Source organism: Atractosteus spatula, chromosome 1, assembly GCF_055471065.1.
Source record: "Atractosteus spatula isolate fAtrSpa1 chromosome 1, fAtrSpa1.hap1, whole genome shotgun sequence".
In the NCBI taxonomy this organism is placed as follows: domain Eukaryota; kingdom Metazoa; phylum Chordata; class Actinopteri; order Semionotiformes; family Lepisosteidae; genus Atractosteus; species Atractosteus spatula.
This window is the reverse complement of record NC_142706.1, coordinates 64,242,806-64,381,335: the sequence shown is the minus strand read 5'-3', so window position 1 is coordinate 64,381,335 and position 138,530 is coordinate 64,242,806. Positions and strand designations below refer to the sequence as shown.

Sequence of the window (138,530 nt, the reverse complement as noted above, 5' to 3'; positions counted from 1 at the left end):
AGGACGCCAGGGTTACACCCCTACTCTTTTTGAGAAACACCCTGGGATTTTTAATGACCACAGAGAGTCAGGACCTCGGTTTTATGTCTCATCCGAAGGACGGCGCCTGTTTACAGTGTAGTGTCCCCATCACTATACTGGGGCATTAGGACCCACCTGGACCGCAAGGTGAGCGCCCCCTGCTGGCCCCACTAACACCTCTTCCAGCAGCAACCTTTTTTCCCAGGAGGTCTCCCATCCAGGTACTGACCAGGCTCACAACTGCTGAGCTTCAGTGGGGCTGCCAGTCGTGAGTTTCAGAGTGATATGGCTGCTGGCAAGTATAAGCAATTATCATTACTGTCTTTCCTCTGTTATTCCACCACGCCATGTGTGACTGCCTATTCCTCAGCACTCCACACACCATTTTTTTAACTTACTTAACGAGCACTAATGTTTATAAGAATAAAGCTCTTCCAGCCCCGTTTCCAGGCCACGGGTGTAGCTGAACTCTCTGCAACCCATGCCACCCCTACTCCTCCTCCTTCAACAGAGGAATTTCATTTAAATTGAATTTTCTAGCGTTAAACATACAAATCTCCGCTGTTGGTACATAGAGGCAACATTCGGGGTGCAGCACAGGTGTCACTGCAAAATTCTCCCTGGATGGGCTCCAGAACACTGCGCAACAGTAATTTTGTTCCCCTGTACCTTCTTGCTTGTAGACAGTTTTAGAAATCTTTTCAAAAGATACTTATACTTGAAGAAAAATCAAGTATAACTGGATTATTGTGGCTTTTTACTAGATATTGAGAAAATATCCTAAATAAACTTGCTGAGTATGAAAGACTATTAGTCTGCTGCAGCACAGGCCAGGTATCTAAAATCCTCAGAACATACTAGGCTTTCATCGGGATCCTTTAAGCTCTTTGCAAAGGCTAGTCTAAGCCATGTAGTCACTCTTGGCATTAAGTAGGTAAGATTTCTTTTCTTTCTCTTTAACATGTCAATGCCAACAAAATGCCAATGCCTTTAACAAAATGCCAATGCAATTAAAATTAAGTGAATTTGGTATTAGAAAATTAAAGTAGTATAAACAGTGGTCTCAAAAATTCATCTGGAATCTCTTGTATTCTGCCTTGTTTCTTCATTGCTGTTACAGAGCCATCTCTGGAATTTAAATTTGGGGTTTGCATGCAGGTTTCAAAAGCCAGGCATTTTAAGAGCTTGTTTGAATAGGAGAGTGGTGCACACAAACAGTACTAATATGGCCAAGCCTACAAATCCAAAGACAAATAGAGAGGCAGGCATTACCTGCCTGTGCTGCAGGGCTGGGAGATAAGGGTGAGTGTACTCTTCTGCTTTCCACAGCACACTGACCTCTGCTGCTGTGCCTGGCAGACATTCAGTTTACCCCAGAAAGAAACATGACACCTAAAGTTGCTGCTGTGCTGAAAATATTTTAAATCATTTCACCATGCTGCCTGAAGCCTGAATCCTACAGCCTGGAGTCTAATCTTTCGACAGCTTTTTCTCCCAGTCAGAATCCCCAAGAAGTTTGCATTAAACAAATGTGAGCCAAAATGCTGCAGTCTCTGGAGAGGAACCAGAGACAGTGGTGCTCCAGTGAAACTTGAACACAGGAATCAAATAACAGTACAGAGCATGTGCCCTGGGGCAGGAGTGAAGCTCTTGACGAAGGCAGGGGGACTTCAGGTATTCAGCAAAGACATAAAAGTTAGCATCCTTCTCTGGAGAAATGCTCGAAGGGACATTTAACATCGGCAATGGGAATGCTTCATTGCAAAGACACCTCAATGCCCCCTGGCACTGTAGCAGGGCTCTGGCTTCATACTCTCTGTCTAGAGGAACGCTGCCCCCTACTGGTCCTCCGACTCACAGCAATCTGGTTTTCTGTTCATGTACTGACGCGCTTTTTGACATCCTGTCTCAATTAAGTTCAGACATTGGTCGTCGCCACCAACAGGGCCGTCCACCCCCAGACCTCCAGCCAGCAGCAAATCCCAAGGTTTTTCCCAGCTGAACTCTTGACTCTTGATTAGGAAAAACCCTGACTTGGTTAAATCGAACTTCTGAAGGTTACTCAAAAGAAACGTACCTGTGTGTCCTGGAGAGGCAGCCCCTGAGCAGGCCCTGGCAGTGTCGGAGATACAGCATCGCCGCTTCACCCTGCCAGAGGCACAGAGACAGAGTCAGAAAGAGCTCACCAGGCCCCCCATTGCTCCTGGGTTTTTTATAGAGGGGTTCCCAGCCCTGGTCCCGGGTCCCGGTTACCCCACACCTGCAGGGCTTTATTTCATCCAAGCTCTTTAATTTCACTCAATCCAAACTTCATTAAACCCTCAGGTTTGCCAGTTTTTTTTCTCCCCAGCTTACGAGTCTTGGAGTCCTAATGAAGTTCAGTCTTTAAAAAAGCGACAGCCCCCCTGGTTCGGAGCCAAGAACAAAGCGAGTTCACATCAATGTCATTCGGGTCAACTAGGAGCTCGGTTATACATCTGAGAACTTGGCTGCAGTTGTGACCGTCGCGGTTCCGTGCGGGGCCGTGCCCTCCGCCACCCGTTTCGTCCCGCGACACCTGGGGCGCGAACCCGGGTCTCTGGCGTAACACAACAGGGAACCAGCCGCATGAGCTAAAGGAGACCTCCCCCAGCCCAGGCAGCTGAGGTCCCTGCTACGCGCAGGGAGGGCGGTGACGTCACCGTATCCAAACTAGCTCCGCTACACAGTGACCGCCAGCAGGTGTGGGGGTCCCCAGGGCAGGGACCCCAAGATTCACTGAACACTTGTGCACAGGTCAGAGCGTACCTGGAAACTGGGGGGAAACGGGGATTCAGCTTGTACCATGAGAAATAAGTGACGTTTAGCAAATGTCTTTTACTCGGCTCAACTGATCACCCAAATAACCTTTTTTTCCCCTCCAGCTGCAGAGTGACCGTGCTCAAGTCTGCGAGCACGCGTCTTCTTCTGCGATTGCCTGCTTGGATTGAACACCCCTCACCCCGCTCGCCGCAGAGAGCCGGCCGCCTCATGCTGGAGGGCAGATTGACGTGGAGATTAGTACCTTTGCTCGGGCTGGAACAGGTAGAAACCACTTGGTAAATTTAGGGAGGGGGAGGTGTAAGGAAGCCAGATTCTAAAAAGCTTATATACATTTTTTTAAATTGCACGATTACATCTGATTTAGCACCGGCGCGGTTTCAGACAGGACTTCTCCTCCGAGAAACAGATGTGCAGGCGGCACTGGGGGAAGTGAGAACCTGGAACAGCCCAGATGCTTCTCTTTCTTTCTACGAAGGCAGCGAACTCTGCAGGTGGCAGGCATGATCCTCATCGCAGCCAGAGGCAAGCATCTGATTGAACCAGCTCAGCTTGGAGGAGCTGCGACGCAGAACTCCATTACTGTGCTGCCCTCTCCTGAAGGAAACAGTGTGCTGAAGACATTTTGACATCATGCTTAATTACAGCCTAGTTCACACAGTTACAACATAACTTTGTTTTCTTGGAAGAGGACCTTCATGAATGCAATAACTTTTAAAAGAAAAAATACTGCCTGCCTGGCGCCTTCTGATATGTCTGCCAGGGAACAGTGGCCGTCAGGACACTCCCAATCCCTGTGGATTTCACATCATCCCCGACGCTAGATGGGCATGGGATACTGCCTCCCACAAAGGGGCACAGCCCGGATCTGAACCCGGGCAGGCAAGGGGAGGGAGTGTGGTTGTGATCACAAGGCAGCAACTAGTGAAGTGGACACTATTTCTCCTTTTGTTTTTTTTTAAACAAATGAGTAATGTGAGTTATGTGGTTACTAAGTTAAAGCTCATACGGATCCACTAATCTTTAACATATAGAATCAATATCTCCCTCTGTTTGCTCACTCAGCACATAGGGGTTGTCAGCTTTATAGCCTAACAACCCCTTACACTGACAGCACAAACCTTAAAGCCAACTGTGTGACCAATCAGGAAGCAGCTAAAACATCAAAACAACCACTTGCAGGCCAAAGGTTGCCAGCAGACTTCAGAATGACAATAAAACTCCAGTTCCAGCCAGTAGCTTCCAGGATGCATTTCAATATTTTGTACAAACAACAATTCATATGAACAGCTATAACCAAAATAACGCTTAACTGCAGTGAAGGCAGGCAAATATCTCCTTCATTCCAAACTGGAGCCGAAACATAACCAAACTCCAGCTGAAAAGTCTGAATATATTTGTTGTTTTGCATGTTTTCAGTAGTCAGAAATGCCACATGATTTGTAGTTTATAGAATATTAACCAAAGCACACTTGACATTAAAATGTGAACTCACACCAAAATAGAGATTGTTCTGTTGTCCCACAGTATTTCCATGCCTACAGTAAAAGTATCATGGCAGCAAACTCTAAAGAATGCATGGGCCCTCTGTGTTTGTGCCTCCTCTGTTTTATGCTAGGTATTTTGCCACAATTGTATTATGGCCTCTGGCTGAATGAGTTCAGCTTGATCCCCTCTCTACAGTTACTCATTACACCTGCAGTTTCTCAAGGTGGTTGTAGTGTACTGGAGCTGCCCTGAATCTTTGCAGACTCGGAACATGAACTGGGCTGTTTTGAAACAAGCAGAGCTTCTGTGATTTCCAACATTGGTCATGACTGAATTCACAGACAGCCATGAAGAAAATGTGGATTTTGTCCAGCTAATCCACAAGACGCTTCAGATAACCAAATGCATGAATTATCAAAGGTGTTGGAATTTCTAGAAAGCAGGGCATTCACACTGTCATTATCAAGAATAAAATCAGCTTTAAAGACTAGAAACCCAGCTGAAGGAGTGAAAAACGCACATCTGAAAGCAGAAGGTAAAAAGGAAGGAAAAGTAATGTGTACTGTTATTGCATGTTTTGGGTTTGGGCTGTATCCTACATTTTTGTATAACTTATCAAGTTCGCACTGTGCTGATCTCCTGTAATGCAACAATGTTGTTGAAATGAAGCCACCTTGTCTGATAAAGAAAATGAATTTTTTTTCTGCTATTCCAGAACCATTTTAATCCGGATTACTCTCAGGGTTTCCCGTTACCGAATCCGGCAAATGCGTTCCCGCAGATTACATTAATGTGCCTTTGTAATACACTCTTTCAGAACTGCCGAGAGCTCAGCATTCAGACGGAGTCTCAACCCTTCGGGTTTCAGGGTAATATTAAACCGGTTCATAGCTCAGGTTAATAGCTGACAGATTAGGTACAGAGGACGACAGCCAACGCACCTGTCCGGTCTCTGGGACTGCGTGCTTTTCAGACAAACTCCGCAACAATCCGAAACTTTACTTTTGGTGGCTTGTGTTATCTGCAGCTCCCTAATTAACTACACCATTTCATGACCACACTGCCACAATGTGATAAGGCGCGAGCTGCCGGAGCAGGAGACGGGGCACCACCGCGTCTCCAGAGCAATGCCAGGACCTGCGTTTAGCACAACGACTCCTGGTCTGCAAGGGCAAACACCCTTTGTGACTGCCGGGATGTGGGTATTTTACGTCTTGTTAAAGAGTGGCGTCAAACTCGTCCTTGCCCCGACGATCTGTTTTAACAGTTGTCAACTCTCCTGCGCAGCCGCCTCATCTCCCTTAAGCAAGGGCTGTAGACAGGAGCGCAGCAGGGCGCAGACGAACCGCCCTCCGTCACCCGAGATAAAATCGTGTTATCTGCACCGCACCGGAGAAGCGGCGCAGCGCCTGCGTTTCAAGATCACCTGGAACTGAAGGGCATGTAGCGTTTATGGGGTGGGAGTCAAACTGGGCAGACGCCGAATGGACCAGCGAGTCCGAGCCCGAATCGCCGTTTAAAAGAGGCGTCACGGAAACGGCCTGCGAGAGCGCAGCGTAGCTGAAGAGAGCCTCGATTTTCGGGTCAGTGTCAAGCAGAACCGACGCTAAACCGGTTCCCTTCAATGGGATAATCCGCGTCATGACCACAACAACCACGACCGCGATGACGCATGTGTTGTCATTTGCCTATCGCGACACTGCATTATATAATCTTTCTCGCGGTGCTAGTCGGGGGCGATCCCTTTTAACACCACGAGATCCTGGGTTTTTTAAAAAAGGCTGGCTGTTGGCGTGTCTTGTCAGAGCCCTCCTCGGAGTTTATACACGAGTGCTAATGTCTGTCAGATTAACGCTCTCTCAGCCCTGTTTCCAGGGCGGGTGAGACCTCCTGCCAAATGACAAAGCGCGCCGCGTGTGTCGCCCCTACGCCTCCTTCAACGGAGGATTTTCATTTCATTTAAACAGCTTTTCCCAGCGTTATACAGACACGTACGAATCTCCGTTGTCCCTAAAATCGTATTCCCTCTCTCTGCGGGTAAGAATCTGCACTGACAGGACATGACCCTCCCCCTTTCACTATTCTCTGTCACTAAGAGCGGCGGCAATGCAGAGTTGTTACCTGCAAATGCCCAATTAAGTCTTTATTGGGTTGAAGACGCGCCGCAGTCGCTCACCTCGCCCTTCTGCTGCTTCTAGATGTTTGTCTTCTGGAAAGCCCACAAGCAGCGCCACAGAGCGCGTCCTGCGAAGGGTGCATTCCGCGCTGAAGGGGCCCACCGCCAGCCTGGTCACAGAGCCCATTAACTCCTGCGCCCCCACGCCCGCCGCTCGGCTTGCACTCTCTCTCTCCGCCCACGTCATCACACACAGGCGGAGACAGGCAGGCCCCATCTCGCCGGCTGGGCTGAACCGGCAGTGCAATTCAACGCGCTGGCGCCTGGGCCCGAACCGGTTATCCGTGCGGTTCTGGCGGCCGGATTCCTGCAGGTCCGGCATGGGCCGCCCCAGGGCCCGCTCTCCCACGGCTCTCTGTTGTCGCTCCGTGCTGGAGGGAATTAGTCCGTGATTGCTCTGTCATAACACTCCCGCTTCACACACACACCAGCACAGTCGCTGTGGATTAATGTCTTTGAACCACTAAATGCGGCTTTTACCACGCCGCGATGGCAGTTTAGTCAGCGTCATTTCACGAATACGGGTCGACGAATTAGGGCCTCGTTCTTTTCCATCCTACCTCCCTCTCCGGGGCCTGATCGTTATTATTTGGTGGTATCCTGAAAGTAAATCGAGACAACCTGCAGTTTCCAATATTTTAAAGCGATCGTTCTGCAATTAAGTCCTAAATAAGTAGTTGTTTTTTTTTACGGGCGCGAGTCATTCTTTTCATTTATGTGTTGAAAGTATCATTTCTGTCATATTATTCATCGATGTAAGATGTCAGCGAATTAATAAAGGCATTACGAAGGAATCAATTGAGGCATGGCGTTAAGAAAGCTGCAATGCTTTCTGTGTCGCACTATGTTCGAAATAGCAAAACTCTGCTTATAATTAACGTCTTGTTAACATGCATCCATATGTCAATAGACACATATCATCGGACGAAACTATTCACTGGGTTGTCTTGTCTGATTTATAAATATCCCGTGCTGCAGGAGCCCATTGACGAGGACGAGCCTTCTTCACCGGCCGGCTCACTTTCGATCAGGTAGGAGGTTGAGGGTCTGTCAGACCGGAAACGAGATTTCACAGAGCCGCGAGCTGGAGTGCGGGCCGCTGATTGGAGGACGTGCAATACTCCTCCACGAGGGCACCTAGGAAGGCAATACTGCCTTTCCACATCCACGAATTTCTACCCCACGCGCGTTTGCATTCCTGTGCTTGTGGGGACTTCCACTCAGAGGACACCCCACGCAGGGTGAATAGGGGGCCAGAAACAAATTTGCCAAGCGCGCAGTCTTGAACCAGTCCAGACCTGAGATCTTGAACGCTGCAGATTCGCGCTCTGAAGTTGGTATCGCTGGTCCTGACTGATCAACAGCAGCTGAGAGAGATTCCTAATCGTGATCCACGTCTTTCTGTGCAATTACAGTATTTGTTATGGGGGGGGGGGTAAATGAAATGCATTCAGTACCGTTTTAGGAAGAAAGCGTATATGTTTTTTTTCCAGTTGATTAAAATGTGATAATCCGTTTTGTTTTGTACAATCTGGCTTGAGTGCATTGCGCTGCCATGCAGCCCTCGATCATAGAAAAAACACAGTATTTGAATTTAAACAAAATGCATTGCAAATTGAATGTAGAGCTTTGCATTCTCTGCCAGGATATGCTTTGAGGGAGACGAGGACTGGCACCCTGGCGCTGTGTCCCCTGAAAGAGAGGGTCGAGAGTGGGACTGGGATCGCATAGCTGTTTGCTGGGGGTGAAGCGCAGTGGAAGCCTGTTATGGCTCCAGGACTCAACAGTTGGCTGTGCTGACCCCCCTCCCTGAGTGCATAACGGGGGGGGGGCTCACGCCTGGCTCTGGAGAGCCACAGCTGTGCAGGCTGGACCGCAGGGAGACGGTAGTAAGTCAGCCTGGAGTCCATTGACTCCACGTCGTTTCTTTTGGTTAATAATAATAATAAACTTTATTTTATATAGCGCCGTTAAAGGTGGCTTCTCAAAGTGCTTTACAGGATGACAACAACAATAAATAAGAAGAATACACAAGATAAAACACAATTACAATACACAGAGGAGAGCGTGGATGGTGGTACTAAGAAAAGCAGAGGGGTGAAGAATGGAACCAGTTCAGTAAAGGCTCTTCTGAGTCTGGATCTGAAGGAGTTTAGAGAAGGTGACTCTGATATCCTTGGGGAGAGAGTTCCAGAGCTTGGGGGCGCAACAGGAGAAGGCCCTGTCACCCATACAATTAACCCACCCATAAACCGAGGTGACGCAATCCCAAAGACCCTGTCTCTCCCCCGGGCCAGAGGGAAGCATTGCTAGCGGCGTGGAGCGGCTATCGTTTCAGCTCCACAAAGCGGTCGGGGAAGAAATGGCTGTTTGTAACTCTGGGACCACGTGCTCTGGAGGACATGAATCTCAGGCAGCCTGAAAGACTTTGTAATGGTGATTCATAGCCAGACAGGCTGGGTCTGCGCGACGCACGGCGTTTCCTGCCAAGACTGAGCGCAGACGTCTAAGAGTGTGAGAGAGCCGTCGGAAAGGGGGTTCGCTACAGCAGAGACACGCAGGCTGTCGCCCCTGTGCCCTGTTTCACAGGGGGCGCTGTGCTGCTTGTCCCCTGCAGCACCTCAGTACTTGAGGCTCGGGGGTCTGCTGCTCGACCAGCCCCAGACTGGGCGCCGGTTTCACCTGTGTTTGTGTACGTTTTTGCAGACCTGCCTGAAAACATGCAGGAGATTTCTGAGTCGCTACTTTAAATAGCTGTCCCTGCTGAGGTTCAGTATGTGGTCCCCATGGGGCTCCCCGAGACAGAGTTGCTGAAAGGGGAGCCAGACGTGACGGGGGTGTGGCATCCCAACATTAACTCATATCCAGACATTATGGGATAAACTTCACTGGCCCAGGTTTCCATCCATCCACGTCCCAGCTGCTTTAACCAGCTGTGGGTTGTGGCCAGCAACAGGCCCAAGGCAGGGTACGATGGGAGTTCCATTAGCAAAAGCAGACAGTAGTAACGTCTTTAGCAACTCATGGGAAAGCAAGGGCAGCTGCCGATGGAAGGCAGTTTTTATTTGTAAATACTTGCAAAACAACCGCGCTGAATTTAAATATTAATCCATAGCTAATACTGGCCCCTCCCCCCTTTCTGGTTTAACCTATGTGGCCTACCATACATTCCTCATGCGTTTGACTCGCAGCTGATGTGGTTAGCTTTTAAATAGAGATCTACACTGTCCTCTGGTGGCGACATGTGAAAACTGCACCCATTTCTACCTGTTCACCTCTAGGTCTTCAATTCAGCTAAACGTTACTTGTGTTCTGAAATGCACTGGTGGGTAATCGACAGGAATTGGCTATTGCATCTGCAGCTACTGCCACCACTAACAGGAATTCACTATTTCTAAAATAGCTGCACTGAAGACACTTACAGGACTGTGGGCCGCATGCAGAACACAAAGGACTGGTCACTGTTGGACTGAGGACATTCCAGAACGTGACCCTGCAGGGACAGGCAGCCTAGGAACAGCCAAAGAGAGTTTCACAGAAGAATCCTGGGGGGCCTTCATCCCGCTGGGCATTAATTAAGACTAATGATGCCAACCAGGGTTTGATCATTAGGCTGCATGTCCAATTAGCATGTATTCATTCCAGGGACTGCAGGCTGTGTTTGTACCCAGGGAGAAAGAGCCAGGCAGTGGCCTGGAGATGGGCAGAAAGAGAATCAGGGCTGCGGGTTTCATTTAAGCAGCCTTAACAACCACAGCAAAGGGCTCCTGCTTTAAAGCAGGACAGGCCCAAGACAAGCCCCAGTTAGACCCAGGACAGGCCCAGGCCTGTTGAAAGGGTCTGACTGGATGTCCCGCCAGGCGGGTTATATGGACACCAACTCTGATTGTTTAATATTTTGCAACACTTTCTATCCTAAAACATATCAAAACTCCTTAAATGTTGCACCAGAAGCCCTACCTGGGAGGCACACAGAGGCCATTCTGCACCAGCGGCCCCACCTGGGAGACGCACAGCGGCCATTCTGCACCAGCGGCCCCACCTGGGAGACGCACAGCGGCCATTCTGCACCAGCGGCCCCACCTGGGAGACGCACAGAGACCATTCTGCACCAGCGGCCCCACCTGGGAGACGCACAGAGACCATTCTGCACCAGCGGCCCCACCTGGGAGACGCACAGCGGCCGTTCTGCACCAGCGGCCCCACCTGGGAGACGCACAGAGACCATTCTGCACCAGCGGCCCCACCTGGGAGACGCACAGAGACCATTCTGCACCAGCGGCCCCACCTGGGAGACGCACAGCGGCCGTTCTGCACCAGCAGACCGGGGGAGGAGGGTGAAACTTCTTCACCAGCTGAATTAAGGGGGAATGTTAGGAGGTCCAGACTGTACCGCCCAGAGTGGAGCTGAGCCAGGACTCCCAACTCTGAGGGGAAGTGCTGAAACCCGGAGCCGGATTAACCTGTGGGAATAACGAAACCGTCTCTGGATCGGGAAGCGCAGACAGCTGTCAGGGCCAGGGAGACTCTGAAACATCCCAGGAACCCTCAAAAACAGCGTTCTCCACCTCATTCTCACGACCGACCCATGAAAAATGTTCATATAGAAAGATTCTCTCATTGTGTCTGTAGCACTGTGCTTGCACCAGTACCCATACTGTATCCTCAGGGCTTTATCTGATCCTGTTCCAGGTCACCAAGATGCCAGTCGCCTCCACCTGGTGCAAAATCCAACACACGTCACCCTGAACACAGCCTTTAAAAACGTAACTGAACACCAAGTCTATAACAATGGACCAATGTTTCAAAAGAAACATACATTATAAAACACCCAATATCTGTACTGCATATTTCTGTAAAGCGTCTTAAATGGTAGTTTATTTATTCATCAGATAAGTTTAATTGTCTCAGGAAAATCAAGGTGCAAGTGACCCGCAGCAACAGGGGCATCTCGTCCAACATGACAATTGGCGGTTTCTGTTCGAATTCATGTATCGGCATCTCTGCTTTTAAATAATTGCAACGTGTTAGTTCACAGTATAGGAAGAATGAAGACGCACAAAATAAATCTCTCAAATTCGATTAGACTGGGTATAAAGTGTGCAATCCTTTTGTCCGGTACAACTCCCCCCTCCCAAAAAAAAAAAAACGATCTCGTCTGTCTGCAAAGACGCCGCCGTGGCAGTCTCTGTGCGCGCTCCCGACTATGGGCTCAGAAGAGAAGGGGGGGGGCGTCTGGTTGTGAATATGTAAATAGGCACGGGCGACTGGGGAATTCTCGAGAGGCGATTGGCTGACGTGCGTGGAAGGGCCGTGGCTTGGTGAACGGCGATTGGTTCCCGGCTGAAGCCGAGCTCCCGAGCGTTCTCGAAACCGCCTTGTGAGCGCGCACGAAGGCAGGGGCGGGAGGGGAGGCGACGGGTTAAGAAGCAGCTCGGAAGTGACGCGCCTGTCCGCCGGCTGAGCGGAGACGGAGAGACAGACGGATCGACTGACGGAGAGGTCTGCGACGGAGGGCGACTGCAAGAAGCCGCCGATCGTTTCAAACTTAACATTTCGGAGCGTCTGGAGCGCCAGTGGCTGGTATTGTGCAAGAAAAGAGTGCTGGGGAAGGACAAAACAACACTGTCCCCGAAGGTAAAGGCTTTTAATGCGCGTTCATCGGGAACCCTAGAGGTTAGTGGATGTGGGTTTGTTACCTGCGCTGATGGGGTTGACCGCAGCATCGTAAAGGCTCACCGGCGGCCGAAGGGACCTGGGGTCGCCCCGGCTTGAGCCGGAGCTCGGAGATCCACAGGGGGGGTAGCTGCATTTTGGGTGCAAGCTAGCTCTTCCTTTCCACAAAAAAAAAGGCTTCTTAGAGCCGAGACATCTGACTGCGCCGTGATGTAACTTAGCGACCGCTGCGAGACGGGCGCCGGCAGCTACGCATCCCCTCGCTGCGCGGATCCGTCTCCCCGTGCGCTCGCCGCGCCGAAACCCCGCAATCAGTCTGTTTTCGCTTTCTTTCCCGCAGTATCATCCGTTTGACGGCGGGGACTGCGGCCCCGGGTCGCCCCCCGTCCGCCCGCGGGCAGGCTGGGCTGTAACAAAGAGCCGCCGGCGCGGACTGGGGTCGCTCCGAGACGCTGATGATGGATGGATTGGGGGGGGGGGCGGGGTGCTGATTTTGTGGGGTTTCAGTTCCAGGTTTTTGCTGTGAGGGTGACCCTCCCGACACCCTGGGTCCTGGTTCGGCTTGGCGGGGTGGGTTTTACGCTCGGCAGCTTTCGCGGTTTCACACAACGCCCCCAAAGTCCGTGGAGAACTTGCTCAGAAGTAGCCACGTTTGAGGCTTGTGCCCCTGTGCCGAAACACCGCCGGGCCCTGGCGGGGTCAGCCCGGTTCTGGGTGCTCAGACCGAGCCGGACCGCGGGAGAGGCGTAGCCGTCGCCCCTAAACCTGGAACCGGAGGTCGTGAACCCTTGCTAGACTGGGTTTGCCCGTCTGCTTTCAAGTTAACAGCGTCGAAATCGGCTTGCAAAAACTTAGCCTCCTCGGGCAGGGACGGAGAGCGGTTTGGTCTCGGCAGGAGTCTTCGTCCCCAGTGGTGTAGACTTTTTTTTTTCATTTACGGTATGGCCAGGAGGAAAGTCACGTCGTCCTCAGTGCTGTACTGTCCTGTTTCTGACTGAGGGAACAACAAAAAAAGACAAAGTTGTGGCTTCCCCTAGCTATCGGTTCGTAAGCATTTATAGCTTTGTTAAACTAACCTGAACCGCCCCCCTCACCGAATAACACCGCTCCGTGAGCCCCCGCTCATCCTCGCGTCGCGTCTCCTGCCCGTTCTCTCAGTTCTCTCTCTCGGGAGATTCTCACGGCTCCCCGTGTGTAATACCACCCAGGAATGCGGTCAGCTGTAGTTAACCACACTGACAACTTCCTACAGGCTGTAAATTGTCAAAGTCGTAACCGAAGCCCAGCGACATCACCGAGTCGCAACCAGGGAGCTGTCTGGAGGTTTCTGAGGCAACATCCGAGATTTGGCTCAGGACCTGATGAGGCTGATCACTTAAAACGGTGACTAGGGGACTACTGACAGCCTCCCTTTCTATCCTGAGTTTTTAAGTGTGTTTCTTGGGTCGCTGACAAGTGCCGTTTGATCTCTATAGCCCTGAGCATTGATTCATTGTGGTGGTGATTTGATTTCTAGCAACTTAATTCACTTCCTGTTTCTTATGTTCTGCTCTTGCTCCTGTGACTGTCGGATCCTTTGCAGTTGTCGTAATCCTGAGACTGCAGCTCTTCACATACTTGATCCTGACTTAAAACCACAGCTCAGTCCTCAATCCAATAGGTTTTGGGGGGTGAACACTCAAAATTGGAGGGGGGGGGGGGTCCTGGGACCTGTTCCTGCAGAGCCCCACTAAAGCCCCAAAGAATTCCCATGCGATCCATTCCACAACTGCTTTGTTCAGTCTGGGACCAGACTACCCTTCAGTGCACAGGGGACTGGAGTTGTCTCTGAAAAGTGACAAAACCTGGAAGTTAAGTCAAGTGATCTATAACCAGTGCTGGGTTTGGGGTGTGGGACCAGGGTTAGACTCTTGTGTTCCTCAAAACCTTGCTTGGCAGAAGTTCTGTTGGACCTGTGGGACTGAAGTTGTCATGAGACCCTGAAAGGCCTTCTGGGCTGTGGCCATTGTGCTTAGATGTTTGGGGTGCTAGATGGGTTCGGTCCACAGTGTAGCTGGACTCCAGGTGCTCTCGGCGCTGGGCTGAGCTGTATCTGCCTCTCGGTGCTCGGATTTGTGAGCTGAGCGAGTGGAGGTGATTTTTGAAATAGAAGTATTGGCAGCTTTCTGCCTGTGACCTGCGACCTGACTTAAGTACTTTAAAGACCGTCTTCCTGCCGCTGAGATAGCAGGAAGTTATACAACGAGTCGGATGACAGCAAGACTGTGGACCTGGACAAGGTGAGATCTAATTGCTGCCATGTGAGCGCTGTAAAAAGACTCAGCAGGGTCTGAGGTGTACAATCGCACTCCTCTCTGGCCCCTGGCTCACAGCAGGCCTGCTGTCACCCTGTTTTTCTGAACTGCGCCCCTGATCGATCTGACTGTCTTAAGCCTGTGTGCACTCTTGTCCCCCAGTGTGGCTCGCTCTCCCCTGTAGCCCTGCACACCTGCCAGGGTCAGAGGTGCGGGGTGGTCAGAGGTGCGGGTGGGGTGGTCCTGGCCTGTCCAGACCGTGACTTCACCGCCTGGTCGAAATTCTTAGTCGGCCTTTAACTTGCCAAGCCTCTCTGAAGCCCAGTTAAAGTTCTCTGTAATCCAGCCCCGTCTTTGGTGCATCATGGGAAAGCACCAAAGCTCGAATGAAATCGATTATTTGCCGTGTTCTGACAGTTGGTTCGTCCTCCGACGTTGTGTGTTGTGATAGTTGTGGTCCCTGAATGGGGCTGGCCTTTTTTGGGTTCTTTTCCATGCGGTCTGTGAATTATGGAGACTGGATGGCAGTGAGCTGAGCTGCCTGCTTGATTAGACCCTTAATATATTTCCCCATTCAGCCTCTGCTTTCAGAAGCCCGGCTGTAGGTGTGTTTTCAGCAAACCTAACAAACAGAATTGTCTTCGTTCTTGCCTCGGCGTGCTCATCAGGAAGTCACTGCCTTATTTCTGCCGGCGCGGTACCCTAGCGGGTGACCTGTAATGAGTAGTCTGGCCTCTGCAGTGTTGCCTTGTTCAGAGGAGGGCAGAACTGGAAGATGGCAGGTAATCGCTGACCCTACCCTGTTTCTTGAACTCTGAACTCTGAACTCTGAACTCTGAACTCTGAACTCTGAACTCTGTTTGACAAAGGTGGAAACGGACAGGCACAGGTCAGTGACACTCAGTGATTAAGGCCTGTGGAATGGACCAGTTAAGCCCATGCTGTTTTTGTGTCCACTGCAGGAGTTTCCACTGACTCACTGCCGGACCAGAGACGGTTGGTTCTTGCACTCTTTTTTTCCTTGCATGTTTGTTTGCCTGTTACTACGTAAACCCGTTGTGCTGTTAATTTTGGCTGGGCCCTGCTAGCTCCGTGCCCGGCAGCCAACCGCACCTGTTTTACTGTGACGGATATCCGTGTAGGGGTCGGGGTTTGGCGCTGTCCTTCCACGCTGGGGGATGTCTGGCGGTGCGTGTGTAAACTGCTACTCTGAAGTCAAATGCACCTTTGCTAATCCGATCACTCCCGCAGGTGGAATTTGCTCTGCAGATTAGCTGGAATAGGAATATTGCCAGTAGTGTAAATTTGCGTAGTGCATTGTTAGTCCTTGGCAAACTTTGAAATGTCAGAAATGGCGGTTCAGTCTGGTGGTATGTCTTCGTGGGAGGAGAGACCTAGTGCAGCAGGTTTTGCCCATTTCCTCAGCTAAGGGGCTGAAGACAGATGAGTCAATGCAGGGGTCTGGGCTGTACCTGGCCCGGCTGCTGTCGGGTGAGCTGGCTAGGTCTGCCTGAGCTCCACAGGGCCTCCAGCTTTCATCCCGTTGGCCACCTTGAGCTTCCGGGCCGATCAGGTGGCGTGTTGGTCTCCGGGGCTGCCGAGTCCTGTACGAGACGGACCGGGACGAAGTGGAGGCGCGGGAGTGCAGGAATGACCGAGAGAGCCGGTCTTGCTCTGAGCCCTCTGAGCTCGTACCACCTGGTCTCCCTCGAGTTTCCCCCCCCTTAATTCAATTGTCGGAACAGTTTCTTGCTCCTGCCTGTGAGCCGCCGGCGCACAGAGGCTGCCGTGTCACCCAGGTGGGGCTGCGCTTCGGGGGGGGGGGGGGGATGTGACATGCGGACCGTTTCGGTATCCTGCGGGATGGAAAAACACTATAGACGTTTTTTTTATGAATGCGTTTCAAAAACAGACCAGCCAGGGCTTCTAAACCGTGTCACGAGCACACTCCTGGGATTTATAGACCAGTACTTCATTATAAGGGCTCCTCAGAGGAGAACAGGGCTGCATGTGTTAAAAAAAAAAATGAGTGTGCCGTGACTGAAAACGGGATCACAAGCTGCGCTTTGATTGCCGAGCAGCTGTTTGCGATGGGTTTTAGTTTCTACAGATGTTCGGTGCGCACCAGCGAGGTTTGACATGTCCCCGCTGTTCCCATCTGTGCACACTTCCTGGCGCTCGTGTGTAAGGGAGGAATTTGTGGTTTTAATCAGTCGAGCCTTTCTAATAGTTGAAACCTTTTTTTTTTATAGCACCCACCCACCCACCACCAGTCCGAGCAGGTCTGCCTTTCGGAACTCATTTGAACGCCTCTCGTGTTCAACTGTACAGTAGCTGCCAGCTGTGTGACGTTGTTCCAGTGTCAGAAGAGCATAAGACCACGAGGTTACAAATGAGGAGGCCGCTCGCTCCAGCTGGCTTCTTCAGCAGTTGGTAGCTGATTGAGCTGATCTTGAAGGGGAATTGGGAGGACGAGCTTCGATAACGCAGCTGCAGAGCCTGTTCTAGACTCGCACAGCCCTTTGTGTAAAAAGGCCCTCCTTGGTTTTCAGCGCACTTCCTCGTAGCTTTCTTTGGAGGGGTTCCTGGGTGACGTGGCGCTGAAAAGCTCTGCTTCTGGTTCGCTGGCCCGTGAAGGACTACAGTCTTGATGATCCTGGAGGGGGGAGGGAGGGGGGTAAGTTGTTTTACAGCAGCAGTGTTGATGTACAGACGGACAGGAACAACAATATACCCACATTTACACAGAAGGTCAAGTGTTAAGTAACGATACGGCTACAGGTGTGAATGAGAACTTGAATCTGTTGGTTTTGGAGCTGGGGAGTCGGTATCTGCGCTCTGATGGGAGTATTAAACAAGGGGGGGGTGGCCAGTGGTGGTCTGGGTTCTCTGGCTGATAGTGAGGGAGAGAGTTTTTGCCACATGTAGACAGGGACTCGTATTTGTGCTGTCCTCTCGGGACGTGCACCATACAGTAGACAACACTTTCACGCAGGGTGCACAGTGCATTAGGAAACGGGGGGGAATAACGACTATTTTCAGGTAGATGAGTGGATGTCGAGTGGGCGTTCTTGACTTCGGCCTTTTTGCGATCACGGTCAGGAGCCCAGTTCCAGTGAGCGCTGCCGTTTGCGCCCCCTGCAGGTTGGGGGGGTGCCAGTGAAGGCGCGGGCCGCTCGGCTCTGCAGCGGGCAGGAAGGGGCCGCCAGCCGAGCAGCCCTGTTCTTGGATCCGTGATCCCATAGCTCTCACAGCTGTGGGTCTCGGCACGCCTGGCCTTTACCTTTGATCGCCCGGGGAACGTTCCCGAGCGCTGGGGTGTCATAAAGGCGGCTGACGCCGGTCGTGTTTTGGCACGACGCCAGGGCGGGGCGTGCCCCGGGCGCGGCGGCGGGCCGCACGACAGGTGACGTGCGCGGAGGACCGGGCGTGTTTGCACGGCTGCAGTTTCCATTGCCCCGAGCCGGCGCGGCTGGAGGGCAGGGATGGGTGGTCAGGGAGCCACGAAGTCGGCCTGTTTGCTGACGGGGAGCTGCCCAGGATCTGGCTTGCCTGGTGTGAGCCGCTCTTGCAAGAGAGAGAGAGACGGGTCACTGCTTGTGCGTCAGCTGAGCGCACGCCTCTGGGAAAAAACGCCAACACAGCAAGTCCTGGCTCTCGACTCTGAGGGAAAAAAAAAATGTTTAAGATTGTGGCAATTTCTGAGCTGGGAGAAGCATTTACTTCAAGTATCAAAGGGAATATTTTTGCAAATTCCTTCATGAGTGCATTTGACATCGGCTCAATTATTGAAACAAGCGTTAGATGTTTCTCCTTGCTCTGGCGATATTCCCAAGCTAATGCACTTTGACCCCTGGCGTCAAGGAGGCAGAAAATGCCCTAACTGATAAAGTAGGGTCCCCGTGCTCTTCCTGGGGATAGTGAAGGTCCGGTTCTGCAATGTGGAGCGCTGCCGATGCTCCTGGCTCAAGCACAGAGCCGGCTGGCAGTCGGACAGGGCTCGGCCGCCATGATCCTGTAGAGCAGGGGTTCCCAGTCCTGGGGACACCCCCGCCAGCTGAGTCCTCAATTTCAGCAATTACATAATAATAGGTTTCATTTGAACTCTTTAATTGTTCCTAAACATGTAGGAATTGGCCTTTTCACTCTGGTGTTGGGTAAGTACCTCAAGGACACCCACCTTTGAGCAGGAATAAAGCTGCTGTAAAGGCCCAGCAGCCTGTGATCTGGGGTGGGGGTTCCCTGAAGTCAGGAGCTCAGCTGCAGTGGGAACCAGCAGCTGGGGGGGTTCCCGGGACTGGGAGTACTGGTTTTCGTGCCCTCCGGGCCTGCGTATGCTGCCTCTGTTAGCCAGGGTTAACGGCGAATGTTGCCTGGAGTGACTGCACACCTGGGCAGCTTCCCCTGGTTTCAGCTCAGTGTGTTACAAGGCCCCGAATTCCTCAATGCTTTTTCCCCAGTTGGATCCGGCCGTGTGCCAGTTTGAATCCTGTCGGACACTGTTAGAACTCTGGCTGTGTGCGGTGTTGGGAATGCCGGAAGTGTTTTCCCAATCCGTCTGGCTATCGTCCTGCTTCTTTTTTGGGGGTGGGGGGGGTTGACGTGATGGGCCACCGTAAAATGGGGTCGTTCGGAAAGAGCATTTGGAACCGATTGCAGTGGATCTTGTCCGCTTCTCGCAGCTCGAAAGCGGTCGGGCGATGCGTTCCTGGGAGGTGTGGGGTCTGGGGGGAGCAGGGCTGAACTGGTGCCGACAGCCTCGTTTCCTCCTCCTTCCTGCCGAAACGGACGCAGGGAACTGGAGTGGATGGTGTTTCTCCAGGATGTGCTGAAGTAACATCGGTCCTGCACGTGGGGGTACTTGGCGTAGGTGGATCTGTGCCCGTGGCTGGAAGGTTGCCGGTTCAAATCCCGTGGCCAGCAGAGGAATCCTACTCCAGTGTGGCCCCTGAGCAAGGCCCTTAACCCCAGCTGCTCCAGGGGTGCTGTATAGATGGCTGATCCTGCGCTCTGACCCCAAGCTTCTCTCCCTGTCTGTGTGTCTCCTGGAGAGCAAGCTGGGGTCTGCGAAAAGACAAATTCCTGATACAAGAAATTGTATAGGGTCAATAAAGGGACCTTGTCTTGGGTGCAGGAGAAGTGTTGCTGAGTGGGATTGTGTGGCTTGGCTCTGTCCTTGCTGGTCAGTCAGACCCAAGAGGAATCCGACACTTTCTCTTTCGCCAAGACTCGCCCTCCCCCCCTGCGCGCTGTGCAGGAGAGGGGCCGTGTCCGTGTTGCGTCCCCCCGAAACGTCAACCTCCGGTCGCGGCTTCGGCTCGGTAAACTGAATTTCCGAAGACCGAGAGGAGCCGCCACGAATGTTGTTTATTATTCATCGTTGCCTTCTGAGGTGGAATGCGTTAACGGGTTTCGTGCCACAGGGCTGGTGTCTGCCGTAGTCCTCGTGTACTGAAACGGGTCAGGGGTGCTGGTACCCCCCATCGTCCTCCTCCCGCTCTCGTTCCTGGGAAGAACACTTGTAGGTCCTCCATTTTCAAACCGAATGCAGATTTACCATAATGCCCAATCACTAGGCAGTGCCGCTGCAGAGGGAAGGAGTTGGACTCGTCCCAAAGAGCTGTAGCACCGTCTGTGTGACGGATCCATGCTGTGGTTCAGGGTGGTGTTTCTGATCCGGGCCAGTGTACTGGGAGCCCATTAACGAAGGGAGGAAAGAGCAGGATTCTGGTTCTTGGAGCCACTCTCTTAAAACCACGTCGCTGGTGTGTCCGAGTGCTTCCTGATTGTTTTCCTGGCATTTCCCAAGATCTGGTCTGAGCGCAGTCCGTTACTGGGCTTCCGAAAAGCATCGAGAGCCAAACCGCTGGCTGATGCCAAACCCGGAGGCTGTGCTGCCTCAGTTCGGTGGGAAATTCAGTTTGGCGTTTTTGCTTAACAGTTTCAGCCTGGTTGTTGGTACAAAGTTGCGAAATGACTCACTTTTTGATTGCCTGAGGGGGTACATTTTAGACCTTCCACCAGATTACTCTTTTTTTTTTGTGTGTTTTCTGGAGTCTGTGCTAGTTTAAAGCCAATGGTGGCTGCAGTGAATACTGGATTGAGCCCAGAAACAAAAGTTGTCGGGTGGCGTGACTAATGGAAATATGCTTTTAATTTTTGATCGGCGTTTCGGCAGAAAGCCTGTGCAGAGGAAATGGCTTCAAACAGCCGATTACTGTGAGGTTCTCATGGTCTGGCTCGAGAAGTGCCCTGACTTCTGGTTTTAAGAGCTTTTCCCAGTCTCTTCATAGCTTTCTGGTCTCGTTACATTAACAGGCATATTTTCCTTTAAGAGAAGCTGGTTCTAATAACTCCCTGGATGGTTGAGGAGGAGAGACGAGCATTAGTGTACTAATCCTCCTGCCCTCTCCATCTCTCTCTCCCACGCCGTCTCTCTCCCGGTCCGTGACGCTCCTGCCTCCTGTGCGTCGCGCCGTCTCGGGAAGGAGGCGATTTCTAAACCGCACCCCCCTCTTCTGCGTTTTTAAATTTTGGTCTGTGTCTTGCAGAGGACAGCGGACTGAGCTACCGGGAGCGAAGACGATGTTTGCCACACCAGGGAGGACTGCGGCTCGTTAACGTCCCCGTTCCGGAATCCCTTCCCTTCGGAGCTTCCCCGGATGTTTGGAATGTGAGCTGCTGCTGGTTGGCGACGCGTGGGGGAGAGAGAGAGAGAGAGAGAGAGAGAGAGAGAGAGGAGACGCTCGCTCGTCGGGGGGAGTGCTGGAGTCCAGTCAGAAGAGTGTTTGTGGCGAAGACTGAAAGGACTCGTTGCCATTTTTATTTGTTACCCTTTTCTCTTGCTCGAAAGGAAATCGGAATCCCAGGTGGGAGAAAGTTGCTTGTGACTGACCCCTCATCGCCTTAAGCTTCAGGTCCCAACGAAAGGGCAAAGGCTTGGAGGTTCTTTGGAATTACCGGCCTCTCCTGGTCACGTTGAAGTTTGGGATCGCAGGATGGCCAAGAAGCACAGTCAGAAGGGTGAGTTTCCTGAGGGTGTTAATCTTCCAGGAGCTGTCTTTTCGAAGGGGGTGCGCGTGGGGTTGTGTAGGTCTGGGATCCAGGAGGGCCCCTGTATTTGCAGGCTTCCTCTGGCTGTTTAATGCTGCAGCCCCTGATGAGTTGGGAGAAGTTGGTGGGTTGGTCCAGTCCAGTTGATTGAGGTGGGAAAACCTGTAAATACAGTGTCCCTCCAGAACAGTAGCTGAACTTCTAAATGGAGAGTGAAGTCCTCTGCTAGGTGTGTTAATTTGACAGAACCTGTGCAGTCTGCAGGATGCCTGCACTCAAGGGGTGGATTATCAAACTGCAGCACCAGTGCTCTGATCTTTCCCATGATCCTCCCATGCCTTTGGGTGCTTAACTGGCACGGAAGAGACTTCTTCTGAGGCTGGGAGTATAGCAGAGTCCTGTTCTCTGAGCTTCGACTGAATTCGTGCCTTGACCCACCTGACCTCTAGCACAGTTTCCATTGAAACAGAAGAGCACAATCAAGATGCGAGCCAGCATTTCACGTCCGGCACAGATTTTAATAGAAACTAGGCCATGGGTCCGGGGGGCAGCAGTCCCACAGGTTTGACAGGCAACTTAAGCTCCTTGGTGGCCAATGGCTTGGAGGCAGTTGTGAAGATCAGATCAGTTCACTTCTGGAGTGCTCTGCAAGTGTGTGGCCAATATCTGACTCGAACTGTATCTTTTGTTTGACCATCGTCAACAGTTGGATGCAAGGACCCGCACCTGGTGTGTTGAGCTGAATCGGCCTAGTTCTTGTCCAGCCTGGGTGCAGTTTCCCATTGTCAGGCCTAGTGTACACCCCATAAGGGGAAAGGGCTCTTCTCGTGTATCAGAGTGAGGGGGTTGGTTGGTCTCGGTGTGGGTGATGGCTGTAAGACCCGGATACTGAGCGATCCTGGGAAGAATGGGCAGCCTTGTGGCCAGTGTGCCCTGCGGCCGGCAGCACGGTTACGTAAACGGCTTTGGCAGCTCTGCTCGTCCCGACAAGACACCACCCGCTGCTGAGGAGCTGAGGCCTGGAGACCTGGTCTTCTCCTGGCCCTAAAATTTATTCCTTACCTCGCTCCGTGGCCCAAATGACCACAGACGATGGGAAAACACGCCGCTCCGGGAGGAGAACCGCAGGGAGCTAGTGGCTGAAGAATTGCCTCACAGTGTGGATTGCATCTGGGAAGGACTTTGTCCCTGGATCCGGATTTTCTTCAGCTCTGCAAACAGTGTGCTCTCTAGCCCTTCTTTCAGTTCTAGCATATTCTGAAAGTGGAAAGATAATCCTCTGGATCTCGGGCTGGGTTTTATGCTTGGCAGATCTTCCTCGGTGTCCTTGTCATTAATCCAGAGCTGGCAGTGCTGCTCATGGTTCCAGCTGCAGTTCAGTTGAACTCGGAAAATGAGGTTTGCAGACTTCTTTCCACGCGGCACTCGGTGATTCATCCGACGACGGAGGGGCTTTGCAGAACAGATACAGTATGTAATACTCGCTCTGCCTCTCTTGGCAGTGTTGCGAGTTATTTTGGCTGGCCCAGTAACTCGCAGTAGGCTGTCAGCTCTTGAGAGGTTTGGCACCAGCTACCAGGAGCTACCTGCTTCCAGTGCAGCTTCGCTTGATTGGAATGACATTCGTGTCGTCCCACAGGGTCCGCGGAATACAGATCTCGGGAGATGAATAAACAGCAGCTGTACCTGGAGTGCTGGTCGACGCCCTTTTGAGAACAAAAGTGAAAGTTGGACGCTTTCCAGGTTGCCCTTGCTTCATGCCTGTTCCTAGGTCACCTAGCTGTTCTCGATTTCTAATGAGCTGCGGGTCGGCTTGACTTTTTGTTGAGGCCGTGTCCTCGGGTGTCCTGAGAGGCTTAATGCAGGCCGTCTTCAGGGAATCAGGCGGGCATTGTTCATGGTCATGTCCGATGGAATTCGTTGTTCCTCCATTGTAGCTGTTTTTGGTGGAATAGCTGTTTGGCGAAGTCGGTAACGTTCTGTATTCCAACTAGAACTTCCGGAGGTTCTCTTCAGTACGATATCCCCAGGAGCTGCAGGTCCTCGGACGTTCATCTTCCAGGTCTTTGTAACGACTTCAGTGTCCCTCGCTGGCGGGGGGAACCCCTTGTACGTTCTCCTGATCGCCCTCTCCGTTTGGCGCGGCGCCGGATGCGGCTTTGCCCCGGTGCCGGAGGCCGATGTGACAAAGCGCAGGTCCTGCGCAGGCACGGGGCAGGGTGGGGTCCACACCTCTCCAGATCCTGGAACGATTCGTTTTCCAAGCTTCCCTGTCATGTCCTAACTCGGCTGTCATCCAGGAGATCGGCCAGTGCTGACAATCTGGGACAGGGATGCTGGAATACAGTAATTCTGCTCTTTTCCACGTGAGCGAAAAGCAGTACTTGGGTGCAGTTTTAGTTGATTTGGTTGCTTCTGCTGCCAGAAAAACTTGTGCTAGTCTGATCTGCAGTATTTGTCCTTGTATTTCTTCTCTGTCGTTCACAAATGTCTGTGCATAGCCTCTCTACTGCCTCTGAGCTCAATGTTCATTTAATCCAGAGTCTCGGGCAGCTCTTTTCCTCCTCACCTGGACGTGACTGTGACCCAGTTTTTTTTTTCTTGCACAGAGGAGCCACTGTCCTGAAGCCCGCTCTTCCCACAGTGTTGGGCTGGACGGAGTTAGTCATTCTGTAGTCTTCACCGCCCTTTTAACTGAGGTCTTCTCATGTTCCTGCCCTGAGTTTCCTAGTTGCAGTCGCTCGCTCTGAGTCGGCTGGCAAAGCGAAGGTGTTTTTAAAGGGCTGTGGTTTGCTGGCAGCTGAAAGGAGGTGTGTGTGTGTGGGTACTGTGCTGTTTCTAAAGGTGTTAAAGCCTTCCAGGGAGAGGCCAGTCCCTTTCTAACCATACCGAGAGATTAAGAAGTGTAATCTAATCTCCCCTCACCGCAGGCACACGGAACAGGATCTTGCTTCCCGGTCTTGTTCCTATCTCTGCAGCCCTGCTGAAAGTCGAACTCCATGTACTGTGTGCTTCTCTTTCTTTGCTGAAGTGCGTTACACAGAGGGGGACGGCAGCAGAACACCTCGGCTTCCCAAGCCATGCCTTTGCCCTGCAGGCGTTCACCGTTCTCGCGCCAGTGGCCAGCAAGAAGGCTCAGGAAACCCGGACCAGCGGCGTGTCCGCAGGGGTTTGCATAAACAAATGTCCTGTTGGTGATCGATCAGGTCCATTTTAGTTTTCCAGTGCTGTTCATTTCGGTTTTCAAGTCATGCGGATGTGGATTCCAGCAGGGTGTTGGACTGCTTCTCCGTCCTGGGCTCAGCCGGATGCTGCCATCGCTGACGTAGGGAGCAGTGGAGGATGAGGAAGATGTAGTAGTAATAATAATTGCTTACACTTATATAACGCTTTTCTGGACACTCCACTCAAAGCGCTTTACAGGTAATGGGGACTCCCCTCCACCACCACCAGTGTGCAGCCCCACCTGGATGATGCGACGGCAGCCATAGTGCGCCAGAACACCACACACCAGCTCTCAGTGGGGAGGAGAGCAGAGTAATGAAGCCAATTCATAGATGGGGATTATTAGGAGGCCATGATTGGTAAGGGCCAATGGGAAATTTGGCCAGGACACTAACACCCAGCGAGAAACAGCCTGGGATTTTTTTAATGACCACAGAGAGTTATGAACTTTGGTTTTACATCCCATCCGAAGGACGGCGCCTATTTACAGTATAGTGTCCCCATCACTATACTGGGGCATTAGGACCCACGTGGACCGCAGGGTGAGCGCCCCCTACTGGCCCCACTAACACCTCTTCCAACAGCAACCTTAGTTTTTCCCAGGCGGTCTCCCATCCAGGTACTGACCAGGCTCACACCTGCTGAGCTGCAGTGGGCTGCCAGTTGTGAGTTGCAGGGTGATGTGGGTGTGCCACCACGAGGAGGGTCCGTCCGGATTGTTTGGGTACTGATCCCGGATCTCAACCAGCGGTTTGTGAGAAGTCAGCGCGTGAGGTTGACATGGCTGGTTTGATGTATTAAAAAGATTGGCGGCGGACAAAAGCCTTGATTGCACGAATTCTTTTTCGGGTCTTCACATCTATATTTCTGTAGGATCAGGAGTGTCTGAATTTCCTTTTACGAAGGCTGACCTGGGGATGGGACCGAGACTGGCGTTACGTGAGCCTTTCGGGCTCTGCGCACCGGGCGTCTGATCTTTCAGAATGTGTAGCCTCTCCTGCAGTGCATCGCTCACGTCCGCTCGATCGGTGTCATGGAAACGAAGGCTGGCGGCTTTCAACCTGCGAGAGTCTTGTTCACGCTGCAGGCGACCTCCCTGCTCACAGAGCACAGCTGTTTACAGAGCTCCTCTCGACGAGGCCCGACGAGAGGAAGGAGACTCCGCTCCTGTGGTCTGGGAGGTTTTTTTTTTGTGTAGTTTTGGGTTTTCTTTTTTCCCATCCAGTTGGTACGTTGCAGCGAAACCCCCTTCCCTGTAAAAGCCAGCGAGTGCCGCGCCATGCTTCTCTACCCGTGCACCAGGCTTTGCTTGGGCTCATGCTTTGCATGGCAAATTGCTCGCAGAGCCCCGTTTGCAAAGGCTGATGGGCCAGAGCTCAGATTCGGCCCTCCTGCTCACGTCTGCTCGCTTGCCTCTCGGTCCACCGAGCTGTTTCTCTCTCGCCGTTTCCTAGTTACCCTTTAGATAAGAACAAACTTTTTGAAGCGACTATCAGGTCGAGCCGGTCGAGATACGGCCTACTTCCTCATTTCTTCTCCCTGCCATGAGTTCCACCACCCCTTTTGTAGAAGGACGTGTGTGTGTGTGTGTGTGTGTGTGTGTGTGTGTGTGTGTGTGTGTGGGAGGTGCCCTGTCAGTGTCCCGCAGTGCTTTACTTGAGCAAGACTTGACCCACGTGCCCCCTCCATCGCGAGAGCACAGATTCAGGCCTGTCTTCTGCACCAGTTGGATGTTTGTGAGGTATTTCAGAGGGGCAGTGTCATCCCTCTCTTCTGTTGACTGCCCGTCAAACCTCCAAGGGTGACAAGACCAGATTTTTCCTCTTTGCCTCCATTTCATTGGACAAAAACGTTTCGGAGAACGTGGGCAGCAGGCATCCTCTGCCTAGGACCCGGGGTACCCAGTTAGCAGCTGCTGCCCACGGGTCCAGTGCCCTTCAAGGCAGGCGTCCTCGCTTGTTTGCTTGGGTCTGGAGGTGGCAGTCCAGGGTCGTCCCGCAGAGGGAGTCGAGGTGGCTGTCCTGTACTGGACTCCTGCTCCTGCCCGGCCTCGTCTTGCCTCCTGTGGCCCCAGCTGCTCTCTGGGGAAGAGCTGCCCTGCCTGCAAACGGTGTCTTGACGGCTGGCGCTGGGCTTGAAGGCTGTTGTCCGCTCGTGCATGAGCGGCCATCGGCGCGCAGGTCCCAGAGGGCTGCGTCGTGCTCCCTGTGCAGCCCGTTACCTTGTGTGCTCTAGACCAGGAGGCTTTGCATTTTAATCTACTGAAATGATTGCAAAAGAAAAACTTAGCTTTTCTGTTTTGCCAGTGGCCAAGTCCATCTTTCCTTCTTTGCCGTCAAACACGGAGACGGATGGCTTTTAGTAGGCCTCTCTTCCTACGGAGGCGGAGGTTATTGTCTGGGGTCGTGAACTAGGTCAGAGTTCAACACCTTGGCATCACCTCATCCAGCCTCCTGGTGCCCTGCTTACAGACAGCAGGATGAATCCTGACCAGTGGGACCAGGTACTCCCAGCAGCCTCCAGCACTGGTGAGGGAGCTAGAGGGAGCCCCGATCTCTGCTCTAACCCAGCTGGACGCCTTCATCAGGTTCGGCAGGAGCCGAGTTCGCCAATGTCTCCGGTTTAAGACCCTAGTAACCCTGAAGGGCTGAAGTTGAGAATGCTGCTTCGTGTCCATCTTGAGTTGGTGTAGCAGGTCTGGGGAGTAGAGATGAACCTGACATCCTTTCCCTGTGCCAGAGGCTCGGTCAGGGGCATTAGCCTGGGCGTGTACATGATGGCTCTGCCAGCGGTGTGAACCTTGTACACGCTTTTCCTGCAGGAGATGCAGTATGTTATAGGTGGACATTTAGACCTGGATTGGTAAACTCTGCTCGACACAAGGGTTACAATGTAATTCTATACTGTTCTATAGGAATGTGTGCTGCAACCCAAGTAACCAATTATATTAAAAGAACAAGTAATAGGTTTAATTCCATGCTGAAAAAAAGGGAGAAAGAAAACACAATGTTTCGGCCGTGAAGCCTTCCTCAGGTGTGAGGGATTGCTTGTACCTGAAGAAGGCTTCACGGCCGAAACATTGTGTTTTCTTTCTCCCTTTTTTTCAGCATGGAATAAACCTATTACTTGTTCCTTTGCAGCCTACGCATGCTGACACAGCCACCCACCTGAACTGTATTAAAAGAAGTTATGTTTAGCAAATAAGGAATTAGGAAGATGTGTGTGATTCTGGACCACTGCCAAATTTGTAAGCACAGGGGAGCGCGATCGATAACAAAAAAAAAATGTAAGGCCTGTTCTAGTTGAAATACTCTGAGGAAAAATACACGAGCACCTCTTTTTCGCTCCCACGCGTGTGAAATAAAAACTTTTTAACTTCCGAGACGGACTCCTGACTCTTTTAAGGGGAAGGGGGAGGAACTTCTCCAGCAGTGTGCGCCTGCTGCCTGTCGTCGACCAGAGGGCCAACAGCCGCCTGTCCCGTTTTTATCTCCGCAGACACCTCGGGCGTGGTGTTCGACACCCACTCCAAGATGGTCATGTCGCAGGGCGGCACTTTTGAGAAGATGAAGGAGAAGGTAAGGTGGGGGTGGCACCGGTGTGCGATGGGCAGCGCAGAACACTCCAGGGTTAGGGGCACTGCCTCTGCGGGCCTCAGCAAGGCACCATAGCGGGCTTTCCAGCAGTGTAAAAATCACTGGTTTTTTATTTAATAAGTCGTTAGTCGAGGAGACAAAAGTGTTGTGGTCATAACCCTTTTCCCAGTGGTCAGAAGATATTAATGGTCACCCCCTAATGCAGGTGCCAGCTTTGTGTTCAGATTCCACTGTGCTGAAGAGTTCTGCCCCGCAGGTCTTCAAAATCTTAGTTCCTGGTACTGGTATTTAGTCCCATGGCATTATGGGACGCAGACCTGCTGGCAGTGGCCAGATCGAGTTTCAGGTCGATTCTTATGTTGAACTGCCTTTCAATACACAGATAAAGATTACTTTATTTGGGGGGGATTAACATATTCACTTATCCAGTTCCCCCTATAGTCCCACTCCCAGTAAGGTAATATCCTGTAGTCTCCTTGTCCTTTCACTTCTGTTGAAGTGAAACTGAAAGGCACTGTTCACAGGGAGGGAACGCCCTTGCAGCCGGAGCACTCGAGAGGCGTCCCGGTGAGACGTGAGCTGCCAGGTGCTGAACTGGTTTTGGAACAGGAGTCGCCACTCCTGTTGTGACGCACTGAGCTCTCGGGGAAATGGGCGCTGCAGCCACGAGCTATGCAATTGCAGCTGCTCAACCGATCTGCATTTTTGCAACCGTTTGTACACGTGCAATCCTCGCCCCCCCCCCGCCCTCCAGAGCGAAGTCACTCGCGTACTGGCGGCCATCTCTTCCAGGACCTCGAGGCGGGGTCGCGCCGCCCGCGGCTTGTCTTCGAGAACCGGGCGAGGCCCGCGCCCGCGCCCACTCCCACTCCCACGCTCACGCGCGCGTCCCTCTGCCTTTCAGATCAACGCCGTGCGGGCCGTCGTCCCCAACAAGAGCAATAACGAGATCGTCCTGGTGCTGCAGCACTTCGAGAACTCGGTGGACCGCACGGTGCAGGCCTTCGTGGAAGGTAACCCGCCTCTCTGCCCCTCTCGTCTGCGGGGTGGCGTTTGTTAGGCGGGAGAGACACTTTCCCGAGTGTACGGATAACGTTAAAGGCCGAATGAATAAACCTCCATCCGTTTTCAAACTGCTGCATGCGATTCGGGGTCGGGGGGGGGGGGGGAGCCGGAGCCTATCCCAGCAAGCAGTGGGATAGACGGGACGCCACACACACACTCGGCAGGGCCAGTTGTCCCAGAATTCAGTTAACCTACCACCTTGTCTTTGGACAACCAGAGCACCCAAACGCAGGGAGAGCATGTAAACTCCACACCGATAGCACCCCAGGAATTGAAGCCGGGGCCCCAGTTTTGCGATGCAGCCATGCTGACCCCTGTGCCACCTTGCCATCTCGATGAACGATTTAGGGGAAAATTAAAAAAATGCATTATTTTGTGCCCGTTTTTAGTTTTAAACCAACATGTATGCTAAGTCCCAGTTTTAATGGGTTTCTGAATAGGCACCAGTGCTGTCTGTCTCAAGAGAGGCACTCGAGCCTGTAGCTAGCGCGAGTTGTCAGCAGAGCTCGGCTCTGGCCTGCTTTCTCCGACGGTCTGCACGGCGGGAGCAGGCGTGACGCCCGGGGTTCTGCTGGTACCTCTGTAGCGGGCCGTCTGCCCGAGGTCCTCGACTTCATAGTGGAATACGGGTGCAGAAATCCTTTGTGATTTCAGGTGGATCATGACGTGCAGAGGCAGTGCAGGATATGGGAAATTTGCTGTGTTTTCCTGGGAAGTCCACTTCACCTAATCAGATCAGAACCATTGCTGTTAGCCTGTCTGTAATTTCCATGTACTTGAACCTAGATTAAATGGTGCTGATCTAGATTTTTTTTTTTGTGGCTGTGGAAGTAATATTGCTTTTGGGTCCCTCGTGGTTCTCCCAAAGAATGTGCAGGACAGCTGAGCCCCGGTTGCCACTGGCTGAGGGGGGCACAAGCCGAGGCAGCCCTGTTCTGTAGCGTCAGAAATGGCATGAAAAGACGGGGCTCTTTTCTTGCTCCTATCCATTCTGGTCTCCCTGCAAAAGCGTTAAGGTAGCTGTTGAGCCCTGGCTCGGCACAGTGGGCACGGGCTTCCCGAGCTCTCGCCTCTGGTGCTGGAAGCACTCCTGGACTCGGAGCAGCTTTCAGCCCTGCGTGCTGCAGCACACATTACCTGAGGCCGGCGGCCTCATTGACCAGCGGGCGGCTCTGACCTCTCCAGGCGTAGTTCTGATCCGCAGCTCCCCGGAACGGTGTGCGGTGGAATTCGCACACCGCTGTTCCTTGTGGCCTGGGGCTATGTTGATTTAAAAAATGTAAAACCGTGTGTCGTAGTTATTTGGGGAACGGGGAAATCGGAGCCCTGCGTGGTTGCGATGCCTCTGTGATGACCTCATACGCTCTTGGAAGTGAAAACGGAGCACGCCATACACAGCACTTGGAAGCACCTTGGCGTTTTGCTAGATGAGGTTCAGGTTCCGACCCCCTTTGTAGTGCGGTCTATTTAAATGACCTTTTCAATGCTCCACCTCTGACAAGAGGCATTTTTGAAGCTGTCTCCGGGGGCGGGGAGATGTGGCTCTTCCTCTCCGCCTGCGTCAGGGCCAGGAATCGGAGTGGCAGCTGACAGACGTCATCGCTGTGTCAGACAAGTGCGGGAAGCAAGGGCGTGAAAACAAGGCTCCCTGACAGCACTGGTGACTCGGCTTCTTACCCGTCATCGCCTGAGGTCACACTGGGTCTTCAGTAACAAGTGCAACAAGTGAATATTTTGATCAGCGATTATTCAGGCGAATTTTACACCGATTTCATACGCTTAGCTGCAACTTATAAATGAGAAAGGCTGTGACAATGTTTGGCATTGTTCATCAGCATTATACCTTTATTCCATGAAATAACGAGAAACACAAAACTTTGAAAAAGTATCAACTTCATTAACATTTTCTTACTTCTTACTGCATTGTCTTTGACTCTTAAACTTAAATTAAAACTTTTGTGCAAAAATAAAATTCAAGATTGTTCAGAGTTAAATATAATAAATAAAACAGGATTCAAATAAGTTCAAAATAAACTCAAATAAGTCACTTGAAATTCATATGGTGAGGGTTCAGCAAACCGAAAATATGCTGCAATAGCATTGAACCGCAACTCTGCTAACTTGAGGTCAACAGGCAAACCAGTGGGAGCTTGTGGTATTTCGCCGTTGCTAAATCCTTCTGATTATTCAGAACGCTATTCTCATGACCCGTATACTCTGACAGGATACGGTGATCTTCAGGGGTGTTGGTAAGGCTAGCAGGACTGGGTAGCTCAGTTTGTCAGAACACCGCCCACGCCACCGAGCGCCATGCATTTGTCAATTAAATACAGCTCCACACCTAGTTGCTTAGTAATGAAAGGTTTGCGATTTGAATTTGCCAAGAGTAACCCTTTTGCACAAATGTTGATTGCTAACCAGGCTATCGGTTTTCTATTCTGCAGTTACCCCAGTTCAGTGACTAACCCAGTGTGTTTTCGTCCACACCTGGATGTTTCCTTTCCACGCTCGCATGTCATGGAATTCTAAATCAGCCGTGCATATTCTGCAGGCTACTGTTTGTTCTTTTGTTTTAAGAAAATGTTCCCGCACTTTGCTTCTTTTGGAACTTTCCGCCACTGTTGTTTTTTCTTCAGCCCGTTCTCTAGTCACGACGCTGTAGCAGCATTGCCGTCCTCTTCAGGTCACGTCATTCACTCGCCGGAGGGTTGGAGGTTTGGAGTTTGAAAATGTAAACGAAACATCAACATCAAATCAAATGGAAATATGTCCAAAAAAAATTGAATAATTGTTTCAGCCCTAGTCCTCAGCCTTTTGCGTTTAAATATATTGTGAAAGTACAGCGTTTGAGTTTATACCACACCTTCCCTGCGTGACGGGGGTTTAATCTTGTTTCGTGGCTCACAAGAAGAGAGGGAAGAGCCGCAGTCCTCTGTCGGGACTTACGGAGATGCTGTGCGGACAGGCCGAGAGGTGGGGGTTTTTGAAATATTGAAAGCGGAAAGTGGATCCCTGTAGTGGTTTCCAGTCCTGTTTGTTGAGCAGAGCTCGGCGCCTTCACTGGAGGCTTGTTGCTTTAGAGCCGGTGTTTTTCACCGGGAGAAGGGTCCCCGGCTCGGCTGTGCTGGAAGGAGGTGAGGGGATGAAGGGATAAAGAGGGAAGTGCTCAGGGTCTCACTGCGAGCCCATTTCCTGTCCTGCCATCGTGCTCGAAGCCCAAAGCAGAGTCCGTGCTCCGAACTTGAAATGGCCCTTCAGTCAGGGTTCGGATACACTTTTCATTTCGAGTGACGTGTGGGATGTTTCAGATTTCTTTTTGAGATGGTCTTAACCATGCTGAGATGTGATAATTAAAGGTTGCAGTTCTTGCGTTTGTTGCAGTGTTGAGCTCCGGTAGCCAGACTTGAGGGATGCGTGGATTTCCTTCTGAATATTTCATGCGTGCTTTTTTTTTTTTGGTTCTTTCCTTCAGGCTATGCTGTGGAAATCCTGAAGGAATGGAATGTCACTGGGAAAAAGAAGGTAAATGCCTTAAAACGGGATTTGGCAGGATCAACTGATGTTTCACTCGGGGGAGGGGGGGGTTGGGCTCCGAGACATTCTGCCCCAAAGATGGGGTGCAGCTATGCTCATCCGTCCCCTGTAATTCACCTACTGTGCATTTTGCTTGCCCTGTCTTGAGCAGCGGATGGCCGAGCATCGGCACCTGTTCTGAGAAGTGGGGTGGAGGCACCCATGATGGCTCGGACAGCAGTCACGTCACTAGTGTGGGGGAGGAGGCCTGTGCTAATGAGGGCTTGTCTGGGGGGGTCCGAGCCTCCAGTCCTCTCTCCACGGGCACGAGCAAGCCCGCCAGCTCTGCTCTTCCGCCTCTGACAAATGCAAAGGATCTGAATTAATACGCAGCCTCCTGTAATGAGAGGGTTTTACAGGTGTCCTTGCGCGACAGTGCATCGATAAAAGCTCTAGCAGCCGCACCAGATCTGCATCCAGGTCCTGGCAGAGAACGTGCAGGACTCACTTAGCGCTCCCCTCTGCACTGATGTCAGGGCGAGGCCTCTGACAGTCCTGCGCACACTGCAAAGTACTGTCAGCTGGAATTAGGGGAAGACTGTAGGACAGCCCGTCACTCAAGACTTGTTTGGCTCGTGTTCACTGTCCCGATGAAGAACAATACAATGGCTCTTATATCGCAGAGGAAATTCAATTTAGGAACATTTAACCAAAAAAAAAAGAGATGCTTCTTATTCTTATCCAGCGGTTTAGACTCCTGGTCCTCTCCACCTCTGTCCCATCTGGATATTGTTTCCAACTCAAAAGTTATTAACTGTTCTTAATATTCGTCCCTGGTTCCAGCAGTGCTGCTGGCAAGACCTTCAGCAAACAGAGCTCTGGTCAGTCTGTCCCCAGCTTGTTTAACGAGCTGCTGCTGCTGCTTTATACCCATCTAAACAACCCGCAATAGGTAACCGATTAATAGTGCGCAGTCCTCTGGAAATTCTCTGCTCGGACATTTCCCTGATCGGGATGAAGTCTGCTTGGGCTCGAGCTCCAGAATTCCTCCCCTGAATGAGGACTTTTCTGAAAGCCAGCACTACTTTTGTCTAACCGGAAGCTGAAAAGGGTGAAGCCCTTTGTGCAGATGTGTCATCTGAGGGTTTAGTTCTCCGGGGGAGTTCAGAGCTCACACGACAGGAATTGGGACCAGCCGGGCTCAGGCACCAAGGTCCACCCGAGGGGCAGGAGGCGTCTTGGAATTCTGAGCCTTTCTGTCCGTTTCAGCCCAAGAAGAAGAAAAAACCCAAGCCCCAGGCCGAGAGCGGCGCCGGGCCCGGGCTGGGGGACCCCTCGCAGCCCCCCGACACGCCCACCGACAAAGACGGGCTGAACGGCTTCCACGCCAACGGCTCGGCGCTGGACGGCGACTCGGCGGACTCCCTGAGCGAGCAGATGGACTCGGTCTCGCTGGACACGGCCGAGCTGGACTCGGAACCGGCCACCCCGGACCTCTCCGACACTACAGGTGAGGCGGCGTTCCTAAGGTAGGCTAAAGCCAGCTGCCGGGAGACGCAGTAGGTCGAGAGCAACCGTTTCCAGCTGGAATCTGATTGCTGATTGCTGCTGTGCAGCTTGATGACTGGGTTCGAGGCCCTAAGTGAATCCTAATATTTGCTTACCGCTGCAACTGGAAGAATCCCCAGGAAGAAGTCAAGTTCTAGCTTCCTGCGAGCTGAGGCCGTCTGAACTCGGACGGCAGGCTGGGTGGATCGCGAGTCGTGCGATGAGGAGGGAGTGGTGGGGGTTCCTCTCGGAAGTGCGGTCAGGCCCTGCCGGCGACAGGTTGGGGAGGAACGGTCCACACCGGTTCCCTTGGGAGACTTGCTGTTCCCAGGGGATCCACGCTGGATCGTCATCGAGAGGGTTGTGAAACGCTTGGTGCTGTTTCCAGGGCAGTTGTTGGGGTTGGTCAGCCCGCCAGGCAGAGAACTGTCTATCCAGATTCAGGCAAAAAAAAGCAGCTGTCTGTTTTCTAGTTGTCAGGGTAACTTGAAGTTTGTGTTTTTTGGCTGCTGGAGGAAGAGAGATCTTGACCAGCCCCCCTGGCCCTGGGGGTCCAGTTCCCACACGGTTCTCCTTCTCGATGTGTCGGAGTAGCAGAGTTGATCCTCCTTGCAGCTGGTTTTCACTGTTGGCAGTACTGAACATTACTGCATGTACGCCTTCCGTCGGAGATTGCTGGAAAAGGACTGTTGGGGGTTCAGAAACAAAAGCCAGGCAGTTACAAATTGCCATAAAAGCCCTGAAATAATGAATTGGCGTTGGGTCATAAATCTAAACCTGTACTCCTTCTCCAAAGCAGCAGAGCAAGCAGCGAGTCCTCTTTGTCTGGGTATCTGCAGGACTGTCATGCTGGATTGCCCCCACTTCCTTCCTGTACTTCTCTCTCCAACACGACTGCTGTACCCAGTTTCTGGCTCTGCAGTTCTGCTGATTGACCGACCACCTAGCTCCCCGTTTTTCATGGCTCCTACAGGGTCACGTACAGGGGCGAGGGGCTCCGCGTGGGCTTTTATCTCCTCTTACCCCTGGGTCGTTGCAAGATCAGGTGAGCCCTTTCTGTGCCTCACCAGGACTGAACGGCTCTCCCGCAGGGACAGAAGCGGAGGATGGCAAGGCCAGAGCCGATGCCCATGTGCCCCGGGCGCACCATCTCCCCAGAGGCTCGGCGGGCAAGCCCCGGTCCCGGCCCGGCTCCCAGCCATCGTCGGCACTCTCGCTGGCGCTGCCGGAGGACGGCCAGCACCCCTCGGCCACCGGCAAGCGGATCGGTAAGCGAGCCGCCGTCTGCTGGCTGACCTTTCCGACAGGCGCTTCTCCATGCCCGCGGAGTCCAGGCCACGTCACAGGTAGCGAGGAAACTGCCGGTGCGGTGCAGCTGAAACCGCACGAGTAAGATTGGCCCAGGCTGCGTGCGCTGAATTGGTCGGTGTGTCTTCCGTTACTGGCTCAGAGTGCAAGGCGCCAGGAGGATCAGGCAGGAGGAAGCAACATGGAGAGTTGAACTGCCTTGCCCACATGGGTCACTTTCAGTTCTGGGCTTAACGGACATCTCCGCTCCTCCTTCCTGAGCTTCAAGGCCTGCCACAGGTCACGCAGAGTTCAGCACCAGTCCCCTGCAGGCAGCTGGTCGGCCTGCTTTCGGCAAGAGAACCAGAAAAGCAGTGGCGTCCGCTAACAGGAAATGAAAGGTGTACAGTATATAAACTGCTTCATTAACACCGAGTAACTTTGTCTCTCTCGGTACCTCGATTTGCGTTGAGCAAGTTCTCGAAGCCACTGGATGTATCTAGAGTCAGTGTTTATTGTGGCATGCCACAGTCCAAAGAGGAAAAGTAAACAAATGGAATAAGCAAATGAATTCAAATTCGGGAAAGTTTTGAGTCCTGTTCTCCCTCCTCCCCCCTTCAGCTTTCTCCAGCACAGGAGGGAAGGATTATGCCGTAAATGAGTGACTATATGGTCATTCCCTGCCCACCCCAATAAAGCAATGAGAAATGTAGGGGAATAATTAACCTGGGAAAAGGTCCCTTCCCTAAGAAACTCGGGGTGTGTTTCTGGATATGGTCAAGTCCTGTGCCCAGCCATACCGCTGCTCCTGCTGGCCTGATGTAGCAGGGAGATACTGTCTCTTCCACGTCGTTATGTTCTGAGCAGCTGACTGAGAATGTTGGGCTAATCTAGCTCCAGTGCTCGCCTGTAGCTCTAAGAGCGATGGAGGCCATGGGTAAGGGCTTGGTCCTGGACCTACAATCCTCTGTGCACAGGAGAGCACACACCTGCTCTTCATCTTCCTCCTGATTCAGATGCCCTGAGCTCCTAGGTTCAAGATCAGCTCCTTTAGCTTTCGATTGTAATCCCCAGAACGTACCTGGTCCCTCTCATCGGGCCTGATTCTAGAGAACTAATATCTCGATCAGCTGAAGTAATCAAAAGGTTTGTTTTTGCCAGAATCTGAAATGAAACCACAGGACTGGTGTTCTGTCCCTGCTTTAGATACTGTGCTTTTATTGGCTGTTAATTAGCAATAAGGAGACGGGATTCCCTGCTGCCAATCCATGCATTTTCTCCTGTGTCCCTCAGCGTCCAACATAGACAAGTCTGTCAAGGACCTGCAGCGCTGCACAGCCTCACTCACGCGATACAGAGTGGTGGTCAAGGAAGAGATGGACTCCTCTATCAAGAAAATGAAGCAGACCTTCGCAGAGCTCCAGAGCTGGTCAGTGTGCCGTGCCAGCCCCTGTACTGCTTCAGAGCATCGTTTTTAAGGGCTCTCTTGGCCCTTGTTGGTAGGCCAGTGACCCATCGTGCAGGCCAGCAAGATCTTGTGGGGATTTTATTCGGCTCAGGTTTTTAATCACTTGATTGATCCAATTTCCTTTAACTGGAGTTAAAGGAAATCCTTCCTGTTTTTATTGCCTTGGGGAAACGAGCATGTGCCGATGGAATTAAAATGCCTGTGATTCCTCTCCTATTGGTAGCCAAGTAAATCCTGACCCTGCTAAAATTGGGCTTCAGTGTCCCTTATTTGTAATGGGGACTAAATCGGAAGCAATTAAGTCCTGAAATCTCCGTTCTTCATACTGTTTCATTCTGTCTGCCATGTTTAAATATTCTGCTCACCCTCAGCACCCTTCCACAAGCATGTGAGAGCTGTTGACTGCGCTGTCGTGCTCCACATCTCTTGGCATTGCGAGTCCACAGTGCAAACGGCAGACCTGCTGGCCACTTGGGCACACTCGACACTGCATGCCAGGGTGGTCCCTGGGCATGCCTTCCGATTGCCAGCCCAAGGGCACCGTGACGGGCTTTGGGTCCGGCTGGCTCTGCTACAGTTTGTGGACAACAGAGTCCAGCCTGCACTCTGAGGGTCGGATTTAAAGCCGTGTGACTTTCAGAGTCCAGTCTCTAGCTTGAGATAATGCCAGTGTCCCAGTGGGCATTCCTGCTGTTTGAAACGATACGTTGCTGCTCCACGTCGCGTGGCGTGTCTCTGAGGTCTAACAGTGTCTCCTCTGCACCCTGCAGCCTGATGGACCGGGAGGTGGCCCTGTTGGCAGAAATGGACAAGGTCAAAGCAGAAGCCAGTGAGTATGAACTGTTCTGTGACACTGTCCCAGCTGATTGTATCCAAACAGCGCCCCCTCTCCTAGTTCTGCTGCACGCTTGAAGTCCACCACAAGCCTGGGCTTTTTCAGCTCAAGAACAAAGATTTCTTCTTGCTCATTCTTTCCCCTGACATTTGCGGTTGGAGGAGCATTTGATTCATCAAGGTTTAGTTGCATCTGTGATCGTTTCAGAGATGTTAGGCCCACGTAGTCGTTTTACAGGATATGGCCTTAAACTAAAATGCACCACTTCAGAAACTTGTTAAAAAACATTTGACCTTATCTAATATATATTTAATTTTATCTAAACACTTAAATTCTGCTCCTTGGCTTTCCCTTAACTGCGGTGCAGAGTTACATTTTGATTCTGAGAACTAGATTTCAGCCCAAGAAATGCCAAAGTTCGCTTCGTTTCCTCACTGTGTTATACACATGATATAAGACCCTCCTCTGCTGAAATCTCTCGTGTGGCTGAGAGACTATGCCTCTTTAGACATCCGTGGAATACGTCTCTCTGTGCCATTCCAGCCAATGCAAGTAAACGCCTTCGGAACCCGTGTTCACCAGACCTGTGAAGTGTGGTCTGCTTTCATCAATGCTGGCTGAGGGTCGTTTTGTCTTCTGCGCTGTGTCCAAGCTGTTCTGTTGTCCTTGATTTCAGACATGACCTAAAACGGGCAGAATAGTTACGAAAACAGCTCTTACCGGAAGCCAGCCTGCTGACCTTGGAGAATAGGCCTCATTTTATATGGATGCACAAGACCTTGGGGAAAATCTTTGTTCCAAATAGATGATCCTGGGATGAATGAAGTGCTACTGTTGTGCTCTGGGTTTCTCCCTGGTGCCTGGCCTGTTCTGTGGTGGGTGTGTTCGAGAGGATGGTGCTCGTCTCAGGTGTCGGGGCTGTGAATGAGCTCTTTGTGCACAGTGGCAGCACACTATTCCCTGAGAGTCAAGAGCCAAGCATTCCTCTGGCCAGGCAGGGCACACCTACCCTCCCCCTCTCCGTCTGGATGAGAAATCTCTTTATTTCCTTAGACATGCTGCTTTGTCCTGACCTGGAATGATTTCGGCTTTAGTCTGCGTTCATTTCGTCTAACTGCTCCAGTGTGGGTCATTCATTTACTGGTAGATTTGAATGTCTTCCCAGTTTTTAAATGCCCCTCGCCCACCTCGGTGCTCTTTTCTGAACTTCAGCTTTAAAGAAATGCCATCATCTCGGAGAGCAAAGCATTAAGCAGAATTGTTTTGTCCTGCTTGAAAGTCTCAAGCTCTTACTCCGATTTACCATTCCAGTGATGTAAATGCTTTCATCATTATTTGATCTGTAGTAGTTTGCAGTTAGAGATGTTGTGCATTTTTGGGCATCATTTGCTGAAATTCTTTAACATCTGTTGATGCACAAGGTTTCCACACCTAGTGAGAAGGTTAGTTATTTATGGAGTAAGCTCATTAAGCTGTGACTTGCCTGGCTGGTCAGTTTGTTCGCACTATGCACAACCCTCAATGTGAGGACTTAACTTCCTGCACGCAGCTGCCCTTCACTGCCTCAGACCTGCTCTCCACTGCCATCCTTGAAGCAGTCCTGGGCTGACTTCCAGTGCCATCAGGATTGGAAGCCCTTGGATAATCTTTGGTCAAGATCGAGATGCGTTTTGGTCCAGGAGTCGCCCTGGTGGTCCCTGCAGTGGGAGTGCGGTGGTTTTCCTGATGGGGGGGGGGGCGCTCTGTGTTGCAGTGGCGATCCTGGATGGCAGGCAGAAGAAAGCCGAGATGCTGAGGCGGCTGACGGACCAGGCGGGCTCCATGTCCGAGGAGCAGCTGAGCGAGCTGCGTGCCGACATCAAGGTGAGTGTGGCTGCGTCCCTTCCGCCCCGGGGCAAGGGGCAAGGGGCAAGGGGCAGTGAGGGGCAAGGGGCAGTGAGTGTGAGTGTGAGTTGCAACATTCCACCCCTTTCCCAACACTGCAGATCTTTCTGCAAAAGCACACAATCGCCGGGAGCTTGGTGACATAAAAGATAGTGAGGTTGAAAATAAGTTTCATTGCTCTTTTGCATATTCTGCTCTGTGTGGTGGAGGTGTACGTACAAGACTAGCTGCTCTGATAAGTGTTGGAGGGACGCAGACTCGAGGGTGGTCTTCGGTGTGAGATCCAGCAAGATGTGATTCTGAGCAAACGCAGAGAGCTACAGCTACCTTAGATGGGCACTGCTCCAGCCTCCAGTATACAAGAACAGGCCTTGTGACGAGAGACTAGCTTGCTAAGAGATTAGAGTGGGAGGTGAAGGCAGAAATTGGAGTCTGGAAATCCGGAGCTGTCATCGGAGATAACGCCACCCCAACCCTTTCCTCTGCAGCACTTTGTGAGCGAGCGTAAGTACGATGAAGACCTGGGCCGTGCGGTGAAGTTCACCTACGAGCTGGAGCCGGCCAAGAAGAGCATCATGTCCTTCGGATCAGGTACGCCCCCTGCAGGCTGGGCTCTTGGGGTTCTTGTCGCCTTTTCTCGCAGTCTTCTCCCTTCTTTTGGAATTACTTTTTGGGACAGATATCTTGGGGGAGGAGTTAAAGTGGTATCTAAATGCATGAGGCTCCTGTGTGATGCCACACCATGGCTGGAGCCCGAGTTGATCCTGGGACAGCCCAGTCAGTGGTTCTCTCCTTCAGAAACGCCACTTGTAATATTCAGAATTACATCCATTTCCTCTCAATTCCTGTTCTTTATCTGGAAACCCGGTTACCCAGGGCCCTCACTGCAGCGTATATGACTGGACAGAGATGTAACTTGTCTATCTTGCTGACTTGGTGTCCTATTAAAATAGTTTGTAGCTGTAACAGTACACTGCTTTTACATGAGGTATGATTACAGACAAATGAAGGCCATACAACCTTTCCTGGCCAGTTGAGAAGTTAATCTCATCCAGACGGTTCCTTTAAGAAGCCGGGATATTAGCTTGGAAGACCTTTTTATGCACAGAAGAAAAAAGCATTTGTTTAAAGCAATGGGTCCTAATTGTTGACCTGTCTGGGAGTCGGGTGCGTCTGTGAAAGTCTTCCCCCTCTGCCGTCTGTCTGCAGTGTACCATCCTCAGACGGGGTACTCCAGTCGCTCTCGCTGCAGCTCGGCCTCCTCCTCGCTCACTGGCCCCGGGACCCCCGAGGGACCGCCCCCGCCCCTCCCCCAGGCTTCGGGGTACGGCCCCCGAGAGACCGGGGCTCGCCCCGCTCCGGCCCACAGACAGGTGAGAGCGCTGACCCGGCTGATCTTCCGCACAGACACCCCCTGCTCTCCCAGTTGAATGTGGGCCTGGCCGAGCCTTCACCCTGTCGACTGAGCCCAGCCCTTGGCCTCGAAGAGAAAAGGATCAGGTGGCAGCCTGTCGTCAAAGGATCGATTGTTTCGTAGCTGGGGTTGTCATTTCCCTGCTCCGACTGCATTTCCCCAAGAAGAAGAAAGGAGTCTGTGCTGGTACAGAGAAGTCAAAAAATAGACTGCAGGTGGAGATTTGGAGTCTGCTCTCCCTCCCTGCATTCCTCAACCCTGAACTGTAATCCCTCTGAGATGGAGGAGATCAAGATTCAGATTTTTTGGAAGGAAGTCCTACTGGCCACACACAATTGGAGAAATGTAGTAAAATGCCATTCCCATCTTTATCTGCAGATATCTCAAGGGTGGGACAAGAAGTGACACTGTATTTATTCGTTGGCAGATCTCAAATTATCCTAGTTGAGATCTGCATTCTGCCACACAATTGCAGCTCTTCTGTGTGAAAAGCTGCCTCTGTCTCTGCTTGTATCTGAAGCATTTCCCTTGGTTGAAACGAACTTTCAGTCCCGTTCGCAGCTTCATGAACCCTAGCTTTTGTTCTGTGTTCCAAGATGAGATTTAATGGAACCTTCCTGCTGTGCTGGTCCATAACAAGGATTCTCCTTTTCCCACAGGGCTATCAAGGCAATCGCAGGCCAGGCCATGGCTACCAGCCTGGAGGACAGCAGCAGTCCAACAGTGCCTCCCACCCGGACCGCAACCCCAACCGGACCAGCCATCGTTACCCTGGCAACCGAGGCCAAGGGGCTGCCCCTCCCACCTCCTCTTCCTCCCTGCCCTCCAGCAACGGCTCCGCCCAGTCCCCGCCCCCTCACCAGGACCGGCCCACCCCCAACGGGCTGCCCCAGCGCCCCCCCCGGACACACTGCCCCTGACACGCCCCTCTCCCCGGGACTGGAGGAAAGCGCCTCCGCCTGATGAAGTTCCAGAACAACTCCAGTTTACATCCTCCGAGCTGTAGTGTCGCCTTCGGTCCTCTCGCCCCGCCTCCCTCTCCCCTGCTCCTCTGCCGCTGCTCCTGCTCCCTCCTGTCAGGAGAGCCGTCATGGTTGTGCCAGTCGCTGCTGTTCACACGGTCCGGTGCCCTCCCCCCACCTGCTGGCGTTGGGTGGGAACTGGCACGAAGTTACCCGGTATAAGAATCCTTAACTGCAGACTCTGGCTTTAGCTCTGTGAGTGTTGATTTGTATAGGTGCACATTTGAAAGGCCACCTAATGGGGGGAGGTGGGGGTCTTTTTCCATTTTTACTCAAGCTTTGCTTTGTCTGTCGCTTCCTCTCCCTACATTACCCAGTGGGATGGAGTTTTTTCCCCATCAGTCCAGTAAAATGGCCAAGTTGAAGTTTTTGCCTCTCACTAAGCTAGTAACTGCAGTGCACGTCTGTAACCTCACCTCCCTTATTTATTTTGCTTTCCTACGTCACGGGGCTTTCAAACTCTTCTCCTATAGAACCACCATGCTTGCGTGTTTTGAGTCCTTACCTCTGCCGTTCAGTGACTCCGGTTGTTTGTGCAGGATTGTCACTGGAATCTGGGGGGCTGCCTGCTGCCCTGCAGGACTGGAGTTTCACCCCCCTGTATCGAAGCTTTGCAAAGCACCTGAATGAATTAAAGGGGGTCTCGGTCGGAGTGCGTCTATGCTGGGAGTCTCCATGTCCTCCACAGGAATGTTCATCTAGACTAGCAGGCACTTGCCATTGCATTGTTCCTGTTTGCCTTGCCTCATCAAGCTTTAGCTAAAATTGTTGCCTTTTGCGGACGTGTGCGATCGCCCTCGGGAGAGATGTCTGCCGTTTGAGCGCCATGAGCTTTAGATACACCCTGCAGTCTTTTTGGAAGATGCTCGGTTCTTCAGTTGGAGAGGCATGCATGTGCCAGGCTTCCCGACAAGCAGGCGATCGGGTCACCATGGCCTCCGAAAGCCCAGCAGTGAGCTACTGCTTTATTTGTCCGAAAGACCAACTTGACGAGAACAGTTCTAATCCCAAAACTGAAGTTCCCTGTTCTTGATGGGAGTCAGGGTTTATGTTGAAGATCGGTTTTGTTCTTTGGAAATGTCTGACTGTTCTAGTGTGGGAAATGGTGAATGAAGAGAATACCACACTACGTAGAGCATGCTTTTGAAGCAGTGATCCTCTGCAGGACAGGGTGAACTTTACCTCACCATGATTATCCCGTTTACGCTGCTTGGCTATCGATTTGTGTTACAGTCTGGTGTTACAAGGTTGAAGAGAAAAGCGTCTTGTCACACTGGATGTGGAGCCATCTCAAATATTTGGGGGTGGGGGAGGAAGTGGACTGAAGGTAGCAAATTGCAAAGAAATAGCTCATGTTTAGTAGAGGTCAGTGATCTTTATTTTGAACTTGAACAACTGAATGCAGATATCCAGCTTTTTTAGAATGTAGCAGCAGTGTTAGATTTTATGTTAGAAATGTTAGTTTCAGTTGAATCATTCTACAATTAATGTGTAGTGTCACAGCGGTAGTTTAGCTGTGCATCTTTAAGGCAGTTGCAAGGATCTGTGTGCATGCATCTGCTGTTCAGTTATTCTTAAAGCTAGTTTTGCAGATATGGTTATTTGCCAGTCAGTGTTTCTCTGCATTGTTGCTCATTCTTACATTCTGTAAGTAACGGCTGAATTCTTCTTGGCTTGGCACTAGTTAGGATTAACAAGAGTCAGAGTAGGAAATAACTTAATCCTCATACATCCCTTCTTGGCCTAACATTCAGGAGTCCACTCCATTTATTTGTAACCACAGACTTTACGTTAGATGTTTTTTTTTTATTTTGTCTGCTCTTAAGGGCTCAACCTGTTCTTTGAGGTGCAAGGTGTCATTTTTAATTAGATGCCAAGCTGAGTGCTGTTTTAAAGCTGGATTGATCAGCGATCAGCAAACTGGCCTCATTCTTAAGCAATATGTAATGGAAAAATAGGGTAATAACTGCTGAGACTGTGTGCTTGTGTTTAGGATGCCTTTGCCTTCAAAGAGATGTTTGCACAGTTGCATCCTCACTGCCTCCATCGTTTCTGGGCTCTGCGGCCAGTAGCCTTATCCTTCTTTCCTCGCTGCCTCTGATCTCTCGTCTGTGGCAGAATGTGTACGTCTAGACTGCGAGCTGCTCTGGCAAGTTTGAATCCTTGCTACTTCGCCTTCGATTTTCACAGTTCATGCTCATGTCAGGAATTTTCCCAGCTTTGTTCAATACAGACAGGTTTTCATGAAATGGAAATCACTTGTAAAATCTCTTTTGGCTGAAAGTTAAAACAATCTCCCCATCCCCCCCACTATAAAACTCACTACACTTGAAACTGCTAAAAACATGTAGGAGCTAAATGTGTTTTTCTTGCAAACTTTGCATGATTGGCCACCGATGCAGGACTGGCTAACTGCAGCTCGTTCTCCTACTGGCCTTGCGGATGTGTGCGTGAATGCCCTCGTCCGGGAGGTTCTGAAAGTGTTCTGCTGTACATGCCTCCCGCCTCCTCTACGCCTGCTAGGAATCGGAACCCTTTTCCCTCTTCTCTATGCATCCGAGACAGCTCTAAAAATAGAAGTGCCTTCTGTCATCTCCCTAGATCCTTACATTCCTCCCCCTCATCCCCAAAACTACGGACCAAAGACACCCTCTCTTCCACTATGGCTCCAGCACACCAGCCCTGGACACCATCCGTTCACAGACCAGAGTGGCCATGCTCTCCTCGACTCTTCTCATTACTGTTATCAACTATTAATATTAAAATTGTTAGCAAATATATTCTGGTGCTTCCCGACTCATCTTTTCTGTAGGTGGTGAAAAACTGTAGAAGACATGAGGCATGATTCAGTTAAAAGGGTGTAGCAGTTTGCTGTTCATCCTGTGGTCAGTCAAATTAACAAAGGCTTGTAAGAAAGGGGTTCACAAATCTGCGAGATATACAGTTGTAAAAAGTTAAGACTGCAACCATACTTCTGAGCATTTCTGTTGTAGTGGGTTTACTAGTTAGTGTCAAATACACTGCTGAAATCCTCCAGGTCAATTCAATTTTTTGAGTATGTTATGGGACATCCAGGAAATCTGCAAATCATGTAGCATGTTTCATTTTATATGGTCTTAATGTTTGTGCTTTGGCACTAAGAAATGTTAAGGAAAATTTACTATTGCTAAAATACATTCAAACGGGTTTTGGGTACATGGGGGGGGGGGGAAATAGCATTAGTTGGATTTTACTGAGCAAGCCCAAATCAGACTGAAGGTTAAAAAGTGTGGAAATGTCCCAGGAGCATTAACATGACATTACCAAGTGAAAAGTAAAACTAAATGTTTTAATGTGTTGAGAGTAATGGATTTTAAATGATTAACTTTACCAAATGCAAAATCTCAAGTTTTACTAGATTTATAAACCTTCAACAGCCTTGCAAGGTATTACAACTATTAAACCCCAACAACTGAAGTGCTATCACAAACACTACAGTCCTTAAAGAACTAAGATGGCTTATGCCAACACGACTGAAGTAATATTACCTCTTGCTATGAAATGTTTCCAGTGCTTTCTGGGCAGTCACACTGCTAGCTGTATGACCAGGCCAGCAAGGGTGCTTAAGTGTAGATTCTTTTGTCTTGCATCTGTACTGCAGCAGGGAAAGAAGCCTGCCTGTTACCATTTTCTCACACATTAACAGTACTGTAAAAAAAAACAGCCTTTTGGCTGCAACAGAGGTGAATCACAGACATGCATATGAGCCATAGCCACTTGCTTCAGCTGCCTGGGGCTACAAGGATAGCCTTCATAGAAGATAGCGCGAGAGGGGCTCAGCCTTCATGGCGCTAGGTCCCAGGCTCAGACCACTCGCCACACTCAAGATCAAAGCATAACCTGCTGGGCTGAAATCCAACAACGTTCTTCTAGTTTTATGAAAGATGTATGAGCCTCTGTCGCTGTACCACTCTAAAACATTCCAGACTTTTTGCTGAGCTGGATCCAAATGTATTATTTTTCTGCCCTGAATTGATAAAGTAAGCAAAAAATTGTATTCTCTACCTGGCAGTGCAAGACATTATCCTGGTGGAGGTGTGCCAACTTTTTTTGTGTACATGGAAATGTAAAAGTCAGTCCAAACGCAGTTGCTTAATTTATTGTGCAGAGGTAGGAAGGCTGTCAGATGGCAGTGTAGGACATTAGGCAGAATATTATACTCAAAGTGGGGAAAACATTCGGATGGGTACTATTTTCATCAGCTCCTGCAGGCAGAAAGGCATAGCCTGTACCACTGGCACAGGAAATTCAGTGGTATTTTTCTACTCTTATGAAATACCTTTTACAGCAAAAGACAAGCTTCACAGAAATTTTAGTATTTCAAAGGAGTTTAGTCCAACTTCCCCTACAAATAAAACCATTTAAAAAAAACGAACCTGGGCGTCATACAAAACAAAAAGTCGAGCTCTGCTCCACTAAGACTCAAGGAAAATAGAACACAAAAGCTCTAGGATACCGAGATGTAGGCTTATTTATAAGACAGCTGTAAATACATGAAACCCTCTTTCCACTGGTGCTAGAGCTGCCCATACACGCCCAGGAGTCCTTCAAGAGTCATTTTTCGTGTCTGGGGTCAATTACTGGGAAGCAGAAGCACAATGTGGTATAAACAGAGTCCACTGGTCCACCTTGTCTTGTGCTCCAGTGCAGCTGCACACAGCCTCGTCCATCATCACGAGGTTAGTCTCACTGCTGGTTCATCTTGGCTGCCTCTGCTTTAATAAGAGCGATCAGCTCCTGGTTAATGAGGAAGACGAAACGCAGACCTGCGATCTGAGAGGAAGAGAGAAAAGGTAAAGGTTTTCCCAAGCCTGCCATTACTGTCCTGGCCAGGAAGAGGAAAGAACAAATTCACGCGGGTGTTCATAGCATTTTAATGATCTGCAAGCTACTGTGTCAAAAACCGGTCGTTGATATTTCCAAATTCAATCAGACCTTGCAGATCGATCTTTTACCTTCCCCATTTGTTCCTTTGCCTTCAGTCACTGACCCTCTCTTTTCCCCATCCATAACCCTCACTGTGTCTGCATCCAGAACGTGCAAACATCAGCCAGGCTGACCATTAGCACAAGTGTATCCAGCTCAGGCAGCACACAGCTGCTACATGGCTATGCGACACTGCGCATCAGTCACACGTGAAGTACCGAGGGCAGGCCAGAGTCCCCCAAGCCGGTATCGCCCCAGCTCTCTGTCCTTACCTCCACCACGGAGTTGTTGTTGAGCTTCCACTTGTTCCCCGAGAGGACAGGTCTGCCATCGATGTAGATGGGTCGGCGGCCCTCGTTGGCGATGAAGAAGTCCCCGTTGTTCTTCAGCTTAATGATCCCTGCGGGAAGAGGCAAGCTGTCAGCCTAGCTGGCCCTCAGTTTCCTCTCCTCCCAGACAGCCCTTGCCATTGTCAGGCACCCCAAGTGAAAACCGGTGCCCTAGAATCCCCACAATTTATTTGCACTCAGAAACAGAATCTGTAGCATGAAGTAGGTTTTTCGAGATTTTGCTTATATATATATACACACATGCTGACTTTGTTCTTACTCATTTTTATTTTTTATTTTTTTTGCTCATTGCGGAGAGCTTCAGATCAGTTCTTCCTGATCTCTCATCAGAAGATGCTTCAGCCAGGTGGATGGAAATGTCGTGGGCCTAGAGGAATGACTTTGTCCGAACCACAGGCTAGGCTGGCTAAAACTGCTCTTTGCAAAGCAAGCGCTGACCTGGAGCATTAACCCAGTCAGAGGGCAAAGTTCTCTGTACCACCTGGTTCACAAACAAACTAATCTTACCTTCTGGTGCTGTTGTTATGATGACCAAACAAGATACAAATCAATGCCGAGATAACAAGCTCGGATTTACAGTGCGCATGGAAGGGAGCTGCCTGACATACCAACTGGTATTCAGAAACTCTTATCGTGCAGCATTCCCCTCTGGACATTAGTTTCTGGGGAAAAGGAGAAGTTACTTAAAGCACCAGCTTGCAGGGCAGCCATGGAGAGCAGCAGCTCCCCTCCGAGCAATGACTCTCCTGTTAAGAGTCCTTCACAGTTTTATATGCTGTGAGCCCTACAGTGCCTATCAGACAGGATGCACACACAGCTCAGAAGAGATATTTTAAGAAGGACGGTTAATTGAGCATCACAATCATCAGGCGACACTGATTTTTGATGCAACTTTTAAACAGAATCTAAAAGGAAATAACCAGCTTCCTGTTTGTTAGTATACTGGCTCAAAACATTTTATCCACTTTGCTGAAAGAGCAGGGATTTTTACATTTCTGACACGTCCTCTACAGAACTGGTTTACAGCAAGGAACTGTTTTGTTTGAAGGCAAAGCAGATGGGTGTCATGCTGTTTGCCTGAAGGTAAAACCTTCAGATCAGCTTGTAAAGTTCCCATAAACTATATTGTACTATAGAAAAACCTGAAAAACAAATGTCAAGCTAAGCAGACGATATTTCTTATTAATAATCACCGCATTTTGTGGTTTCAGTGTTAAAATAGACCAATGGCTTTACACACATACAGATAAAGCAACTCATAGAAGTGACAATTTATTACAATTTCAAAATATTATAACCTCTGAAGCATAGGACAAATCATTTACTCATCAGTCACCGGCAACGTTAACCCAGAGCACTTAGTCAAAACAAACAGTGGATCATAAACCACATTACACATATGGAAACTACTTACGTGTTTAAAACTGAGAATAACAACCGCATCTTTACTGAAAGGATGATAGGAGTGTGGAACAAGCTGCCCAGCCATGTTGTTGAAGCTGATACTCCACTTTCTCTCAACAGCTGATGAAATCCTTGGATAAATTACCTACTAACTACCAAACAAGACAGACAGGCCAAATGGCCTCCTCTTGTTTGTAGTCTTTTGTATTATTTTTCTTAAGACTCTTGGGTACAGTAAACCTATTTTTATTTTATTAAATAGCACACCTAGTAGACCTAGTCTGATGTCATTATTTTGTCGTGCCGGGCAGATGTTCACGCAAGCAGGGGGAAACGCTGCTGTGTGCTGGTCTCAAATCACTGCTTCCATGTTTTTACAGCAAATTCAGGTGTTACGTTTAACCCAAGGGTAACGAGCCAGTTCCACATGTCGTAGCTGAACTTCTCCATGTGGTGACAGAGAAGGCGGGAAGCCCAGGAAGGAGTGGGGCACAAGAAACTCCTCTGCTGACATCACAGCACACCTCACACACCAAGCGTTTACTGTACTTACTTGGGGACTCAGAACTTTGAAGTGTGCTGTGCTTAACGGTGCAATCTTTATCGTTACTGCACAAACTTCACAAAAGCTAGACAACAGACTGTAGTCACAAAGTCGTGACTCCTGGTCAGTTCCCCCTGTCTGTCATGATTATCTGTTGCGAAAAGCTTAATTTTCGTAAGAAAAGGAGAGGGATTGAAACAGGTGTGCAGAAGACTGGTATACCTTGTTTCCGGGATATCTTCCAGGCTGGGCCCTCCAGGGACAGGTCCACGTCGATCTGCTTGTCCTTGGTGGCTCGGCCCAGGGTGATCTGCAAGGGCAGACAGGAGCAGTGAGAAGTTGCCAGGTGCTGACTATGTAGGCTCACAGCCCTGACAAGCTTCCACAGCACACATGAGGTTCTCTAGCACACCCCCTGTTGTAAAGTGCTGTGGTTGCAGAACGCATGAACACACAGTGAAGAGCACAGGCCTTGAATTAAAGACAGGTTGTGCTGAAGGTAAGTGATGCAGGGGTCTACACCCTGGTTTGGGGGAGAGACAGGTTTTTCGTCCCTCCTTTGCTCAGTGTGACTAGACCACATGACCATACTTTTGCTGACCAGGAATGTTCAGGGTCTCCATGTTCCTCAGCACTATTTAACACTATAAAAATATAAAATCTGCAGGACAGGCCTATCAATTTTGAAATGGGAATTATGATGATCTGATAAGACAAACCATGCTAACCAGAGTAAGCTACTATTTTTCAGTACAAGGGATTGTTGGCTTCAGTTCTAGAAAAGCAATGGAGCTGCTAAAAAAATACCGCAGTGATCAATACAACCCTAAATCTGAGCATTAGTTACCTCTCGAGACCTCATCAGGTAGCGTACCATCCTCCCACGCAGAGCTGCCAGCGTCTGGTTGTCAAAGTCTGGAGAGTTCATCCCTGCAAGCATTGAAAGTTAGAGCTGCGGTTCTCCGGCTGAAGCAAATCACACATGTGTGTACAGCAGGGGCGAATGGAAATTCTACGAGTTTCCATTGAAATCTGCACAGCAAACAATGCTGCCGGGAGTGTTTACACTGACAGGGCTGGTTATCCCTCAGAGCCCAACTCTCAGCTGCAGGAGCAACGAAAGCTTTGCGTTCGAATTGCGAGCTGCCTGAGGGCTTAAAACCAGAGTTGCAGATGATATCCCACTCGAGCTTCAGGCGGACGTGCAGAAGCTCCAGTGACAGAGGTGTATTTTCACGTTTAGAAACCCTTCGAATCTGACATGCACAAGGTGAAAAGGTGCACAGGAGGCAAAAGAATCTTCATTCCACTCAAGCGGCAGTTTTGCACAGTGTTGCGTGCTGGGAGACGCTATGGGTCAGCGGTTCTGGTACTCCCAGCCCACCAGAGTGAGAAAGAGGGCAGTGGTGGCTCCGAGGGGGCGCAGGGGGCTCACCGGTGATACTGTCCACCAGCACCTGCCAACGCGGCAGCTCCTGCTCCAGCTGCCGGATCTCCCTCTTCTGGTGCCGGTCGGCAATCATCAGCTCTGGAACCGGAGACAGAAGAGAGTCAGGCTCCGTAAACACAGCAGCGGCTCAAGGGCAGATCAAAGCACGCATGCCTCCAACGCAGTTCTGTAAGGAGAAGCTGTCGCATCTCAGAAATGCATCCCAGATCAGATTTCACAACCAGGAGCCGGGCCGTTCATCCCGTTGTTATTATTATTACAAAGTTGCATCGTCAGCTGTAAATGGGATTAAAAGCTCCACTTACAGGCCCTATAACAGAAAATTCAAAAATTCAACCAGCTGTTGCAGCCCTCTCCCTCTTTCTTGGTCTCCCAAATTCACAATTTTCACAAATTCTCTTAACGCCTCAAATATGTCACATACGTTCAGTCTGTTTGCTTGTTTGTATTTTGTCAGTTAAAAAATGTAAAAAAGCAGCTAACCCAGCTATCAAAAACTGAGAGGTGAAACTGAAATTCCAGGTGAACAGAGATATTAATAATTAAAAAAAGCAATGATATTTTAAACACTCTACAGAATTTAGGTGTGACTCTGAAGAAGGTGGTTATGCGAGCTGTGCTTACCGTGCTCCAAAACCTCATCTCTGCTCTCCCTGCGGAAAGAGGAAGAGAGTCAAGGTCAGTTCACACAGCACTGGTGAAATCAGTTCCAATAGGCCCACCTACTAGTTGAGACTAGATTGTAAAGAAAACAACCTGGTTCTGTAAGAAAGGGAGTATAATCTGAGTATCACTCAGTTCTGGAGTAGACACCAGAACCAGAGTTCACTTTAAAGTGCCCTGGGTTTCCCTGGCATGAACTGCAGTATGTAAAAACACAATTTTATTAAAGTGTGTCATTTTAATAATGCAAAAGTTAATCAGTGTGTATTTGTTTAAGAGCTTACACATGCATGTTTCTGCAGCAATCCTGTCACACCCCATTTTTAACACTTGCTCCAGATGTGACCGGTATAATCAGGCAGAGAACAAGACTTGGCTCACTGTACATGCACTTTGCCAGATAACCCAGGCACACAAAACCTCACTCTAAAATTAGTCCTTTTCCAGAACTATGACAAAGCCCTTCTGGCAAACACTTCGAATGACTCGATGTGTATAGATTAAAATGGATAAAGCTGACAAAGCAAAAGGACTGTGCATTAAAATTGACCTGCTTGACACAATCCTAGAGCGAATATGGGTTCATTAAGGGTTTTGCTCCATTGAACACCATGCACAAGACGGTGTGCAAGATCAACCTGCTCAACTCTGGTGATCTTACTTCAGTTTGGCATCATCGACGAGCTGCTCCGCATCAGAGAAGTTGAGCACTTGATCTCCTTTTGGGAGGGGCTGAACTGTAACAACAACATTACCGTTTGTAAGAGAAAACAACAGAAAACAAACAGATTTCACCTCCTATAAAAACTTAAGGTAAATATCAGTAAAATTTAGACACGCATTGAGCAACCATTCTTTGATAACAACTGCATAGAAGAACATTTAAAACTAAGGACAGGAAGCACTTCTTTCATCGGGGATTTGTGGGAGTATGGAACAAGCTATTTTTTTAATTATTTAGGCTGATTTCTTTCAAGATGTGATACTTGCATCAATTGACTACTAGCTACCAAATGGGCTAGATGGTCACTAACACAAGAGGTCAGTGAGAGAACAAATTAAAACCACTCTTAACACCTTGAAAAGCAAAAAGATGTCTTTACAGTGCGTTAATGCAATGTGTGCGTTGAGACCGTTCAGCCTTTGGCAAAATCGAGTGCTTGAAGTTTTTACGATGCCACCTATCTCTAAACCTCTGTCTTGTACTCTTTGACAAGTGTCTCAGAGAGTTTCTGGACATCTGTGAATCCTTTCACACCATCACCTGCGGTGCACAGAAACCACGTGCCAGTTCTATTCCACCTTGGAAATCTAAAGCTTCTTCCATGCTGTCCACTCACCGGTCTGATCCTCCAGCAGGTAGTACTGCTTGAGCAGCTGCCAGTGCACCATCAGGCTCTTGGCTGTGCGCGAGGGATAGAAGACACCAGGGTGTTTACTCAGCAGCTCCTGAAACACCTCCAGCTTGGGCTGACTGGTCTGCAACACGAGCACAGGAGCTCATTAGTCCCCGACTGGTCAAGTTCCGCTCCACAAGTCAAGCTGTACTCAAGCCGGGTGTCACTTACGGATTTGAGCCACGTGAACCCAACCCCACTCACCGAGGGGATTTTGGCCAGCAGAGCCTCTTCTGCCCGGCTGAACAGTGCTTTGCTCTGGATGGCGGCGATGGCCTCAGGGTGCAGCTGGCGCATGGCCTGCCAGGCCAATCTGGAGAGAGAGGACCCAAGAGACTGAAGAGCAGAGAGGACAACAGGGCAGAGGCAGGATGACGGGCAGGGAAGAGACCGAGAGACAGAAGGAAGGCACAGGCGAAGGAAGAAGAGTGAGGGATGGAGAGATTTAGAAAGAAAGGATCTAGGGAGCAGGACAGGCACGAAGGAGAGAAAACACAAACGAGATAGAAAAAGGCCAGGGACAAGTCAAGACAGACAAGGACAGATATGAGCACAATAAATCACTGAAGTGTATCCTTAAGGGAAAGGGCTGGAGAAATGCTGCATTCAATTAAATGTTACAAATACCAACATTAGGAAGCAATCTATTTCAATTATACTTATCAAGTATCAGTAAGGCAAGAAAAGGACTCTAAATGTCAATGCAATTAATAACGCATCAGTGTGGGAAGTGTGAAGATAAAGGTCAGTCTCTGGCTTCCAGAGCTGAGATCTGGGTTGTGATTGAACTTCCTGTTTAAGCCTGACCCAGGTAATACACATCAGTACATCAAACTGATGGTGGCAGAGTAAATACAGCTGTGATTCCAGCTAGACAAATTTGTGGCGGCTTGTAAAAACCCTAAATGGATCAAACTGCTATGCAGTGAAGAGGGCCGGGAAAAAAGTATTTGCACGATTATCAAGCAGCTCTTACTTGGAGATGACAGGGTCGTACAGCAGAGCATACCACCGCTCCTGAATCTCCCTCAGGGTGAACCGGCAGCTGAACTTCACCCCCAGATGAACAGCAGTCAGGTCTGTTGTCTGAAACCACACACAATGTACAGCCTACGATACACATCACTCACTAATATATATGCCCACGAACTCTTTGCAATACAAATCCAGCAAAAGGAAACAAACACAAGCAGGGCAGTTTTCATAGCCCTCTGTGGATCCGGCCCAGATAGCCAATGAAAAGCTAAAGCTACTGCAAAAAAAGCTGACTGTTTCTCCCTAAAAAAGATAAGACATTTTTGAGAAATCATTCCAAGAGACAGTGGCACCTGCAGCACAGGGCTTGCAGCAACAACTGTGGAGTCAGAGTTTGGAAATCTGTGGTCTGGCACATGTACAGTAGATTCCATACTGAGTGTGCACAATGTACACTGGTGTCAGCATAGGTCTCTTTTGGTACAGCTTTCATCAGCACCCCAGTGTGTGTCTATATCACATTTGTTACACCACACAAAAAGTATTAGTGTTAATACGATGTTTAAGTGCACTTAGGTGTTTGTATAGTGTACAAGCATCCTGAGTTTGTCAACACTGATTTGTACAGAATATCACCATAGTGATGTGCAAGTTTCTATAGTGCATATGCAAAGCTTATCAGTTCGTATTGTGTATACATTGCTTAGCAGCATATCTGTATCACGGTCTGTATGCTGCACAGAAGTGTTTACACAGCATGTTGACAGTGTATATCAGTGAGTCCGTGTTTACAGCATGTAGCACCGTGTCAGTGTCAGTGTCAGTCTGACCTGCAGCACTGCGTTGATGAGCAGCAGGTCATCAGTGGGTTTCCAGCGCCCCAGGTCTTTGGTGATCTGCAGTGGCTGTTTGCTCTTCTTCACCCTCTTGGTGATGGGAGTAGGTGCAGCCACAGTGGTCAGAGGGGGCACCGGCGTGCTGCTGGACTTTGACACCTTCATGGTAAGAGAGGAGTCAGACAGGGACCTGGACTATCTGATGTACAGCGAAGCGAGCTTCCTCTATTTCTGAAGCCAGCCAACTCTTCCCTAGAAGAACCACCACCTCAGAGCTCTCCAGCACACAGTGGGCAGTGCTGCAGCTTGGACAGTGAGCAGGCAAACTCCAGGCTACAAAGCCTATGCCGTACCCTGACAAGAGCTTTATCTCAGACAATTAGCTAGAGTCCTAAACGAAGGTTTAATAGCAAATTTTAGATCTACAGCAAAAAAAACAAACTGAAAATGCTGTTTTCTTTTAACTATAACTGCATGCTTTCTGCAGTCGATTCCCCCGCAAGACCTGATTTACAGTCACATGCTGTTGCTGATCTCCCAAGATAACTGCACTCCGCACTGTCAGTGTAACAGGTGACAGGAAACTGTGGTTTACCTCACACTCACACCCCCGGTCGCCCGTGCCATTCCACAGCAGCATAAACTCGAATGTGAGTGTGTTATCTTAAATCAGAATTGAAATGACTATGTAATACACATGCATAGCTCTCCAACAGCTTAACAGCATGAGCTCACTAATTTTGAAAAACCTAACACGCATTCAGAAACAGACCCCGTCTGAAGCAGCGTGTCTATTTCTAGCTCTTGCACATGATTGTACGCCGAGTCTGAGCCTCAGTGTGGTGCCACCTCCCAGTCTCCATGTCTGTTACCTTCTTCCTCTCATTGGAAGAGGGCTCGCTGCCAGAGCAGCGTGCCGGCTCTATCACCGGGGGGCCCTTCACCCGACTGGACGACTTGGCCAGGCTGCTCTCCACCAATTCGTCATCAAACTTCTTACGTTTTATAGACCTTGAGAGAAGGAAAGGGAATCCCTTAGTGACTTAAGAGATCTGTAAGTTTGTACATGTGGAAGACATCCTTAATGCAAACAAGACTTCTTTGTTCTTTTTCATCCACCTCAAACATGAGCGGTTTCAGGGATACACATCCCTCTAGAGTAACAGTCCTTAACCCTACTGCAGCCTGCACCCTCTTGGTTCTCAAAAATATGTTCTCACACCCCTGATCACAAATCAGTGGGGCAGTCCTGTAAACTTAAGATATAAAATAACTAAAGAATGAAAGTGATAATGACATTTATTTTAACTTTGCAGTAAAACTAAGAATACATTAAAAACTCCATACTTTTTAAAAACAAAACAAAGTAGTTGTCCTTACATGCCAATGCTTAATTTGTGTTTTTTGATGATTTACCTCCTAAAAAAACCCAGGGTGCGTGTGTGCACCCCAGGTTAAAAACCACTGATCTAGAGCTTCACACAAAATAACATATTTCAACAGTTAATGATCACTCATTCAACACTTAACTTTACAAGTGTGTAAACAACGGCTGGGCAACACTTTACCACTGATGCAGCATTTTTAAAAAACTTTTGGTGAACAGCATTGCTAACACACGAAAAACAGTTCCAGTACATCTTGGAACTAGGGATTACAATGCAACAATGCTAGAACTGGCAATTGCATCTTCCTCTTCAGAACGATTTCACCAGAACTCATAGAGCTGAGCTTGTTTTTGTAGCTGCCTTTGACTGTTTAAAGATAGCGGGTATGAGTCGCGCTGACCTGGACGAGTGAGCGAGTTTCGGACTCCTCCTCTGCTGGAGGCCCAGCTCATGGCACGAGTCTCTCCCCGAGTGTTTTGACTACATGAGTCAGTCCGTGTGGGTTTCAGGCTCATCTTAATGAGCACTTTCCTTTGCATCCTCCCCTGCTGTAAGCCTAATTAGCACAAAGTGTGAGCAAGAAGTGAAGTGTGTGCAGGCGCAGTAAGAAAATGAAATCATCTTTTTAAAAGACTGTGTGCAGATAATGAAGGAAATGCAAGATGTTTTGAGCCTAAAGCAGACAGAATCACCAGAGCTCTTCCAATACCTTTACATCAATGTCAAGGAGTATTAAACAGTCACAACAGGGTTGTAGAACTTGTCCTTATGTGAGTTTCTGTTGTGATGTTTTTTATAAAGAGATCATAAGCCATAAGAATAAAAATCAAGCAGCACGATCTGATTTTTCTCTAGAGAACAATCAAAATCATCAGTGTGCTTTTGCGTTTAACAAAAAAAATCAGTAAAAGCCAAATGATTTCCTTTTTTTTTGTTTTAACTACGGTCTCCTTCAAAACGCAAAACACAAAAAGGGAGAATTCTGCAAATTATAATAGCCTCCGGTGTTCTAAAGCTAAAAGGTTGAATAGCTTACATTCTAGCTAAGTTCTCAACTGGCTAATGAACTCATTACTGCAACAAGCTAGACTCCTTTTTGGGGCTTAAACAGGAAACAACTGCAAGACACCCAGCCTGCTGGTCTGTAGCCTTCAAGGCCCAATAAAGGGTAAAGGGGAAGACGTCAGTATAAGTCTTCTACACTGTATGCACCTATACAATGTTTTGGACTATAAGTAGTTCCAATAGGAACACTCTCCAGATTCTCCTTCTGAAGTAGGAGTTAACTGGTACAGGCCTGCAACTTCCCACAAAAAACAAAATTATTTTATGTTACCTAATTGTAATAATTATTAAATTAAGTGTTAAAGAACACTTTTTATCCAGGTATCAAATAAGTTGAATGGGTAAAGTATCACACATCAATTCAACATATCTTCAATTTTATAGTACTCTGCACGAGCATGAGCCAATAATGAGATTAACTGCATGAAAGGAGGTAGATCTATTATAAAAGCAAGAACCCCCCTCCGTTCTTTAATGTAAACGGTGTAGTGCAGGAGCGGTCACATACTGAACCTTCCTGAAATCCAGTGTGAATCATTCACGACAGCCAGGCGTTTATCATTATGTTAAAGAACGACAGGTGGTCAAATCCTGCATTGAGGAAGGACTGGAAGGTTTAATCCTAGTGCAGTGAATGTGAGCGCAGTGCTGCAGCCAGGAGGGAACTGAATGCACAAGTGTGCCCACAGAACCGCGGGCAGGCAAGAACAGAACGCACGAGTGTGCCCACAGTACTGGGGCCAGGAGGGAACTGAACACACGAGTGTGCCCACAGTACTGGGGCCAGGAGGGAACTGAGCGCACGAGTGTGCCCGCAGAACCGTGGGCAGGAGGGAACTGAACATACGAGTGTGCCCACAGTACAAGGGCCAGGAGGGAACTGAACGCACGAGTGTGCCCACAGAACCGCGGGCAGGCAAGAACAGAACGCACGAGTGTGCCCACAGTACTGGGGCCAGGAGGGAACTGAACGCACGAGTGTGCCCACAGTACTGGGGCCAGGAGGGAACTGAACACACGAGTGTGCGCACAGAACTGGGGCCAGGAGGGAACTGAACGCACGAGTGTGCGCACAGAACTGGGGCTAGGAGGGAACTGAACGCACGAGTGTGCGCACAGAACTGGGGCCAAGAGGGAACTGAACGCACGAGTGTGCGCACAGAACTGGGGCCAGGAGGGAACTGAACACACGAGTGTGCCTGCAGAACTGCAGGCAGGAGGGAAATGAACGCACGAGTGTGCCCACAGTACTGGGGCCAGGAGGGAACTGAACGCACGAGTGTGCCCACAGTACTGGGGCCAGGAGGGAACTGAACACACGAGTGTGCCCACAGTACTGGGGCCAGGAGGGAACTGAACACACGAGTGAGCCCGCAGAACTGCAGGCAGGAGGGAAATGAACGCACGAGTGTGCCCACAGTACTGGGGCCAGGAGGGAACTGAACGCACGAGTGTGCCCACAGTACTGGGGCCAGGAGGGAACTGAACACACGAGTGTGCGCACAGAACTGCAGGCAGGAGGGAACTGAACGCACAAGTGTGCGCACAGTACCACGGGCAGAAGTGAACTGAACTCATGACTGTGTGCGTGACTGTGCTGACTCAGTAAGCCAGGGTGTGGTGGGCTGACCTGGACGAGCTGCGTCGTTTGGGCACTCCTCCAGAGAAGGCCTGGGCAGCAGTTCTCTTGGTGTCCTTCCCCGAGGCCAGATCCTCATCCTCGGAGCGACTCTGCACTGCAGCACACCCCGCTGTGCCTGGCACTACGCTCGCACCCTGTAGATCTACACACCACACATTAAGGTTAATTAAATACCACTCTTGCAAATCTATTCAGCTGCAAGCTTTTCACTGGTTTGACTAATTGACAAAGAATTTAACTATATTATAATATACCTGTAACAGAGACCAGCAGTAGTATGGACTGGAGGCAGCAGTATTTGGACTGCTGGTATTTGATGCCAATAAGAGTATCTTAATTTATTTTGTTTTTTATTGTTTACCTAATTACCTTGCCATAAACTGTAGAAGAAAACAACTTCCAGTGAGAAGAAGCAGTCTTATTACATTATAAACATCCAGGCTTGTGAATACATCTCTCTTAATATTGCTCTCGACTTCCAGACAGTTTTGCCGAGAAATACTACTTACTTGTTAACTCTGCATGCAGATCACGTTGGAATATTTCTGCACTGAAATGTCTGCTGCACAACCTGTATTTATTCACTTGTACATCGCATTACATTAGTCATTACAGTGACTAGTGAACAGGAAGGGACGCTTCACGTCACAATTTGTGGGAACTCCAATTCGAGTTTGCGACAACACGGCGACGTACAGTACTTTCACAAAGTTCATGCTTTTGTGCTTAATTAAAAATGTCATTTTTCTTCCCCATAATGTCAATGAATTTGTTTTGTTACTGAGATGGAATAACCAGCCTGATCGATTGCGACCGCAGTTAACCTTTAATAAGGGGATTAATTATTAATTAGCCTCTGACTGAACAAACAACAGGAGACACAGAGACACAGTCCTGCATGACAGGAGTTGAGAATGACCTATTATTTTTATTATTACTAAGTCATTCCAAGTCATTCCCTCCAGACATGCTTCTCCAGATCCTGACACAACAGCAGAGTGAGATACTGGTGCTGTTGCAGCACACTGGAGTAACAGCAGGCAGACAGCAGCCTGGAAGGTCACCCACTTGAAAAATGCACAGTGATATCTTCATAATTAAGGCACAGACATTGCAGCTTCACCCAAAGGCAATGGACCTAGCAAATGTAAATAACACACTGTGCTGCACTTAGCGATGTGCATCTCTTCTAAGAGCGGGATACAGGAAATATATATCATATCACTCTGCAACTCACAGCTGGCAGCCCACTGAAGCTCAGCAGGTGTGAGCCTGGCCAGTACCTGGATGGGAGACCTCCTGGGAAACACTAAGGTTGCTGCTGGACAAGGTGTTGGTGGGGCCAGCAGGGGGCGCTCACCCTGCGGTCTGTGTGGGTCCTAATGCCCCAGTATAGTGACAGGGTCACTATACTGTAAACAGGTGCCATCCTTCAGATGAGACGTAAAACCGAGGTCTTCACTCTCTGTGGTCATTAAAAATCCCAGGGCATCTCTCGAAAAGAGTAGGGATGTAACCCCGGCGTCCTGGCCAAATTTCCCATTTGCTCAATCTTAGCCTCCTAATAATCCCCATCTCTGAACTGGCTTCATCACTCTGCTCTCCTCCCCACTGAGAGCTGGTGTGTGGTGAGAGTACTGGTGTCCTATGGCTGCCGTCACATCATCCAGGTGGGGCTGCACACTGGTGGTGATGGAGGGGATCCTGTTTTACCTGTAAAGGGCTTTGAGTGGAGTGTCCAGAAAAGCGCTATATAAGTGTAAGCAATTATTATTATTATTAAATGCTGTAAAAGACCCTATTCATCAGGAGACTTCCAGAGTTAATCCAGTCATCATCATCATCAAAGTAACTTCTTAAAGCACTTAACAGTAAGAAAAAAGTCAACAAGGAGAAGATGTAACAAAATGAGCAAAACTAAAAACAAGGTTTTAGAATGCAGAGGAAGATACAAGGGGCAGACATAAAACTAATGAAGTAAAAGCCTTTCTGAAGAAGAAGGTTCTGAGTCTTGATTTGAAAGTGCTCAGGGAAGGTGACTCTCTGATGTCCCTGGGGATAGAATTCGAGAGCTTTGAGGCATTTGAGAGAAGGCCCTGTCACCCACAGTATGTAGACAAGCTTGGGGGATAAACAGCAGACCAGAGTCAGACGAACAAAGGTTGCAAGGTGTGAAGAAGGAAAACAGCAGCTTAGACAGGCACTGAGGCGTGAAGCCATGTAGAGCCTTCTAGGTGAGCATGACGATTTTAAAGTCAACACAAAACCTGACAGGATTCCAGGACAGGAGTAAGGAGATCACTTGCATGTGACCTGGCCAAGATCACCACTGGTGAAGTACCTCTCTTCCAGCCCAGTCACTCCAGTGGGGTTTCTGGTGGGACTTACCCTGCTCCATAGCCTGCACTCAATCCCTCTGCTTCAATCAGCCTGCCTGCTCATTTGCTCCTCAGGGATCAGTCCGCCTGCCTGTAAACTAGCGTGCGCCCCCTGCTGAAAGGAAGGGGAGGCACACAACAATCACTTTCCCTGCCAGAATTAATCCACGCGATGTCAGCGTGGTGGTTAAATACCCTTTAGTGTTTAACAAGCAATACTTAAAAAACGGAAGAGAAGCAAAGTTTTTTTTTACAAAAAATAATGTTATGTTTGAATAAAACACAAAGATTACGGTATTTTATTTTACCGAAGCCGGGTTTCAAAAATGAACGTGAATTAGTCTATAAATCGAGACGAGTATTTTTACATTAACACTTCTACTCTGCATAAAATGAAAAAGCACAGTATGTCACTTCTCTGTTTTAAGAATAATTTTCATATTTCAAGTATGTATTTTCATCTATATCCACCTCTGAAACTTTGGTTGCAATATGTTGTTTACAAAAGCACAGGTATCTTACCCGACCTCGGAATCTCTATCCGCTTCCTGTCAAATTACTCTTCTAGCTCCCGTTTTATAAACCCAGGCCAAAAAGTAATAAATTAAACGTGTCCGCCTCTTTTACACATAATCCATTTTCATAATTGCACTGTAGGATAAAGTAAAACTACCGTAAAAGGAACAATACAAACATCACCGCTCCTAGACACAAACACTTCCCGGGCCATACGGAAATGACGTTTTGGGTCATTCCTGAAGTCATGTGACATTGTTCGTTGTAGTGGCGGAAGTAGGGAGTAAAAACTTGTAGATGCTTTAGTTTAGTGTATGATTATTATTGCACTGTAATTGTTGTTTATTCCTTCTATTCCTTTTGTTAAACAAAAATAGATAGCCTGTAAACAACAATCTCTGGACTTTGGTTCGTCTAAATGATATCAGTAAAATCTCGATGCCATTTTCTATGTTCGACAATATTTTGTATTTGTTGCAATTAATTAAGTCAATGAGAAACGTTTATGTCGGCTAAACGGGATGATATAAAAATGATAATTTTGATATCATCGCAGGACAGAACAGAAGCTGGTCAAGAAGAAAATAATGATCAGATTAATTGGCGTCTTTAAATTGCCCTGTATATTAGTGTGCACATGAAGGACTCGTGGGTTCGGCTCCAGTTTACCACGTCTTTACTTAATGTTTAACAAAATAAACTTTATACCTCAATGTATACCAATCTAAAAATAAGTAAACACTCTAACATAGCATAAAATATCTACGACGTTATACACATTCTTAAAAGGATGAGTGTCCGTTTTCAATCATTTCACTGTGCAAGTGGTTGCTGGTGCTGGAATTGCACGATGAAAGACTCCTTCCAAGCCCTGCCGCTTGCTGTAGTCTGTATCTATTTTCCCTGTCCTGGCTCTGAAACTGCGATAGTCCAGTTCTCCGCAGAAGCTCAAAGGAACGGGTGTTTTTCTCCTCAGCACCTGTAAAGGGGGTGTTTTGTGCACTTTTTTGTTTTCATTGTTTACTTTTTTAATGTAAGGCGCTTTGAGAAGTCACTTTTAAAAGTGCTATATAAAATAATGTTGTAATTATTATTATTCAGTTCTTTTAGCATGAATATCATGTCAGTCATGTCTGGACTGGATATCAGAGAAGTTACTGTATATGTTTTTTAATGTGAGTACCTAAGTACTTGCAAAAGCAGGTTCTGTGCTCTGTAGGATCTGAGGGTTCTGACCACACCCCTGTGAGGGCTGTGTGAGTCTGAGAGCTGAGATTCACCAACCTTGAGCACAGCTGAGGAAATGGGGTTCATTCGAACATGAACCAGAAATTGTATTCCCTACACCTGCTAAAAAAATCTGTTTCCCAACCCAGTTTTATTCAGTGTTATAGAGCCATTGTCAAGAGCATTCTCACAGCTTCTATAACTGTTCAGTCATGCATCTGTCCATTCTAGAGGCAAATTGCAACACATTTTCCGGTGTGCAGAGAGAGTGAGCAGCTGCCATGTGCCATCTGTTGAAGGTCTGTATAAACACAGACTAAGAAAGTGAGCAAAAAAGACTGTCCATGACTTCTCATCCAGGATAACCCCTCTGGATCCACATTTGCTTCTGGGAGACGCTACCAGTTGAACAAAACCAAAACTGCTCAACATCTGAACAGCTTCTTCCTCATGGCCCTCACTCTGCTTAACCAGAACACGTGCATACGGATGTAGTGTGTTTATAACTGTGGACCTGTGTATTTTCTTTGTATGGAGTGAATATGTATTATTGATTGTTTCCATGTTTTTGCACCAAAATGCCAGATTAAATTCCTTATACGTGTAATTTACTTGGCAAATGAAGTGATAACTGATTTGAAAACCCCCAAAGGGCACCGACAAAAGTCTACCCAACAGTGAAACACAACCCAGAGGACACAAGTGGAAAATAAATGGAAGTGCATCTTAAGCTGAGAACAACGTCTTTACACAAAAGGTGGTGGGAGTCTGGAACAAGCTAGCCGGACTCGTTTGTGGTGGCTGCTAGCCTGGCTTGTTTTAAGAAACGGCTGGACGAGATCCTCTGATCAGTTCGTTAATGCCAGTAATCCACAGCGCGATTCTAGAACCGCTTCCTGTTAGAAGCGTATTGTAGGCTACCACAAAGGCTATTGTGATGTGCGGCGCTACTGGCCAGGGCCCCTGCGGTCACACTTGTCTGCGAAACACCTGCCTGCCAGTTTTCGGACGATCCCCACCTACTGGACCCGAAAACAAAGAGACAAATGATTGTTTTGATGGTCATTGCCCTGTCTCCCGAGCCTCGCTCAAACCCGCTGATGCACCGATTCGCTCCGCAGTTCTCTGGTGGCGCGCAGAAAGGATGACACGGAACGGGTGAGAAGTTAAAACATTCAAGGAGGCTGTGTGAGTATGACGTCTCTCTTTCCTCTGCGCAGCAGATTGCTGTGCCTTGGAGGTGCGAATGACTTATGATCGAGCAAGCTCTCATTTCGCAGAAAGATCTTCACTTTAAAATATCTACACCTGGCGAGAGTGCGGTGTTAAAGCGCTGAACAGCCGACGGAAAGACCCTAATCTGTTTGGAAAGAGCGGCCGAACTACAGTATTCGAATCGATAGTCACAAAGCAGTTTTGAGATACAGTTCTTCTGTATCTTTGTTTTCAAACTCAAACGTGTTTTGTTCTTCATTCACAAGTATAATCGTCCCCCCGAACGTGATTTCCGAAGGATTTCTGTATCACAGAGCCGCTATTATCTACGATTTGCGAAGTACGTAGGCTACTATTCAATGAGCATCGTTTTCTAAACGCAAGACTCCTCTTACTTTGGCTCCAAACTGAAAACGACAAGAAACACGAAGCGTGGTGTGTTTTTAATGTGCGTCAATACAACTGCTATCTCCAATTTGGGTGAGCATTGGAATTAACAACAAAAACAAAAAACAGTTAAAAAAAGGTTCCTTAACATTTGCACTACAATTAGCAACGAATTAATAGACTAAATGTATTTTCAGTGAATGATTCAACTGTAGATGAAAGTGAAGTCGTGGAACCCTAAAACTGTATTAAAATAGAGGAAACTTGGTTTTGTAGAGGGCTCGGTTTTTAACTGAGAAAGCGGATTGGGACACCAGTGGTTTGGAATCTCCTGCCCTCTCTCTTTCCAGATCCTAGTGGAGATGTCCTGGAGCGACACGTTCTTCCCGGCCAATCCCAGGCGCCGCGAGGAGGTCGTCCGCTTAAGCCGGGAGCTGCTCACCCTGATGGAGGGAAACTTCAGGGCCACCAGCCGGCTGGCGGGGCTCCTGAACCAGGAGCTCAGGATCTCCGTCGATCAGCACAAGAGCGTCAAGGAGAACTGCGAGGCGCTTATCGCCGCCATCGCCGGCATCCAGAGCGAGGTGGCCAGGATTGACGAGCGGCTGAGGGACAAGCTGGAACCCGCGCTCTACCGCAGGATTCACAATCTGACCGTTCCCGTTTCCGAGCGCGTCAAGGTGGCGAGCAAGGTTTTCAGCAGCGCGTTCGGGATCCTGAGGACGGGCGCGGCCGCCGTCCCGCTGATCAGCAAGGGGGCGGTGCTCAGCCGGATGGTGGCCAGCCTGGGCCGGATCGGCAGCAGTGTTGTGTCCACGGTGGCCCTGGGCGTGCTGGGGCTGGGCGTGGACATGCTCGTCAGCGCCATCCTGGGAGCCGTGGAGCGAGACAACCTGGAGCGAGTCATCCAGGAGTACAGCGAGGCGCTGGCGGATTTCAGACCTGCCTCGGAACAGTATCAGGCTAACATCACGGACGTCATAGCAACGGTCAAAGCCATGCAGGGGTAACAACTAGTACTACAGAGGAGGGGGGGTACCTAGCATTTAGCACCTGACCCAAGGTTGTTGCCCTCAGCCCCTCTTCCCAACATAAGCTGGCTTTCACTTGTGCAGACACATCCCAAGGAAAACGGACTATCCCTCTATTTGAGTTATCTCCGCTCTTTATGACTAAAACCTTATATTAGGACTTTCTTTGCTTAAATCCAGTTTCATTTACTGCATAACAATTCTTAATTTAAGTGTGCTAATTCTTTTTTTTTATTTTGACAGTTTAATTACATCATAATTAGATAGTGTGTGTTTTAGATGATTGGATCTAAGATGAGTTTTAATGTTTTAAAAATGAACTCCCAAAGCTTACTGAACTTTATTGCCATATGTAACCGGTACATGTACTGGTTAAATGGAATTCTGACTTACAGAAAGTCTCTCAATTGTTAAAAAAAGTGTAAAACACAAAGTGCAGACAGTGCATCAAGACAATATACACACAAACAGTAGACAATGTACAAGTAAACGGCTCGAATGTCAACAATGCAGACATGTAAACAATGACTGGAGATGTGCAATAAATCAGAAATCATAATGAGGTCGATGGTGTAGGTGTGGTCCGAGGGGGATGGCTAAATGTGTTCACCAGTCGCACTGCTTGTGGGTAGAAGCTATTGAAGAATCTGGTGGTAATTGTCCGTATGCTCTTATATCTCTTGCCTGAGGGCAGTGGGGTGAAGAGCTCATGCCCGGGGTGGTGACTGTCCTCTGTGATGGCCAGAATTCGACCACGGCAGCGGTCCTCAAAGAGCTGTTTAATCTCAGTGAGGCCACGGCCGATGATCTGGGCCACATTCACCATTCTCTACTGTAAGGTGAAGTTTGGGGCAGGGGAAACCGATTTGTGATGCACAGGTCTCTAAAACTCTCCTGTATAGCACTGCGCACAGAGGCCTGTCTCATTTCAACTTCTGCAGCTGTGGGGAAATCCGTCTTCCAGGGGTGGGCTGAAATGTTTGTCAGTTTTCCTATGAAATGCATTTGAAACTTGCCTTTTGCAGTCATAAGCAGTTCTTCTGCTTTTCAGGAGCAGTAATGTGGAATGTGGGCTCTGCTGTAGCTGTAATATTGTATCTGCTTCATATTAAGTGGGGAAGAATTACTGCTTAATCTTTTCCTTAATCTTGTCAGCAATTAAGCATTTCATCATTCTGCAAATTGCTCAGCCTTTCAGACTACAAATGCTAGATTGCTTTAGAAACATAGTCTAAAGGTTCCTGTCTGGCTCCATAGCTCCACAAAGCACTTTCAGACTTGAAAGGGTTTGCAATTTCAGTTCATGCATAAGCGATTCATTATAGTTTAGGCCAAAATGATGTAATTAATTTTTTTGGTATTGGGGACAACAGTGTACTAGAATCTTAATATAATAATAATGAAACAAAAACAATATTGACATGTCACAATTCCTAGTGTAGTTTAGTTTTCGATATTGCTTTTGCAGCTTTTCAAATTCTCTTTTGCCCTTTCTGCTAATGAATGCACTGCTCCAGATCCATGCACACTCATCCCGGTCCAGGTGACCAGGTCCTCACTGGCTCTGGTCCTTAAAAGGAGTCTGACAGATCATACTAGCAAAAAACATGAAGCAAACCAAATGCTTTTCTTTACCAGCTGAACATTACATTAATACATTATTAATACATGTAATAATGGTGATAATTTTTAAATGAGGATGTGGTTAAAAGGCTTTTAAGCAGAATCACATGATTTCAGAGCGCTGTGCCTTCACTCTGATAAACAGGACATCCCATTGTCCTCTGTCAGTATATTCTCCTGCCTTGGTAACCAATGACAGTGCATAACCAGCGGACAATTGGAGCCTAATGCTCTCTGACATGTGGAAGCAGTGCTAGATCATGTTCAGACTTAAGATCATGAACATTTTTAATGTGAAAATATGAGCATATGTTTCCTGTTGTACCCTTCCGACTCCTGTATGAGGTCATTTTCCACACCGCATTCCACATTCTCCTGGGTGTTTTCTTTTGGTCACTGAAAGCATTCTGATGGGCTCTTCTTTCACACACACACACACACACACACACACACACGCAATTTGTCACTTCATATGAATGACAATAACACAATAACAGAAACTGTTCAAGTATAGGGAGCTGCGTCAGCGTGCGCAGGCTGCAAAGGAACAAGTAAAGGTTTATTCTCTGCTGAAAAGAGAAGAAAAGAAACACAACATTTCGGCTGTGGAGCCGTTGCAGGTGTGAACACACCCGAAGAAGGCTCCACAGCTGAAACGTTGTGTTTCTTTTCTTCTCTATTCAGCAGGGAATAAACCTTTACTTGTTCCATAACAGAAACTGGCCCCTTTCCTGTGTTTTTTATTGTGCTAATAGCTGGTATTTCTGGAATGAAAAATGACCAGCGGAATATACTGATACACATTCACCGCATGTGCTCTGTGGGCACACAGAGGCCAACACAGGAAGAAATTAAAGAGATCTGGGAATTTTTGGAGGGAATGGCAATCTCTGCGTGGAGAGATTGGAATTCCTGTAGAGGGGTTCTCCTCCCTGGTTCTGGGAGTCCAGGAACAGAGGGAGACAGAGCTGGGAGCTCTGATCCCTTTGACCTCTGAACGTTCGAACTTTCAGATTATATCGGAATGTGCTCTTATCCTTCAGCTGCATATGGGCAGCTCACTTCCAGAGGGCGGTCCCTTCGGTTTGACTGGCACCTCCTGGGCCACAGCTGCCATCAGCCAGTAGTTACTAAGTTTATGTTTGGCGTGTCGGCTGAGGTTTTTCATGTCAATGACTTCCTCTTGTTTTCTCTTACGTTAAGACAGCTCCTCTCTTGCCTTTTAATGTTGTTTGCTGTTTGCTTGCGCGGCCGGCACGGCTATACTCTGCCAAAGAGTTTGTCAGATTGTTCCATGTTGTTGTTGTTAAAAGTAAGAGCAGTGTGATTCACAGTCAAATCATGAGCTTATTAATGTGTCCTTTATTAATTGTGTCATTAGCTTTGGGTGGATTGGACCCCAGCATATACAGGATTTAGAACCACATGGATTCATACAAAGCCTTCTTTCTTATATCTGTCTTTCTGATTGCTAAAAGCCTTTATATGACAACAAATGGAACAGCTATTACACACAGACTTTATATACTGGGAGGTAAAAACAGGATGCACACACACCTCTGACTGATAATAAATAATAATGTAGCAATAGAACTCAGCCCCCCCTAGTAATAGGTCCCCACCCCCTGCCTCTTAGCCCCCTCAACCATGGTGATCCGGGATAAAGAGCTCGTGACACGCGGATGTCACCATGGCCACCAGAGCGATGAACTCCTGGAAGTCGATCTCCAGGTCTCCATTCTGATCCAGATCTGTGAACAGCTGGTCCAGCGTGTCCTGCTCCTGGATTTTCTGACGAGACAGAGGAAGAGAGCTGGGGTTCGGAGAGTGCTGGGGAAAGAGGGAGGGCTGTGGTGCAACAGCGATAATTCGAGAGAGAATGGTGGAGAAAGAGGCATGTGTGAGAAAAGGCTGCAGAAGAGAATGAGGGAGGTCAAGAGAGAGACTGAGGCTGGGGAGGCGGAGGCTTGTTTGTCAGATGCTGGGATAAGGCAGTACAATATTTGGGGTCTGGCCCCACCCACACCTGGTCCCGGCCCCGCCCAGCCCCCCCCCACATAGGCCCCGCCTTACCATAATGAAGTGAGTCATCTCACTGTTAATCAGCTCCTTTAGCTCCGCCTTCCTCAGCTAGCACCCCACCCAGTCCAGGCATAGGCCCCGCCTTACCAGAATGAAGTGAGTCATCTCACTGTTAATCAGCTCCTTTAGCTCCGCCTTCCTCAGCTAGCACCCCGCCCAGTCCCCGCACAGGCCCCACCTTACCAGAATGAAGTGAGTCATCTCATTGTTAATCAGCTCTTTTAGCTCCGCCTTCCTCAGCTTGCGCTTGTGACCCGAGTACTTGTGGAAGACCTTGATGATGGAGACCATGGAGTTCTCCAGCTCAGACATGTTTCTCTGCTACAGACAGACAGAACAAGAGGTCACAGAACAGCAACAACACTCGTTCCTGGGGTTCAAAAGTGAGTGCAGGCCAATGGGAGGCTGTGAAATCGATTGTGCCAATTTATGTGAGCATGAAGAACATGCTATTCTGGACTCTATGAAAATGAACGTATTTGCGGAAATCAAATGCACTTACTTCGTTTGCCATGAAGAAACAGCGCGTGGATCTTCTGCTTTTGCGTTCTCGTAGAAACACGGAGAAGCTCCCAGTGAACATAGACTTTTCACTTCCCTGCAGAAACTATCAAACAGCCACAGTTACACGTATTCAAGATAGAGGAAGAAAACCGGAGTCCTAAATGCTCATGTCCCGCTCCTATACTGCATATCTTGCCCCAGACAGCTGATTCCAAGAAGAAGGCAGAGAGACAGCCGAGCCTGGAGTGAGTAGAGTAATTGGAGAGGAGCAGCTCCCTTCCTCAACCGGACCAGGGATTGAACGCTGGGAGGGACAGTTCTTTGAAGTAGCCAGTCTAGCCTGTCTTGCCACATTATCTTTACCTTTACCACTTTATCAATCTTATCAATAACACTGAGATCACCGCTGACAGGAATGATTGTATCACGGAGTAAATAACCCCATCACTATGGATTTAATCATTCAAAGAGAAATCAGCTCACAAAACGTGCCTACAAAGTCCAGGCTTGTCCCTCAGAGCGATTCACCACAAAACCTCTTCTCCTCTGAAAGCTCCTTCTTTGCTGTCAGGCAGCCATACGCGCTTCACACGACAGTCAACACTCAGTACACTCAGGTTTTACACAGACTCTCCTGCCAATACCGCAGGAAATCCTTCTCTGTGTTCCACGAGGCCATGAGTCAGACAGCAATCATTACTAAAGACGCAGCAATGCCCAGAGCTAAATCTAAATCAAGTCGGCAGCAACCCCATTCTGAACCACAGCAGCAACAACAACAGCAACAATATTGCTAATGACAAGTAATAGGTTTATTCCATGCTGAAAAAAAGAAGAAAGAAAACACAACGTTTCGGCCGTGGAGCCTTCTTCAGGTGAAGGCTCCACGGCCGAAACGTTGTGTTCTCTTTCTTCTTTTTTTCAGCATGGAATAAACCTATTACTTGTTCCTTTGCAGCCTACGCATGCTGACGCAGCCGCCCACCTGAACTACATATGGCTAATGACGCCGACCATGCTGATGATGATATGTGTGATTCGTAAGTTTCTATTTGCAATTGCAATCAACACCATCTGCATCATCATGGTGATGAATTTACAGGTCCCCTCCCAGGACTGTACCTTTGTGGTGGAGATCCTCTCTCCTCCTGCCCTCTCAGTTCATTCTCTCCACCGAGGGACCTGCCGTCCTCTGAAGGCTCTGGTGAAGTATTTGTACAAACTGTCACGGACGCGCTGACTCGCGCTCTTCCAGAAAGGCTCCACCTCGGCCGAGTTGGTGGGTCCACTCCTCTGTGCCAGCGCAGAGCCTTCCTGCCTCCTGAGAAGACCACACCTCAACTCAGTGTTCAGGCTTTTAAAGCACTAATGGGCAGGGCGATGGCTGAGGCAGCTGTGGCTGGGCTCTTAGGAGCAGGAGAGCAGACAGGCAGGGGCAGAAAGCTCTGCTCTAATGAGCTTAGTCATTCCCAGACCACATGCAGACCGGAGATGGAAGATGAAGTTACAGGCAATAATTCATTCTTGAAAGCCTATGATGTCTTCAGCAGTTGTTCACTAAGATGTCACATGCCACAAATGCTGTCTTTTTTTTTTACATTGGGAAAATATGAAAACAAATTAATAGTTCCTGGTAATAATAATGATCTCTGTTCCTCCATTTTCTGTTCTCAGGAACAGCATGATCTCACCAGCTTTTGTAAATAACATCTGCAGAAACCCTCTCTGCTTCATCACTGACGATTGCCTGATGCTTTTATCCGAAGCAAGTTACATCTGCATCCATTCAGACAGCTGGGAGTGAGCCCACAAGCCTCTACACCAGAGACCTCTCCACTCCGCCACGCTGCCTCCAGGCCCTGTTCTCTCCTGATCTCTCCAAGCATTTCATTTCACAGTTAGAATTTCTAAACTGCACGCAGACCAGATTAAACATTTTATAATAATAATAAATGTTATTGTATATAGCACCTTTCTTCTCAAAGCGCTTCACAGAACAAAACAAATACACATTATAAACACAATGAAAATACACAATGAGAGGAGATAGTAGATAGGTCTACTGAATACAGTAGGAGCAAAGGGGTAACCAGTTAAGTAAAAGCCCTTCTAAAAGAGAAGGTTTTGACTCTAAATTTGAAGTGGTTTAGGGAAGGTGACCTTCTGCTCTCCTTAGGGATAGAGTTCCAGAGGTTTGGGGTATAACAGGAGAAGGCCCTGTCACCCATAGAGTGTAGATGGACTTGTGGACAGACAGGAGACCAGAATTAGAAGAGCGAAGGTTGCGAGGTGGGGAGTAGGGTGATAATAGTTCAGACAGGTACTGAGGTGCCAAGCCATGCAGAGCCTTATAGGTGAGCATGAGGATTTTGAAGTCGACACGAAACCTGACAGGAAGCCAGTGCAAGGACTCCAGGATAGGAGTAATGTGATCACTTGCACTAGACCTGGGCAGGATTCTGGACATACTGGAGTTTTAGTAAGTAATCTAAGCCAGAAGGAGTTTAAACCTGGGGACCTGGCATTGGCAATGTTTCTGGTTAGTCATGCCAGTGAGGACTGGTCAATTATTTAAATGCTAATAAGTATGTGTATTCTGTGTGTATGGGGGATTCAATTGATGGGAGTTGTGTTCTAATCGTTATATCATTTTCCTCACATTTCCAAGGTGGCTAAGGGAAGAGAGTGATGAGTCAATACAAATTGAAAAAAGAGAACAGTGTCTCTGCGCAGCTTGCGTGCACATCTCCCCACCAACAAGACAGGCAAAGTGATGGGAAAAATGCAGGGTCATTAAAACATACTATAGTTGCATCATCTTCATTTAAAGCGGTCAGTGCCCGCTTTCTTCACAACCTGATTGGCTAAAGTGCCTACCATTATGACGTAATCGCCCTTCATTATGACCGCACCGTGACGTCAGTGACCACGGCCACGGAATGAGATAGCGGTGTTTTAAGGCCAGTCGGTGGGAATGAGATGCCGAAGCAAGACAAATCAAAAGCTAAGGTATTTTTTCATTGTTTTTAATTAGTGTTCCTAGTAGTTATTGATTTTTTTAATATGCAGCTGTCAGAGTCTTACAGTATTAGCAAAATCAAACATAAAAAACAATACGATGCCCGACTTTTAATGTCATTTGGTTTTCACAAAAATGCGTTTCCAGTGGTTCCTAAAGTGTTTTTAACCCACGAAACATTCTCGCTTATGGTGGAGAGGACGGGTCTGTCCCCTCGGTACACATTCGCTGTATTTCTCTTTTTTTCTTAGGGAACAAACTAAAAAAAACTTTTTAAGAAGTAAAAATTATCATTGTCTTTAATAATGGCGAAGCAAAGACGTTCATTGAAGTACAATGTAAAACATTTCTGCACCGCCAGTTGTTGATGGCAGTTGGTCAGTCTAAAGCTGTTTAAAAGTCGTTTAAAATACGAATAATTAGACTTTCCAACTCTCTCGTTGACTGGTACTTCGTTGCTGCTGAATGTAGTTCTCGACGAACAGACGGTACGTCCTCTGAGGGCGGAGGAAATGGGTGTCGGCCAGACCAGGTTGATAAAGTAAAGGTTTATTCCACGCTGAAAAGAAAAGAGACGCAGCGTGTCGGCTGCGGAGCCCTCTGGACACCTGAAGGAGCTCCCTGCTCGACCAGGTTCATGAGCGTGACGCGTGTTCCCCCCCCCCCAGGGCAGCACGTACACCGCCTACGCTCTGCAGGGGCGCTCGCTAGACCAGCCCCTGGGCACCAAGCTCCCGGCTCTGCCAGGCTGCCAGAGTACGCTGTACAGGGGGACCCTCTGCGAGAAGGTGAGCCCCGCGAGCCGCTGGAGGAACCCCCCGGACCCGCGTGGTTCTGGGGGCTCGCTCCGATGCTGCAAAGCGCCGCGCGCGAGACCGAGCCGGGAGGTGGACGGTGAAAACATTACATAAAAAATAACAGAAGGAAAAAACCTCTGCCAGCAGCTATATCACCCTGCAACTCACAACTGGCAGCCCCACTTAATCTCAGCAGGTGTGAGCCTGGCCAGTACCTGGATGGGAGACCTCCTGGGAAAGCTAAGGCTGCTGCTGGAAGAGGTGTTAGTGGGGCCAGCAGGGGGCGCTCACCCTGCGGTCTGTGTGGGTCCTAATGCTGCAGTATAGTGACGGGGACACTGTACTGTAAAAAGTCGCAAATGAGATGTAAAACTGAGGTCCTGACTCTGTGGCCATTAAATATCCCAGGGTGATTATTAAAAATAGTAGGGGAGTTTATATAGTAGTAGTAGCTGGCGTCCTGGCTAAATTTCCCCCTGGCCCTTACCAATCACGGCCTCCTAATAATCCCCATCTGTGAACTGGCTTCATCACTCTGTTCTCCTCCCCACTGAGAGCTGGTGTGTGTTGAGAGTACTGGAGCATCATCCAGGTGGGGGATGTCCCCATTACCTGTAAAGCGCTTTGACTGGAGTGTCCAGAAAAGCGCTATACAAGCATAAGGAATAATTATTATTATCCCTGATGTTTCTGACTGCACCCATGTCACCCCCACCCCCCTTGCCCGTGCTGAGCTGATTCCTGTCCAAACAGTCAATGTGCTGTTCTGTTCGCCGTCTACCCAGATTTGAAAAAAATGCCAGTGAATAATAAGAAATTATATGTTGCAGCGGTACAAATCAGCAGCCTGAGACAGCAGAAGAAGAGCTGCAGGTAAGAGGGCTGTGCAACAGGACTATGTGTCACACGACTCCGTGTTTGTTTCTCAGTTGACGGTACCGTCCAGCGGCTTCACCCTCACCGATCCCCATGGGCACCTGCTGAAGTCCCATTACAACAGCCTGTACGATCCCAACCTCCGGCAGTATTACTACCGCAAGGACGTGCTGGAAAGGCTGAGGAAGGGAGGATTCATCACGGAGAACAATAAAGTAAGGGCGTCCCTGGCGTGACGGGGCTTCAGGGAGGGCAGGACAGCCCAGGCGGCTCACTAGGCTGGGCTGTAGGGGGCTCTGTTTACTGCACTGGAAACCTGGCGGAGTTTCTGATACAGCTGTGCTCACTTCCTGGAGCTTCACCTGCTCTTCTGCACACAGCTCTGTGGTAGACGAACACGCTGCTCTTTTAGCAAGCGGCCCGTATCTCAAGTTAATATGAGTGAGATAGAAACTGGGCGCCACAGGCAGACCCGGCTGCCCAGAGAGGACAGGCTGTGCTCCCACTGCCAGCGGGGAGAAACAGAGACAGAGGTGCGCTTCCTACTGCACTGTGACAGATACTCTGGGATATTCCCAAATTTACACAGCTAATCCCAGAATTCCCACACCTGCAAGAATCACAACGGGTCCCAATCCTACTGGGAGAGGGAGAACTCAGTTGAACTGGCAGCCCAGTATGTGATCTCCTGTCACAGCCTGAGGAACGGTGGGCCTGTCCCCCAGTAATACTCAATATGTCTATATGTAAATATTTTATGATTGTTTCTTTATTGTAAATGTAAAATTGTAAATTTTTGTTTCATGGTAATTGTATTTGTTTTGCTTTGGCAACACTGATTTTACCAAGTGGTCGTGCCAGTAAAGCACCTTGAATTGAATTGAATAAAGCCCCAAATCTCCAGTTTGACAAGCTGGAAAAAAAAGTTAAATGAACTCTCCAGTGTGGCGACTCATGAGGGATAGTTCATACGTTTCCAAATACAAGATGAACAACTGGAGCTCTCAGTGCTGACAGAATGACAGGTGGACAGAATTTCTGCAGATCAGAGGTGCAGTAAGCATCAATGAATAGGCTGGTCTGCTTCACATGTGATTATTCATCTGTAATCTTCATATATGAAGGTTGCTTTTCATGTACCGTATCAATGCTTTCTGCAGGGAAAGTGCAGTTTACTCTTAGAGTACTGCCACACGCCTGCAGACAGGTGAACGCACCTGGCTGGGGGGGGTTAAGGCTTGTAGCTGCACACATTGACCAGTGATTATTTTAATCATGATGGATTTTTCTTATCATGGAATCGATAAATGCGGAAGGGGAAAAAAAAGAGACACAACATTTCAGCTGTGGCGCATTTCCAAGTGTGAAAAAGACTCCAGGTTTCTTCTCATGTTTGTTTCCCAGGTCATTTGCTCGCTGAAGGACTTCAACGAGTACAGGCAGTATCTCATGGCTGTGAAGCTGGATTATGAGAGAAATTACAAGAAAGAGCAGGTGAGCAGCGGTCCAGGCGAGGGGCTTTTAGGAATCTTTGGATATGTGCAGCGGAGGTTTGGGGTCTAGCAACACTGCTGTCGCCTGCGTGGTTCGGTCTATTGGCACGTTGGCAGATCTCTGAAAGCAGGCGCAGCGTCTGAAGGGGTCACGACTCGTTTCTGTCTGCAGACGGCTCTGATGAGGAGGCTCCAGGAGCAGGACGTGCTTCCTGAGGGCGTCTGCCCGGAGGACGTGAGGGAGTGGCTGCTGGAGGAAGGCAGGAAGAGCCTCTGGCAGCAAGACAGGGGCTGGAGGAAGAAGTAAGAACACAAGATCGCAGGGGCTCAGCTTGCCATTGACTTTCAGCAGCACGAGTGACGGCACATGTGGGTGACCATATGGCTCTGTGCTCACTAGGACAGTGGGACCAGGCAGGATTTTAAACCGACTCTAAAATTAGAAGGAGCTAATTTTGTGAATTCAGCCTTATGCCTTTGCTGAGATGTAAATCAGTGCTTGCTTAATGCCTTAAACGCGTAGCACTGATCAGCTGTTCTCTGTACAACCTTGAGAGCCGCAGAGTAGTATCATTTTAGATGATGGCTCCCTACTTTGTTGAGTGGCCCGCATCAGTGATAAAAAGGAAAATGTTCCAGGTTTCTAGAAATCATGACTCCAAGGCAGGCAGCAAGGTGGCGCAGTGGTTAGCATAGCTGCCTTGCAGTGCTGGGGTCCTTGGGTTCAGTTGCTGGGGTGCTGTCTGTGGGGAGTTTGTATGTTCTCCTCATGTTTGTGTGAGTTTCCTCCAGGTGCTCCAGTTTCTTCCCACAGTCCACAGACATGCCGGCAGGTTAATTGGCTGCTGGGGAAACTGGCCCTGGGGCGTGCGCGTGTGTGTCCGCCGCTGTCTGACCTGCGATGGACTGGTCGGTGTCCAGTTCAGGGTGTACCCCACGTTGCACCTGGAGCTTGGCGGGATAGACTCCGGCTCTTCAACTAGGAATCGGAAGGAGCCGTTAGAAAATGGATGGATAATTTGAGGTTGACCCTTAAAATCCTGTCGGCAGCGGTGGAGTGTGATCTGTTGGGCGAGCGACCCCTAACCGAAGCCCGTTGTGCCGCACCCTAAGGGACCTGGCGGAGGTGCAGGAGAGACGGGCCAGGCAGGTCAGAGACAGGGCTAGGAGCCGGGCAGAGGAGGAGGACCGGAAGGAGCCGCAGCCGCGCCCGAGACTGGGACGGTGCGGGAGTCCGCAGGAGGAGGCAGACAGATACAGGGAGCTGGTAGGAAACATAGGAGATGAACAGGTCAGGGGCGGGACACACGTGGACATGGGTGTGAAGTCGTTTTTCCAACTTCTCGCTTATCTTTAAACCATAACTAAGCATCTGTTATCTTGGGATCTGTGTCCCCTCCTGGAAACAGTCTACACTGCTACTGTGAGATGGGATGCTTTGTACAAACTGTTCAAACTGTGGGCACAGCCGCTGTGATTTGTAAGGGCAGAAAACGGAAAACCCTGGAACGGTCCTCTTATTCTCGTGCAGGAGAGCCGCACGTGAGGTCATCTCCTTTTCCTGTAACTGGAGCTCTGAACGATCTCATTAAACGAGCTCTTAATTACAGCTGTGTCCGAGTCTTCAGGGACTGCGGAGTTCGAGCTCCCTCTAGTACCTGCATTGCTGTGACTCTCCAGGACAGCGGAGCGCTGGGCTGGAGGTGTACAGTATGGGTAACTTAACCTGAAAACGTGTGTTATGGCAGATAAGCATTGTGCAGGTGCAATGCTTTGTTAGCATGCCTGTTTGTAGGTTTGTAGATATAGTTCTTTATATAGAACAAGTAAAGGTTTATTCCATGCTAAAAAAAGAAGAAAAGAAAGACAATGTTTCTGCTGTAGAGCCTTCTCCAGGTGTCAACAGGTAAATCTTTACTCGTTCCTTTGCAGCCAGCACATGCTGACGCAGCTCCCTGCTTGAACTAGTTCTTTACATAGTGTCTGAGCTGGCGGCAGTGAAAGGGTGGGTTTCTCTGATCATTTCCCACCCTTGACACCAGGAGTGGAAACTGAAGGAGAGGGCGCTGCTGGAGAGGATCGAGGAGGACGTGAAGCGTGAGGTTTCCAGGCAGCAGCTCCTGAGAGAGGCCGTGGATGGGCGAGCCAGGAAGGTATATATTCCTTAAGCCCTGGCCGTGGACATGTGTGTGTTTATTGAAGAAGGATGTGAACTACTGAACTTTTAAACATGCTGCAATGCCGTCTGCAACACTATGCTGTTCCAGGCTGACCAATCAGAGAGCTGCATCCTCTTCCCCTTGTATTATTATTGGTTCTGTGTCTATAGAACTCGAAGCAAGCCATGTGATTGGCTGAGAGAGGTTCCAGCCATTTGTAGACTGGTGCAGCTTCCCAGACTCTTGTGTGAAATAGCTTTTCGCCCTTCGTAGTCTGAATAAAGGTCAAGGTTTTAGAGTGGAGAATGTTGTTCTTTCTCTTATCAGTATAATAAAATGTATTTGTTTAAATGGGCTTTTTTTCCAACATGGCATTTAACAGAGATTGCGGCTGTTAGTGATCAGAATGATTTATGGGGTTCAACACCCTCTCTGGTATTTATTATTGCAGAATATTGTCAGTTTCATTGACTTGTAGATGACAGTAATTCAAGACTAAAAGCTTAGAAATACTAGTATGCCTTGAAATACTAATGTAGCATTAATCTAGCAACAAAATAAGACCTCTTTCAACGAGAGAATTTGGTTATGTATGAAGTCATGCTATTATGAAAATGAATGAAGGAAATTATTTGTTTTTATAGCATTAGCAGAAACAAAGATTTACCATTTTGACTTGAAATATTTCTGTATTAAAATGGAGATATTTTGGAGTTTGATGTTGAATTAATGAGTACAGAAGGTTTTGTGAGGTGTTTCACTTTGGCACAATAAAAACACAATAGCCTGTATAAAGTTAACAATTTATTCTTCTCTCCTCTCTCTCAGAGGCAGGAGCTCTTTAAAAAGAAGGTTGCTCTCCATGAGCAGATACTGAGAGAGGTCATAAGTGAAAGAGAAGAATTTGAAAAATCAATAGCAGGAAGATTTGAGAAGCAAAAAATAATATCTGAAATAAACCCAAACTTGAAACCGGGTAAGATAACTGGGTGTTTTAACATTTTTTTGTATCGTTTTAAAAATCTCCCTTTTTGCAGACAGTATAGTCAGACATATCCAACGGATGCAGTTTTTATGTAGTTTCTGATGCGCAGTGGGATCTTTAACACTCTGCAGCAGATGTGAAACTGTCACAGTTTCCCTGGGGAGTAAACTTGCTGAAACACTCATTCGTTAGTTTTTGCTGGACAGGCCCTTATGAAGGTTGGCCGTGTGTTATCTGTAGACAGCAGCGAATTTATCATGCAGGCATTGATCACTTCCTGCAGTTCTAGGCCATTCCTGTGGTTTTATCAGGGCTACACTTGTGCTGTCCTTCACCAGCCCCTGTGTGGCTACTCTGATTCCCTGTCATGGGGGTACGGAGCCCCCACAGCCCAGCATGGCAAAGCATGGTGAAGGCGTGGCAGTGCTCTAGGTCTTTGTGAAGGCTTATCATCATGAACAGAAGCACGGAGAACAGTTTGTCCCCAAATGAGTGAACTGTAGTTAGAATTGAAAACGTGTAACAGTAATCTTGTGCAGCTGCGTGCTTTTTTTCGTACAAAACGTGTCTGTGGTATCACACAGGAAACATTTCCTGTTCACCTCTGATCACTCTGTTTTCTAGCCCCTCCCAAGAGTGCTAAGCCAGAAGTTGTCAGAGCTGCCCCCAGGGGGCGCAACTGGACCAGACTCCGCAGAGGTGGGTTCTAGCTGCAGAGTCAAGGCAAAGTCTCGGGTCTTGTTTTCAGAAAAGAAGTTTTAATGTTCCAGAATGCACTGTATCGCACACTTTGGCGTTCCTGGTAGGTTTTAATGTTTGGTCACTGTGAAAGTGCCCGATGAAAGAGAACTTTGAAATGGTGAATACTTGTCCAGTTTGTTGGCCATGTGTCCACAGTCTGTTCCCCCCTGTATATTTATTTTTTTATTTTGGAGTTTTGGAGTCGCAGACTCTCATGCATGTTTGTTCCTGCATGTACCTGTATATTCCTTCCTGCAGTAGCTCTTTTAATTTCATAGCTCAAAAATGGTTAAAAAAAGATAATGAGGCGCGCTGGGGCATCCAGCAGCAGCGAGGTCGAGGTGCGGTTCCTGTGGGGTTGACAGGACTGTGGAACCTGTCCGCAGGCCAGCGCGCCGGGAGCCCCAAAGACCGCTGCGCCTCCCGGCCCCCGAGCTGCCCCCCTCCGCGTCCGGACGAGGCTCCGGCCCATCTCCGTCAGGCAGGCGAGAAGATCGGCCATGGCAGGACGATGGTTGTAAGTGAGCCTGAGAGCGCTGAGGCGTCGTTCTCCCCTCCCCGTCTTTTCTTGGAATTGCAGCAGCGGGATCAGGGATCAGGGGCGCAGAAATCGGGGCTCAGCCGTGCTCCGGGTCTGGCCGGCGAGCCGGTAGCTGCTGCTGTTTCTTTAGTCGATCAGGTTTGGGTGGGAGCTGATGACTGAGGCTGACATCTCTGTGCCCAGGAAGCCATCTGCACGATCGGCTTGTCATCCCGGCTCTTGACAAAAAATAAACATCAAGAAGGTTCCCACCAGAAGTTTTCTGGCTCGTTTCATTACATCCAGATATTTATTGTTGGATTCCTGATTACTGCATTCCATACATTCGTTCTTCTTGAAATGAGTGCTTTGTGTGTCTTGCCTACAAAAGCACGGGGTGTTTTTATGACAGAAGGTGACGAGGAAGGATGAGGAGGTGACAGTCAGCCGGGAAGCATCCTTTCTGCATATCAGCACGTCAGGTGAGCTGCGCCGTCCTGGAAAGGAATCCCACAGTGTTGTTGTGCACTGGTGGGGCTTCATTAAAAATCACTAAAGAGATAATTTTTAAGCCCTGCCGTGTCTGTGGGAATTCTCCGAAACAAGAACTACATTTCAAACTCAGGTAAAATTAAGCAAAGTGCCCGAAAACTTTAGACATGTCGATGTGTATAGTGCGGTTCTGACGTTCTCCTGCTTTTCATGGGAGGATTCAACAGAGGTTTAAAAGCATCGCTGGTTGGAGTTCCAGCGTTGTATTCGGTGTGTTAAATCCTGGTCAGGGAGGAGCACTGTGTCTACACAAGCGCGCAGATCAGTTTTGTCATCGGCGAGCACTGGGGATGTAACGCTCACCTGGAATGAACGGACACGGTGCTACTCCAGAGTCCAGATTAGGAAGCTCTGGTTCAGCCCACCCTTCTGTTTCTCTGCTGGCGGTGGGATTCTGATCACGAAACGCCTCTTTCTGGGCAGTGACGTCGGTGTCGTCTTCGGTGTCCGAGGGAGGCCTGAACGTGGGCTTGGTGCGCCAGCCCTCTGTCGTCCACCAGCTCTCCGACACGTGAGTCCTCACCGCTGTCCGCAGGGGCTGAGCAGAGCGTGTGGCAGGGCTGAACTGAACTGCGACCTAAAATTGGACCAAGAATTTGAACTCTGAAAAAAAGACTGTTTTTAGTCCCTGAACGTGTTGGAAGTTGTTTTTTCATAAGCAACTCTAGATCTCCAACATCTGAGTAGACAAAAACTTGTAAAGGTGGCAGCAACTTCAGTGTCCACTGCACACTGGTGCCAGAGCTGCTGATGCTGTTGGCCTACTGATGCTATTCTAACACTGACACTAGATGTTACTCTGACACAGTTGTGCCTCAAGCATATTGCGGTTCTGGTGCAGGAAGTTTATGTTCCGCAATAAGAACACACAAGAAACTGTACCTGGATTGTTTCTGATATAGTATTTATACGATAAAGCTCCTTAAAAAAAATTAAATCTGGAAGAATTACGATCCCTGACAGACATATGGCTGCATCCTAGTAGGAGGATGTTGTTGTGCATGTAACCAAAACCCATTTATTTTGTATATTTGCAGACATGGCAGCACTGAAGAAACCCTTTGTGGAACAGTGAGTTGTCTTTTTTTCTTACTGAAAGTGGTTGTTATTTAAAGGCTCGAAGTGGCTCCCGCAGTGTCAAGAATGTTTCTGAAGCACAGCGTCAGCCAGAACCGATCGTTTCTACCGTCACATGCAGCCACCTTCTGTATCATTAAACAACACAGGGTAAACTGTTTTGATCACATTTCATTTCAAGGTAAATTCAGCAAAAACGTCTAGATTCTGTTGATAACGTCTTCTGTTTCTTACCTCAACAAACCTAAGATCTCTAAGGAAATCGGAGAACTGAAACTGAAATATAATGAGACATCTAAGGTGTGGTGTGCAATTGTCAGTGCAGTTTAGCAGCCAAGGCTCCGAGGTTGTTTTGCGGCATTCTTGTTAATACACCAGTGCACAGCTGATTTTCTGAAGTATGCTTTAAATAGTTTGATATTTTCAGGAGAGACCCTCCTGTGTTCTTTACTGTAGAGAAATCTGTGATATTCCGGCTGTAGGAACGCAAAATCGTAGTGTATCGTGTGTCTCATTACTTGTTAAAAGATGGAAGAATCTCTTTTAAAAAACTGGACACGAATTGCGATCGATGGACCAGGTGGCACGGCTGGATTCACTTCATTCATTCTTCTGTCGTTTGTCTTCCACGTCCGTTCAGAAAAGCCTCATGCCGGAAGCTGGGGAAGAGGTATCTGCTGATGATTCCCTCTTGGCCGGGTCAGAGGCTGGTGGGGCTGGCGGGGCAGAAGTGATGGAGAATGGGGCCCCCCTTTGCTTAAAGGAGATTCTGGGAAGCTCTCGGTCTTGCATCATGGCGAAGGTGGAGAGCGTGGTGTCGCAAGCCCTTGAGCAGGCTGTGACCCTCGGCTCAGATGCCCGCAGCGAGGCCGAGCAGGAGGCGACACGAGCCTGCCCAGGACGGGTGATCAGCCATCCCAAAGCGAACGTCCTGTCCTCCGAAATCGTGGACACCGTCCTTGACTACGTGAACTCGGCTCTCCTAAGGGACAGGCTCACGGAGTCGGCGAGGGCGCTAGTGAGGAGCTCTCTTACCTCCCTGGCCTCTGCTCAGGATGCTGACGGCTTTGACCCATCGGACTCCCGGGCCATCAGCGACATTTCCGAGAAGCTGAATCCTTTCCTATCTGACGCGGGAGAATCTGCTTCCAAGCTGCTGGGCGGACAGAGGGACGGCTTGCAGCCTGTGGCGTCCTCGGAGGGCGAAGCAGAGGACGTGGAGTCGGCGTTGGGAGACTTTGCAGCAGAGATTATCAGTGTCATCCTGAACAGGGTTAAAAGTGAGCCTGGCAGGGGAGCAGCCCCAGATTCACCTTGGAGATTCAGGACAGGGTCCCTGAAGGCAAATCAGGTGGCTATTAGCATTGTGTCTGCAGTGCTGGACAACTTAGAAAGCACTTTACTTGCCAAAAACATCCATCTTATTTGTCCACCCAAAACAGAGAGGAGTGATCCTTTAAGTGCTGAATGTGAACACCGGCCAAATGAATCCGTCCAGTCAGGAGATCCCGGTGAGTGCGTGCTTGTGCGCTCTGAGACTGAGAGACTTCAAGAGGAAGCAGACTGTGCCGAACGTCCTCCAGCTGGTTTCGAGCCCAGTGCAGCGGTGACGACGTACAGTCCTCCGAAAGATTTTCTGCTACCTGTGCAAATTGTTTCCAACCCCGAGATGCAACACCCAGGAACCTGGATATCCACTTCAAACCTTGACCTGATCACCACTGACCTTGTTCGTGTTCTGTGTGCAATGGGTCCTACTGATGCAACGGTGCCACATATTTCACATGCCAGTGTTGCAGAAGCAGAGCTCAGTTCTCCTGGAAGTGAAGGCGATACTTTCGAGCCATTCTGTGTGCCAGTAAGGGAAAGATCCAGTTTGGAGACTGCTGCTTGGAGAAAGTCATCTGAGCACAAAGACCCTACAGTTGCGTCTGGAGTAACTCGAGGCATCTTAGGATCGTCCAGACACAACATTATTGAACAAGCAGAACACGTAGTTGTGGATATTATCAAAAGCACAATAGACCAGTTAACCCCTACAGGACCTGGGTTTCCAACAGCGGCCAAGTCACCCAGTCAAGCCAGAATCAACACCACGCTCTCCGATTCTCTGGCACAGCAACCTATGCTCAGTGCAGTGGCCTCCAATGTTGTTGACACGGTCATTTGTAAAGTTGAGCTGGCTCTGTCTTCAACAGAGTCTAACTTATTTCAGGGTGATGCCAGTATAAAGGATTCTGAAAGTGGGGGTGTCCAGCACCAGTCTACAGTGTGGAAGACTCCGTCTGAAGTAGCCTTTGCAGCATCACATATCAACGCCCTCTGTGATGATATCACGATGAGTGTCGTGGAGAAGCTGCAGGATCTAATGCCTTGTCAGACTGAGCCCTTGTCATACTCATCTTCCCAAGCTCCGTCCTCTGCAAGCTCACTGACTGCAGGTGAGCCTGACTCAGTGGCACAGGGTTCTCAGCAGGAAGAGTCAGGAATAAACACTTATGCTAAGAAGATTGTGAGTGCAATTCTGTGCACGGTCAAGGGCGAGTTAGAAGGAAAAGAACAGGAATTGGCAGAAACCAGTCTCTCAGGTTTTCAGAAAGAGGAATTGACCCTGAACAGCTATGCAAAGAAAGTCGTAGGTGCTATCCTAGACACGGTCCAGAATGAGATAGATAGTCAAGCTCCACACAAAACAGCGAACACTTGCTCTGAAGAAAGGATGCTCTACTCTGAAATGGCGTCTTCAGTGCTGGACAATTTAGAATTTGTAGAGTGTGACGGTGGCACGTCAGGGACAAAGCTCAGTGCTGCTGGTAGCCATAGCAGTGTACTTACCTTGACTTGTTTAAAAAAGTCGAGTGATCTTGCAGCCCCAAAGAATGAATTTGGAGAAACTCAAAACATATTAATACCATCCAGATCCACCATTATCAGGCAAGCAGAACAAGCAGTCCTGGAAATTATTGAAAAGGCAGCAGATCAATTAAGTCTTTCAATACCCACTGTTCCAGCTATGACTATATCTTCCAGCCAAACCAGAATCTCCATGAAATCGCCCTCAGACTCTCTGCTCAGCCTGGTGGCCTCTGATGTCGTTGACACTGTTCTTAGGAAGATTGAGTCCTCCACTTCCTCCTCTGCCACCAGTGTTAAAGACTCTGACAGCGCAGGGTTGCTGCCCAGCCCTGCTGTGTGGACTGTTGAGTCGAATACAGTCTTCACTCCATCACGGATCTACACGATCGCCACAGACATTGTCAGGAGTGTCATAGAGAAGCTGCAGCAACTAAAATCTCTCAGCATTCAGACCTTTTCTGAATCCTCCCCAGAATCCCTGAGCTCTGTTAGCTCAGTGGTCACAGATGGGCTTCCTTCAGCTCCAGTGGACACTCAGCAGGCAGAGACAGAGCTGAAGAGTTATGCCAGAGAGGCTGTGAGTGCTGTACTGCTGACAGTCCAGAGGGAGCTGGACAGAGAGATTCCCCAGGGAAACACAGGAGTCAGTCCTTCTGCAGAAAGCCTGCTTATGTCTCAAGTTGTTTCCTCAGTCTTGGAGCAGATAACAAACAGAACATCAGATGACAATACATCACAACCAGAAACTAGTTCTATTGTCAATGAACATAAATCTTTTGAGGCACTTAGTCTACCAATTAGGGAAGAAAAAGCTGTTTTTCAGAGTGTTGTTTCAAAGACGTCCCATGAACAACTGGTCCCTAGAGTCACGCTTGAAGAAAGCCGAGACATTTTAAGATCTAGTTCAATTATCTCCAGACGAGCAGAGCAGACAGTCCTGGATGTTATTGAAAAGGTAGTAGATCAATTAAATCTCTCAATACCTACTGTTCCAGCTATGACTACATCTTCCAGCCAAACCAGTATCTCCATGAAATCGCCCTCAGACTCTCTGCTCAGCCTGGTGGCCTCTGATGTCGTTGACACTGTTCTTAGGAAGATTGAGTCCTCCACTTCCTCCTCTGCCACCAGTGTTAAAGACTCTGACAGCGCAGGTCAGCTGCCCAGCCCTGCTGTGCAGACTGTTGAGTCAAATACAGTCTTCACTCCATCACGGATCTACACGATCGCCACAGACATTGTCAGGAGTGTCACAGAGAAGCTGCAGCAACTAAAATCTCTCAGCATTCAGACCTTTTCTGAATCCTCCCCAGAATCCCTGAGCTCTGTTAGCTCAGTGGTCACAGATGGGCTTCCTTCAGCTCCAGTGGACACTCAGCAGGCAGAGACAGAGCTGAAGAGTTATGCCAGAGAGGCTGTGAGTGCTGTACTGCTGACAGTCCAGAGGGAGCTGGACAGAGAGATTCCCCAGGGAAAGACAGGAGTCAGTCCTTCTGCAGAAAGCCTGCTTGTGTCTCAAGTTGTTTCCTCAGTCTTGGAGCAGATAACAAACAGAACATCAGATGACAATATAGCAAAACCAGAAACTAGTTCTATTGTCAATGAACATAAATCTTTTGAGGCACTTAGTCTACCAATTAGGGAAGAAAAAGCTGTTTTTCAGAGTGTTGTTTCAAAGAAGTCCCATGAACAACTGGTCCCTAGAGTCACGCTTGAAGAAAGCCAAGACATTTTAAGATCTAGTTCAATTATCTCCAGACGAGCAGAGCAGACAGTCCTGGATGTTATTGAAAAGGCAGTAGATCAATTAAATCTCTCAATACCTACTGTTCCAGCTATGACTACATCTTCCAGCCAAACCAGTATCTCCATGAAATCGCCCTCAGACTCTCTGCTCAGCCTGGTGGCGTCTGATGTCGTTGACACTGTTCTTAGGAAGATTGAGTCCTCCACTTCCTCCTCTGCCACCAGTGTTAAAGACTCTGACAGCGCAGGTCAGCTGCCCAGCCCTGCTGTGCGGACTGTTGAGTCAAATACAGTCTTCACTCCATCACGGATCTACACAATCGCCACAGAAATTGTCAGGAGTGTCACAGAGAAGCTGCAGCAACTAAAATCTCTCAGCATTCAGACCTTTTCTGAATCCTCCCCAGAATCCCTGAGCTCTGTTAGCTCAGTGGTCACAGATGGTCTTCCTTCAGCTCCAGTGGACACTCAGCAGGCAGAGACAGAGCTGAAGAGTTACGCCAGAGAGGCTGTGAGTGCTGTACTGCTGACAGTCCAGAGGGAGCTGGACAGAGAGATTCCCCAGGGAAAGACAGGAGTCAGTCCTTCTGCAGAAAGCCTGCTTGTGTCTCAAGTTGTTTCCTCAGTCTTGGAGCAGATAACAAACAGAACATCAGATGACAATATAGCAAAACCAGAAACTAGTTCTATTGTCAATGAACATAAATCTTTTGAGGCACTTAGTCTACCAATTAGGGAAGAAAAAGCTGTTTTTCAGAGTGTTGTTTCAAAGAAGTCCCATGAACAACTGGTCCCTAGAGTCACGCTTGAAGAAAGCCAAGACATTTTAAGATCTAGTTCAATTATCTCCAGACGAGCAGAGCAGAAAGCCCTCAGTATTATTGAAAAGGCAGTAGATCAATTAAATCTCTCAATACCTACTGTTCCAGCTATGACTACATCTTCCAGCCAAACCAGTATCTCCATGAAATCGCCCTCAGACTCTCTGCTCAGCCTGGTGGCCTCTGATGTCGTTGACACTGTTCTTAGGAAGATTGAGTCCTCCACTTCCTCCTCTGCCAGCAGTTTTAAAGACTCTGACTGCGCAGGTCAGCTGCCCAGCCCTGCTGTGCGGACTGTTGAGTCAAATACAGTCTTCACTCCATCACAGATCTACACGATCGCCACAGACATTGTCAGGAGTGTCACAGAGAAGCTGCAGCAACTAAAATCTCTCAGCATTCAGACCTTTTCTGAATCCTCCCCAGAATCCCTGAGCTCTGTTAGCTCAGTGGTCACAGATGGGCTTCCTTCAGCTCCAGTGGACACTCAGCAGGCAGAGACAGAGCTGAAGAGTTACGCCAGAGAGGCTGTGAGTGCTGTACTGCTGACAGTCCAGAGGGAGCTGGACAGAGAGATTCCCCAGGGAAAGACAGGAGTCAGTCCTTCTGCAGAAAGCCTGCTTGTGTCTCAAGTTGTTTCCTCAGTCTTGGAGCAGATAACAAACAGAACATCAGATGACAATATAGCAAAACCAGAAACTAGTTCTATTGTCAATGAACGTAAATCTTTTGAGGCACTTAGTCTACCAATTAGGGAAGAAAAAGCTGTTTTTCAGAGTGTTGTTTCAAAGAAGTCCCATGAACAACTGGTCCCTAGAGTCACGCTTGAAGAAAGCCAAGACATTTTAAGATCTAGTTCAATTATCTCCAGACGAGCAGAGCAGAAAGCCCTCAGTATTATTGAAAAGGCAGTAGATCAATTAAATCTCTCAATACCTACTGTTCCAGCTATGACTACATCTTCCAGCCAAACCAGTATCTCCATGAAATCGCCCTCAGACTCTCTGCTCAGCCTGGTGGCCTCTGATGTCGTTGACACTGTTCTTAGGAAGATTGAGTCCTCCACTTCCTCCTCTGCCAGCAGTTTTAAAGACTCTGAAAGCGCAGGTCAGCTGCCCAGCCCTGCTGTGCGGACTGTTGAGTCAAATACAGTCTTCACTCCATCACAGATCTACACGATCGCCACAGACATTGTCAGGAGTGTCACAGAGAAGCTGCAGCAACTAAAATCTCTCAGCATTCAGACCTTTTCTGAATCCTCCCCAGAATCCCTGAGCTCTGTTAGCTCAGTGGTCACAGATGGGCTTCCTTCAGCTCCAGTGGACACTCAGCAGGCAGAGACAGAGCTGAAGAGTTACGCCAGAGAGGCTGTGAGTGCTGTACTGCTGACAGTCCAGAGGGAGCTGGACAGAGAGATTCCCCAGGGAAAGACAGGAGTCAGTCCTTCTGCAGAAAGCCTGCTTGTGTCTCAAGTTGTTTCCTCAGTCTTGGAGCAGATAACAAACAGAACATCAGATGACAATATAGCAAAACCAGAAACTAGTTCTATTGTCAATGAACATAAATCTTTTGAGGCACTTAGTCTACCAATTAGGAAAGAAAAAGCTGGTTTTCAGAGTGTTGTTCCAGTAAAGTCCAGTGAAGAACTGGCCCCTCGAGTCACGCTTGAAGAAAGCCAAGACGTTTTAAGATCTAATTCAATTATCTCCAGACAAGCAGAGCAGACAGTCCTGGAAATTATTGAAAAGGCAGTAGATCAATTAAATCTCTCAATACCTACTGTTCCAGCTATGACTACATCTTCCAGCCAAACCAGAATCTCCATGAAATCGCCCTCAGACTCTCTGCTCAGCCTGGTGGCCTCTGATGTCGTTGACACTGTTCTTAGGACGATTGAGTCCGCCTCTTGCACCCCAGGTGTTTTGTCTTGTGGTGATGTCAGCATTGTGGATTTTGAAACTGTGGGCACATGTCCAAATCCCTCAGTATGTGCGACTGATTCAGATTTACTCATTGAAGATCTTGTTACGAGCGTCATGGACAAGCTAAAGCCGTTGGCTAATTCTAGTAAGAGAGCTGTCTCTGGACCACCTCTCAGGGATTCCACATCTCTTAATTCATTGACGCCACAAAGTCTTCCCAGCCTGCCTTTGACAGATGTTCAGGAGGTGGAGTTCGCCTTGAACTCCTTTGCCAAAGAGGTAGTGAGCTCTGTACTGGAAGTGGTTAAGGGCGAATTAGATGGAGAGAATCTCCTGAAGTTATCCCCCTCTGGAGCTGTCACCAATTCAGAAGAAACTCTGCTAGTGTGCGAGATTGTGTCCTCTGTCCTGGAGCAGTTAAAACATCTGGAAGATATTCCAGGCTGTGCAGTCCCACACACTCAAAATAATGTAGAAATGACCAAAGCTAGCTCTCATCCCTTGAGGAGCGCAGATTCAGGGGTGGAACTGACTAAGCTGCAGACATGCAATGACCAATCGCCTTCCAAACCCGAAAGCAGCTCGGAGTCGGAATTCAAGATGGCTACAATAAAGTCGGTATGTGGCATTATGGAAAGGGCAGCCGCAAAATTCCAGCCCCTGAGATCTGACCACCATAGTGTAGAGTCATGCAGCAGTGCTCTGAGGGAAGTGTCGGACGTACAGAAACATGCACGTGAGTCTTGGTCTTCTGCCTGTTTTCCTTCAGCAGCTTCAGATGTTGTAGAGGCTGTGCTGGGAAAGCTTGTGGAAGTGGCCGGCAGCGAAGAGGTTTCAGATGAGCGCAGCCTTGGGCAAGACCGGTGTGCTCAAGAGCCATCCACCACCTTGGCCATGAAAGTAGACCCTGGCACGTGGGTTGAGCGTTCACAGATCCAGGGAGTCACTGAGGAACTGGTTGACACAGTGATGGATAAACTTAAAGTCTTTTTGGGTATGAAGTCATCATCTGAAAGCCAACGGTTGCCTGCTCAAATGTGCAGGTCTGGAGAATTGAAAGGGGACAGTTTCCCACTGTCAGGAGGTGTATCAGTGTGTGAAACTAAAAGTGACGTTAAGAGCTCAGACTTAAGCCGCTGTGTACAGGATGTTGTCAGTCAGGTATTGCATACGATCAAGACTGAGATAGACAGGGAGAATGAAGCCCGTGCCTCACAGGAAACACTGCTAGCAAAAAAAGTTGTGGATTCTTTTTTGTGCAAAGTCACTGCTCCAAAACTAGAAAAACTGGATTCTGAGAAAACCCTGATGATATCTGAGGAGCCCTGCCGAGCTATAAGCACTCATGTTGAAATAGAAGACCTGGAAATCCCTGATGAAATCCCTGTCCAGCCCTGTGATCCCGTCAGTGTCCCAGGCATGGTCATCTATTCGCAGTCCGACCCCACCGACGAGACCCCGACGGTCTCCTCCAGGAGAGCCGCTTGCAGCTCCTCATCGAAGACTCCCGCTCCGGCCAGCGAGAAGGAGGAGGACCTCGTCAAAGGCCCGGGGTCCAGGTGCACCGTGGGTATCCGACCACGCTGCCGTAAGAAGTCTTTGGCCCCGAAGGACCTAGGCCTGTCTGGAAATGAGCCGGACTTCGTGTCCGAGGGGGTAACCCCCAAACGAAATCTCATGGAGAAGCTTTTCAGGGGAAAAAGATTCACAGCCAAGGAACAGCTGGCAGGAGAAACCATAAGGTCACTGTCCAGCGCTAGAGCAGCAGACCATTCTGGCCCCACCAGCGCTGTGCGGCTGCCTACTGGAAGAGGCACAGTGCCCCCTGCTGGCGCCGCGGCGCCGGAGAATGGCCCGGCAGTCGGCACCATTGCAGACGCTGCAGACTCTCTAGCTAGAACCAGGCGTAGAGGGACTCCAGCCCAGCTTCCGGAGAAGACCTTCCTGGCCCCGGTGTCCGTAAGCTCGGCCACCTGCTCCACTGTGGGTTCCTCCTTGGGCCAGGATGTCGCAATGGCAGCCAGAGGTAAGCTAACCGTGATGTCGCCGAGCCGTCGGCTACGTGTGTTTGCACCACTGAGGTGTTTGAATAAGGGTGTTGTATTTCCTGGAAAGGAAATGGTATTATGACTCATCTTTGTCTCAGGCTCTTAGCATTTTATCACGCTTGCAAACTGGCTAAAACAGCACCACGGGGGTAATTTAGGATGAAAGTTATTTTGAGGGCTTATTACAGTATACAAGCTCATCCTGGAAAGAGATCAGTTCCTCGGGAAGCTGCACACACAGTGTTACCATGTTGCTCTTCAGGGTGAACTGCTGCAGGCGTCTGCTGTTAGAGCTCTTTTAGGAGCTCTGTGCAACTGCCTGGCCCAGCTGTGTGGCTGAGAGCTGATCCTCTGTTCTATGGTGAGTTTGGGGCCTTGATGTAAAAGTGGGAAAAGAGCAACCTTTAATTTTAGTTGTACCTCTTTGCCCCACAGAGAGACGTGTGAAAAGGCTGCCGAAGATAGCCCCACAGGCTGTTGAGAAGGTATGTTTCCTGCAAGGTATACAGTAGTAGCAGTTGTGTTCTGCAGGTGACCACTGATAACGGAAATGGATCATCACCACTCGTATGCTGTGTGTTGCTGTAAGAGCAGGACAGTGTCCAGGCTTCACCCCGGTGCTCTCAGTGCAGCTCTGATCTGCTCTGTGATGCTTCTGCGTTGAAGAGTGGAGACTTCCACTTCTTTATTGATACCGTACAGATGTGCCTGTTTTGTGTTGTCTTTCCAGGGCCTCCAGGAGCACCCAGGACAGTTTGAGGGCTTCCCAGCTGGTGAGTTCTATATGGTTGGCAAGGTTATGCAAAAGAGGGATCTTAAAGACGACTGCTTCCTAGAATCATCACAATCTTATCCTGCCATTTCTTGAAAGAAGCCAGGGTATCAGCTTCAACAACATTACTGGGCGGCTTGTTCCACACTCCCACAACCCTTTGGGTAAAGATGTGCCCACTGTTCTCAGCGTTAAATTCAATTGCACATACTTTTCATTTATGTTCTCTGATTCGAGTGTCAATCTGAGTTTGAAGAAATCTGCTGGGTTGAAGTTTTGAAAACTTGCATCCAATTCCCTTTTAATTGTCTCTGTTCAGCACTAAAAAGGTGCAGTTCCTTCAGCCTGTCAGTGTTAGGCACTCCTTCACACCCTGAATTTAACTTAGGGCTTTTCTCTTGACTGATTCCACAGCAGCCATTCATTTTCTACAACACGCTAAGCAAAACTACACAGTATAATGAATGAGGCCTGGTCTTGCGTATTCCAGAATCACAAGCAACTTCAGATACATTTGGAAACAGCTTGTTCTTTTTTTTGCATTGGACCTGCAGTGACGTCTGCAGGTTTTAAGCAGCGTCAAGGATCATGAACGGGCCGTTTTTATTTTACAGACTAGTACGTGTTGTTTTGGCTGAACAAATATTGCAAAAGACAAAGGAAATCTAGCCTGATTACACGCTTGCCTTCCATTAAAACCTAGCCTTTTGCAGATGGGAGTTATCTAGTACTTCGAGGGAAAAGATTTCCAAGGTACTGTTCTGGGACTCCTGGTTCTGTTTTTTCTTTCTTCGGCGCTGTAGCTTGTCGTTTCCTTGTACGTGTGTCCTACGGGTGAGACCGCGCCCTGAAGGTGGTTAGATCATGCAGGAGACGCCCTGTTTCTTGTGGTCTCTGTAGCAGTTGCAGCAGCTTTGGGTCGCTGTCCTATAGGACACAGGTTTCCCAGTTCTGGTCCCCGAGGCCCACACACCTCTAGGCTTTCACTCCGGTTGAACTTAATTACCTAATTGAAGCCTTAACTGAATTAATAAGCCGCTTAATTGGAATACCTGCAAGGTTTCTTTTCCAAATCAAAGGTTTGGGTTTTTATTTTACTTATCAAATGCAAAAGTTAAAAGGCGACCTCCAATATTTTTAAAAACCAAGTTCCAATTAATCCTATTATTAAGTTAATTAAGAGCTCAACGTTTTAATTGAGCTAGGCTGGAACAAATATCAGCAGGTGTGTGGGGCCCCAGGACCAGCCCTGTAAACTCTGGCTGTGGACACGGCGCCCCCTTCTGTAGACCGCGCCCCCCGCAGGACCTGGACTGTATCCCCCTGCTGCAGACAGCGCCCCCTGCAGGACCGGGACTGTAACCTCCTGCAGGACCGGGACTGTATCCCCCCGCTGTAGACAGCGCCCCCCGCAGGACCAGGACTGTAACCTCCTGCAGGACCGGGACTGTATCCCCCCGCTGCAGACAGCGCCCCCCGCAGGACCAGGACTGTAACCTCCTGCAGGACCGGGACTGTATCCCCCCGCTGCAGACAGCGCCCCCCACAGGACCAGGACTGTAACCTCCTGCAGGACCGGGACTGTAACCCCCCGCTGCAGACAGCGCCCCCCACAGGACTGGGACTGTATCCCCCCGCTGCAGACAGCGCCCCCTGCAGGACCGGGACTGTATCCCCCCGCTGTAGACAGCGCCCCCCGCAGGACGGGGACTGTAACCTCCTGCAGGACCGGGACTGTAACCCCCCGCTGTAGACAGCGCCCCCTGCAGGACCGGGACTGTATCCCCCCGCTGCAGACAGCGCCCCCCGCAGGACTGGGACTGTATCCCCCCGCTGCAGACAGCGCCCCCTGCAGGACCGGGACTGTAACCCCCCGCTGCAGACAGCGCCCCCCGCAGGACGGGGACTGTAACCTCCTGCAGGACTGGGACTGTATCCCCCCGCTGTAGACAGCGCCCCCCGCAGGACGGGGACTGTAACCTCCTGCAGGACTGGGACTGTATCCCCCCGCTGTAGACAGCGCCCCCCGCAGGACCAGGACTGTAACCTCCTGCAGGACCGGGACTGTATCCCCCCGCTGCAGACAGCGCCCCCCGCAGGACCGGGACTGTAACCCCCCTCTGCAGACAGCGCCCCCCGCAGGACGGGGACTGTATCTCCCTGTTGCAGGAGATCTGTCTGGCCTACCCTCTCTTTACACCTCATGGCAGCGCATCTAACCAGGGGAGACCCATCTTTCTTGCAGTTGTTCCTGTTCCTCCGACCTGCCCCAGAGACAAGCCTCCTCCTCATAGACGGCTCCTCAGAGCCAAGCCGTCTCCTGCCCAGAGGTTCCAGTAATCCAGCGCCCCCTACAGACGACGGGGGGGAAAAGCATCCCAATAAAAAAAAATATTTTAATAAAAAATTTAAAAAAGGTGAAAAACTGAAAAGCTGTAAAGGACTGTTTTATATCCATGGGAGAGAGACGGCGCTGCTGTAACAAGCGCTCAGACCTGTGAGGTGGGCGTTGCGCAGTTATGACCATAAACCTGCCAAGAGCTAAATCTCTTAAGTCTTGTTATGAATTCAGTTCATCTTGACAACTCGCCCTGTTGCTTCAGCCCACTGGCACTTCCGTTTTACTGAATGTATCGTAGCTGACATGTCTAGAAGGTGTTGAATCATTGTGTTTTACTTGTAATCTGAGACTAGTTGCTTTTGCAAGTGGAAGTCCTTTTGAGATCACTCCTGGACTTCTCGAGCACTGTAAACCCCCACAGCTCTGCCTTCCACCCACAGCCTCCAGTTCAGCCCAGGTGATGTTCCTGAAGTGTTCACTGCAATTAATCTTGAAATATAGTGAAGGACATTTGCGAGCTTTCAACACCTTTTAGATGTGAATATGTGGAATGGCAGTGGGTGACAGTGGTCAGATGTTTATTTAGAGTCGGTCGATTCAATAAGCTCAAGTTTTAGTTGCAAAAATTAAACTTTATAGTAGTAAGCAGCCATGTCACCCTGCAACCCATGACTGGCAGCCCCCCTGAAGTCCAGCAGGTGTCTGGTCTGGTCAGTATCTGGATGGGAGACCTCCTGGGAAAGATTAAGGCTGCTGCTGGAAGAGGTGTTAGTGGGGCCAGCAGGGGGCGTGACTGGGAAACTATACTGTAAAATGGTGCCGTCTTTTGGATGAGACGTAAAACCGAGGTCCTGACTCTCCTGATTAAAAATCCCAGGGTGTTTCTCGAAAAGAGTAGGGGTGTAACCCCGGCGTCCTGGCCAAATTTCCCATTGGCCCAATCATGGCCTCCTAATAATCCCCCTCTATGAATTGGCTTCATTACTCTGCTCTCCTCCCCACTGAGAGCTGGTGTGTGGTGTTCTGGTGCACTATGGCTGCCGTCACATCATCCAGGTGGGGCTGCACACTGGTGGTGGTGGAGGGGAGTCCCCATTACCTGTAAAGTGCTTTGAGTGGAGTGTCCAGAAAAGTGCTATATAAGTAGAAGGAATTATGATTAATTTGTGGTTCAACTGTCCAGCTACCCTTGGCCACAGGAGTAAAGGTTATAGGCGGGAGGAGGCCATTATTGCCTGTGGATCACAGATCAGAGGATCTGATCCAGATGTTGGGCGCCTGGGGCTTCAGCTCACGCGGAAGCTATCCGTAACTCGCCGTCTCATCTGTGACGTCACGCACAGACGTTCCCCCGTACAGAGGGCTGCGGGCCTGAGGTCAATGCGTATCGGCTGAGCTTTCGCTGTTGTTCTCTACTTACAAGTATGCTGCCTGCAGCTGTGCTGTCTATCACGGCCGAGGGGGCTGATATCACAGCGATCAATACGGCAAATGATCTGAAACGGCTCCGACAGCTGAACTCCGAAGGCTAACTGCTTGCGTGCACTACACGCTGTACTGGATACTTTGAAACGTATGTTGGTAACATCAGTATTTCCGTACTTAACATCTTATCGAGTTAAATCGAACCAAACTGAACCGCATCTGGTGTATTTGCGAAGGAGACTAAATGAATTACTTTCACTTAACGCATGAAGATATCAGTGATAATACATCGCGCACACAAGATCCTGCATCCCGGCGTCAGGACCCGCTCAGAAAGTACAACACGAAACGCCTCGGCGGTCTGCAAACAGAAAGCCCGTCGAATAGCAGGACCCTTCCGGAAATCAGCACGACTGCGACAATGTTGCGCCCGACACCCTCCTGGAACAGCAGAGCGGTGAAGTGATTCGCGGCTCCCGCAGGGGGGGGGGGGACAGGAGGAATTAAGAGGGTTGAAGCAGGAATACCACTGAAGGGCGTGACGCCATACGGCGTCGAAGAAGCCGGGATGTGAAAGCCCTGGCAGCGTTTCGAAAGGCTCCGGCGCCTCCAGTCCTGCTGCCCGTGCGGACAAATGCAGTGCTGTGGCGTACGAGCGAAGAGCTGAGCGGAATATCCCCGGCGGGTCGCTAAACCGCTACGGTGCTCACAGCTGGATCTGATTTGCGCCCTTCGCCGTCACTCCCGGGGGGGGGGGAATTAAAGCCTTGTTTTACAGGAAGCGAGCGCGGCCGAAGTCGGGGAGGGCGACGAGAAGTGTCACAGTAGCAGCGTTGAAGTTGAAGAAAAAAAAGCATTAACGCCGACACTGAGGTAAGACTCGGCGCAGACGGGGAGGCGTTTACAGTACGTGAGCTACAGCGGTGGAGCCAGTTGATGACCTTTACTGTCTCAAGATGGCAACGGAGGAGCCCTGTAGTACTGCGATACTGTGGAGTGCTGTTACTAAGAGCACTCCAGCAAGGTTGTCTGCTCGTATCGTGATTATTTAACGTCTCTCGCCCGGTGTCTCGAAATCTCTCAAGTCTTCGCTTAAATAGGGACAGTACGCGCGTTAGCTTGATCCTATCCTGGGGTGCCCTTGGGTCGCTTTATGACGGGTTAAGTCAGAGTGTAGCGTTTAATAACGTTAGTAAAATGACACTTCGCAGTATCGCTGGACAGACATACAGGTACGAAGTTCTGCATATATGGATAAACACGGCGGGACAGGTACTGGGAAGATGCCTGTCTCTGCCCCCAGTGTTACTCGCAGAGACCACCCAGAAGTGAGCAGAGCGAATCGGTGTTTCCAGAGGCCTGACCAGAGAGGTCTCGCATATAGAGGCTCCAGGGACCGGCTGGGTGAATTGCCGTCGTTGTGATATGAGGAGATCTTTTAGTTCAGACGATTTATAGCCCTCTCCGGGAAGCGCCTTTTAACTGCAGGCACTCCTGAGAGTGAATCGAAGGGTATGTTTGCCCCAGGGTCAAGACTGAGAAGAGTGCCTGCGATTCGCCCCCGATGTAAATTTTATCCCAAATCGTCCGTTTTCTAAAGGTTTATAAGCAAACACCAAGACTCTCATCAGCCTGACCCTCCTAGTGAGGCCACTCTGTTCCTGGACAGCGGCACAAGCCTTTACTGCAGGGGGTCTGTGAGCTGCATGATTGAGCCAGTGTCTCACAGTGGAAGTCCTCCTCCTTTTTCGTCAGTTTGGAGTCGGCAGTTATTCTGTCTGTTTTGTAGGAAGTGTTTTATCAGCAGGGCCAGGTGTTGATTGCAGGACTGGCGCCGTGTGTGCAGAGAGTGCAGCTCACGCGTGCAGGGACAGGCCCCTAGGGGGCGCTGTTGTGCAGCAGGCGCGGGGCGCCCTGGCGGACTCATGCCCGCACGTCTGTGATGGCCCTGAGGGAAACATGTGCCTCTGCCGGCGTGCGGTTCCTGGCAGGATCACTCGGGAAGGCCCGCTGGCGGTGAGCTGTCACATCGAGAAGGCTAGCGCCCCCCTGTGGACATATCATTTACCTGACCCTTAGACCCTGAATCCTGGCTGCATCCCGCCTTCAGTCCAGTTCTGATTGTGTCAGTGACTGGGTTTCGGCTGGTGCCAGCACTGCACATTGCTGGCATAATGGTCACAGCCCAGCTGCCCAGTTCTGTCCCTAAACCAGCCACATAGCAGTCCAGTTCCTTCATTAAACTGATCTCCCAGCAGTCCAGGTTTATTCCTGTACTTACCGCCCAGCAGTCCAGTCCAGTTCCTTCACTATACTGACCACATGGCAGTCCAGTCCAGTTCCTTCCCTAAACTGACCTCCACCAACAGCCTGTGTAGCAAGAGCCCGGTGGAGTGAATGACCTCAGCACCTGTCTGGCTTGCTGTCTTCTTGCCTGAGTGTTGCTGGGTAAAGTGAGTGGAAGAGGGACAGTTTCCCAAAGGGAACAGGACTCCTGCTGGGAGGCCCTTTCCCAAGCACTGGCATCGACACCACAGTCTGCGACGCTTCAGAGAGGAGACTCCACACTCCCAGAGAGAAGCTCCAGGTCTGGTCCTGTTCTAGAGTAAGGGCTGAAGTCCATCTCTCTGTTTTCAAGGGGCCTTCTCTCCTGCCTGCCTCCCTTGGCACAGGGGCCCTGTGTGCTGCTCTGATGTGCCCACTGACCTCCTGTCGCTGGACAGTTTGGATAAAGAGATTCTAACATGACTCTGCTCATTCCGGAGCCACTATCAGAGCACGAGCAGACCACCGTGCCAGGGGGAATGACTCATCCTCTTTTCCTTGCAGAAGGGGTTAAAAGCCACAGTAGAAAGCAGACACACAACACCAGGCATGAGAGGCCCTGCTGCTGAGATCAGCGTCAGTAACTAGTCATTTTAAATGCACATCAAGGGCTGAGAGAGAGCAGCTCTTTAATCTGGCCTAGCCCCTGCCATTGTTTATTCATTGACCTGAATCCTGGCAGAAGAAAAAAGCACACGCACAACCTCATTAGTGGCAATACAGTGTGTAATTAGACCTTCACTGTAACAAGGGCTGTGTTCTATAAATAGAGCTCAGTGGATTAGAAGTGTTCATCGCTGGTCTCTTTGGTCCTTTAGCACTAGTGAAGGGAAGGACAGTGTTTCTGCAGAAGGAACAGTGTTGTCAATGGACCTGGACCGGAACCAGGCAGGATTTCAAGAGAAGACTTGAAAACTCGCACAGCTCAAGTCCAGACCAGAGTGTGACCTCTTTCCACAGGTCTCGGGGGTTTTACAGAGATCTCAAAACCTGCCGGCTTGTGGCACCTGGGCACCAGGAGTTGGGGACATCTGGTGAAATGAGCAAACTGCCCGTGTTCGTCTGTCGTTTTTGTGGACTGTAGTTGTGGCAGACCGGGACCTGCGTATGTAGTGTGGCAGAGTGCTGGAGGGCTTGGTCTGCCTGCCTTATTGGCAGAGCACGTGAGCACATGCATTGTTTGTATTTGCTGAGATATCTGTCAGCTGCAGTAGCTGCACAGGTGTGCGCCCCTAGCCCTTAGAGACTGTCAGAGCAGCCTAGTTTTGATTTTTAGGAAACCATGGTAGGTGGCCAGCTACCAGTGCTGCCTCATGGCTCCTGGGATACGTTTCAGCGTGGGCACCTTCTTTGTGGAGTTTGCATGTTCTCCTCATGTGTTTTCTACAGCTGTTCAAGCTTCTTTCCTCCTCCCTGAGACATGCTAGCTTAGGCTTGACTGGAGCCTCCAATGTGTGCCTGTGTGTCTCCTTGCTATAGACCGGTGTCCCATGCAGACTGCAGTCCTGTTTTGTGGAATAAATGGCTTTCTGATAACAGGTGGATGACTTAATCTGTTTGATATACATAGTTCGTGAGCTTCCCACCTTCTGCATGCTTTCTTTTGGAACATCATATTCTCCAGAATTTGTTCCTCTCTCAACCCAGCAGCCATATCACTCTGCAACTCACAACTGGCAGCCCACTGAAGCTCAGCAGGTGTGAGCCTGGTCAGTACCTGAATGGGAGACCTCCTGGGAAAAACTAAGGTTGCTGCTGGAAGAGGTGTTAGTGGGGCCAGCAGGGGGCGCTCACCCTGCGGTCCATGTGGGTTCTAATGCCCCAGTATAGTGACAGGGACACTATACTGTAAACAGGCGCTGTCCTTCGGATGAGACGTAAAACCGAGGTCCTGACTCTCTGTGGTCATTAAAAATCCCAGGGTGTTTCTCGAAAAGAGTAGGGGTGTAACCCCGCCGTCCTGTCCAAATTTCCCATTGGCCCTTATCAATCGTGGCCTCCTAATAATCCCCATTTATAAATTGGCTTCATCACTCTGTTCTCCTCCCCACTGAGAGCTGTGTGTGGTGAGAGTACTGGAGCATCATCCAGGTGGGGCTGCACACTGGTGGTGGTGGAGGGGAGTCCCCATTACCTGTAAAGCGCTTTGAGTGGAGTGTCCGGAAAAGCGCTATATAAGTGTAAGGAATTATTAATTATTATTATTAGTATAACCCCTGTGGGCACCAGGCTGTTACAGTAATATATTCCATGATACTGCATTCTTTCCACTCAGATGCGTACAGCAATATCTCCCTCGGCACTTCCTGAACTCTGCTGTCTAGACTTCAGACTGCTTCATTTAATTCTCTTTTTCTTTGTTTTTCACGTATTCGACAAGTGTGCCTGTGTGAATCCGTGTCTCTGTGCCCTGCGCTGGACTGGTGTCCTGTCCAGGGTGTATCCTGCCTTGCTGGGTTAGGCTCCAGCTCCCCCGTGACCCCGAATTGGACGAGGCAGTTAGGAAATGGATGGATGGACGTGTTAGACAAGGGGGTATCTGAAGAGCGCTGTGTGTTTTCATGCACTGGGTAACCTACAGCTGGCAGGGTTGTTTAATATCTGCAGACAATGGGAAAGGCAGGATTAAGGGTTCAGACAGATTAATGGATAGTTGAGCTGCAGGGAAAGCTGGGTGACACTGGAGCCCTGAGGAGCAGCATCCACAGTCTCTGACTGAAAGGATGCTGTTTGGGCCTGCCCGTGTGTGGCCTATGGGTCAAGCATGCCACACATCTCTCTGACCGTTACGAAGTAGTGCTTCTCCTCCCTCGTCCCCAGGCCTCCCTCCGGCATGGCAGCGGTGTTGCAGGCGCTGCTTAGCGCCTCGGAGAAAGCGGCGAACATAGCGCGCGTCTGCAGGCAGGAGGCGCCGCTGTTCGAGCTGCTGGTCCAGGAGAAGACGGGAGCCGACAAGAACAAGAAGTTCGTCCAGGACTTCAAGACGCTGGCCGACGTGGTCATTCAGGAGATGATCAAGCACGACGTGGGCAAACAGGTGCAGGACCAGAACCGTTGTGGTCTTTCTGTGAAAGACGAGTGTGCTCCAAATGATTTGATTTGACTTTGTATTGTTCCAGAGCGTTAATTTGCTTTGCAGGCAAGTTAAAGGCATAATACAATACACAATACATTTAACATAATGTACCCATTAACAAACAGAAAAATAAAGTAAATCATATAATCTGTTGTCCAAATTAAGCAGGTTATTTTCCGAATCAACGCCCAGTAGGAAGGAGCTGAGATTCTCTGTGCAGGGGGGTCCTGACGGTCATGATTCTATTGGTGTAGATGTCTGAAAGCTGTAGCACCAATAATTTTGCCTGTTGGCCAGTCCTACATTCATGCTGTTGGAAAGAATAATTTCCAGAACCTTTTATTTTAGTTACAGTCGTTCCTAATTCCTGTTACAGAAACAGGGAGTGACCCCAGTCTGGCCCGGTATCTACCCACTGGGCAGATTGGTAGTCTTTCATTTTACAGCTCTGAGCTCCTAGTCTGGCATAGGGTGGGACGACCTCGAAGGCAGAAGACCCTGGGGAGCGGGGGGGGGGGGGGGGGTTCGCAGGAAGGCTCCATGGCCAGACGCCCCCCTGCGCGGGTGTGAGGGGGGGGGGGTGCTAATGGTGTCTGTTTTCAGTTTCCAGAGCTGGTGGGCTTCATCAGCGGAGAGGAGTCCAACAAGTTCGAGAACGGGCTGGGTAAGGCCGTACGGAAGGTCTTGGGGTGGGGGGGCTGTGTTTTCCTGGCGGTCAGCAGCCATGTGTGGGCTCTCCCCGGCAGGCGAGAGCGTGACGGTGCGGGTGTGCGACACGCCGCGGGAGACGGCCGCCCTGCTCAGCGCGGTTCTGGACGGCAACCGGACAGCCGCCTCTCTGCTGGCCCAGGCCGTCCACCAGGACCTGGAGGTCAGCGACCTGGCCGCCGCCAGCCTGCAGCTGGACGTGAGCCCGGACAGCCTCGGCGTCTGGATCGACCCCATCGGTACGGCGTTCCCCGGCGTGGGGCGAGTCGCCCGGCTCCAAAAGACCAGTCTCCCATCCTAAACCCCTTACTGGTCGTTCTGGCATCGGTGCAGAATTGAATTTGGACTTGTTTCCCTTGCTTTCCTCACGTTCTGTTTGCTGAACATGCTTTGAACTCGCAGACTCAACCATTCTTTCTTTCGGGCAAGAGCCAGGACTGATCACATAGAATTGTGCAGCTCTTTTCTGCCAGAGGGCCTGCTGGTTTTCATCTCAGCTGATGCTTCAGTTACTTGAAGGATCCTGCTGTGTTTATATCTTGACCGTTTGAAATGCCCTGTAAACCGTGCAGGACTATGGCTGCCCAGCTGCAGGAGTCCTGCTCTCGGGTGTATGGATCCAATGCAAGTGGCTCTAAATCCCTGTAGTTTTCAGCCCCGAATCTCGAGAACACTTGGTCTTATGCTTTTTCTTCCAACTGAGATTAAATCACAGGGTAATTGAGTTCAGGTTTCTATATGCTCAATGTGGGTGTGTCTGATTTACAGTGTCACACCTATTACGGGCATGTCTCACATTGTTCAAGTAGGGAGCTGCGTCAGCATGCGTAGGCTGCAAAGGAACAAGTAAAGGTTTGTGCCATGTCTTCACAATGTCTTGACACCCAAAAAATGCCCCACAGCCAAAACAGTTTTTCTTTTCTTCCATTTACAGCATGGAATAAGCCTTTACTTGTTCTTTTGCACTTCTCACATAGTATCACTCCCACCTGTGGGCATGTCTAATCTAATATCACTCCCACGTGTGGGCGTGTCTCATCTAGTGCCACTCCCACATGAGGGCGTGTCTAATCTAGTGCCACTCCCACATATGGGCATGTCTAATCTAGTGTCACTCTCACGCGTGGGCGTGTCTAATCTAGTGTCACTCCCACACATTGAGAATGGAGTGGCTGTGTGGAGTCAGCTGTGATGTTCCCTGCCAGTCTGAGAACTGTATTACGAGATAAATCCCTGAGCTGGGGCTGCTGCTTCCCGATTATTTTCCCTGTCATTTTCACAATCCAGGACAGTTTGGTTTTGCTTTTCGACCTCAGGTTTCCAAACCAAACTGTCATGTTAAACACCAGCTCTCAACAAGGCTTTTACATGCCATCTCTAGGACATTTTGACTGTCATTAAAGTTCTTTAGGCTTATCGAAGGAGTAGGATAGGAAGGAGAAGGAGACGGAAGGCGTAGACCTAGAATTGACCTGACCAGGGCTGTGCTGTGCTTCCAGATGCCACCAGTCAGTACATCGAGGGGAGAGAGGACGTGGAGGCCCAGGATGGACTATACCCAGGGGGTTTGCAGTGTGCCCTGGTTCTGATCGGGGTGTACCTGCGGGCCAGTGGAGAGCCCATCATGGGCGTCGTCAGTCAGCCCTTCGCTCACAAAGACCCAGGAGGACAGGGGTAAGGCCATCCAGCTTCCCGGCAGGAGAACAGGCGTTGACGCATTTCATATTTGACTTGACCTGTTTAACATGTATGCCGGCCATTTTAGGCTCGGTGGCAGGGGAAAAAAATTACCAGAAATGTGAATTTTTAAGAAAAACGGAAAGAAATATTCATGTGAATCTGAACGGATTGTGCACAATAGTCAACCCATGCCATTTGCTGTTCCAGCTGGAGGGGTCAGTACTTCTGGGGGGTGTCCTATGGGAACCTCAACGTCTCCTCGCTGCCTAGGCCGGAGGCGCCCTCCCACGAGGCGCTTGCTGTGGTGCTGAGCTCCAGTGAGAAGGAGCCAGTGAAGCAGGCTCTGGCGCCCCTGTGTGGTGGGAGGCTACATTACGCCTCGGGAGCTGGCTACAAGATCCTGTGCGTGGCCCTCGGGCTGGTGGACGCCTATGTGGTCTCGGAGGGCAGCACCTACAAGTGGGACTCGTGCGCCCCCCACGCCATCCTGCGGGCGCTGGGCGGGGGGGCGGTTGACCTGGGGCAGTGTCTGAGCGGCCTTGCTGAACACGGGGGGCGCCCAGAGCTGAAGTACCACCTGCCCCGAGCGGGATGCCAGGGGGCAGAGAGATGGGCCAACGAGGGTGGAATTGTGGCCTTCTTGGACCCCACAAGGCTGAAGAGGGTGATCAGTGCGCTTATGGGAGAAGTGTAAAACCGCTTCACTTAACTCCTTTGGTCACTGGCATCAGGCAACATCTTTTATCATGGTTTTAATTTCAAGTTTGGAAACAGGTACAACATCGGACTACAGTATTTAGTGCTGCCTTTTGTTCCAAATGTCTTTTCTGACATTTTGAAGCCACCTGCAAGCCAACGGGAGGGTAGGTGAGAGGGCACCCAGAGTGGGAGGGGACGCCCCTCGTCGACTCACCCCACAAATCGGCACAAGAAGAATTCAGATAAACGTGATGCACCAGTGAATTTCTGTTGAAAAACAGATCTTTGGCCCTAATGGAGCTGGCTGTACTCGGATTTCAAATCCGAAACCAAAACACGACGTTCAGCGTGGAGAGCATACTGGGAGGAAGGGCAACCAGGCAATTCTGTATCATGTTGACACATCATCCTGCACTGAATTCCGAATTCCTACCAAGGGAAAAAAAAAGCCAGTTTTGCTTAATGTCTGACACTTTTGGAAGATGTCCATTTGTCCTGAGTAAAAATGATAAACGATGGAGTTGATGAAATCTTCTACAGAAGGTCTGTGTTTTGTCTAGTAAACTGCAGCTGTCTATCACTATTTGTCCAAACTAGGACAGGTGTTTTATTTCCAGAAATCAAACCATTTTTTTATCTTTTTTATCAGCTTCCAGTTGAGGTTCCTTGATGTTGGTCTTTTAAGGCTCAAGGGTGCTGGTATTAGTTCCTCATTTTTCTCTCTGATCTCAGTTAGTTGAAGTAGCAGTTGGATCTGTTTGATAAACCGGACTTTTGCACACCTGTGAGGGGGAGGAACAGGTTCGAATTTGGTCTCGGTGGTGAGGGGCAGGGTGGGATTTTCGGTCATCATTTAGCAGATGTGACACGGGGTGTTTTTATGTAGTTCTTGAGGCAGGTGTTGGTAAATCACTCAAATATGGAACCCCACTTCTTCTGTTGCTGAGGGTCAGTGGGAAATAAATACATGAGGAGACTGGGGCAAGTTCAGTACTTGGGTACTTTTGATGCCATTCAAGGAGGCTGCTGCGTCAGCATGGGCAGGCTGTAAAGGAACAAGTAAAGGTTTATTCCCTGCTGAGAAGAGATGAAACACAATCTTTCGACTGTGACACCCAAAGAAGGCTCCACGGCCAAAATGCCATTTCTTTTCTTCTCTTCTCAGCAGGGAATAAACGTTTGTTACTTTTATAGGAGCTAAGGGATCGATTGTAACCTGTTGCATGGTTCATTCGTGAACCATGCAAGAATTGCAACCACAACACCAACCTGTGTTCATGAGAGGAGGGCTTGATTTGCAACCCAGTGTCCTCATGGTTTGGTTCATGTTTCATTACTAAGCAGCTCTTAAAAGGCTGTTTTCCCTTCCTCTGATGTTCCAAATTCCACACTGTACCCAAACTACGTTCATGTTTTTAATGTAATAACTGGGACGCCGTTTTGTTCATGAACAATAGTTGTATCAAATTAAGACTACCAGATCAATGCAGCTATACAAATAAAATAATCCCCAATCTCTCACCTGGGTTGTACTCTTCAGTTTTCTTGCTTTTTCACTCGTAGACTATTGAGTTGTTTTGTAAAATGTAATCGTGATGCATTTGCTTTTATTCGGACTCTCCTGATGTTTTTATTAAAACACTTAAAATTGCAATGTTGCAAGACTATCACAGAAAGCAAATGATAGTTTCATGTTAACGATGATGAAGCCAAGCATGGACCAAGTATAGCCCCACATTCTAAAGTGAAAGACTTGTTTTTTTAAGAAAAGCTTAGGTTGAAATTTATGTAGCAAAGCAATAGGTTTGTGCAGTAGCGTGTACCAGGACATTTTAATCCCCTTTTAATGTAATCCATGTTTGAAGATAGCATGTTTGAGTGCACAAAGCCTCAAGCCTAAGGGCAAAAGGGCTAGACGTATTTTGGGGAACAAAACTGGACTTTCTCCTCATTCCTCAAATTGGTAGGGAGCCTGGTATTCAACAGAGGTGGACAGCAATTCAGATAAGGGCTTCATTTAACCACAACGATTCTAGAGGAGATGCATGTGCTAGCCTGCATTGCTTCGCCGCATGCAAAGAGCCCAGGGGCTTTGCAAGCTGCTTTGAATGGAAAGGGAGGCTATGCAAAGAGACAGGAAGTCTGTGCCTGAGGCAGTTGCAGCCACAGGTTGCAAAACTTACCATCTTACACAGAGCCTCTCGGGGGGCAGTTCTCCTCAAACTGGGCCACTCACACTGCTCCGTCCTCCAACCGTCACACCAGCCGCCACAAGCAACATCTGCCGTACACAGCGCCTTGGATTCCACGGCAGCGAGGGAGAGCCAGTGCAGTTTGGCAGCAATAAGACAGCATTCATGGTCGAAGGTGTAATTAACGATAACCACCCAAGAAATACAAAACTTTATTTATTACTTTACAAAAGAATACGGTAAAACCGGAAACAACTAAATGTTCAAATACAAAATGTTTTGTAGCAAAAAACGATCTGTACAAGTGCAGTACACCAGTCTGACAGGCCATCTTAAGTGCTGATGGGTGGACAACAGGGATCACTTGTCTTAATACTGGCCTTCCTTCCCCTGCCGCTCTGGAGGGCCCCTTCCTCCTCTTCTTCTTCTTTAACAGGCTGTCCAAGCTCTTACAACACCTGTTTTCTCAACCCACTTCCCACTTCTGTCCTTAGTTTCAGAAATATGCAGCTATGGGTGCCAGACTCTAGTGAGATTCAGCAAAGATGCAGGTCCATTACTTTATTTCACCAGCTGCTGTTCTCCAGCAGAACCAGCAGCTCAATGACCTGACAGGCTGCCCGGTAGCAGTGCAGGCACAGGCTGACCTGCTTTTAAAAAAGGAACCGAATTCACACATGGAGTGAAATCCTGTGTGGGGAATCGTCCTCACATAACTCTTAATTCTCTGGAAATGTGAAATCAAAACAAAAAAAAAATTGGGGGGGGTGGGGGGGGGGAATAATGAACTGGGAAGATAAGATTAAAATCTCCCCCTTTTTTTTAGAACAAAACCTGACCTCTTTTTAGATACCCCGGTCTTCTCACAGTCCCATCACTGAGGGGAACACGGCTGCACCTGCAGGAAAGAGAACAGCAAGTCACAGCATGTGATGGTTGTGTCTGCAGGACCCAGCATGCTCATGTACATGCCCATATGACCAGGCCACTTCATGTTTCACATTTGGCATCACAGATTTATTCTGTTTTATGAACAGCCAGATCTGAGAGAGCCACTCTTCGCCAATCTAGCTTTCCCACTGTGACACCCACAGGCTTTTCCATGGGCCCTGCTACCTTTCATACAGAGACTCCCACAGTGCCCTCAGCAGAGTTGGCATTGCCAGGGGCACTGCTGGATCTCTCATCTAACACCCGGCCTGTTCCCAGGCGCCTGGCAAGCTGAAGACACCACCGAGGCCAGGTCGTTCAGGGAACTGTGTGTGTGAGATGGTGCTCTGCACAGACACTCAGAACACATGGAAGGCAGCCAGCTTTAAAAAAAGTATGATCTTTCATATTCCATATGCCGCAGGAGAAAGCTTTTGCGGGTATTTTTTGCAGCTGAGCAAACACACAACACAGATAAAAACAAGACTCTACTGGATAATATAAAGCTCATAAGGATCTGACTGCACTGACCAACTATGAAAAATTGAGCTGAAGCCGAGTCAGGGGGTATGATGGCTGGCGGTTAGCTCCATTCCCTCACAGCATGTATCCTGGGTTTGATGACAAACTAAGACACATCATTCTGTGTGGAGTTTGCATGTTTCCCCCACGTGTGCGGTTGTGCCCCTGGTACTCCCATTTCCTCCCGCAGAGTGGGGCCCCGCGTGGTGCTCCCGTACCTCACCTCAGCCCTTTAAGGGTCAAGTGGTTATTGACCCGGGGGTCAAGCCCGGGCGAGAGTGAAACCAGCAGGCCTTACTTTTGGGGCTGCCCTGGCCGTCTCCCCCGTCACAGTCGGGCACTTTCCAGTCCAGCTTGCGGCCCTTCTCGTACAGGCCCTTCAGCACCTTGCGGAAGTCCTCGGGGCCCCTGCCGCTCAGCTCCAGGTACTTCCTGTACAGCTGCAGGGCGGTGCGCGCGTCCTCGATGCTGTCGTGCGTCTCGCTCTGGATCTTCAGGTCTGCAGGGAGGACAGCATCGAGAGTCTCAGCCCTGCCCAGCCTCTCACGGCTTTTACTTGCCAGTACAGTGAAACTCGAGCTGCAGGCTGAGCTCCTGCAGTCCGCATCCTTCTGGTGGCACAGGAGTCTAGGCTAAGACATCGATCAGTTAACTGCAGTGGCGCAGGGGATGCACACCTTGAGTTAGCCAGGACAGGACAGAGACTTAGCCCTGTGACTCGACTGGCACCTGCGAGACCGCAGTAGTGTCAAAGAGCTGCAGCACTCCTCCGGCTGATGCCATCTGTACTGGGGGCACTTCAGGGCTTGCAGCATGAGCAGGAAACGGGAAGCACAAGACTCTGATGCATGCACATGCTCTTTAAGGCTGGTTCATTCATGTAACGAGTCAAATTAACTAAACATTTCCAAATTAGAATGAAAGGGGTATAAGGAAAAATAACCAGCAGCAACACATAACCATCAACATGACCAACCTGACTGGTATTCCTCCCTAAGAAATCAAATCAAAACGGTGCCAACAGAAACAAAACACAGACAAGACACTGAAGGTAAGAGACGCTGACTGACCCAGGAAGTACCAGGCGAGGAAGCGCAAGGAGATCATTCTCTTCCGGGGCATGTGGAACAGGTACACCGTGTCGATCACCTGGTCCTTCAGCACCTGAGCCATCACAGGGAGCACACTCAAGTTAGTACCGCCCCCACAGATAAAGGTGTCTGATAGATCATTTTTTTTATTCTTTGTAATCATTAATAAGGTTATCAGTAATATTTTATTCAGGGCAGGGAAGGTAATCAAGAATAACATCTGAAAATCACACACTACACTAAACCCCGAGTCACATGTTACACTAAACATGTGAAACTCACGTGCTTTATGTGACCAGGAAGAGATAAAAATCAAACAATTTATGACGGTGTCAGCAACCCTCTCGAGGACATGCTCTCCTGCAGACAAGACACACACACTACTGCTTCCCTTAGGGTGTCCAGCACTCCAGACTGCTGGAATCTGGGAAGCAGCAGAAACTTTAGAAATGTCTGGACTTAGCCCACAGGGCGACGAGAGCCTGGTTTGCACTGTCTGAAGCAGATGAGCCCCCCACCCCACCCCCCCCAGCTCACCAGCAGGTTGATGACCCGGAAGTCCTTCTGCAGCCCGTGGCCCACGAAGCGCACTCCCGTGTCGATGAGGAAGCGCAGTTTGAGGTAGGTGGACTTGAGCGTGGTCAGGTGTTTGGAAGAGATCTTGGCATCCAGATCACCTGGTTTGATACCAGAGTACTGAGTCAGGTAATCCACCACCTGCCAACAGACAGAGACACGGGAATAAGGACTGCCCACTGTACACTAATATCCTGTTATTCCCAGAAATTTCACAATAACCCTTGTTAACTCGGATAAAGAAACAGCCCAGATCTAACTAGCGTCTCTGAATTGCCCTGCCTGCCAGAGGCCCTTACCGATCTTAACTAAAGAGCCCTAGGCTGTTTCAGTTTTTGTGGGGACACCCCAGTGACTTACAATAAACAACACAAGTAAAAATTTGACTAGGAAGCCATTTGTTTACATTTTTCACCTAGAACATTTGATAATCAAAGCTTGTTGAATCAAGGATGACAAGTGTTTCATTAAAAAAGTAAATCAGTTTCCATGACATGAAGGCAGTTTCCAACACCCAGAACATCTTCCTGTTTTCCATTGTAAAGCATCTGAACTGAACTTCTGTCTGGGCTGATGAGAAACTCAAAAGAGGTGGAAAATATAAAAGACGGTTTAGTCACTTTAAAGAAAAAAAATCAAAAGCCCAGGGTCGCGTTCGCAGAAGGGCCGATTTCTCCAGCTCGGTCTTGAGCACGGATCCCCCTCGCTGCGCACGAACCTGCTCCTGCGTGGAGATGTAGTCATCTATGAAGGGGACGCCCTCGTTGGGGCCCTGACCCCTGACACAGGTGATCCTGGCCACGGACATCTGGCTGGGCTTGATGGTGGACTTGGTGCCATCGCTGCGTAGTTCCGCCTCCTCCTGCACACACACAGCACAGCGCGGTCAGGCCACGCGGTCAGGCCACGCGGTCAGGCCACGCGGTCAGACACCCGAGGCCTCGTCCCAGCAGACGCGCAGGTGATTAAGTCGTGATGGAAATAAGATTCCTCAACAAACAGCAACCGACGGCTAACTCTTAATACATAAGCACACAGACGGTGCTTTCTATTGGCAAATTGTTTCTTTAGATTGAGTAATTAGTGTACAGATTGAGTGAGTAACATCCACACATCTAAGAGACAGTTAAGATTCCCTTCTTCTTGGGTTAGAAGGCTGATTTCTTTGAATTTTAAAACGTTTGTCACAACTATTTTGAGCAAAACTGTACTCCAGACTATGTGGACTTAAAATATTGCTTTTCCCTGGTTTATCACTGAGTCTACTGCATATTCATTCAATATGGTACTTCAACACCAACAATCCAGCCAAAAGATTGTTCTGTCTCTTGTTTTTTCTCTAGTGTTCCATAGGGTTACCATCAAACCTATAACTCAGCCTCATTATCACACATGCACCTCTCTTAACACAGCTACAAATACACACTGACCTGGTTGAGGGTGACAAACTCAGCATCCAGCCCCACCAGGTCCCCTGCCTGGGGCATCTCACTGACCATCAGGGGGATGAAGGTGGCATGGCTTTTCCTCTGCTTCCTGGCCAGAGACGCCTCTGCCAGCAGCACGCTGGCCTCGATGGGGTTCTTAACTGAACACAGAGACCACAACACAGATTAGTGGCTCTAACTGATGTTGAGGTCAGTGTTCACATGGGTGTCGGAGACGGAGACATTAGGAAGACGAATGGAACTAAGAAATACCGGAGCGCATAAATCATGAACACAGGCAGGGAGACCAACACTAAGCGAGACAGAGAGATGCACAGCATATACAGGTATTAATGCTTGATGCCCCTACATACAAATAATTGAGTTCTTGAGCATTCCCTGCTGTATCTTGTGCAAGACCTACTGTCTCAGACAGGGGTCAGCAGTGTGTGCAGCCCAGCTGTACTGATCCCAGAGGCAAATGAACCCCAGGCGTCTTACTGCGCAGGTCGTGTTTGGTGTGGTAGCTCCTCTTGGCGTAGTACAGGATGGCCGGCACCTTCCAGTTCATGTCAAACTGGGCTGCTTCCGCCTGGTGGACAAAAACCATCAGCAGCATCAACAGGCGCTCTGCCTTCACAGTCACTCATCCAGAGCGGCTGCAGCTCAGGCCTGCTAGAGCCAGTGACTGCAAAGAGGACGCGAGAACGGGACCAAAAAATCATCAGGCTCTACGTTAAAATAATGAACGGAATATCACAACCTAGTAACCCACCACTGCAAAAACAATATGAAGAAGCACTATTCAACACCACTGCAAATTCCCTTTATTGCAAGTAAGGGCTAGCTGGAGGCTCACCCTAACGGTGGTAGTCAAAAGGACCCTAGATATTTTTTCATAAGGCTCCCCACCTCCCTACTACACTCACCACAGTTTCCCTGTACTGGCCAGTAGCCTGCAAAACTCTCAAAGGACATCTGCGATGTCTGCTGATGCCTTCAGACTTGCAGTTGTACAGAACGTGACTTTCTGCTTGGCAGATGCAAACATTAAGATACAGCAGTGAAACTGTTCCTGCTCGGGGGGATCAGAGATTTCTTCCCCTTCAAACGAAGCACCATAACTTAGACCTTGTGCTCAAGTCTCCTGTGCAGCAATGTGACTTCAAGCTGGAGCAGCAGACCACAGGGCAGGGGAACAACACTGATGGGGGTCCCATGCATCCTGGGGCTCCTGAGGGTCCCACTGGACCCGCCCACCTGGAAAGCCCAGTACCCCTGCCCTTACCTTGTTAATGGGCTCGATCAGGAAGTCGTTGAAGAGGTACCACTGCTGGTGTGTCACCCCCTGAAACCACAGGATGGGGGTTTAAAAATAACAGTGAAGGCAGAGGAAAACCCAGAGTGAATGAATCCCAACCCCCCCACAAAATACTGAGTGAATATTTTTACTGAGCAGAAAACAAGGTGAAACAAATAGATTGATTTGCTATGGTGCCGGCACCTGTTCCCAGCTTGTTCTTTAATAATGATAGCAGAGCTAAGTGAAAGATTACATCCTGAACTCACACGCTTCTTATCTAGGACATGTGAAAGACGTCTCTTGGTCGTTGATTACAATCCGCAAACAGCAGATCTCTCCCTCTCAGCTTGTCTCGTACCCCCCCCCCCCTTTCAGAAGATAAAGCAGATCTTTGTTTTTTGTGGCCTTTCTCCACAGAGGAAGCACTGCCTTCCTCTGGCTGCACTGTTTCACCCTCAATCTCTCTAAAATAAGTCCCCAGCTCAATCTTTCTCCTCCAACCCGTCTGCCCGCCCCCCACGGACTCCCCGGGCTCTCTCAGAACCCCCTGCCCTCTCTCGAGCCTCTCACCTCTTTCCTCTGATGATAGGTCTCTCCCACTTTGATGTGTGCCACCAGGTTGCCACCAGTCCGGGCATCCAGGATGTGCGACACCGTGACCATCAAATCGTAGATGACGGCCCCCTCTGCCTCCTCTTCAGAGCTGAGCTGGGGAGCAACACAAAGCACATGTGTGCGTCACACAGCTGTGGCACAGCCATGAGCGAGCAACTATTCAGGCATGGCATGATCTGCAGATGCGACACTGCGACCACCCACTCAACCCTCTGGAAAAGCCACGGAGCAAAACCCCTTCGACCCGCCTGGGTTGTCTCAGGTAGTGCTGGACCTGGGCCGCTATCTGCGTAGAGTTTGTATGTTCTCCCCATGTTTGCATGGGTTTCCTCCCACAGTCCAAAGACAAACTAGTCATATTGGGTTAACTGCTTTGTGGGAAAACGAGCCCTTGTGAGTGTCTGTTTATGTCTGTCTGCTCTGTGATGGACTGGTGTACCATCCAGGGTGTACCCTGCCTTGTGCCCATTGCTTGCTGGGATAGACTCCAGTTGCCCCATGACCCTGAATTGGGAGAAGCGGTTAGGAAACGGATACATGAAAGGATGGATGGATGGATGGATGGTTTCCTGTCTCTGTTCCTTCACCTCCTCATTCTCGCTCCAGCTGTGCACCTCCAGGCCCTTCGTCTTGCTGATGGTCATCTTGATGCTCAGGGGGATCCACACGCGGCGCAGGTCCTCCAGGCTGGAGTCAAAGGTCAGACCCTCTGCGCTGCACAGCTCCTCCCTGCAAGAGGCAGCAGAACACCGCTCATCATGCAAGAGAAGTGTAAACAGTCTGCTCCCACCAGGCTCCGTCACCTTGGGTAACGAATGATACACGAACGTGTACTGTAAATTAAAGACTAGCTGCTAATTGTTCTTATTTGAACTTTTTCCTACCGCCTGATTTTCTATTACTTTGCAAACTGATAACTGGGACTGACTGTGCACGAGACACTGAGAAAAGCTCGTGCAGAAACGCTTGCGGGCAGTGTAATGGGGCGAGCGAAAACATCCAAGTATAGCAAAAGTTCCTTAAAAAGATGGTTGATTTGTTGTAAGAGAATCTCTTTCGTTCAATGGCATCTGTCAAATAAATAATGTACCCAGGCTCACAACACTGTAGCCAGTCTGAAAGGCACAACAGTGCCTCTCCTTTCTGCAGTAAAAGAAATGCAGTATGGGGAAGCAGCTCCCCATGAACTTTTATCGCAGCACCATAGAAAGTGTCCTCACTAGTGGTATCACTGTGTGGTACAGCAGTACTACAATGCATGACAGAGATGCACTGCAAAGGGTTGTGGCAATGGACAGAGGATAATAGGATGTGATTTACTATTGGCGAGACTCGCACCATCTACTGTCACAATAAAGCCCAATCCATCTTTCGTGATCCCAACCATCCCGGCCCACTAACTGCTTTCCCCCTGCACTCTGGTCAGCAGTACCGCACTATTAAAGCAGTGACCAGTAGGTTTGAGAACAGCTTCTACCCTACTGCTATATGCATCCTTAACAGCTAACTGCACTAGGCACTTTTTGCATGGTGTACCATGTTTTTTTTTCAGTTCTTCATATTTATTGTTCTCCAGAACATATTTATTGTTCTTATTGTATTATTGATTATGCTTGTAATGTACTGCCTGCATAGTGTGGTGTTGTCTGTTGTACTGCGTTGTCTGTGTATGGCCCGAGAGATCACCATGAATAAGAATTCCGATGTACATGTACATAAGGAAATAAACTCCTCTACTCTACTACTTCTCAGTAATGTACCCAGGCAGACGGCACGCATGCACAGAACACCGAGAGGCATTAGCATCCGAGAATGAACAAGCAAAGCCCTGTCCCCTCCCTCTGTGACCTCACCACTCTGTGGGGCTGGGCTCTGGCGGCTGTGGAGGCTCCATCTCCTCCTTCTTCACAGCTTTGTTGAAGGCATACTGTGGAAAGACAAGCACGCACTCTGATCCACGGCTGTATTCATTTATTCCTGTCGGATACAGCACTAGGGGGTGGCCAAGCCTGCTCCAGGAGTGACACTGTTGTAAAAGACTCTGAACAGAGTAATGGAACAAGTAAAGGTTTATTCCATGTTGAAAAGAGAAGAAAAGAAACAACGTTTTGGCTGTGTTTCACACCTGAAGAAGGCTCCTTAGCCAAAATGTTGCGTTTCTTTTCTTCTCTTTTGAGCATAGAATAAATCTTTTCTTGTTCCTTTGCGGCTGATGCAGCTCCCTACTTGAACTTATATAGAGTAATGATTTATACAGTAAATTAATTGGTTCAATTAAGTCATGATTGGCCAGCTGGGGTCCTTGTGAGCTTAGGGTGTTGGTATTACCCTTGCAAATGAACTTGCCCTTCAAAAGACTGATGATCATTGAACTACTTCACTGCACGAATCCCCTGCTGGGCTGTGGCACCCCAGGACCAGGACTGGCCACCTCTGCCATACACTGTGCGATGTCATTTCCAGCAGCAGTGAGAGGAAGGGTCTGGGTTCTACAGGACTGCAGGATTGAAGAGCCTCCTGGATGGGGATCAGGACGAAGGGCTGAAATACATCCTCGCCCTCACCTCAGCCTGGGCTTTCCAGAACTCTGCCTCTTTGGCGCTGTTCACCTCGCAGTTAATGACCAGCACGTCCGGCAGGCAGCGGATATTGCGCGTCTGGACCTGTGAAGAAACCAAACAGGTCGGCTTCAGGCTGTTCATTCCAGACAGACCGCACAAAAACTGCAAATCCCGCTCTCTCATTTGACTCCCTATGTAAGGTTACATGACAAACCAAATTGTCCATTTGCATCTCTAGCCATGCTCTCCCGTCATGCGCATTTCAGTCTCTCCCACAGGCCCCGCCATGAGTGCTGGCTTTCAGGCAGAGGGGTCAGTTTCAAAGACCACCGGTTTCATTCTTCATCAACATGTGTAGCTCACCCCACTGCAGTAGCTGTGCCAAGTCACTACTGCTACAGACTGGGTGTGGCGTCCTGGTGCAGCCTTGTGATGGATCCCTCTGGCAGGAGGTCACGGACTAGGAGCCTAGTTACTGGCCTAGTCCAGAGAGCCTTGCAGCACATAAAGCTGAGAAGCTAAGCAAGACTGCACTCAGGAAGTTCTGAGAAGGGAGAACTTGTAAGGAAAACCAGGTTGCCGGTGGACAAGTAGGTGGCGCTCTTCCCCCTGGAGCAGATATTCCAGTGCCCCAGTATGGCGACAGTGAACACTGAGCGATATGGAATGGCTGAATTACCATTTATGGATACATATGCCAGATATTTTTTTGTGAAAGGCCATTTTTCACATACCGAGAAAAACATGGAAAATCCAAACACATTAGAGGCGATTTACTGTAAACTGAGGATTAGACAAGCTATGACTGCAGATAAAGCCGACCCGTCAGATGAACTTGTCAAATCTCTCGCTCAAGAGGTTGGCACGTCTGAGTGGTTCCAGCTCAAATGAGAATGTGGGGCACTGGGGGAACATGGGTCCCCTTTTATTATTCAAACCTAGTTCAATTAGTTAATTTGCTCCTTTTGCAGGCTGCCCTTCATTATGTTAACATAGTCCCCACAGGAAGAACAAAACAATAGCAAAGCCTGGTGATGCGTTTTTAATACAGGGGTAAATGCTAGCAAAACAAAAGTCAACTAATCACAGCTGTGTGAGAGAAACAGCAAACGGGTGTGTTGCTGGTGAGGGCAGAGGAGCCCAAGAAGGCAGTAGAAAAGTGGAGCTCGGGGGGCGACACTCACCGTGGGCTGGTACTTCTCACAGTTCTCGCACCACGCCTGCGTGCTCTGGCCCAGGCAGATGCTCCTCTTCAGGATCTCCGTGAAGTCGTACTCCTTGATCGTCTTGTCTGGAAATAAGAGAAGAGAAACTACTTTGTTTAGGCTGTTGGGGAGTGCGGGTTTTCATTTGGAATTAATTGGATGTGGAGCAGGTTCCTTTTATCCAGAATAAGGTAGAGAGAAACGAGGAGTTTCACCCACTGGCTTCCTGGTGCAAAGCCCCTTGCCTTGTGTTTGGACTAGACAGACTTAATGATTGGCTTCCCCAAGGAAGACTCTAAATTAATTTTGCTCCTGTTTAAGATTTGCTCCCCTTTTTATAACTGTGAGTAACGTCATATTTTTCACAGCTGAGCTTTAAGCGAAAACAATACAGATGTTGTCATCTGTAATATAACACTTGCAGTCTTTTCCAGCTGCTTTCAGAAGAAAAACCTGTTCCCTGTTTTGTTAACAGTTAAGTCTTTAACTGAACTGTACATTTTCTATGAAGGTCAAATCAAAGAGTGTCCAGCTTCCCTGGAACGGCCCTTATACAGACCTCTGTAACCTACAGGACTTTCCTTTCCAATCCGACATCTCCGTCTTCCATTTTCAGCTAACATACTTTGGAATTGGCCGCAACACACAAAGAGAGCGAAGTGATGTGCGTTTACTCCTCCGACACACCCGGAGGCCGAGAGATCAGTCCTTCAGCAAGACAGAGCTCGACAGCGCAGACCAGCGCAGACCAGCGCAGACCAGCGCAGACTGGAGGGGCAGCACGTCCTTCACCTACGTGACTGCAGGCGACTGGGCTCAAGAGCTGCTGCCTTCCAGGAGCCCTGGCCGACCCGAGCCCAGCCCTCCCCCGCACAGCTCGGGGATCCCGGCCACGCTGAGCTCACGCCGCTGGCTGGATCCAGAGCCGCCAACCCCAGGCGGCAGGCTCCAGCCTGCGGTCAGGGCAAGCGGCTGTCCCGGAAGGGAGTGGCCAGCGCCCCCTATTTGTTTAACGAAAGCAGCCCCTCTGCGAGTGGGCGTGTATGTGCGTGCCTGCTGGTGTCGAGCGGCCGGGCGGATGCAGGGCTCAGCCTGGGCCAGCGGGGGGCGCACTCACCGAGGGAGCTGTTCTCCGGGTAGTGCATGGTGAAGAGCAGCGTCAGCGCGGAGCGCACTGTCTCTTTCCCGCAGCGGCACATGCTGCTGTTCTCCACCTCACAGCCGAACAGCCTCCCGACCACAGACTCTCCCGTGGACCCGAAGGCACTGCGGACACAGGACAGCACAGGGCGAGATGGAACCGCCCCTCACTGCGCGGGGAGAGTCGCTCGCAGTTCAACAGGCTGCAGGACACACGACTGCTTGGGGAAGCAGGACAGCCAACATCTAACATGGTTAGATATCCTCCACTGCAGTGGATCCAATATTTTAATTTCAGGTCTAGATATCTTCTTTAGGATAATATATATATCAAATACCTAGAACCGAGTGCAAGTCTAACAGGGTGAGGTCAGCAGACCTGAAATGGATTAAACTACTACGTAATCAAAGTCTTCTCTGCTAGCCTGTTGTGTATATTTAGCATTCTTAAATACCACAGAACTTTAACACTGCATCTGTTGATGCAGATTTATTCAAAGTGAGGTAGGAGGTGAACGTTCTGGTCCTACTGAGGCTTGGCTGACTTTTGAAGTTAATGCCATCCCAATTTAAAATCATGCCCACATGATGACCACACCTGTTGCCAGCCCCACGGTAGGCCTGCGGTCCCTCCTGCTCCTGTGTCTCCTGGTGCAGCTGGGTGAGGATGAAGCGGTTCCAGCTCTGGATGAGGCGGCCCAGCTTGGACTTGCCCGTCTGCTCGTCGGAATCAGCCAGGATCAGCCCAAGGGCAGAGGCCTCTGGGATAGTCCGGAATGCACGCAGGAAGTTACTGGCCTGGGAGGGACAGGGACACAGGAAATAACAAGTGCCTACCTCTGGTACCCCTCCTCCCATGATCAGCCTACAGTTTTCAAACAACACCTGACATGAACACATTCAAGAACATGGCCGTTGGCACTCACTGGGTGGAAGAGAAAGCTACTATTACCTGCAAGCACATATGGAAAACAGGAGTTTAAAGTTCATACACTAAAAAAAAACAGAAGGAAACAGTTTAGATTCCCGTGGGGACTCTTAACATGGCATCCAGATGCTTGTAAACTAATGTTAAAAGCATAAGAAATGCTTGCAAAGAGGAGGAAGCCAACTGGACCATCTAACTCATGTGGTTTCTAGTAGCTAATGACCCAAGGATGTCAACCAGATGTTTTGTGAAGCGTCCCAGTGAATCATCTTCAACGTCTTTGTGTTTTATTCCAGACAACTACCATGCTGTTTTTTTTTTAAATTAGAGCCACCCCTTTTCACCCCTGGGGTCCCCGTTACCTGGCAGGGGTCCCCACGGGACAGGTCCAGCATGTGGAAGAGGAAGCCCAACTCGCAGGCCAGGCAGAACTCCTTCTGACACAGGTGATTCTGCACCAGACAGCGGACTGGCTCCAGGAAGTACAGCACCTGGAGGCCCGAGACAAGACTGAATCTTACACACACACACACACACCCAGGGCCCGAGTCTCAGGTTTTGCTGTGGAAATCAGGCAGGTTTCAGGGATCTGAGCATATAAAAACTAAGAGGTACAGAAGACTGTTTTGCAGAGGTTTAGCAAGAGTACAGAAAAGGTTTGAGAGAAGCCCCCCATCACTGCTGCTGCCCTCTAACCAATCTCCCCAGACAGCTACACACCATGAAAATGTATTAGCCCATGTGTAGACCAACACGTCTCTGATTAGATGACTAGAGGTCTACTACATCTGACATCTGGTGGCAGGTTTGCTGTAACTACTCGTACTACACATTCACCTCCTGCCACACCAAATTTAAAAAACCCTGAATCGTTTGCCATTTTTTAAAGAAAATGACCTTGATCAAAACAGGGCTCTTAACCACAAGACATCTGCAAGCCTTTACTCAGTGTCTCAAGCGTTTATCCCCTGTTCCACTCTGCTCCAGGTGTGTGAAAAGACCAGGTCTAGCACCTGTAATGATAGCTGCCTTGACAAATTAGGACTATAATGAAGCTGCTGACCAGCTAGAATCTTCAGTGGGGGTTACCCAGTCTTTTCCAAGTCTGTCATTATTATAGTCTCCACGATGTTACACAGATTTTTAATTTTACTGTGCAACAGTCTTATAATCCAAGGGTACCTCTGTAACTCTTACCTGAATCATGCAGTTGCAGTAGGCATTGGGGATGTGGGGCTCCAGCCCAGCAAACAAGGTCTTGTTGTAATGCTTGAAATCAAAGTCCTCCAGCCCCAGCTTGGAGTACTTAATGGTGACCTGGATAGCACAAACAGTAGAAAGCTTAACAAAATGGCATTAACATGCTTTTACACTGCATTTTTGTTTCTCAACTCCTGATGTGCTTCCCGTGAGGTTCAGTCATATATAAGCAGCAGAGAATGTGGGGAAGATCCGTTGGAATGGAAATCACGGTAACACAATGCTCTGAAGCCCATCAACATGAGCACATACCTTGTACAAGGAAAGACTAAACCACTCTTACAAAACCATCTATGAAGTACAGCCCAGATGCAGTGCCAAGACGCTGTTTGAGCTTAATGCTATATATTATTTGAAATCACTGTAATATTATACAAAGCCTTTTTTGTTTACTCATTTTTTGTTTACTCAGGTATTTGGGAACTACACTTTATTGTACTACAAAGGAACACACTAGAGATCTTCTCTTAGTAGCACTTGAAATGATCTCAATCTACCAGTTCGTAGACCGGTAAATCATCCTTATTGGTGCTTTTGAAACATTCAGCACCTGGTACGACTTACATGCAAGAGCCCAGCAGCTAAAAGAAACCTGGAATGTCTTAGAGTGCTATGCACCAGTGCTCGTACCTTCCTGTACTTCTTGGGCACCATGTAGAGATGAGGCTCCTCTTCTCGTCCAATGGGAGATTCGGGAACCTGGTTGTAGCCGTCATACTCCAGCTCCACTTCTTTGGTCTTGTAGGGAACCTGGAAGGCATAACAGAACAGTGACTGACCAGACAACATGCAGACAGACACATGACACTGCAAAGAGTATAGCAAGCAAGGTACAGAACAGGGATTCGCAAACTGGATCAAGCATACCCTTCTCTTCCTCACTTAAACAACTTGACCCTTAGCTGAACCAACCTGTAAATGATTTACACCACCTCAATGCTGTTCAGCAGCTGGGGTATTTCTATTGACTGATACAGCTTTACAAACTGCTCGTAATCTGTCACGTTATAGGATCAAATGATCATTAAAAAAGAAGAATCAATTCAACTTGATTCTTGATCTTTAATTATTAAACATCTTTAATTTTTCTCATCAGTTGCTCAATGAGGAGTACAATTAAGCAACTGAGAGCCAACAATGCAAACCCAAAAGACACTGGCATGGAGACCCCTGAATTAGAAAGTGAATTTGCAGAATTTAAGCTCTATATTCAGAAGTTATCAGAGTAGGCCAAGATAAAAGATAGGGAAGGTTTTTGAGTTGTTAGGGGTTAATATGAACACCGCTGTGCATCTATATAAATGGTTTACTAGAATTCTATAGAATCTCAAAGCATAGTAAATAGCAGAAAATCTATTAAACATGTATACCATCTAGTCTAAACTATTATGAAGGAAAGTACCATAAGAGGGTGCTCTTCCTCAGCTCTTAATAACCTCATTCTCTGCTTAACTGAACAATTTAACGCATTAACTTTCTCAGAGATTTTAACCTTGTCACGTTTAAATCACCAGTGGGCAGCCCGCCTCCCGGAGCTCTGCTGGTCTGGAGGTCTGACAGGGTCTCTAAATCACCACCTGCTTAGATCCCAGCAGCTAGAGCTCGAGACCACAGCTGAGGATCCATGCATTTGATCCAGCTCCCCTGCTGCTCTTACAGCACAGCCCTGAACTGAACGAGAAGAGCACCAGTAAGCGCTTGCACGTGAACAGCCCTGCCTGGTTGCGCAGTTTGGTCCGCGGATTGGGGGCGTAGCCGATGAACCCCACTGTCTTCATGGTGCGGAGAATTTCAGGGTCCACTGGGGGGGCTCGTCTGGTGGGAGGAGGCAGGAAGATGGACACATTACAATCTGATGATATTGTTAACTTACTAGTCTGTTTTGACTATTTATTACGCATTGCTGTCACCTCAGACAAAGTCGTGAATCAAACAAACACAATGATCACAGCAATGACCACTTCCTGTCTTCTTTCAATCAGGAACAGAAGTAAGATTCCCACTGCATCACGCAATTCGACTGATTTGAGGTTTTAGCGATTACAGACTCGTGAAAACTCCTCCTCAGGCAGTGACAAACAGATCCAAAAGCACAATAAAACATCCAGCATTTGGGTCTGTCTTTCAGAAAACTGTCTGCAGCTCCTAAGCCCTGCACTGCCATAAAGTGTCTCTTAGCAGTTGTCTCTTAGAGCAAACAGGTCTCTTCACCTGAGGCCCTGATAAGAACATGCATAGTGCTGGAGTCACTGTGAAACCCCTCTGGATGGCTTTTCGTGGGTTGGGGAACCTACCGTGGACTGGGGGCAGCCAGGGTGGTGGGCCAGTCCGACAGCAGGGGCTCGGCGCTGGTCAGTGGCATGGGGATGAGCGAGAGGGGCAGCAGATCGTGGCTCCAGTCGAGGTGATGGAGCGAGTCCACCATGCAGGGCAGGACGAAGTCCGTCTCACGGGAGTAGCCGTTGAAGGTGACCTCGGGGGCGTCGGACCACAGGTGCAGGCAACCGCCCGAGTCGCCGAAGGCCAGCGCCTGCTTGCTGGAGGACACGTCGAAGCTCATCAGCAGCTGGCCCACCGTGTTCACGTGGAAGATGTCCGCCAGGTTGGCCAGGCCGGTGGGCTCACAGAACTGGCACTGTCCTGCGCCAGGGAAGGGAGGCAGGTACTGAGGTGCCAAGCCATGCAAAGCCTTACAGGTGAGCATGAGGACTTTAAACTCGACACAAAACCTGACAGGAAGCCAGTGCAAGGGCTCCAGGACAGGAGTAATGTGATCACTTGCAATAGACATGGTCAGGATTCTAACTGCCAAATTCTGGACATAATGAAGTTTGTTCAGAATGGATTGAGACACCCTTAGCGAGCAGTGCGTTACAATATTCAATTAGCGAAAAAACGAAAGTGTTGACCAACAGTTAGTGACAACATAGAATGCAGTCTGGCGATATTTCTGAGGTGGAAGAATGATGTTTTCACGCTATGTTGCATGTGTGGGTCAAACACCAAGGCTGGAACAAATATTGCCCACAAGTTCTTCAAATTAGATTTAAACCACATGCACCATGATGGGGCATCGTAGAACGCGTAAAACACGTAGATGAACCTCTCTCCGGCACTACAAGCCAAGAGTGGTCAGCAGACTGCTCAGCATCACTTCTACACTTGGCTGAACACCCATGGAGACCTGAATTTCCTCAGAGGGTCACTCCACACGTTCCCTCTGACATACAGGGCAGGACAGGGGAGAGGCAACTCTAGGCACCGTGCTGGCGTCTCTCAGCAGCAACGCATTCTGACTGTAATGCTTGAGACAGACATCTGAACCACACCCAACTAAAAACTAGAATGTGATATTTTGTGAAGGCAGCAGGACACGTGGAACCAATATGTTATTCCATTGGGCGACCGTGTGACCTTTCGTACCAGTGCTACTTGCTAGTTTTTTTACTTTCAAATTTGACAAAGCACCAGGGAAGACCAGAAAAAATTGATCATAAACAAAAAATGGTGGGGTGAAACATCCAAGATGGCGATCACTTAAGATTTTTTACTTGACGATCACAAACAGGTCATGACATGAGGTTGTGCTTTCACGCACAGTAGAGGTAGAGGGAGTGCAGGTGTGTGCCGGGCGGGCGGTGGTACCTGTCTGGGAGATGATGGCCAGACGGGAGGTGTAGGTCGGGATGAAGCGCAGGAAGAGGGGGTCCACATGGACCTGCAGCGGGGTGATGGCCCTCATCATGCGCAGGTCGTACACCATCAGGAAGCGGTCGCAGGCCAGCCCGTTCATGCGGCTGGAGAAGCCGCAGGCTGCCAGCAAGTTGCCGTGGACATCGAAGTCCGATAAGCTCCCCGAGTAGGCATCGAACTCCTGCTCCATCTTGAACGTGCGCAGATCCCTCAGGGACACCTGCAAGGGGGAGGCGCATCAGCCCAAAGACGGGGCCCGATTTTGCCCCAGCTTTTCACAAAAAGATTTTATAAAGCGTGCTCACTGTGGAACAGGAAAACATTCCTACTAGTAATTCAAGCCAGCCAGTTGTCTACGCACGTTAATTGCGAACAATGATGGTAATGGCCAAACTCCTGCTGTTAACCAGATTGAAAATCCCAGGATTTGACTACAGCTGAGAAATAGAGCCTTACTATAACTCTCTTCAAGAGTTTAGCATGAATGGGTGCAAGTCCTTAACCCTTACCCTTCTATCTGCCAAGTCACATGTCCATTTCCAGTGCCTGCAGCAGGTCAGCAGGTAGGGCTGCAGAGCACACGTGGGGATCTCCCCTTACCTTTCCAGATGTGTGCCCACAGAAGAAGAAGCGATTGGACTGTCTCATGATGGCCACGCCTGGCACCTCCACTGTAAACTAGAGAAAAACAGCAGCCCTGAGCAGAGCTGGCAGCACACAGACACTAACACAGCCACAGGCCCCTAGCACCTCTGACCCTGGCCATTTTCAGGAGCTGAAGGAGAGATGATTGTTGTCCAGCTAGGATTGTGTACATGGTTTTGTCACAGTTAGAAATATTAAAGCTCTGTGACGGTGTAGAACACAGTCGATTTCTTGGGTAACTCACAAAAATCGAAGGGTAAACAAAAATAAAAACTACCAGAGTTCCTTATTAGCTTTGACATGTGGGTTACCAGCATGCCGAGCTGCAGGTGCTCAGTGGAGTGTGGGGTGTGTGTTTACTCTGTTTGAGTCACAGTCACTTGTGACACCTGGACAAGTGCAATCATGCCAGTATGCGAGTATGTCTTCTCACAGGCCACTGCGGTGGCATCAGAGCCATGTCTTGCCCGCTCTCACCCTCTGGGTCTCCTGCACAGTGTTGAGGTCCACTTCGGCCACGTAGTTCTGAAGCCCGCCCAGCAGTACCGTGTTGTTGTCAGTCAGCAGCAGGCTGTGCATGTCGGCACCCTCCTCCATCCTGAAACACACACCGCCTGCATTAGCCCATCAGCCTTCGCCAGCCGCAGCCTTCTAAGGAGCAGGCAAATACGAGCACGCTGCAAAAAATCACAAGACTCCTTTTTTAGCAAAACACACAGAGCGATCCTGGTCTGACCTCCATAATATCTCTTGGGGGCGGCATGGTGGCACAGTGGTTAGCACTGCTGCCTTGCAGCACCAGGTTCAATTCCTAGGGTGCTATCTGTGTGGAGTTTGTATGGTCTCCCCATGTGAGCACAGGCTTCCTCCTGGTGCTTCAGTTTCCTCCCACAGTCCAAAGACATGGTGGAAAATGAATTGGCTTCTGGGAAAATTGATCCTGGGGTGAGTGTGCATCTGTGATGGGACTGGTGTCCTCACCAGAGTGTACCCTGCCTTGCACCCGTTGCTTGCTGGGATAGGCTCGTGCTGCCCCACGACCCCGTACTGGGTAAAACGGATATAAAATGGACAGATGGTTATCTCTTTGCCATCAGTATGTACAGCTGTGTCGGTCTACACAGGTGAAGTCGGTGTGCACTGTCTCCCCTCTCCCAGTGAGCTGGAGTCAAGAACACGCGCGTCAGCGTACTCACGGGTAGTCGAACATGATGAGCCCCCCGCGGGTGAGACACTTGAGATTAATCTTGGAGAGGAAGAGCACGCCAGTCTCCAGGCTCTGGATGTGGCGGATGTCATCAGACGAATGCGCCTGGAAGGAGGAGTAGCGCCCCATGGTGGGGCCGAAGAAAGAGGTGGCATGGCCCTGGGGGAAGACACAGGAGGGGGCAGGGAGAGACAGGGACAGGGGTGAGGGGAGAGGGAGAGCAGTGTGGCACAGTCAGCAATGCTCTGAAGGCCCCAGCCCCAGCCGAGACTCCAACCAGCAGGCTCCAGCAGAGAGTTTACTACGGCTACAAAATCTGTCACACCTTTACCATGGGCTCCCTCTCCATTTACAAAGCAACCCCAATGCAATGTGTTCTCAGATTGTATTGATTCTGTTCCAGCATTCACTGTAGCGAATGTTTGGTAACCTGAACAGACACAATCACAACAACAGACTGAGCAGAATAGTGAAGGTGACCAGAAAAGTCATTTATTTGCAACAGCTACAGCTGGAAGACATCTATACCAAATAAATACTGTGGAAGGCCAGTATAATCACTCACAGTTAGGACCACCCGATGCACAGTGAATCCGAGTTCCTTCCATCAGGAAACCAGATTCAAATGCAACAGAACTGACTAATCTTTTATTCCCACGGCTATTAATCTGCTTAATCTGGACAACTGATTGTATATTTTACTTTCTGCTTATTTTTTTATCATGCATTTAACTTGTATCCATCTCGCACACCCACTTTCTTTGTTGATTTTTTTTTCTAAATAGGGAACAAAAGGCTTAGGCATGCATGTTTCTCACTGTTAAATGGATTCATGCTGTGTTAAATGTATCGTGTTCTGTCTTGTACCTGCCTGCAAAGCAACTTTACCATTTGGGACAATGAAGGAAGCAAGCAGGTGCTCCTACAGGTATGGCACATGACCTCACCAGGCTTTGGCAACAATTTGCTTTGCTTAACTGCAGCTGATGATTACGAAAGCTGCACAACTCCATGACAAGTCACATGTGCTACACAACACCTGATGGAGACCAAACTGTCAAGCGCAGACAGTTTCCTCTCGACATCGCCTTTCGGTTGTTGCTGCTGCGGGGCAACCTGCTACATCATGATAGAAGTCTGGGGCGCGCCACCCCGATATTGGTCTTGACACTGCTGGGGCGCCCAGCCAGCACTCGCCCTACCCGGTGGTTGCCCATCCACAGCAGCTCCTCCTGCAGGTCGAAGTGGGTGGCAGTGACTGGCACCCCGACCTCTGCCGCCACGCTGTGCAGCTCCGAGTACATGCCCTCCAGGAGGTGCACGGAGTCGGGCACGGGCACGGCCAGCCCCTCGGTGTCCAGCTCCACGCTCTGCAGCAGGGCGGGGTCCAGCCGCGGGTCCAGGGGAGGCTCCAGCCCGGCCTCCAGGCCGCCGTGCAGGGCGGGGGGGAAGTCGGCCAGGCTGGGGTCCAGCCCATCGAAGTTCATCATGGGAGCGGCTAGGCTGCACGGCATAAGGGGAGGAGGGTGGGGTGAGGCAGAGCGGCCGGAGCACTCTTGAGCAGGCAGCCCCAAGATATAAATCTGGGCTCCCCAATCCTGGTCCTGGGAACCCACACACCAGCTGGCTCTGTGTTCCAGCCAAGGCCTCAGTTCCACAATCAATTGCTTTAAAAATAATAATAATAATAGGACTCATCTGAACTGTTTGCTCCCAGCTCTTAAACAACATGTCAGAGCTTTCACCGTCGTATTCTGCAAGTGAAATAGAATCTCAAACTTGTGACTGGAAACAACAACACAAATATTCCAATGACGCCACTTCTCGGATCAAGAAAGGCTGCAGCGAGCTCATGCAGGTTGAACTGAGAAATTGAGTGGAATGAGAACCAGCAGGTGTGTGTGGCACCAGGACCAAGACTGGGAACCACTGATATAAACTGGGCTTTCTTATTTCATCAGGGTCCATACGAGCGGGTATAAACTACTGAACGCGGCTGCGCTGCCATGCTGAATGGGGGGGAACACTGACACCACGCAAACCCAAATTCCCAATCCTGTAGCAAATAATCCATGGAAAAAAACTTCATTTCTGACGTTTATGTTTAACTCCTTGGTTGCTCTTCAAACTTTCCTTCAGCTGATTCTGATACCTTGTTAAAACGCAACAAGGCGAGCTGAGCGTTGGTCTTTTCACACATGCTGATCACTCAGTGCACAGCTAGACAATTTAACCCAAGGGGATTTATAATAATCATTCCTTGTTCTTATATAGTGCTTTTCTGGACACTAGAAATGCATTATAGATAATGGGGACTCCCCTTCACCACTTGGATGATGTGACAGCAGCCTGAGTGCTCCAGTACACTCCCCACACAGCAGCTCTCAGTGGGGAGGAGAGCAGAGTGATGAAGCCAGTTCATAGATGGGAATTATTATGAGCCCATGATTGGTAAAGGCCAGGAGGAAATGTGACTAGGACACCAGGGTAACATCCCTGTTCTTTTCTAAAATTGGATTTTTAATGACCACAAAGAGTCAGGACCTTGGTTTTATATCTTATCAAAGGACAGCACCTTTTTACAGTATAGTGTCCCCATCACTAAACTGGGGCATTAGGACACAGACTGAAGGGTGAGCGCCCCCTACTGGTTCCACTAACGCCTCTTCCAGCAGCAATTTTAGCTTTGTTTTTGTGTGTGCATGGTGACGAATTTATTTTCGCCAGTTGTCACACGAGATACGGAGACAGATATGCTATTCAACGCAATGGAGATACACATAGGGTACAGAAAGCACAGGCAGTTTCAAATGATAAATTAATGCTAAAAACATCCCTTAGCTCGGGGGGCGATTAATACTTCACTAAATTGGGATCCGGTAAGGACTCACAAGCTGCTAATCAGCGCGTCAAAGAAGGTATGAAAAAAAACTCTGAAAACGAAAAGCCTTTACAAGCTCTACGTTATTTAATCAAGCACAATTTTGCAACGTTAACTAGCGCCATTAGTAAAACAATTACAAACGTCAGTTTAAACAGACGTGCCTCCCGTCTCTCCTGAATAGCCAATTACAGATGTCCGTCTCCGAAAACGGGCGCAATTTGAAAACTTCAAACTCGCAGAATGCACATCACCTCCAGAAGGGTATCGCCTATAACTCACAGGCACCCCGTTTACATTTGCACCTGGTTTCAACGGTTTTTGTTCTCAGTACTCAGTGAAAAAGTTTCTGTATTCCAAATTGAAATAATAATTTACAATACTCATTTGCTTTTCCACAAGTGGAACGAATAAGGATTGAAACTGAACTGTTTTCTAATGAAAGTGCAAATGAGGAATTAGACACTGTCTAAAAATACACATAAACGTGTGTAAAACAACAACAACAACAACAACATAACCTTCTCTTACCGTTTACAAATTTACGTTGAATTTCGAAAACCTACATGCCTCCCTCCCAAACAATAACACAAAATCACTTCCGGGGCAGCTCCGTCTCTTGATCCTGTCTCCAGAAAGACGTGCAATAGCGTTGAGCTCTTATTAGATTGACAGAATGTTCATCCAATGGCAAAAGAGATGCTGCCTGTCAATTTTAGGTTTACCAATTACATGCAGAATGTGGTGGGAACTGATCGATTGCTGCAGAATATTGTTTTAATTTGTCGTTGTTAACAACATATAATCTCATAAAATAGCTAACAGTATACAATATATCAAGATAAATTTCCAAAGTATTGGACGATAAAGTATTTATCTAAATATACAACTATCTCTATCAGCTACAAGCTGCTTATGGGCTCCTTTCTATAGTATTTATCATTGAGCACGTATTTTAATATTTCTATGAATAAAAGGTTGACATTTCATTCATGAGGAGTTGGTTTTAAAGATATAAACGTGTGTGCAGTGTTACACAAAATGCTGTCTAATAAAGGCGTCCTGTGAGTTTGCAAAGCGCTTCCCCAAGGACGAGCACGCACCGACATTATTATTACATTACAGACAAGCACCACAAGAGGGCGCTTCGCCGCCCCACGTTAATCGTTCAAGCTCGGTCGTCTTTTCAAATTCGCAAGGCAGGAAGTCTCCTGGAGATGGCGTCCTTGTATAGTATTTTTCACAGTATATCGCATGAGCGCTTCAAAATACTTTTGAACCTCTGAAGTTTTGAACTTCTGAACCTCTTATCGTTTTTGCAATTGCCTGTTTCTACCTATCAGACATTTGTTTTCTACAAATATCTGGAAAAAAAAGGCGTTCAAAATGGCAATTATCATTTTTAAGTTTAAAAAGTACTCCCCCAAACTTTCCCAAATCCCGATTAATGCAGAAAACCGATTGTTATTTTACGTGGAAATGTTTTTTATTATATTATTTTTTTAATGTGTAATGAAAGTACTTATGTACCTCACTTTGCTTTTACAGCAGGTTCCCCCTTGTTACGGGGATTGTTTGTGTGAATCAAGGGGTACTGTAGAGGAACAAAGGTACCTTGTTCCATTCTCCCACAACCCTTTGAGTAAAGATGTATATCCTCTTCTCGGTTTTAAATGCACTTCCATGAAGTTTATCTTGTGTCCCCTGATTTCACTGTCTGTTGTGAAAAAGACTGTGCTTGCCATTGTCGAAACCTGTGAGGATGCGTTCATGATCTGTGACAAATTAAACAGGAGACTTGCTAACTTAATTGTATTGGCTACCCTTCAAACATCAAGGAGCAGTTCCTTATCTTTAATAAACGGGGTGATCTTAAATACCCCCCACTGAGAGCTGGTGTGTGGTGAGGTACTGGTGCACTATGGCTGCCGTCGAATCTTCCATGGAGCTGCACACTGGTGGTGGTGGAGGGGATCCCCATTACCTGTAAAGTGGAGTGTCCAGAAAAGAGCTGTATATGTGTAAGCAATTATTATTATTATTATTATTATTATTATTATTATTATTAATATTATAGACTGCCAACTTGTTCAGTTTGACCTGCATGATTGTTTTTTATTTCCTAAAACACAAAGACAGCTTCACGGTGTTCTTGAGATCTCCCAGCTGTTCAGCAGGTGGAACAAAATAACAATGGAATGGCAGCTCCAGTCCTGGAAGAACTTTCTAGTAGTACTTTAAGGCAACAATTGGCTACAGTAGGCAACTGATTAAGCTCAGTAAAGCAACAAGAGCTGATGTGACTCCATTTCCTCACACAGAGCTCAATGACAGAACTATGACCAGAGGTGGACTTGGAGACTGGGGCTGCCCCATTCCCAGATTAAGACTCAGAGGATTCAGCTGGAACCAAGCAAAAATGGAAAACTCCAGGTTCCTGCAGATCACAGCTCAGGGAATGCGTTGACACTACCAGCTCTGAAAATCCAGAAACTCCTGCGTCATGCTTTCATCAGAGTTGCAGAGGCTGGTAAACTGGACCAAAGGGAAATTTCAGAACACAAGCTGAGACCGTCTGAAAATTCCACAACACCCTAAAGGCTGGATGCGAACATCCATTGTCTACTGTAAATGCAAAGGACACAGTGTAAAACAGGACCACAATGATCTAGGAATACTGGGAGACACTGAGCACGTTCGGCACAGGCTACGAGCAACCGCAGCAGTCTTTACTGTCAGCCTGATGGCCAAGCTCAGACCTTTCCAAGCCACTCTTGATGTTAGTGGTCAACGTAAACAATTTTTAAGAGTCAAAGCGACGACCAGTAAGCTGCAGATCAGTACATTCAGACAGCAAGCTTGGCCAAAAGAGAAGTTCAAGGGGAGTCCACAGCGCCACAAGGACCACAGCCAAGCTGCTCCAAGCTCACGCTCGGCGCATTTTCTCACCTAATGTCAGTGGAGTTTGAGTTAAGTCCACCACACACGGGTGACGTCACGTCTGTTGCTACTTCCCTACATTGCTAAGCGCTGCTCAACCACATAAATATTTGTCCAACTTTCAGAAGGGGAATTAAAGGGGGCTCTGTTATCATGTGAGCACAGGGGAGAGTCAAACGGTGTGATAAGAGGTCGTCATCAGCTTGCTGCTATCAGTGACGGAATTTCTCCAGGGTGGTCTCTGAAGCAGCGCTGCTTGAGTGCTCCATCCTGGAGCTGCTGCTGCTCAGGCCGACCACAAGCTCAACAGTTCTGCATTTGGCGAAGTTCACTTCTCGTAGCTGGACGGCGAAAAACAAAACCCCCACGATTTCTGGAGCGCTTGTTCAACAGCCACACGTACGGCGGTGTAAAAGCCACAGGGCCACCTCTGCGTCTCCTGAAAGCGCACTGGTGGCACTCAGCTTGAGCGGTGAGCGCGCTTGTCCAGAGCCAGTTCCCCAGGCAAGCGGCAGGAGTGGTCTCTACGGGATGCACTCCTGGAGCTCCTTGCTCCCAACGTCAGAACGGTCATCACTCAGCCCATCAGGCTTGTTTGGTTCTGATTTTCTACGGTCCGATAGCTGGTACAGGAAAACACGCTCTCCGGGTATGAAATCACATAGACAATCCCCTCTGACACAAAAAAGTGAACTTAACCCCCCGGTGTCTGGTGTCTTTACCGATCATGGCCTCCTGATATTGTCCCCATCTATGAATTGGTTTCATCAGTCTGTTCTCCTCCCAGCTGAGAGCTGGTGTGTGGTGAGCGGACTGGCGCACTATGGCTGCCGCCGCATCATCCAGCTACACACTGGGGGTGGTGGAGGGGGTCCCCATTACCTGTAAAGCACTTTGAGTGCAGTGTCCAGAAAAGCGCTACATAAGTGTAAGGAATTATTATTATTAATTATAACTGGCATGTCTTGAGAAGAGGAAACCACAGCACCAGGAGCATGCACACGCAGAGAACACGCACACTCCACACAGACAGGTGTCCCATGCAGGACTTGAAATCAGGACCTTGGAGTTCTGAGGCACTAGTGCCTACTCCCACTCCACTGTGCCACCCCAAGTGTTATTAAACAAGTAAGGTGGGACTGATCGTCCTCCATTCACTTGTAACCTTGCTTGTGTTTGATACCCACACTGGGCTGGTGTGACACTACAGTACCACCTCTGTTAGGTGGGCTTGAGTCTGCCAGAGTCTCCTACTCTGCATCACCTCTGCAGTGCAGCCCGACTCTCCTACACAGGACCTGGAGAGCCCTGCAGCATGAGAAAGAGTAGCAGGCAGCTCAGACACATACACACAGCGTAGCCCCCGAGCGAAGACGCAGCCAGCTGAGCTGGTAGTTTCACATCAAAGGGTGGAGAGAGACAGAAACTGGTTCATTTTGAACGAAGCCGGCATGCCAATACTAATGAAGGGGATTGTCCCAGTCAAGTCCATCTGTTTCCACTTACTCTTGACTCTGATCCATAGGGGCAACAAGAGCGTCTCTTTTAATTAGACGATCAGAAAACGACTTCTAGAGGTTCCTCCAGCCTGCGGGGGTGTGACCTCAAGGAAATGAAAATGCCTGGTATGCAGAGTGACATATCACACGCCTGGGAAAAGAAAAATCTGGTATTCTTGCCATAAAGAATCAAACACTTTCTGAACTTCAGAAGGAGAGAAAAATCAGTGTGTGACACGTGAACGAATCTCATTAACACAAGAATTCATAAAGGACAGTTTGGAGTGTGTTCTCACATACAATTTCACCAAAAGCCCATATGTGTTGAGCTGTGTTGAGGTAAAAGGAGAATCAAAGCAAGCTGAACAGTAATCTATTTTTATTTTTTTAATTCTATTTTATTTGTATCTATTTTTCATTTGCGTGATCTCAATTAAATACATTGCTTAAAAACATACACACAGAGGCTATATAACTCATTCATTGACTTACTCTTTCTGAAATGAATGAAACCAGCCATGAGAAGACAAGGTTTTCCCAGCGGGAAAGTTTGGTATATATGCCACTGATGTGATTTTCTCACGGGTATTTTTTTAGCTAAGGTCTGCTGCTCCCCATCTCACCAGCTCTCACTCCTGCTTAACGCTGCCCAGCAATAAAGACATGAGTGTGATCCTAGAAACATGAGTGTGATCTTAAACACATGAGTGTGATCTTAAACACATGACTTTGATCCTAAAATAGCACGTAATCCTAAAGAAAGGTGTGTGATCCTAAAAACATGAGTGTGATCCTAAAAACATGAGTGTGATCCTAAAAACATGAGCATGATCCTAAAAACTTGAGCATGATCCTAAAAACATGAGTGTGATCCTAAAAACATGAGTGTGATCCTAAAAACATGAGTGTGATCCTAAAAACATGAGCATGATCCTAAAAACATGAGCGTGATCCTGAAAACTTGAGCATGATCCTAAAAACATGAGTGTGATCCTAAAAACTTGAGCATGATCCTAAAAACATGAGCGTGATCCTAAAAACATGAGCGTGATCCTAAAAACATGAGTGTGATCCTGAAAACTTGAGCATGATCCTAAAAACATGAGTGTGATCCTAAAAACTTGAGCATGATCCTAAAAACACGAGCATGATCCTAAAAACATGAGTGTGATCCTAAAAACATGAGCATGATCCTAAAAACACGTGTGTGATCCTCAGAACATGCATGTGATCCTAAAAATGTCTGAAAGCCCCACACTGGAGGAGGGGTGTTCGCCCATCAGGGTGTTTCTTTTGCCCCAGCAGTTCCTTGAAGGATCCTTGAAGGATCCAAAAGATCGAGCAGTTTCAGTAAGAGCTCCGTGCTCCAGCACGGTGGCCAAGCCATTGGCACAATGGTGAGAGCGACCCCTGCTGGTTGGGGCAGGAGTGCCTCACAGCCGTTCAGAAAATAATGAAGTCTTTATAGTTCATAGGTTACAAGCAATGGGTTTAATTGAGGTTGTGAGGAATTGGGTTTGCTGCTGTAAACTCCAGCAATCAGCACTAAACCTGGCTGCAAATTTGCACCTTTACCTAAAACCTTTGGCCATAAACTGTGCAACGAAGTATCACTTGTTTAAGGGCAGTATGAGTGCAATTGTACAGGCACAGTAAGCATTCAACCAACAAGTGCACATTTAATGAAGTCCCTCAGAATAAAAATGATCGTGCCTTTTCATGTTTGTCACTCAGGTACGACTGCAATTGGCCTCAATTTGCTGGAAACAAAGTTTATCTCCTTGTAGAGAGCTCTCCTGGTTTAACACTCCTAGAAACAGCAGACATGTAAGATTTTCCCGCAGTGCTTCTGCGCCCATGCCATGAGCATCAGTCTTCTGGGTTCCTGTTCACACCCCTGGATGATAACGTGTTATATTTGGTGTTTTCCCAAAACTGTACGACCACGGGATGAAAGGCTACAAACATGACGGACAACATGGCGAAGGTTACATACAAATATACTACTGGGACACACATCAAAGTGGGAGCTTACGTCAGTGCGGGTGGGATTCCTGGCTTCTTCACAGAGGAATTCAGGCCTCACAGCAACAAGAATTCCTTACATTTATACAGCGCTTTTCTGGACACTCCACTTAACACCCTTTACAGGTAATGGGGACTCCCCTCCACCACCACCAGTGTGCAGCCCCACCTGGATGATGCGCCAGTACGCTCCCCACACACCAGCTCTCAGTGGGGAGGGGAGCAGAGTGATGAAGCCATTTAACAAATTGGGATTATTAGGAGGCCATGATTGGTAAAGATCAGGGGGAAATTTGGCCAGGACACCGGGGTTACACCCCTACTCTTTTCGAGAAACGCCCTGAGATTTTAAATGACCACGGAGAGTCAGGACCTCGGTTTTACATCTCATAGGAAGGACGGCGCCTGTTTACAGCACGGTGTCCCCGTCACTATACTGGGGCATTAGGACCCCAAAAAAAAAGCCAAACAGCAGCTGGAGGAGTGGATTCCCTATCAGCTGGCTTCAGCTTCATTCACTCGAACGACCGTAGTTCATGCCGGCAGCCTGCTAGCGCCGTAGTGATGAGTCAGCTGAGGCTTGACTTACGGGCACGAACACAATGCACAAAGCCACCTCGTTTGAATATGAAAGCGATCGAAAACACCACATGAAAGAGAAGTCCGACTCCCACTGGGGGAAAGCAGCTGCAGCAGCGGTGTGCTCGGCTGGGGTGCCGACTCGGCGGAGATATCCCCACCGAATTCCCTCGCGACAAAGGCCCCTAGTAGAATACTTTGAATACCTGACTCAGTTCTCGTTTTCAGGTTAAGATTTAGGTTATTTTTCATTACTAAATTTCTCGGTTTTAGTGATCCTCCCCCACCACCACTTTAGTCTCTGAATTGGGTAGGAACGAATTCCAGGGAACCTTAAACATCGCGGCTACATGTGGACAGCCTGGAGGTGAACAGGGATACACACACAACCTCCACACACAACCTCTACACACAACCTCTACACACACAACCTCCACACACACAACCTCCACACACAGCCTGGAGGTGAACAGGGATACACACACAACCTCCACACACACAGCCTGGAGGTGAACAGGGATACACACACAACCTCCACACACACAACCTCCACAGACAGCCTGGAGGTGAACAGGGATACACACACAACCTCCACACACACAACCTCCACACACAGCCTGGAGGTGAACAGGGATACACACACAACCTCCACACACACAACCTCCACACACAACCTCTACACACACAACCTCCACACACAGCCTGGAGGTGAACAGGGATACACACACAACCTCCACACACAACCTCTACACACAGCCTGGAGGTGAACAGGGATACACACACAACCTCCACACACAGCCTGGAGGTGAACAGGGATACATACACAACCTCTACACACACAACCTCCACACACAACCGCCACACACAGCCTGGAGGTGAACAGGGATACACACACAACCTCTACACACACAACCTGGAGGTGAACAGGGATACACACACATCCTCTACACACACAACCTCCACACACAACCTCTACACACACAGCCTGGAGGTGAACAGTGATACACACACAGCCTCCACACACAACCTCTACACACACAGCTTCCACACACAATCTCCACACACACAGCTTCCACACACAGCCTCCACACACAACCTCTACACACACAGCCTTGAGGTGAACAGGGATACACACACAGAGTCCACACACAGCCTCTACACACATGGTCCCCTACACACACAAACACCCTCCACACACACAAACTCTACACACACAGCCTTGAGTTGAACAGGGATACACAAACAGCCTCTACACACACAGCCTTGAGGTGAACATGGATACACACGCAGCCTCTACACACACAGCCCCCTACATACACAAACACCCTCCACCCACAACTTCTACACACACGGCCTTGAGGTGAACAGGGATGCACACAGCCCCCATACACACATATAAACACACATACAGTACAGCCCCCTACACACAGCCTGTACACACACAGCCTCTACACACACAGCCCCCAATACACACATATAAATACACACATCCTATACACACACAGCCCTCTATACACACATATAAATACACACACCCTATACATACACAGTCTCTGCACACTCACACACATATACACATACAGCCTCTACACACATTCAGATGAAACCCCACAAAGGGTGAAAATGGGCCCAAAACAAGGACTGTTTCAGACTTTCTGAACCAAAAGGTCCCCCCACACCATACATTAAAAAGATGATAACGGGGGTTGTTCTTCCACGCTGCCGGGGAGACATGTCTGCAGGGCTGGCAGCTGCTGTGTCGGGGCCCAAGGGCGTCCTCACCCGGGGCGTGAGCAGGCGTCCAGCTCCTATGGGCCCCAGGGTTTATTTCAACCATGAGCCAGGGCTGGGACTGAGGGCTGGCGCCGGGCTGAAACAGCCTAAGCCGGCTGTAACGGCAGGAGTGGTCAGGAGAGTGAGACCGGTCAGGGCGGGTCTCCTCCTCAGGCGAAGCCGTCGGCGTATCCGCTCGACTCGCGCACCGCGGATCAGCCCCGAGTCCTCGTCACGCGAGAGGAGCTCCCGGCCGGCTGGGGACTCGCGGTGTGGAAGAGCAGCCTCCGTCTTGAGACCTTTACACAGTGGGGTGTAAATAAGAAAAAAACTTCCCATTTCTGGGGCGCTTCTGCTACTGCGGACCGGGGAGTAAAATTGAAGGCGCACAGGCAGGCCGGCTCAGTAGTTAACGTACAGGGCATCATTGTGGCTGTGTCGCTGTGTGTCGCCATGTTACCGGCCGTCTGGGGAGACGCCAGACAAAGGGCCGCAGCGACTGATACAGTGACAGTGCTTCTCCTGCCCTAGTGCAGGGCTCATTTTAATCCAAATCGCGGGAACTTTCCTCAACTACAGGCTGAAGGCCAATAAACTCTCCTTAAAACGTGTATAGTATGCCTGGCCATCTGTAACTAAGAAATGACTGCTAATGATGATGATGATTAGATAAGGGAAGCAACGGTTGTTGATGTATTTCAAAGCTTCGAAGGTGACTGGAAATTCAAGTAAATCCGCTATTTTCCCTGTTACGTCCGAAGTTGTATCTGTGTCATTCCGCAAAGTTCAATTCGTGCTTCTGTTTGTCGAAAAGACATGGACGGTACATGAGATCACTGCCCCCTGTTGTGTGTTGTGAGAATTGTCGTCTGGTCAAGGACAGCCCGGGCACTT

General features: G+C 49.1%; 9 protein-coding genes across 20 annotated transcripts in view; 5 read left to right on the top strand and 4 right to left on the bottom strand.

Moving 5' to 3' along the window:
* suox (sulfite oxidase) overlaps positions 1 to 7,532 on the bottom strand; it is a 13,255-nt gene extending 5,723 nt beyond the window's left edge. Inside the window, exons 1-2 of one of the 2 annotated variants that reach the window (XM_088916519.1) lie at positions 6,485 to 7,532; positions 2,099 to 2,169 (exon numbers count right to left, since the gene is read on the bottom strand). In XM_088916519.1, the coding sequence (XP_088772645.1) occupies positions 2,099 to 2,157 (59 nt within the window). In that variant the 5' untranslated portion in view covers positions 2,158 to 2,169; positions 6,485 to 7,532. Of the gene's footprint in view, positions 1 to 2,098; positions 2,170 to 6,429 lie in introns of both variants that reach the window. The other variant, XM_088916528.1, reaches the window with a different exon arrangement.
* Positions 7,533 to 11,915: 4,383 nt separating this feature from the next.
* Positions 11,916 to 45,140, top strand: spats2 (spermatogenesis associated serine rich 2). 2 transcript variants are annotated; one of them, XM_088916415.1, is made up of 14 exons: positions 11,916 to 12,121; positions 21,006 to 21,127; positions 21,308 to 21,477; positions 28,231 to 28,310; positions 29,233 to 29,341; positions 32,866 to 32,915; positions 34,176 to 34,416; positions 35,546 to 35,722; positions 37,035 to 37,170; positions 37,980 to 38,038; positions 39,798 to 39,907; positions 40,417 to 40,519; positions 41,138 to 41,301; positions 42,002 to 45,140. In XM_088916415.1, exons 3-14 carry the CDS (start codon positions 21,453 to 21,455, stop codon positions 42,260 to 42,262), a joined length of 1,515 nt encoding a protein of 504 aa, XP_088772541.1. In that variant the 5' UTR covers positions 11,916 to 12,121; positions 21,006 to 21,127; positions 21,308 to 21,452; the 3' UTR covers positions 42,263 to 45,140. The 2 variants fall into 2 exon arrangements, with proteins under 2 accessions (XP_088772541.1, XP_088772533.1); XM_088916407.1 differs by having other exon boundaries at positions 11,924 to 12,121; positions 35,525 to 35,722.
* Positions 45,141 to 46,485: 1,345 nt separating this feature from the next.
* Positions 46,486 to 62,153, bottom strand: mcrs1 (microspherule protein 1). 9 transcript variants are annotated; one of them, XM_088916427.1, is made up of 15 exons: positions 61,944 to 62,153; positions 61,432 to 61,536; positions 59,032 to 59,185; positions 55,821 to 55,959; positions 54,943 to 55,107; positions 54,114 to 54,223; positions 53,309 to 53,450; positions 53,081 to 53,219; positions 52,402 to 52,477; positions 51,702 to 51,730; positions 51,063 to 51,155; positions 50,475 to 50,557; positions 49,850 to 49,937; positions 47,602 to 47,729; positions 46,486 to 47,176 (listed from the first exon to the last, which is right to left on the bottom strand). In XM_088916427.1, exons 2-15 carry the CDS (start codon positions 61,439 to 61,441, stop codon positions 47,090 to 47,092), a joined length of 1,443 nt encoding a protein of 480 aa, XP_088772553.1. In that variant the 5' UTR covers positions 61,442 to 61,536; positions 61,944 to 62,153; the 3' UTR covers positions 46,486 to 47,089. The 9 variants fall into 9 exon arrangements, with proteins under 9 accessions (XP_088772553.1, XP_088772605.1, XP_088772596.1 ...); XM_088916479.1 differs by having other exon boundaries at positions 53,342 to 53,450; positions 61,432 to 61,533; positions 61,949 to 62,151; XM_088916470.1 differs by having other exon boundaries at positions 53,342 to 53,450; positions 61,944 to 62,149.
* A 2,975-nt stretch (positions 62,154 to 65,128) lies between these two features.
* Positions 65,129 to 65,776, top strand: LOC148841552 (single-pass membrane and coiled-coil domain-containing protein 3-like). The gene has a single exon (XM_088920919.1). The coding sequence runs from the start codon at positions 65,129 to 65,131 to the stop codon at positions 65,774 to 65,776; it is 648 nt and encodes a 215-aa protein (XP_088777045.1).
* Positions 65,777 to 68,991: 3,215 nt separating this feature from the next.
* On the bottom strand, positions 68,992 to 71,373 carry LOC148841551 (protein S100-B-like). Of its 2 annotated transcripts, none has more exons than XM_088919096.1 (4): positions 71,129 to 71,373; positions 70,005 to 70,109; positions 69,686 to 69,823; positions 68,992 to 69,268 (listed from the first exon to the last, which is right to left on the bottom strand). In XM_088919096.1, exons 2-4 carry the CDS (start codon positions 70,083 to 70,085, stop codon positions 69,062 to 69,064), a joined length of 426 nt encoding a protein of 141 aa, XP_088775222.1. In that variant the 5' UTR covers positions 70,086 to 70,109; positions 71,129 to 71,373; the 3' UTR covers positions 68,992 to 69,061. The 2 variants fall into 2 exon arrangements, with proteins under 2 accessions (XP_088775222.1, XP_088775230.1); XM_088919104.1 differs by having other exon boundaries at positions 68,992 to 69,211.
* Positions 71,374 to 72,985: 1,612 nt separating this feature from the next.
* On the top strand, positions 72,986 to 82,959 carry LOC148841550 (uncharacterized). Its single transcript, XM_088921209.1, has 13 exons — positions 72,986 to 73,015; positions 73,694 to 73,813; positions 74,752 to 74,913; positions 76,103 to 76,192; positions 76,364 to 76,494; positions 77,305 to 77,458; positions 78,234 to 78,344; positions 79,179 to 79,326; positions 79,960 to 80,034; positions 80,355 to 80,725; positions 81,009 to 81,078; positions 81,572 to 81,659; positions 82,866 to 82,959. Exons 1-13 carry the CDS (start codon positions 72,986 to 72,988, stop codon positions 82,957 to 82,959), a joined length of 1,644 nt encoding a protein of 547 aa, XP_088777335.1.
* A 59-nt stretch (positions 82,960 to 83,018) lies between these two features.
* On the top strand, positions 83,019 to 94,762 carry LOC148841549 (uncharacterized). Its single transcript, XM_088921195.1, has 6 exons — positions 83,019 to 83,505; positions 84,424 to 84,666; positions 85,096 to 91,596; positions 92,054 to 92,103; positions 92,349 to 92,391; positions 94,636 to 94,762. The coding sequence occupies exons 1-6, from the start codon at positions 83,019 to 83,021 to the stop codon at positions 94,728 to 94,730; spliced, it is 7,419 nt and encodes a 2,472-aa protein (XP_088777321.1). The 3' UTR covers positions 94,731 to 94,762.
* Positions 94,763 to 96,084: 1,322 nt separating this feature from the next.
* On the top strand, positions 96,085 to 106,162 carry inpp1 (inositol polyphosphate-1-phosphatase). Its single transcript, XM_088916341.1, has 6 exons — positions 96,085 to 97,029; positions 101,302 to 101,518; positions 102,161 to 102,221; positions 102,304 to 102,504; positions 103,765 to 103,939; positions 104,153 to 106,162. The coding sequence occupies exons 2-6, from the start codon at positions 101,315 to 101,317 to the stop codon at positions 104,637 to 104,639; spliced, it is 1,128 nt and encodes a 375-aa protein (XP_088772467.1). The 5' UTR covers positions 96,085 to 97,029; positions 101,302 to 101,314; the 3' UTR covers positions 104,640 to 106,162.
* An 877-nt stretch (positions 106,163 to 107,039) lies between these two features.
* Positions 107,040 to 129,425, bottom strand: pan2 (poly(A) specific ribonuclease subunit PAN2). The gene is made up of 26 exons (XM_088916329.1): positions 129,352 to 129,425; positions 127,142 to 127,442; positions 125,929 to 126,098; positions 125,210 to 125,330; positions 124,688 to 124,765; positions 124,040 to 124,307; positions 122,689 to 123,034; positions 122,113 to 122,209; positions 121,025 to 121,144; positions 120,332 to 120,451; positions 119,497 to 119,625; positions 118,805 to 119,004; positions 118,184 to 118,332; positions 117,046 to 117,152; positions 115,865 to 115,963; positions 115,154 to 115,227; positions 113,888 to 114,029; positions 113,256 to 113,393; positions 112,671 to 112,730; positions 111,884 to 111,974; positions 111,386 to 111,543; positions 110,674 to 110,817; positions 109,917 to 110,096; positions 109,359 to 109,452; positions 108,587 to 108,787; positions 107,040 to 107,734 (listed from the first exon to the last, which is right to left on the bottom strand). Exons 2-26 carry the CDS (start codon positions 127,427 to 127,429, stop codon positions 107,700 to 107,702), a joined length of 3,609 nt encoding a protein of 1,202 aa, XP_088772455.1. The 5' UTR covers positions 127,430 to 127,442; positions 129,352 to 129,425; the 3' UTR covers positions 107,040 to 107,699.
* Between the last annotated feature and the right edge of the window lie 9,105 nt (positions 129,426 to 138,530).

What these genes read in the sequence shown, in the direction of transcription:
- spats2 (XM_088916407.1), top strand. Translation starts at nt 21,453, where the DNA reads ATGGCCAAGAAGCACAGTCAGAAGG. An exon ending in TTCGCAGAGCTCCAGAGCTG is followed by an intron (nt 37,171 to 37,979) that starts GTCAGTGTGCCG and finishes TGCACCCTGCAG; the next exon opens with CCTGATGGACCGGGAGGTGG. An exon ending in CATCATGTCCTTCGGATCAG is followed by an intron (nt 40,520 to 41,137) that starts GTACGCCCCCTG and finishes GTCTGTCTGCAG; the next exon opens with TGTACCATCCTCAGACGGGG.
- mcrs1 (XM_088916427.1), bottom strand. An exon ending in TACGACCCTGTCATCTCCAA is followed by an intron (nt 53,451 to 54,113) that starts GTAAGAGCTGCT and finishes CTCTCTCTCCAG; the next exon opens with ATTGGCCTGGCAGGCCATGC. An exon ending in GCTGGTGGACAGTATCACCG is followed by an intron (nt 50,558 to 51,062) that starts GTGAGCCCCCTG and finishes CAATGCTTGCAG; the next exon opens with GGATGAACTCTCCAGACTTT.
- LOC148841552 (XM_088920919.1), top strand. Translation starts at nt 65,129, where the DNA reads ATGTCCTGGAGCGACACGTTCTTCCCGGCCAATCCCAGGCGCCGCGAG.
- LOC148841551 (XM_088919096.1), bottom strand. Translation starts at nt 70,085, where the DNA reads ATGTTCACTGGGAGCTTCTCCGTGTTTCTACGAGAACGCAAAAGCAGA. An exon ending in GTTTCTTCATGGCAAACGAA is followed by an intron (nt 69,824 to 70,004) that starts GTAAGTGCATTT and finishes GTCTGTCTGTAG; the next exon opens with CAGAGAAACATGTCTGAGCT. An exon ending in AGATGACTCACTTCATTCTG is followed by an intron (nt 69,269 to 69,685) that starts GTAAGGTGGGGC and finishes GTTGCACCACAG; the next exon opens with CCCTCCCTCTTTCCCCAGCA.
- LOC148841550 (XM_088921209.1), top strand. Translation starts at nt 72,986, where the DNA reads ATGCCGAAGCAAGACAAATCAAAAGCTAAG. An exon ending in TCATCACGGAGAACAATAAA is followed by an intron (nt 74,914 to 76,102) that starts GTAAGGGCGTCC and finishes TTTGTTTCCCAG; the next exon opens with GTCATTTGCTCGCTGAAGGA. An exon ending in CTGGACCAGACTCCGCAGAG is followed by an intron (nt 80,035 to 80,354) that starts GTGGGTTCTAGC and finishes TTAATTTCATAG; the next exon opens with CTCAAAAATGGTTAAAAAAA.
- LOC148841549 (XM_088921195.1), top strand. Translation starts at nt 83,019, where the DNA reads ATGGCGAAGGTGGAGAGCGTGGTGTCGCAAGCCCTTGAGCAGGCTGTG. An exon ending in CATCCTGAACAGGGTTAAAA is followed by an intron (nt 83,506 to 84,423) that starts GTGAGCCTGGCA and finishes TGTCTTCAACAG; the next exon opens with AGTCTAACTTATTTCAGGGT. An exon ending in GTTTGAGGGCTTCCCAGCTG is followed by an intron (nt 92,392 to 94,635) that starts GTGAGTTCTATA and finishes TCTTTCTTGCAG; the next exon opens with TTGTTCCTGTTCCTCCGACC.
- inpp1 (XM_088916341.1), top strand. Translation starts at nt 101,315, where the DNA reads ATGGCAGCGGTGTTGCAGGCGCTGCTTAGCGCCTCGGAGAAAGCGGCG. An exon ending in CAAGTTCGAGAACGGGCTGG is followed by an intron (nt 102,222 to 102,303) that starts GTAAGGCCGTAC and finishes TCTCCCCGGCAG; the next exon opens with GCGAGAGCGTGACGGTGCGG. An exon ending in CGTCTGGATCGACCCCATCG is followed by an intron (nt 102,505 to 103,764) that starts GTACGGCGTTCC and finishes CTGTGCTTCCAG; the next exon opens with ATGCCACCAGTCAGTACATC.
- pan2 (XM_088916329.1), bottom strand. Translation starts at nt 127,429, where the DNA reads ATGATGAACTTCGATGGGCTGGACCCCAGCCTGGCCGACTTCCCCCCC. An exon ending in CCCGTGGGGACCCCTGCCAG is followed by an intron (nt 119,005 to 119,496) that starts GTAACGGGGACC and finishes TGTCCCTCCCAG; the next exon opens with GCCAGTAACTTCCTGCGTGC. An exon ending in CGGCCAGGGCAGCCCCAAAA is followed by an intron (nt 107,735 to 108,586) that starts GTAAGGCCTGCT and finishes TCTTTCCTGCAG; the next exon opens with GTGCAGCCGTGTTCCCCTCA.